Source organism: Falco cherrug, chromosome 7 (assembly GCF_023634085.1).
Source record: "Falco cherrug isolate bFalChe1 chromosome 7, bFalChe1.pri, whole genome shotgun sequence".
NCBI classification, from domain to species: Eukaryota; Metazoa; Chordata; class Aves; order Falconiformes; family Falconidae; genus Falco; species Falco cherrug.
The window spans coordinates 20,823,454-20,967,632 of NC_073703.1; the positions used below are offsets into that span (position 1 = coordinate 20,823,454).

A 144,179-nucleotide genomic window follows, 5' to 3' on the forward strand; every position below is an offset into this window, starting at 1 on the left:
GAACAAGCTGAAGGAATCCAAGTGTTTGGATTTTGGCCAGGATGCCAATCCGGGAGGCCAACCAATGCTAGATTTCGACAAGTAAAGCCTTATGTTGCTTTAACATCCTTCAGTCAAAGTGTTTCTTGAGTGTAAATTCCAGCTCTACGAGTAAGTCTGCCCTCTTTTCATGAAGGCCTCTTGGAGATTATAAAGCTCTAGAAAGACACAGGAATCTGATCGTGCTGAGCACACTGTGTGACTGTGCCCTCTAAATCAACACAAGATGAGAACACAAGAGCTATTTAACGTACCACTGCGATAAAGCTAATTCCAGTATCAATCACACAGGCAGGGAAGTTTAGTATTACGATGTCCTTATATTTAAGAACCATGTTCCTAGAAACCAGTCACGCCAGTTAAGAAAATTCTTCATGAAACGCACAGATCTGAGCGAGTCCGTAACCTCTGCCGAGCATTAGCTTCCCTTCCGTCTTTAGGTGCAGTTTGTTTGCACCAGGAAAGAAGGAAACCCTAATGGCAGGCTGGCATATTGTGGGCAGAAACCTTTGAGATCTGCAGAACAGGGAGACACGTTCAAAGATTATTTTATCTCCTTTCCCCAAACTATTTTACTATCTGATTTATCCCCAAATCAAATTCACGATGGTGTCAAGCAGCAACTACTGAAGGTAAATGCGCGCTGTGAACACAGGCACAATAATGAAATGGTTAATATGGAACTTGAATCAAGAATGATTTACAAGGGTAAAATAAATAAAGTCAGTATTATGATATAAAAAATAGGCCCTTTCAAACCTTTTTTAGATTACTTGAAAAGATTAGAAGATCAACCGATAAATTCTCACCAACCCACTGCCTCAAGAGTGTCCAGCCGGCACCGATCACCAGGGGACAGTGCTTAAAAGAATTATTAATAATATTAGGAGACTAAATGATTGGCTGCTAATACAGAGTAATCAGGATTGCTCTGGAAACTGGGTACAAGCAAACCAAGTGTGTTTGATACAATCAAAATTAACTCAGAGATTTAGGACGACACCCCATCAGCTTGGCTATACTCACCAGATGAGGACTCTAGCTCAGGAAGCAAGGGCTCTGAAAAACGTCGGGTCAGAGCGCAGCTGGGTGAGAGGTCCTTGTACGTCTTACAGCCAGAAAGAGTGAAGACATCTTTGTGAATGAACAGACAATCGTTTCAATTAGGGAATAAACTTATGCTGAAAAAAATGTCGATTCTTCCACAGGATCGGTGGCACATTCAGCAGAGGGGCAGTCCAACGGAGCCTGCGGCCGTCTCTGCCTGGATTCCTTCTCGTTGGAGCTGGCGTGTGTTTCACAGAGAGCTTTCGGTCTAATTCAGGTATCTACAGACCAAGGAGGGGTTAAAAGGCTGGAGAAGGCTTGTAGCACAGGCATGAGAAGGATTACGCTCCACGAACTGGAATTGCGCCTTTGCAATGGCCTTGGAAAGCACAACCTGCTCAGCCTGACACAGAGGTTAAGGGACAGCCCCGCAGAGGGCACAAGCAGCTGGAGGGCAGCTCCTCCATCAGACAGGGGGGAGATGAGACCCAACGGCAGAAACCAGAGTCAGGCAAATTCAGGTTAGAAATAAAAGGGTTTTTAAAAATGGCTACTTAACTGTTGGCACAACTTACCATGGGTTAATATGACTTCTTCAGCACTTGGGATTTTTCTAACGAAACACTGTAGTTCACCAAGAGATGTTTGACAAATGCCCTGGCTGCCACCTGACAGCACGGGCATGGATGTCCCGAGGGTGGTAGGTCACAGCCCAGCCCGTGGCACGGCACAGGGGGCCCTTGTGCCCTCGGAACCCGGGAACTGGGAACACTGTAGAAGCAAAAGCTGAACAGGCCTGGCAGTGCCTCATGTCTGGCTTTTGCCTCAGACCGTCGGTGACCCACCTCATGCAGACCTTGAAGTCAAACTGAGTGGATTTGGCGGCTGCAGGAGGGGAGCCAGCGACGTCCCAGTTACCCCCCACCCGCAGTTCACGGCGTGCCCCTCGCCCCTTGCTGCCCTTCCAGGCTGCGGTGTTTCCCCAGCATAACACTGAGGAGATCACACAAAAAGCACAAACAAGAATTCAAGCAAACAAATACTTTAGAAATAAGTTAATTTTATTGGATAGGCATTATAGCTTCTCTCAGTTTCAAATAATGGAGAAGCCAATTCACACGGATTACAGAGCTATCAGTTACTTTGAGTAATCTTTCATAAAAGAAAGAAATTAAATACAGTTCTGCTATAAAAAGTGCGACAGTTATAACTGGAAGTTTTTCAAAACAAAAGCAAGTTTTACTACCTATTGCAAAAATTGGTTTAGTGCTTTAATACTTTACAAAGTAACAATCCAACTGCTAAAAACAGCTCTTACACATCATCTTTGTCGAAGTATGGATCAGATTAAAAATGACATTTAAATTGAATTTGAATGAAAACTGCATGTAGAAAAGGTTCTCAAGAACTCACACCTTTCACAACAAAAAAAATTCATTATCCTTTAACATTAATTAATGCTCCTGGTTTCTTTTGAACCATGGGTTTAAACATGACATGGCAGTCAGCTTAAAAATTATCAGCTGTTTTGTGTGCAGATGAAAGTGACTGCAACCAATTATGTCTTTAAATTGCAAATAGGGAAGGGAATAGGAAAATAAAAATTCACTCCTTTCATACGGGGTAAAAGTTTTGCATGAAAATGGTCAAACAGAGAGAAACCTGAAAAGTCACTTCAGCTTTAAATAAGTTTCTGGTATATCTATCATTTTGTTTATTGAAATCATAAATCAATCTTTGCTAAAACAGTATAAACTTATAGAAGACAACAGGAAACTCAGACTCAGACTCTGGAAAATGAGGATGGTACGACTACCAAGAAGCTGAACTCTTAGCCAACAAAAATCAGTGAGACTTGCTTTATTCCTTATTAACATTCACTTGAGCCTCAGTGAGACCCAGCTACTGTCCATCTTTGAAACACGGATTTCAAGTACAAGTATGTTCATTGTACTATTTCTACGTTTTTAAAAATGCTGAGTTTGCTAGGTTATTAGAAAGTGTCACATTACCTGTCCTGATCTTTTAAACTTCATAAAATTAGCTTTGGTTATAATTGAACAAAGACTCAGTTAAGGAGTAAATGAACTGCTGTAAACTACGGGTGTGACATCTGTGTTATTTTAATTCCTGATTGGGGAGACAAGCCACTCTATATGCAAACTGAGCTAAGAAAGCCAAATCATTATTGGAAAATCTACCACAGGCTTTAAGGACAAAGAGCTTTAGAATTTGTCTAAGGAAGTAGAAGATGAAAGGGAAAATGTTAGCAACAGCAAAAAAGATAAACAATTTGGGGAGGGCACATTATACAACAGTAATAGTAAAGTTACAATGAATTAGCTACATATACCTTTTGTGTATAATAATTCAGACTATCCTTCAAGATTCGTCCATATCTGAGAGGCATTGAGTTTTAACAACACAAAATTGTGTAACAAAAAAGATAAACTACACCACATGGCAGAAATACATGTAAACAGCATTGACATTTTCAGTGTTTCATTCAGCTTCTTCCATACAAAGATGTCAGTCACAAGAATCAACGAGGAAGAACGAGGCCTTCCAAGGAGAACAAAGTCTTTCAGCCACGCAACCGTCAACGTCAAGGCATTAGGACAAGTTTATAACAGTATTCTGCGTCTTACAATTGAACAGAAAATAAAGCTCTAGATGGATTCCAGTAACAGACAAGAGGTCTATGCAGATTTGAAAAACTGCTTTGCAGCTGAATCATGAGAAGACCAGCAGATCACAAGTGCAACAAGGAGTTAGCAGAGTAAGGCTTGGAAAAGACGCAGAAGTAACTGCTCCTGCCTGGGAAAGAGCACAAACCTCAACTAGATCATTGGGATAGAGTTTTATACAAAGCTGTCAAAGCTGGCCTGGAATACTATGGTTGGTGGCTAATTCCATGAATTATTTAATCTAGGCTTAAATCCCGTTTGTTCTCCTTGGTTTATGGTGACTGAACAGAGACAGGTATCATGTGCATGCAAAGCTCTTTGAGCGGCTCCGAGGCAAAAGCATCGTTTGTCCTGGACACGTACCGTGTGCAGTACACAAAGGCCATATTTACAGTACTCAGAACCTTGAGCAAATAAACGATAAAACCATTGCTATATTTCTGTTAGTATTAAAACGTAAGTGCACACAATTTGCAAAGTTCAGAGATGAGAGCGCTTCTGTCACGCCCACATGGCTGCGTTTCAATTCATACCTGATTGCAAGCCCATGAAAAGGAGATGCAGGGCATTCTGTGAGCCCAAGGTGCCATCTTTTGCTGCTACATCCTCCTGCATATTTTAACTAAAAGCACAGGGAAAAGGCTTTCTGTTACTTAAACCTGGTGCAAGTGACAAGGCAGTGTTCTGCTCCATCTTTACTGCAAAGACACCGCTCAGACGCCACGGGCCAGGACTAACTGTCTGTTCTAAAGGCAAGAACGACCAGGCTTGCTCTGTTTCGGCCAGGCTGGCCGTGGCTCTCCAGCTCCCAACATACTGCCAGGCAAAGCTCCTGGGCCAAGGCGTTCTAATTTTATTCTGTGGCAAAGCAGTTACATGGGTTTTGCCTAAAAATGTAGCTTTTACCTCTCAACTTGCCTGAGAGGGGAAGTGCAACTCCAGTGTAACTCCATTTTCAAGCTTATATGGATTTTGCATGTGAAAAAAAGGAAGAACTGGGTAACTGTCCTACAAGCTTATTCTTTAAACTTCCCCTCACCCCCCCCCTTTTTTTTTTTATTTTAAAAGAGCATTTGAAAGGGGCAAAATTAAAATAAAATACACAACTCACAGGAGTTAGGCACTGTTTAGTTCTAACACTGGATTATATTTTTGCAATCTCAGATGACTGCCACTAGAGTAGAAATTGCTTTATTTAGGAAGGGAAGAAAACTTGCCATTTTTCTCTCCCTTCTTCCCCAACAGCAAACCTCTGCCACAAAGTAAGAGACTACATTAGATGCAGAGATGATTGGCAAAATATTTTTTTTTTTTTTCTGAGAATACAGCCTCTACAAAACTTCCAGACTTGACAGGAAATAAGTTTTGATACATCTTCACTGGTTTCCCTCTTTTCAGCATTTTGGTGCCATGGTTACTCCGCTAGCTACCATTATCTCTCGAATTTTACATCTTATCTCCTCTTTTGAGTAAGGTTTCCTGACACAATGACACTTGTCAAAGAATTACAAATTTTTAAAGGAAAAAAGCCTTCAAGATGGCAGGTTATTCAGATGAATACAAAACAGTTACACAGACGACAGAGGCTAGTGTTTTACAGCCATGGTTAGATGAAGCAGTTGGGACCGAGGCTGCATCCAGTTAAGTGACTCTCAGTCCCCAGAGAGTCGTAATTTTAAGGCTGTTTGGAACATGGTGGCTTTTACCCATATCATGTGTTCCGCAGTGCAAATGTGCATCAGCCATTTCAATCCTCTTGGTACAGTACGTGCATTCAGGTAATGGGACATTGACCAGCAGTCAGAACAGCACATTCATTTCAGAGGAAAATCAAATAATCAAAACAGAGCGATCAGGATATCCAAGAAGAAAAGGTCTCATAATCCCCCCAGGTCGGTGGAACGCACTAGCCCCACTATGAATGCAACAGTTAAATGGACAGGTATGTGGTGGTTTGGTACAAGGCAAGCAATCACTTTATGAATAAGCCAAATTATTTGTTCACACGTGGAAAATCACTAAAGAGAAAATGTAAATTCCATTGACTGAAAAGAAGTGTAGACTTACAAAGGAAAGCCCTGAACGTGTGCTGGAGTAATGCTCACTTGATTTTCTGAAACCAAGAAAGAACTTTTCCTCCCACAGAAACTGATGCTCAGCACACCTTAAACCCACTCTATTAGGAGAAACCTAGATGCAGAATCTTAACGTTAGTTAGGCACCCAGACTTGAGAATTTTGGTTGCAGTACATACCTTAACAGTAATTCTTAAATAAACAAACCAACCCCAACAAACTAAACCACAAAATTTATGGAATTTTAAAAACTACACTGACTCCTAGCTTAACGTTACGCATAGTTTGCAAAGTCTTTTTTGCACAGATCATCAGTAACTGATATGTACAGTACAAAGAACTAAGAAGAAATAAAATCTGAACACTTTAATCTGCAAGAATAAAATGCATATTAGATATATATTAAGACACAATGAACCTGCCAATTAGAGGATGACTTTTCTATGATCTAGAGTGATTTTCTTCCCACAGATGTTAAATGGTTGCACTGGTTATTAATGCTTGATTTTCACTCTGAAGGAATAATAAATCTCTGTTTTATTATTTTTTTAAAAGCAAAGTAATCCTACTCCAGTGGATCCAAGGTGTATTATGAATGTCTTAAATCAATCAATATCTGTGCAGAAATGTTTCATTTGTCAAGAAAACTTTCCAGATGAACATTTATTCAGAAGCTGCTTAGAAAAATGGTGACTGGTAGGACTGGAAAAAAGAGTGGAATTGAATAGGGAGGGACAGTGTTGTACCAAAATATATAAAGAAAAATTTAAAGCTTTTCAATTGAAAAAAAATTGTATATTCAACGCGCATTAGATATAGATGTGCACAACAGACAGAGCAGTTAGAAACAAGTACATTTACAAAGCATTCTTCACGGTTAATTTCTACCAGCATTTCTGAAGGTAACCTACTAAAATGATGACCCTGTTTATAATAAAGGTGCAAAATATTGCTCTGTAGCATATTTTGAAAATAATATAAAAATAATTTCTATATTACAATTTAAACTTGGCTTGTAAAATTCCAACATAATACAGCCTTGTCTACAAACAGAACATACTTACAAACACCTCTATTGGTTTCCTTTCATTTTTAACAATATAATATTTTAGTCATATACACTGGAACTTAATGTGCAAATTAAAACAGGTACTACTGTCTGTTACTGAAATAATTTTAGCTCTATGCTATATACTGTTCGCGATCCTCTGCGCGAGCTGCCATACCCTAAAACAAATACTCTTCAAATACCCTAAGCTGAAAAGCCATCTACAATCACCACCAGTTATTTTGCTTCTCTGGACCTGTGTTTATTGAAGATTATTGTGGTTTCTATTAACATACGGGGTTCGGCCTGTGCAAAACGTTCCCAGCGTTACGAAGACCCTACTCCCTTACTAGCTCCTACTCTGCTTTCACGTCCAGCTTGCAGGCGCCTGAGTGCCACGGAGGCCTGACGGCAGGGCCCACTACTGGGGGCACCCTGCCCACCCATTTCAGAGGGCAGCAGGGCCAGCCTAGAGAGGCCGAAGGCTCCCCTCGCCTCCTCGGGCAAAATCCTCATCGATTCTCTCACTGGAAGAGTAACACCAGGCAGCCCGAGGGGAGCAAACACTGGCTAAAGGCTTAGGCCTGGATCCCACAAACATTTATGCTTTTTCTTAACAGTTACATGAAGTTTCTGGAAAAAAGCAGTCTCCTTGATGTCAGGGTGCGGTGAAGTTAAGCACCAGTTTAACTGTTTGCAGAATCAGAGTTAGAGGGCAGTATTTTTTTTTGTCAGATCTGTGCTGTGGATTTTTTGATATCTACACCTCCACCACACGAGAAGTAGATGACCCTGAATATGCCGATACATGCAAGGACTGCTACGGCCTCCGCAGACTGCCCTGATCTGCAGCCACACGGCACGCAAACCCATGTTAGCATCCCTCCTCAACGCCGTGCCAAGCAACACTGCTTACATCATCAACTTTGTGGCTTTAGAAAAGATGACTCTGAAGACTTCACTTGGCCTACTTAGACTTCTTAAGAAACAAGGAACAGGGAACTCCCCAAGGACAGCATCTTCCTTTCACTGATGCCCTTAATGTTGCCTTTGACCTAGGAAGTAGGAAGTAATTGCTAAAGCTGGGCCACACACTGTATTTCCATCGCATTTATAAAGCGTAATGAACCATAATAACAGAAGGTTAATCAATTGTTTTAAAATCCAAAATATCTGAAGTTACCTTCGATAATCTGTGCCACCTTCTTCTGAATGAGCTGCCTGTTAGCCGTATGCTACAACTGATAGCCACATTTGAAAAAATACTTGTAAAATCTAGCAATAGTTGATTAACTCTTTATAAAGCATTTCAAATGGAACTTTAATATAAAGTGTGACTGAAACCCATTATGTATTACAGGTGTCCTCTGTTACAAACAGACCTTTGTATCAGAGTTTATGAACAATGTAAAAAACTTGCATAATTGGTTTAAGCCTTTTTTAAATTAGAAAAATTGTACATTCACAGACTAAAAAAAAATCCAGCTTCCTCCAACCTAAATATCTCCCGGTGATGTTGGCTCTGTTCTGGGAAGGTGCAGCCTACCCAGGATCTAGTTCGTACTTTTGAGATCCGGACAACAGTGAAAATTGTTGAATCCCTGTCAAGGAGAGAGAGGGGGGAAAAGCACATGCAACTGCAAAAATACACGTGTCTTGCAGCCACCTGAGCTAACAGAAGAAACAAACAGGGTCCCGCAAAACTAAAACTGAGTTCTGTACAGCTGGGACTAAGTTCTGGAAGGTACGGAGAGGGCAGACCAGGCACCGAAAAGGGCTTGCTGGCCTCTGGGCTACCTATAGCTTTCAATGTAAGGAAAAATAAACCAAAAGAGCAGTCAAAGGTTAGCCATTTAGTGCAACAGAAAAATACATTTGAAGGTTATTCCCTCTTATACCTAGCTGAGGAATGACACAATTTCTTCCAGTGCTGGTGATTGCAAGTCATGAGCAATTGGGGATTCCCTCTGGGAAAAAATAGGTAGAAAATGTCCTCACATCGCTAGGCTCTTCGGTTAGGGGGACAATCCCTTCCTCAGGGGGAGGCACTGTTTCTGCATGTTTGGACTGTTCAATACCAGCTATGGGATCTTCTTTAGACGACTGCCACAAATACCTCAGAAATAATAATAATAATAAAAAATTAAAAATATTTTTTAAAAAAATCACAGTAATACTTATCCAGAAAATAGGACAATTACTATGAAAAGGTGGGTAGAATTTAACTGGCAAATTGCATTGTAGGCCTGCAGCTTCTTTTCAGTATCAGATGTTAAGGGACAAAAGAATAGTGGGGTATTTGAAGACAGTTCTAAAAGAAAACAGCAATATTAAGCAAATTATTCAAAGATATACCAAGAGGAGTATTCTGAGGAAACAGATACAACTAAAAAGTGTTCTGTCAGTATTTCATATAACAGATATTTAAAAATGTGCAATCCAGTAGTGGTATATATTTATGGAAATATCTGAGTGACTTGACGATGATAGTGAATACTAAAGCTTGGTACCCTACACAGACAAGCCTATTATTATTCAGAAGACCAGTTAATTTTTCAAAATAATCTAACATACAGGTACAGTCTATTCAATAATACAGAACAGAGTAATTTATCTAAATATCGTCCAGCTGTAAATCTTTCTTTTGTGAGCAGTGGATCTTAAAAACATACCATAGAAACAACTCTTTTGAAAAATGGGAAACAGCAAATTCTCATGGTAATGGCTTATTTTTACATACGTGCTGTTACTTTTTCCCTCATTCAGAACAGATACAGCTGACAAATACACGGGGGCTGGTGTAGCTGGCTGCTAATGTAGGATTTCTTAAGCACTTTACATAGAAGCAATTCTCAGAGTATCAAATGCTACTGCTACTCTAACGCTCTATGAATTCTTAAATATTTCTTTTTTTCTTGAAGTTCTATCCTGCCACTTTCCTCAGTCGCAGCAACAAACACAAATAAGTATGCCATTTGTTGTGCTTTAACGCGATCTGGCTTGGTTTAGCACGATCTGCAACCGGATTTCTCTGATGAGAACCAGCAGGTAACCACCACCCTTAACCAGAACAGGCACTGGTGACCAGTGCGCGCGGCCGGAGGCACAGGGTTTAGAGTGCGCTTACCTGAGGGACAGCAGTCACACGGAGCTTTCCCCTCTCATTACACGCACCGATACCTCCCTCTTGTGAAGGAATGCAAATTCAGTAACAGTCAGTAATGGCACAAATACAAAGTACAGGTCTGGATTCACAGCACAGACCGTGGCTTTTTAGGAGTGGCTAATGGACTTATTTTGAAATGATTCTTTAAATATCCCACTCAGCAGAAAACCTAAAGATATGGTAAATTTGAAGTACATGCTCAGTTGCACAGATTTCAGTGGGACATTAGCAAAAGCTTATGTGCTTTTCCTGAAAGCCAGCACATGTCAGCATAAATTTGTGTATCTTGTTTCACAGACTACTTCAGGCTTGGTTTCAAGGCTCACTAGGATTAACTGTAAGCAAGGGAAGTGGTGGAGCCCACGTCAAGAGTAAAAACTGGGCTACAGCAGCAAAGAATCAGGAACAAAGACTGTTTGGCAAAGAACCTTTCCTGTGCGGGCCAGAAAAGTGCTATTCCATAGCGAGCAAGGCAGAACTCATGTTCTGCATCTTCAGGTGGCAGAGTAATCGGTCTTGGAGGCAGCACTTCACCTATTTCTAGAAAGTGAGGGTTCTTTTTTTTAAAAAAAAATAGGTAGACAGTAAATGAGCCATTGCTTACAAGTGCAAAAAGGCTAAAGATCTGTTCTTACTACATTACACCAGTTGGTGATGGAGGGGTGCAAAAATGGCGAGTACTATATTGAAGAACACTTCCTAATGTCATACACATACTTTACCAGTATTTGCAGTGTCTGCTTTACAGAAATGTTTCTATGAGCAAAGTTTTGTTTTCAAAAATATTGCAGATACTTCTGTAAATATCTGGGTATCAGACTTGTGCAAACATGTGCTAGGAGTTGCAATTCATACTGGAGATACTTTATAGCCATCTTGGAACCTCCTGCGGGGTACATAACTCACTCTAGGAGAAGACTCAGAAAATAGATGGAGCCACCAGACTTCCAAGAAACATTAAGAAGTAATTATATTTGCGATAACTTATCACTCAATAATGCTGAGAAAGGAATAAATAATGATTAAATTCATGCAATGGCTAAGAGAATCAATTGGTGCAATACCTTTGTTTTGACAAGCAGTTCATTCAGCTCTAAAATGATCCTAACTTTCCTAGCTGGTCACCAAATTATCCAAATCTAATAAGATTTTTGGATTTTCATTTAACGCCTCTCAATTTTAACAGAAATGGAAATACTACTGAAATTCAGGTGCCCAAAACTATACTATATGGAGATTTTTTGTGACGTGAAGTCTTGCAAGTCATCATATATTTTTTATAAAACCTGTTGAAATACTCAGTACAAATAAAATTGGCTCATTCTACCTTTTTATGGAAATGTAGAAATAACTGGTAAGAACTTAAAATAAAAAAGGGCTACAGCCCTCATGAATTCAGACCTTTCACTCCCATTTTCCCAGAATCATTCAACTTTAGACTGAAATGAGTACAAACGTTAGTAGCAATGCAATATGCTGCCGTGTTAAAAATGTGCAGTATGCAAAAGCACTACCCTCCTGAAAAAAAAAGGCTATGAAAAATTTAGGTTTTACTGAGGAAAAAATACTCTCATAATAGCTATAGAATTCCAAATGTCTGCAAGGCAGATACTACCCTACTACAACACCACATCTCCGGTATTATGACTTTTCCCTATCATTCTACTACCTGAGTGATGTCAGTGTAAATTCAGGCACCATTAGTAAATTTTTGACCAAACATATACACAGCACTGACAAAGGAGTAAACAACCCTTCAGCTTACCAGTGTATGTAAAAAAGACACCGACAAAATGGAAAATAATACTTTTTTTTATGATAAATTAATCCTATTATTTCCTCATTGCCCCGGAAAAGCGAAAAGCTAGACACTATTTACTCATCAATCCTTTATTCTTTTCTTAAGGATTCCTTTTACTGCAATTCAACACTGTTTACTTTGTAAGTAAGAAAATGGTAAAACTAAGTAGTCACAGAAGAATCCTCAATGCCTGTGTCCCTTGCTTTCTCTCTCCCTGCGCTTTAACTCTTCTTTGTAGCAGTACGAACAGTAATTCTCAGTCTCAGGCCGACCATAAAAGGAACAGTTCTCCTTCTTACAGCGGTTCTGCTGGATGGAATATATTGGGCAAACTGTGCTTCTGCCTTGATTTTTATCATTGTTCAACCAGGTCTGAGGAGCATCCTCATCAGCATATTCTAAGCAGTCTCTAATATCACCAGTATTAAATCCATTTGTGTATGTCTGAGACTTGTGTTCGGTAGGCATGGCATAGCTCAGCGATTCCACCGTGTTCACCGTACGGATCCCGGATATCCGGGCTGGGCTATAGCTCTGAGAAGACAGTGATCTGTTTTGTTGGGGATAGGTGGCACAGGTTTTTAAGGTGCCAACCACTGGCTTGTAGGTATCATCTTGGAAGCTCGATGGCTTGGAGTTGACATCATGCAAATGGATGACACTTTGCCTTTGAACAGGTGGCGTATGGCTATAGTGGGCAGATACCGGAATGGGTCCACTTTTCTTAGCACCATTACTAGGCGAAGAAAATGACCCAGGAGTGGGACTAGTGCGATCTTTAAATTTTAAAACCAGTTGAGTTGTATGGCTTTGAGGCAAGACGGGTGATGCCCTATCCTGAGGAGACGTTTCTAATTTTTCTTTTGAGTACGCTTCTGGCTCCAGTTTCCTGCTAGATGACCCATTCAGTGCAGCCTTTTTCTCAGCATCCTTTCTCTTCTGTTCCTGCTCTGCGTTGAAACGCTCCTGTGCACTGGTCAGGTAATAGCCTATCATCTCCTCGTGGAACTGATGCCTATGACTGGTCAAAAGAAGGCCGGCAAAAATAAACTTTCGTTCGCCCTGCATGGCAGCTCTCAAAATGTTCAGGCTGAGTTTCACGTCAGTGCTGTACTTCCATGGGTCAGACTGCTTATCAAAGGACTTAGTGTTCACCTTCTCAGTGGGTGAGTTGCTAGCTCTGTCAGTCGGAGATGGAGTGGTCTTTTCGGATGGAGAAGTGCTCGCCGACTGTCCCGATTCCTCTTTGCTCCCTTTTCGAGACTTGGACTTCTTCTCTTTGACCTTCTCTACTGTGTCACCATTTTTTCCATTCCCTGAATTGGCTCTGCTCATTTTGCCATGCACCAGGCCTCCAAGACCACCCATATTCTTTTTCAGTTTAATTCCCAGGGTTTTGCTGAGGCTTCCTATTTTATTGGCAACTGAATCCGTCCTGGTTTTGTCTTTATCTTTTCTCTGTTTGTCCTTTTCTTTTTCTTTACTGTTTTTGCCATTATTGCCGTTGGAATTACTACAGATGGAATCTCGGTCCGAGTCCATTGAGTCAGCCAGAGACTGAACGTCTTCCCCAGCTGAAGCTGTAGGGGATTCTGGTTGAGCCAAAGGGGCCTGCTATGGAAAAGTAATTATAATTAGATACCGCAAAATCAGTTTCACACAGGGACTTGGTGCAAACGCCCCCCTCCCCCAAATCCATTATAGATTTTGACACTGATTTCAAATGTACTTTTAAATTTATGCACTGACATTTTAGGCTGGTTTCTTCACCAAATAAAGCAGCTCATTTGGCTGGGCTGACTATGTATCTTGCTTATTCCTGCTGTGGCTTTTGGCTCATTTCAAGCATGTTTGTAGGACAGAGGTCGGTCATCCAGAGGTTCTGTGACAACCAGTGCCTGATCAATGGCAGATGCGGGCACACAGCCGCCCTGCTTGTGCCGCCCCGCTGCGTGGCTGGCAGCAGGGATCGGCCCTTCAGCAGGAAGCACCTATGACACAGGCTGCCTCTCAGCCAGGGGGGAGGACAGAGCATGGAAAGAAAACGACAGTATTTTGATGGAAGAGAAATGAGGTTCTGCTGAAAGCTGAGAGGGGGATGCAGCACACAAACCTGTGCGTTAGCAGTGTTTCAAAATTCATCGTGTTCAAAACCCAACTTATTTAAATTGGTTTCTTCATTGTTCAGGTCTCTGGTGCATGAAAATCAAAGGTGTGCTGCACCAGACCAGAGCTAAACATCTTGCCCGAAATATTAAACTTCAGCAAGTAGACTGAGAAATACAATAAGGTGCATTCATTCTGACTGGAAGTACAATGCAGATAAAACTGGTGTCAGAAGTCCGAGTTCCAATTTGTATTTTAGGTAAGGTAATAGAACATCTTTCTTGAATATGCAGTAATGAGGATCCTAGGATACTTTAAAATGTGGCTGTGTTCATTTACTCCTGCAAAACTTAGCCTTGCTTTCAGGCACCATGAAGCTAAATTCTGCTAGAGACGAATATGAAACATTTAACTAACCATAACGATTCAGAGCTCTGCAGATGTATATACTTGCAGTATAGAAATGCATGCCTGCTTCTTGTCCCTGGCTACTTAAATGTCCTTTCTCTCTCAATTGCCTGAGCACCCCAGCACTCAGCAGGGAGCAATGCTGTTACTTTGTAAGTAAGAAAATGGTAAAACTAAGTAGTCACAGAAGAATCCTCAATGCCTGTGTCCCTTGCTTTCTCTCTCCCTGCAACTGGCAAAGGAGAAACCCAGTGCTAAGGGGACCTGGCCACGCTCGTGTGCTCTCACAAATTTCAGGCTCAGAGCTTACAACTACAGGACCATTTTGCCTCTCCTTTTTCTGACGTGGTAGCTACCACTGTAGAAACTGTAGAAAAATGGATTTTCCCCCTCTTGCAGCCTGTTAAATGCTTTCTCCTTTTGTGTTCTTTCCCTCTTTTCAAACCCCATCTGTGTAGGCTGTCTAAATCACATCCACCCTCTCCTAGCAACCTTTTGCCTCCAGACTAACGCCTCAATCTATTCAATGTAATTTGCAGAGAAATTTGCGGCTGACTAGGTGCCAGTTGGGCATGGTTCTAAAACCGCTTTCTGAAAGAACCAGGCTCCAGTTTAGTGCCAGTCTGTGGCCTCTTGTCAGCCACTCTAAACTGGGAGCTGTCCAATGGGGTGCAAATGTATTCTCTGAAAGAGAAAGGACTTGGGACTGGTGACCTAACAGTGGCATTAGGAGAACAAGCCAAAGTTCTGAGAAAACAATGGTGAGAAAAGGTCTGTTTTAAGGTTTTTCTGAACTACACGGACTACTGAAATAAGTAACAGAAAGATTAAGCTAGAAAATACATTTCAGAACAGAGTACGAGTTGCAAAAAAACCAAGCAACCGTGTTATTGAAACAAATAAGTAGAAAAATCTATAAGCCTGACTGCAATGGTGACGTGCCACGAGTGACTTGTCCCTGCTGCTAGGACACCGAGGTGTCTCCAGGCAGCCCACCCTGTGCAACACCCTGTCACGCCTCAGAACTCGCCTCTTGTTTTGATCAAGGGGGAGGTTCACCTTACCCGTGTCTCAGATGGTATGCGTATCCACGTTACATTCATATAGCTGTGCAGAAGATTAAGCTTTGCCTCGAGAGACAGAATCAAACTAAGGATGAAAAAAGAAGGGAACAAACAGTCAAAAAGCCTCAAAGAAAAAGCAGTACTTGTTAACAGCGAGAGATGTAACAGCAGCCTGAACATGACCACCCACCGGACACCCACCCCTGTCCTCTGCCATGTAAGCAGAGAGCACGAACAAAGCCCTGTCTGTCTGCTAGAAGCTCTCCCCGTACTTCAATCAGGTATGGCTCCAGACATTTTAACGCTTAACACTAAAGTTACAGAAAGGTCTTACTTGGCCAGTCTGGTGTTATCATTGTCATCTTTTCCCCACTCCCAGTCTTTCCCAGGATCGACCGCAAAGTGCAAAGGCAGTAACTTGTGTTCAGAGTCAGTCAGGGGGATCACCGCTGAAGTAGAGAAGACACAAGGATGGGGGGACAGGGGGAGGACAAAAACAACAACAATGAAAAATGATTCAGCTGTGAAAAGCAGCATAAATGGTTGAAGTGTGCTGCAGAATAGCCACATCCAGAGCACCACAAACGATTTATACCAAGCTCCATTTCCCTGTTTTGATGTTTGTGCAACAGAACAGGCGAGGGAGAGGTTAATACACTGATTGCTCTTGGAGTGAAAGACAGTTACCTGGGGGGGGAGGGGCCGGGGGAGACCTCTGGGAGAACAATATTGCCATTTTGTAATGCACAACAGACAGAGCCATTAGAAAAGCAGAAAGCAATAGAAAGTTGAAATACTCTTACTGCCTCTCACACAGATGCACATACTTGTTAATTATTTTGTCACCTCATCTTAGTATCTTTCTGTTTTCCAATGCCAAAGGAACAAAAATATATTGATAACATCATTAAGAAACAAAGCAAACCGTAGTTACAGCAATTTTGGACTCAAACTGTGAATTAGCATAATCGAGATGCATAGATTGACATATATATGTGTTAAGAGGTCAGTTGGAGGCCTGTCTCGAGTGCAGTGAAAAGACCATTACTGCTGTCACAGCCCAGCATCACTGCCTGTTCTGGTTCTTCCAGCCCTTCCCTCCCCGCTAGGGCTCTGCCTTCTGACACGTGCCACCCTGCTTCACATGCAGCACAGGGCCTGCGCTCTGATTTTAGCGTTGAGCATTCAGCACCAGCAAGGAACTAAGAGAAAAGCACTGTCAGCTTTAATCAAAGCCAGCAACGTGCTTCCATTTCGTCAGAAACAAAGCAAAAGCTGTTGAAGGACTGGGTGGCTTCCTCATCACTGCTGCTCCTCTGAACACCAATCAAGGAATTTTCTATACTAGGTCCTTAAGGACTTTGCCTAGGTATTCATTCCAGGAGCACCAAAGGGCAACAAAACCTGGAGAAATCACCCAAACATCGTGGCACTGAATTATTGAAAATTAATTGCACTTACTGGTTATATGGTGTTTATAATCTTTTCTGCAGTTCAGAAAACATTTGTTGTTAATACAAAGGTACAGCATTTTTGGTTCAATATTGTTCCTCACCTAGTAGAATGCAGGAAATTTTAAACCTGCATTTTAGATTAACACAGTGAAGTCAGTATTTGGTTCAGACAGTTCGACAACAACCGCAGAAAATATACGTATTTTGTCATCTTTGCAGACTGGAAATAAAAAGGTCAAACTTCCACAAATTCCGTGGATGTGTTGCCCCCTACTGCTTATAGCAGGCAATTCTTGAAATACTTTCCCCATATTAATGGCAACAGTGAACATGTTAAAGTAAGTTAATATAAGAACAGCTGGAGATTAATCAACATCAGTTGCAGATACCACTGTTAGATGCAAGCACAGAAATTAATATTGTAAGAAAATTTAGCTCGTTAAAGAAACTCAATGTGAGTAAGTACCAGAGAGGATACCTCTGCAATTCCAAATACACTGTAAAGCGAGCTCCTGAGGCATGAGAACACAAGACACCTACAGCACAGGTGACAACTGAATAAACTTTTCAACACTTATTGGTGTAATATGAGGGCTTACTCTGCTGCCTTCAGTGAAATTATTGCAACAACGGGGCTGCAATAGCTATGAACACAATTAACTGCTCACATTTCACAAGGAAAACACATACCCTGCCAATTAACTGAATTACTAGCAAGTACTGACTGGATTTACAACTGACCTTACAGTGCAATTTATCAACTGTTTAAAGGAAGAAGGCAACTTAGAAAAGAGCAGCATAATAAGTGAAACACAACGCTTCCACCTCCGGTAGCACCTGACCTTACAGGTGCAGCCTGGCAGAGAACTGGGAATGTGAGCTGGAAGCAGATGTTGGCAAGCCTGGGCCAAAGAACTGTGCAGACAGTTGACTCTGTCTCTTTGGGATGCAAACCTCAAAAAGTAAATTTGAGTCTCTTTTCTAAGGACACCTTGAAACTAACTAATTTTCACATATTCAATAAATAGTAATTTTTAGACACAATTCTTTAAAGGAATCCTTTTTTAAAGCTGGCTGTTACTAGTGACACTGAAAATAACCTATTAGAAATGTTTAGTGATAGTTTTATTGAAGTCTTAATATCAAAGTACCAAACAAAGTTTAGAGCTGATTATCTGTAGCATATCACTGCTGTTTTAACTAATGCACACATTATGACCTATACTGTCTCCATCTTCCCACAGAAATTTGTTAACTATTATTTTTCAAACTCTGAGGTGAATGGAAACTGTATACTCATGGTAAGGGATACTGTGAGGCTGGAATGGAGCGCTACCATCTTCACGCAAAAAGTATCTGCTAAAATAATGGAGTTTTAAAATTCTGTCTTCATTGCAAGAGACCTCCTCTCTCTCTGCGAACTCTGTTTGACAGCGGGGGTTCCTTGTAGGATTTCCCCACATTCCTGACAAGAGTACTTTAATATTAGGGCTGCGAGCAGGATCCTCCACATGAATTTCTAAACCAATCCAGACTGTAGCAGCTTCCTGATGCCCAGCCGCATTGGAGCTTGCAGCTGTGGTGTGGCAGCGCAGTGACGCTTGGGTTGGGATGCTCACTAGCTGAAGTGACACTATTTGGAACACACTCTACAAGTCCTAATGCTGACAGATGGGATACGTCACAAGTAACAGCAACTGGTTTGTCCGTGGCAGTTTTAAGAGGCACAGGGTGGACTTTCACACCATTCCCCAGCTGGGTGCACTACCGTCTGTGCTGCCAAGTCACAGTGCTTCCCAGCACTCATCTCCATGCCTCAAGTGTCATTGTTCATCTTCTAGAAAGAAGAACAATTTAACTAGTGCCGAAAATACTAGTAAAATAAAATGCTGACACAGACACCGATATGCTGCTGTTACAAACCACCGTCCACCTCTCCCACTTGTTACTGCAAATGGGCTGGGGGCAGCCATTTCACTGCTGGCTGGGCGGCAGTGCGTGGCAGCATGGCAAAGTGCGGCAGCACAGCAAGCTCCAAGTTCAACGAAGCACTCCTGGGGGCAGTTGAGAGCTGCTCTTTATTGTCCATAAACAAAGATCCCAAACACCTGCATAAATACAGCCTGCATGAATACAGAAGTATTTACAGGTTTTTAATTAGATGTTGTGGGTTTCAGAACAAGAGGGCTCTCAGTGGCCGTCAGAACGCCAGCTGTGTGCTGGTAAAAAGAAGACATATCAAAAAGTGTTTTAAATCCTCTTCAGACAAGAGGATGTTAGCATGCTTTCTCTCTTTACATACATTTATAGCAGTGCTCACAATGATCTGATAAACTAACTATATGCCAAGGCAGAACTTCAGGTGTTTGCATTGGCATCTATTTGGCCACACATACTGCACAAGTACAGGCCATACTGTCTCCTCTAAAAGAACGCTGCGGAGCAGTTTACACACGTGTGTATGTACATGCAGTATTCAGACAGCTAGCTTCAGGCACTGCTCCTGACATCCCGTTACATGGTCAGAGTACAAATACTGTAAGCCATGAACAGCCTGGTTATCGGAGATGCTCATTGTAAGAAGCTGTAGTGCTCAGCTCTCAGCTGCATTCCGGCAGTTCAAAATCCGGCCGTGTGCAGTGACACCTGTGCTGTGGCACCTGTGCAGTGTTTTCTGCTTTAACAACTGTGGCTCTCCCTGCCCCTGTGCCAAAGCTGCCAACATCTCTACGCCGACAAGGTACAAAAAATAAGGCGTTATTAGAGCATCCTTGTGCCAATCTATTTCCTGCCACAGCATCTGAAGGACAATAGCAATGCTGTGGTCGCTGTTAGATGCTGCAGTCTCTAACAGCAACCAGCTTGGCAGCCGAAAGCTAAAGCATTCCCTTCATCCCAGACTTAATGCCAAGGGCTCTCTGCTGTTCCACAGAATTGAAGCCTGTGTATTCAAGGCCCTGCAGTGAAACATGTAAAATCAGATCATAATACTCACTATTTTGATTCAACAGCCCCTGTAATTAACCTGGATGAACTTGAACACGAGCAAAGCCAGTATTTAACGTTACTGATGCTGTGCTGGATCTTTGGGAGCTTCTTCTCTTCCAGCACCTTTCCTGTGCGACTACAGGTGTAGGAAATGCCTACAGAAAGACAGTTTCTAACCACAAGTATATTTAACATTATTGATAGCACTTGTGGGAGAAATCAAGTATGTGACCTTGTTATCAAACCCAAGATCTTGCAGCCTGCAATTAACAGGAATATACGGCTTGTGATATTGGGAATGCTTCAGTAGGGGGCACCAAGGTGTATCGCTGCATACTTAAACGCGTACTGAGAGGTGGGGTCAGAGCAACCGAGCAGTCGTTTCCCTCACTGCCTTTTGTCAATCTTGTCACTTCAAGGATAGCACAATAGCAAAAGGTTTGGTGGGTGGCAGTTACTCTGTCTGCAAAGTTATTGCAGAGATTGTTATGTCTGTGTACTCAATCAAATTATTTATACACATAGGCTGTTGTAAGACCTGTGACAATGAAGTATTGTATGAAGTCAGATGGAGGTGCCTGAAATAAATGATGTTACTGTCAGGCTAGTGATATTCCAATCCCAGTTCTTAGACAGGAAGAAACAAGACTGCCTACTCCAGAAATTGTAATTTTTCACCACCAATGGACCTAAAAAGACCTAGACCAAAGCCACAGAGGCATGTTGTACAACAGGACAACTCTATGATTTGTAACATAGACATACATGCAGGAGCTGCTAACCTAACGGCACGCTGACATTACAGTCCTGGCTGCATCGTATCATCAGCAACTACCAACAGTGGAACAGTATCCTTAAAGAGGCTCTTCAAAACTCTGTCTTTATTTGTATCACATTATTGTATTAAAATGGTTTCCTTTGCAAACTTTCATTCCTCACAAGGCGTTTCACATCACACCTCAGTGTACTGCTTTGGAAATGGTTCCTATGTGAAAAGGATTTTCCTAAGAGCCGCTCCTCTACAGACGGAGGGCTGGAAGCAGCTGCAGTGTCCCGCTGTGAACTGCAAAGGCCAGACCTATTGCCGAGCACCTATCTACACACCCCTGACAGAGCTATGTGCCCCTGAAGGCTCAACAGTTGGGCTGGATTGATTTTCCCACTGAATAGCTGACATCTAGAGCAATCTTCTTCTCTGTTTCTGTCTTACGATTTAGTCTCCTCTTCACCAACACAAAGTTTGCCAATACCACCTGCATCCCTTAGCAGAGTGTTTCCCATCTCACACAACCTCATATAAAACACCCTGTGCTCCTTCCAAGAAGGATGACTTAACTACATGTCAAATTCTAGCATGAAGATGTCTGCAACAAAACCTGTTGTTTGAGAGTTTCTTTCCTCTGTTGCATCATTTTAATTAATGTCTTTCTCTCTACTTTACACAGCTGCATCACGCTGACTGTCTCACAAGCATGGCAAATGTTTAATATATACAAAATCAGATGAAATGCACACAGGATTAGGGAATTAAATGAAGGTATTTACTTGCCTCTAAATTGCTTTCTAGGAAGGAGGACTAAATGAAATTCAGTCAGGAGATCACAACAACCAGCACACATTCCATGTTTACTTTACATGGTATCAAAACACCCCTGCAGTGTCATCAGGCAAAAGAAAAAACCCAGGAGGACTCATACCTAATAGCAAAACTGCACTGAATTTTTCTAAAGGCTCACCATGGTTTTGCCAATATACTTTTCCCTTCCCAACAAAAGGAGCAAAGACACATAGGAGTCCATCTCACAGTATTCTACTATGAAGCAAACAGTTCTTCCAAACAAGGGCAGGAATAGCTAGCTCCTAGGCTACTGATGCAGGAACAAATCCAGTCCTGAAACTCTTGTCACTCCCAATCCCATATACAGGAAGCTCAAACTTGACACAGAAATACCTGGTCAGACTTTGTTGTCAGTGTTCTAAAGTAAAGCAGAAGACAGCAAGATGATAAAACATCTCTACCAAACGTTTTTAAATGAGAAGTGCATTTAGCACACTAGAAGAGAGACTTTTCCATTATGCGAGTTTTCACTAGTAATCTGACTCATACTTAATCTTTACTTTACTAACCCAAATTAACAAATGCCTTCAAGAACACAGAAGCACAGCAGGTAGCTCTGATTATACCTATTTACATATATGGAATTGACGGAAAATGTTTAAGCACCAAAGACAGACAGCGATAGCACAAGGATTAGGACTGAAGAGTTCTTGGCTCCCAGTCTTGTGATTAGACCACTTAGGCTCCTAATACAGCAATAAAATTTAGTGGCTATTGTTTCCTTTCTGATAGATAAATACACCGACAGGTATCAGAAAGTGCTTTGGGCATTGCATTCGACACACACCCTTGTGCTGCCGTGTTTATAGCATACCTTGTTCTCTCTGTTGATCTTTTTGTTCCATGGAAACAAGTGCGGAGAAATGGGCCTGATCGTAGGCTAGCACAAGAGGTGAGCAATGGCATCTGTTAGGTAGAACTTCAAGTGGCAAATAAATTCCTCCAAATGGTATAGGTGCAAATGCTGCAAAGAAAAATGTGTTTTATATATATGTATGTATATTTTAAAATTATGTCAAAGAACAGACAGTTATGTTGGTTCTATTGTGTGTAACAATTGTGCTACAACATTTTCAGAGCTCCAGGTGAGCAGCCTAAAGTGGAGTAATCAGTGCAGAAAACAGTCATAACAACAGGTAAAATTTCATCATAAAAACATCAGAAAATATACTAAGAACAATAATGAAAACTTTTTGTTCTTACACATATATTTTTCTTGCTCTAATTGTTTACTAGTAAAGATATTAAGGTCTTGTAATGAAATCCTAATGATTCTCACACATGTATCCAGATTGGTACCTTCCTGTAATGCTTTCAGGTACAAGATATTTTCTAATAAGCCACAGTAAATACACTACCGGCTCTTTTGGTAACATACTCTGCTTGTGCCTTGCATTAACAGATTTCTATGAGAAACATTACAAACATGTTTATAGTCCACACGCACATGTTATCACATCATATATGTATGAATGTGTATATGTATGTATATATAATGAACATAAGGAAAGATTAAAAAATTCCACAAATAGAATTTGAATGGGATGCTGCATCTGTAAAGGTAGAGCTTTGAGAGATTCTGTGCTTGTTTATAATTATGGGAAACAGCAAGTTTGGGCAGGAAAATCCTCTCAATGTGTTTGCTTCTAACCCATCATATTTCCTTCAGCTGTGAAAATATGAATCCTTATTGCTGAAATATTTCCAAAATGAGCATAAGGAAAAAGTAACCCCAAACAATGCACTGTTTTTACTAGAGGCTTTTTCTTTGAAGAGTCTGCTGTGTCCAGACTTTGGGATGAAGAACAGCATTGAGTTTGAGGCACAGATCTACATTTTGGTGAGTCTGTCCAAATTTGACAAAGTTATTAGTCTTTCTGAAAACCGGTACTTTGTACATTAAACCATTAAACTGAGGTAACTTGATCATGCTGGTCCATATGAGGCCAGTGGTGAACAAAACATTGTTATTACTGTGCAGAATCAGATTGGGTCAAGGAAGTGAAAGTGTGCGGAGGGGAATTATGAGGAGATGGAGCAATAGTGATGGAGTCTGTCAGAGTGGACAGCAACCATACAACTCCTACCTGGCAGTTCACAACTTGCACAGAAACTGAAATTACCCAGCATTTCCCTGTGGAAGTATATTTCTGTAAACTCTACCACATGTTCAATATCCCCCTTTAATCAACCAATCATTCCCCTTTAGTTAAGCATCATACTATCAATAGTTAGTATTCTATTAGTTCACGGTAGAAAGTGAAAGAGACTAATTTAATCATTCAAGTCCTGTTCAGAGAGTTGTCCAGTTGGTTCCACATACGGATCTAACATTTGTGTGTTCACATGTGCAAACTGAATAAAACATTCTGGAAACTCTTGAACAAGAGGCTGCAAAGGAGCTAGTACAAACAAAAAGCCGATCTACACACATTCAAAATTCAGTTTTCCCAAGTCAGATTAGATAGATCTATGCAGAGTTTTAAGGGGCACTAAGATAACACAGCAAAATTGGAACCTTGTTAACACAGACCAGTAAGAAATGTGTTGTGCTCTGTAATTTGGTGGTTATTAAGTTAATAGTAAACATCTAGGATAAACAGGTTTTCCATGAGACTTACATAATTATCTTGTATTTTTTACTTTTATCTAGTAGAAAGGGATTAACATTCTGCTCTTCCCCCCACCTCCACAAAAAGGCAGCAGCTAACCCCTAAACACTCAGATGTGTTACAGCTGGCTCTTTTGTTTATGATTAATTCAATTTATGTAGGTACATACATTTCTAATGAAGAACTCTTACCTTCTCCCCCTGAGTCTCGCAACATTGTGTCTGCTACTACAACAATAGGTCTTCTCAAAATATGGGCTAAGACAAAAACGTGGAACTCTTCTAAGCTCTCATACACTGGATCTTCTGAATTATCAACTCTGGAAGACACAGAATTGACACCTTTTGAACCAACTTGAACCAACCATTGCAACTTTAGTGAACCAACATGTCACAGCAGCTATTTCTTCTTCCTTATCACTCATATTCCCACTCTTCTGAAACACATATTTCCAATTATTGAAATAGGTAACACAAGAAACTGGAAAGGAAGATATTGTTTTGGAAATAATATAATAGCAACATAGAAAATGTTTTCACTTGTAGACTCCACACCACCGGTTTAGTAGTCAGCAAAATTCATTATTTTCTGATGCTGTTTGGTAGCCTAATGGCAATAAAGAAGGTAAGTCTTAGCCAAGCTCCTGGTGTAAATCTGCTTTTGTCACAAAAAATGCAATTTCACGTGACACGCTTGGCACACAGACTCTACAATGAAAGGTGTTTTTCTAGTCCCTCTGAACCAAACAGGGGTGAGTTTACCTTGGCAGCGTAAGAAACGCTGACGTCAATGTGAGCAGAAGGAATGTAACTTATGAAGTCACCAGCTTTTTTTCTTTGACTATTCCAAAACATATCTTTTTAAGAAGGGGAGATTCATTTTCCTTTAGATTTCCCAATGACAGGCCACCTACTTTCAGACATCTAAAATCAGAATTCTAACCATTTCACCTTGACTGCCTCCACAGATAACAAAATGACAGGCACATCTGGAAGCAGGATCATCCCTCTCCTCTGCAGCATTTGCCCAAAGATGAGATGAAAATTCTCATTTCTCTTTATAGAATGCAGAAGGAATCTAGATGGAGATGTAGTTAGGTGAGACAAGGCCAAGCATTTTTGCCAGTGGAGCTTTGTGTTTCAGAAAACAGATAAAAAGAATCAATACAAATATCTTATATGGCAGGAGAGCAGAACATACAATTCAAACAGTAGGACAGCACTACAGAGAAACCCAAGTCTTTTCTTTACATTGGCCTTCTACGGCTCTGATCCAAATACCACTGGAATTAATAAGTCTCTCCGTTCTCCATCGAGCTGGAGCAGATAGAGAGCACTTAAAAAAGTGGAGAGATAATACTTCATTTTAGATTAAAATAAATGTTTTATTGAGGATATTCCATGGGTGTAAACAGAGTTAATCCTCATCCAACTTCACAATGAGCAAGTAAAGACAATGACAAAAACCTGCTGTTCTTGGAAGGAATTTTTTTAAAAATAAAAAATTTATGTAAAATATAACTGGAAGACAATTAGAGTGCTTGAAGTCTTCTGCATTCTGAAGAGTTGTTTCTTCCTTTCAAATGGCTGATACTGTTATGGAATATACATCTTGGGGGGAAAAATATTATTAAATTAATTATCCTTACTTGGAGAAAGTCCTGTTAGCTTACATCATTACTACTACTTAGAAGAACATAGAGATAAGACATTTAGGAAAGCCAAAAATGCATACAACAAGATTTGTAATTTTTTCACATCAGTACTAAAAAGCTCTAAAGCACCCAGGGAGCCAGTCCCTGTCAGATTCACCTACCGCCTATACATCTATTTGCAAAAGCATTGAGTATCACAAGTGCACATTTAACAACACAAATCAATAGCATTAAACCACCATGCACGAATAGAGAGGCAAATCCTTACAGTGTAATTTATGGACTAAAATCCCTAAATTCCTTAAAATATACCTGTGCTATCCTATTCATCTGAATACTTCAGTCTTACTTTCCCAACCTATACAAATGTCAAAAAAACCCTTTTCTTCGTATATGAAGAGACAAACACAATTGCTAAGCTTGTTTTAAATGTTCTCTTTTACCAAAAAGCTTACAAAAAGTGCAGTTTGATGGCTCAAAACATTTGACAGCAAGAAAAGAGAAACTTTATATTAAAGAACATGTGCTGCTGACTTCCAGGGATATGCTGCTGATGACTAAAGGCAACGGGGTTCTCCAAAACAGCTAAGAGTAAAAACCTGACTTGAATGACAAAAATAAAAAACATTTTTCCAGGTAGCAGCAGTATGCCTTGGATCAGCCCCACAATCTTCCAGGAAATGGGAATGCCCAGCCCCTTTGGAAAGCTAACCTATAAAGTCAATCATTTAGGAAACAGATCATCCTATTATCTAGACTGCAAGAATAAATCTGTAAAAATCACCACATTTCTAGCTGAACACTTCCAAGCCCTTCTATGACTTTTTAAGCATTTCATAGACTCTTTGGTTTCAGTTTTCTCCTTTCCTATTTTTCAAGTTTCATGTCATTAATATCACCACCACATCTTAAAGCGTTGCCTCTGCCCAGAAGACAGACATGAACACACTAGATGGAAGATGACAGAAAAACGGTGAGGCTGTGGGAGGCGGACAGAAGTGAAGATGGTCATTCCCAGCTGAGCGCCGCTTGGAAGTGTAACACACAGAGCACAGCTTCCATGAGGCAAGGCAAATAAAGGTGGGCAACGTCACCCAGGCACACCTGAATGAAGGCAGCGATTGTCCTGTCATTGCTGGGTGTGCAGAGAACTTCCATAACTACCTGTCATTAATTTTCATTATATATGAAAAATAGTGCACCCAACATAACTGTACGTGCACTGCTCTAGAGAATGTGGGACAGATACAGGAACCTTCTCACAGGTCTGATGGCATCCAGCCCATCCCTGAAAGTCTACATTAAAATCTTTCATCCCAGCCCAGGAGTGCAGCATATGGAAGATATTAACAGTAGGCTGACGCAGGACACAAACTGATCAAGCAGCGAGACACCTCTCCTTCCCTGTATCACTCTTCCCGTAACTCAAACTCATCAAGAAATTTTTCCTGATGTTCAAACTAAATTCTGCATTTTGTAATTTTCTCTCATATTCCTTAATGAATTCCTCCCTGTTGTTGGCTGTCTCAGCTTTTCAGCATTTGCAGTCCATCACGTCACCCTCAGAGTAATTTGTTAGCCAAAGTTAAAAGAAAGTTAAAAGAAGTTAAAAGAATCATGTCACTGGCCAGATGACATGCTACAATGATTTCCGCCTATCTTCTCATGTTCTATTTCCAGACTATCAGTCCTAAAGTTTTTCTTTAAATCCTCTAATTATTCCTCATCTTCTAGTAAATGAGGTTTCTAGAAGTGAAAGGCATATTTCAGATGCAGCTGTACCAGAAGGACCTTCACCCCTCTGGTCAGCTGCTTTGGTCAAGCCTGACTGCACAAGGTCCAACATTCCACTGGGCTTTTTTATCCTTCAATATCACATCATGAAGTTGCGTGATTCACTATTTTTGATCATATTCCCGCCCTTCAAATCCTTCTCTTCTATGACACAGCTGGTTTCCATCACTCATTTCTGAAGAACCACCGTGGCTGCAGCTGGAAGGGATCTCTGGAGGTCCCCATGTCCAGCACCCCCATTCAAGCAGGGGTGCCTACAGCCAGATGCCCAGGACCGTGTCCAGACAGTTTCTGAATACCTCCAAGGAGGAAGACTTCACAGCCTTTCTGGGAAACCTTTTCAATGTTCAATTTTATTTCATCATTGCCATGAATTCAGGTGGGCCATCTTATATTATGTCAGTGTAACTGCTGAGAATTTGGTACGAATTTTCCTAAAGATTAATGAGAACGAAAAACTGTCATTAACAAGTACCCAGAGATACTGCCACATCCTTTCATCCACTTATCATTCCATTTTTTTCATTGATCTTTATTTATGTTAACGACATGGCCATGAAAATGGTGGACAAAATAGTTTTGTTACTGTAACATGGAACCAAAGGAAATTTAAGAAAAGTTAATGTAAAGTTAATTTTTAAATAATGAAATCCACATATATAAGAGCATATAAATCTGCATTGCAGAATCCTGCTTAACCAGGGCACTCTAAATAATTGATCTTGATTGTAAGAACAACTTAACAAGAAAGGAAAAAAAAATTTAAAACCCCCTCAGTCTACCCTACAGGACCACTGATACCTCGAAACCAAACAGAGCAGACACCTACTAAGCACTCCAAAGAGATTGTCTCTCTTATGGAAAATCTACTTTGTACTGTAGCCAGTAATGAAAAAAAAAAACTCAAAAAGCTGAAATGGAAAAGTCACCTACCCTGCTGCTCCAGCTGGCTATCTGCTGGCTGCTCCTCTCTTTTGCCTGTGAACTCTGAGCAAGATCTGTTTTCACGTCCTTGGATTTCCTTCTAAACCGCTCCCTACGGTAACCTTGCTTTTCTTTGCCATACATACGCTCCAGACTCTCAGTTTGTCCAACAGACTCGTAACAGCTATTCCAAGTTTAGATTAAGTTTCAGGATTCACACAGAGCAAGAGACCAATGCCTGCAGACAGTTGAGATGTACTGAAACAACATGACACGCATCAAGTTCTTCAACCTGGTGATTAGGTACAAGCGTGAGACCAGAATGAAATCTGGGTTCATATCTCAATCTGCCACCGTTCCGTCTCTCAAACCTCTTCTTTCCCTGGTTAAGAATTCCAAAATTAAAACAAACATAGACTACAGCCACAGCTTACTAGCAAGCATAAATTCCCGCTGTAGGTAGGTGTAAGAATGTATCTGTTGATTTCTTTACACAGTGTTTCAGCAATGAGCTTCAAGTAAAACACAAAAAAATTGCACAGTAATGGGACATGTCCCTTCTTTTCTTGGCGGTGTGGGGGGTGGGGCACAACAACATGCTATACTGCATCGACTAAAGGACATACATAACGAGTGTTTTGAGTTCCAATTTTTATTTCTTAGTCTTTAAAAATATCAGTATTTTCTCAGGTAAAAACAACATAAAGGAAGCAGTTTTGAAGGCATATAATAAAAGAGAAAACCTAAATTAACTCACCCTAGATTATTTTGGTTTGAATGTTATTTTGTGTTTAATTGTGTAGGAATGCATGCTTTTGTGTCACACATCTTCTGTGGCATGTGAGATGCAACCATCTGTCAAATAGGAAATGAAATACCTTGAATTCAACAAAAACTTGTTAAATAAAGAAAAAACCATTCCCTGCATAGGTACTAGTACTTAGTTTTAATATGACATAATTCTGATCCCTCCTTTGCCTTGAATTTTATCTCTTTTCCAGAGTCTGGGGGATATCCACTGTTTCCTGATCTGAAGGACGGCCTGTAACAGTACATTTGAATCACCACCGCAATTTGATTATTTCCAGGCTGTGTTTGGCTTAAGTACAATTTACATCAACTGAAAATAGGCCAGCTGAGAAGATTTATTAGCCAACTGAAACTTCAGTGAAAAGGGAAAGATACACTGTTGTAATGAACCTCTTTCTATCTGTACCCTGTAACTGCTGCATATACTTAACAGTTAAAAAGGAACAGCCCTCCTATAATAGACAACCAGGTTAGACATATATAGTTTTAAAGCAACATCTTTGTTAAATGATCTCAACTAAGTTACCTATAAAATGAGGGGTTTTGATAGGCACAGTAGTTTTGTATGAAGAATTGTACGTTGAAATATTCTGAACACCTAACCAAGCCCAAAACCTCAGAGACTGCATGCATTTGAGGGGCACTTTCTGTTTAAATGTTCTGGGTTTCTGCTTTAAATAAAATGCTAATGACACATAGGAAGATTACAGCAATATTCTCTCCCTTCTTCCCCATTTAAAACCACTTGACTTTCTTAATAAGATGGTGCCAACAGCATACGAGACAGCTAGCTGGAAGGTGACAGTTAATACTAAATAAGAATACCACTCACTTTCAAAATCTGTATTAGCCCACACCACGAGACAACAAGACATCTAGCTTTCAGCTCTACTAGGTTTTCAAGAAGTGAGAACAACAGCAGTATTCAATCTAGCACTAGAACAGGCTTTGAAATCTCTCACTGACGCTAAGTCTGCAAAATGAAGGAATGGATTGGAATTTTTTCTTTAGCAGTTATCGCCATAGTTAGGCTCTTAATAAAAACAGAGGACAAGACATTTTATTTTTTTCAGAGCAGTTGCTTCAATTCAGTACCCCTGGTTGTGCTTGTAAATGGAGATAAACAAAACAATTACGTTCTGAAATTTGTTATTTACATTTACAGAGAGATGTGCAAATCTGCTTCATAATAAGAATCTGCTTCATAGTTAATTAGCTTGCTCTGCTTTAGTGCTTGAAGGATTTTACGTGTTAGAAACAAGAACTTAAGAATTAAGCTTTTCTGTGCTCCCTTTATCTTTCCCTTTTTTTTCAACCTCCAAGCCTCAGAATGAGAGTGCTCTCAAAGAAGAAAACTTTGGAGGTTTAGTGACAATTGCTGATCTCCTTTGCATGTAGTTCACTCTGAAAAACAACTAAAAGGAACTTCCAGGTGAATGAGGCAGCATAATTCCAGATGTAGGCTTGTCACTGACTCTTTTGAAGCAGATACAACTTCTGATGCTTTAGCTAATTCTGACACCAAAGGAGAACATCTCATCTACAATTCAAAGACTAATTTTCAGGCTTTCTTAATACAGTACCTAACTAGAGAACATAATATGCCCCATCTCAAAACTACTATTCTGATATTCCTTTTCCTTCTCAAGGGCTCTATTTTTAACATGGGTACATTAAACTGAGAAAATTATTCATTTTGTCACAATCATTGTGTCTTTGGAATGATTGTAGAGAAATACATATTCACATCTTAAACAGGCCACATTTCTTGCCTGATTCCTCTTTCAGTATTTGAAAGGGAAAATTAACTGTGTTCTAGTTATCCTTATTTTATTTTGATTTGCAAAAAAATAAATGCAAACTATGATGAGAACATTAAAAATTATTTAAATTAATTCTTTATGTGACAGTGATATGTCATGTTTAAGTATCTGGGAACTAAAGGCAGAGATGGTTGGGTGATGGCAAATGCAACATTTAAGGACGTCTCTGATGGGTAGATACTGAAACTACACAGTACATGAAACATACAGAATGAAACAGACGGAACAAGGCCAGAGGGAACTGGTGGTGAATGGCCAAATCTAATAGAAATGTGAATTGGACTGCATTAGAAGACTGAAGCGTATCGACAGGAAAATATCTACAAACATGAGAAACACTAGAGATTAAAATGAAAACAAATCTATTTCTTTTTTAGCCTCAAAATAGAAGAAAATGAGATGCATTATGATTGACAATTTTCTAAACAATGTCCTCCTGTATTACTGTCCTTGGCATCATAGGGTTAAAAGGAAAATATGATAGTCTTTCAAAGCCCAGAGAACACCATCTACAAATTTTATTACTCTCATCGTGTTGTATACCTTATTTTGTCAGTTTACTTATTCACTTATAATTTTGTCAATTTTCTCCAGGGGAAACAGCAGCTAGAGAAAACACACACTGAGTAAACAAACACTACATATTTTTAGTGATAAACACTTGACACAAAACCTAAAGCTTCTGTGTTCTTAGGGTTGATCAATAATCCTATACTTTGGGAACAGGTGAACTGAAAGTGAGGGATGGTTTACTATAGCAACTACTTAAAGCAGTTTCTGTACGTAGATCAGGGGTATTTAAATGTTGTAGATACTATTTCATCTCAAACTTTTTCACAAATACGTTTCTATCCATCTTTTCTTATAGCTTCTAAACACCTAAACCAAATGCATCTGGGAATAAAGCAGACAGTACTGGGATTTTCCCCTATGGCCATCAAATATTCTGGTACTGTTTATAAGCAGCTAGTTGACTAAAATGCTACCAACTGAGTGTTACACAAAGATTAAACACACATACTAAGCTGGTCATCAAGAAAGCACACTTTCCTTGCTTGCCTGTTAGCACTGGGTAGTAACAGGCAAACGCTGCAACTTTGCAGAGTGTAATCAAAGCAGCTGCAATCAGCCATGCTCTTATGGAATCCATCCAGATAAACAGATATGAAATTAGGTACGAAAATAATCTGATGTGGTTCTTAGAAATACAGACATACCCTGTACAGAACCTTCCAGCAACATAAAACCTTACTAGGATGACAATAGATCAGTTTAATTCAAAATAAAAGCCCCTGCAATCCTTAAATAATTCTTGCACTTGAGAGCACTATTTGTTACATGGGTTTAATAAAAGCTTGACTAGCCAAAGAAAGGACAACTGTTCCTATCAGTGCAGTATTAATTATCATGATTTTTAGTGAAAGTTTTTTAAAGTTGTTCAAAGAATGAAGTAGCATATTGATATTTCAGAAGGGTTTCAAGAGCCTACAAACTATAACTCTGTATTCTACTTTCTGTTTTAAGACACTGCATCCAAATATTTAATCTTTAGCCAAAAATAGTACTTCCGTTCCCCCCCCCCCCCCCCCCGCCATGTTTAGGGTTAACAGCATTTTAAAAGTAGAAAATGTGAAGAGTAACTTGGGTGACTTGCTCTCAAAAAAGATCTCTCTGAATACTCCCTGTTTGAACTACAAAGCAAAAAAAGGCTGAAATAAATGTATGAATATGAGAAGACAGCATTAAAGCTGTGCTAAAGCACAGTAAAAGTGATATCTGGGCACAAACTACTTTATTCTGAATGCTATTAGAAGATGTGATGTTTCCCTGTCATTCTGTGTTTTTGTGAAAATATCTGAGCAGCAGCTATCTTTCTGCTAAGTCTTCCTCAATCAAAAAGCTATGTATCTTCAGTGAGACGAGGCACTTCATCTCCTTGAAGCTAAATGCCACTGCCAACACACTTGTTCCAGAAACCAAGAAATGAGGATTAATGGAATCCTGACTCTTGGATGCAAAGTAACCTCAAGTTAGTCTGGTAACTGTACAAGGAAATGCTAAATATTTTAATGGGATGTTTAGACACTCGTATTGTACCATGCAAAGAGATCACAACAGTTGAAAAGGCAGTTTGATGGTCCTATAAACATCATCATTCATTTGTACTGTATCGTTTTCCTACTGAGAACAAAAAGGGACAGATTTTGCCATACTCTAAACTTACCCTCCACCAGTGCCTCCGTTTTTGCTGAAATGCGTTCGCGGCTCACTCGATGCCAGTTTAAGCAGTTCATTCCACTCCCGTTCCCACTCTTCCTCTGTATACACTAAACCTGACTATGGGAGAGAATGAAACACCTTTATGATGATGCTGGTTAAAAATGAAATGTAAGCAGAGTTCTGTAGCAGTATTTATGCCTAACTTATTTTGAGATTCATACATGATACAGATTAATATCTTGGATCATTAATGGTTCAACATTTCTATTCAGGTCAAAGAATATTAGCTTACTAAAAAAAAGACCTAAACCACTCACTGCTAATTGGATTACATTTCTAGATGTGGGCCTGCTGCTACTAACACAGTGCTCCACTACTGGAGCTCCAGTTAGTCATACCCATATGAATTCCTTGCAACCACGGTCAGCATGCTTTACTGCCCATTTCTGGAGGTTTGCTGTCTTCCCCAATACCTGGAACTACTATGAATGCCCTCCCTGGTAGACAGGTGATGCTTTCTCCCTCTGTTCAAGAGCAGAACGGGTATGTAAGTGCTTCTGTGCCCCTGTATTTTCAGGTAGCCTGAAGTAGCTGAGCCAGTCACAGCTCAGCCATACTGTCACTGACTGCTGCCAACAAAAAGCAGATTACAGAAGTCACAACCATTTAAGCATGTTCACTTAATTGCGTTGAGGATTACTCCTGAAACTGGCTTTTCTAGCCACTGTTTGGGCGCAGACATCTTCAGATCAACAGTCAAACCAAATCTACAGGTGATTTATTTAGGAAACATTCACCCTATTTGGTCACAGCTCTAAGAATCCTAACTCACCATTTTGGGGAATCTTTCCTAAATGGGGTTTTCTTTCTTTTGTGCATTTCATCCACTCATTTTATAATGCTTGTGATAGCTAAATGATACATTTAATTTTGCAGTCCCAACTTTTCTACAGGTTCCAAACTCATCTTAGACCTTTATAGGCACAAAACTGTGCACATTTATGCTCACAAAGCTACAACACAACTGCATTCTGATATGAAACTTCTAAATACAAGTATCTTTCCCATTTTGCATGGGAAGCACAAGGAATTCGATAGCAATTACAACTTTCACCAAAGTCCAGAAGAATACTTTTTTTAAGAAGACTGTCTTCAGGCATACAGACCTCCTTATTCTGCTGGGTCTGTTGCCATCTCCATCTTCTTTTCAGTGCTTCCCTTTCAGCTCCGCTCCTCATCATAGTGTAGAGTGCTTTACGTAAAACAAGGTCCCGGTCATGAAATCCCCACATTCCTAAAGTAGCACAGGACAACATTCAGTTTTAAAGAAGCAGCTGTGAAATACAAATAGTAACTACTAATACAAATAACGTTGCTCTATTAGCAAAAGAAGCATAGCTTATACATGATTTAAGATTCTCTTTGGCAAATAATTGACTCATCATTTTTAAGGTTTCCTAAAGAAACAGTCAATACAGATAAGCTAATGAACAAGAGGGAACTCTAACAAAGTTTAAACTTTGATTAAGGAATGACTAAGGATTTGAGCTGTTGCAGAGTTTGCTTGCAGGCAACTTCAACTTTGCTGCAAGCAACAGAATATTCAGTGCACAGGTTGGTTTTAGCTGTAGCTGCCAACAGAGCTTGCAGCCACAAGAATGCTAATGACAACTGCAGGCACTTCTGTGAATCACAGATGATGCCAACACCCAAAGGCTCCAACTCTTACACAGCATGATGGTAAATTTCCTTTAGCTTCAACATCCAAATAAAGAGACGAGCATTCGAGATGACTGGAAGTCTAAAAATACCACCAGCCACAGGCTTTCAAGCTCATTTTAAGATAATAAAATGTCTTCATGTAGTTGAGAATAGTAACGCACAACATAAGAGAGCAGAGCTCTCACCAAGACACATGCCCATAGACAGCCACATTTCAGCTACTGTACTGTCAGCTGCTGGCATTAAATATGTTTATTAAAGACTTTGCAAGTCAAAATACTCCAAATATTTGCTGCAAATAATATACAATTCCTCCTAATTAAAAATGAAGCAGACAAAGATAAAAGGATCCTTGGAAACAGCAAAAGCTCTTTTACGACTTATTTCAAAAAGAATCTCTTCAAAATACTAAAAATCTCTGTTTTTTAAAAAGCCACCTTTTGGAGTTCTGTTGGTGAAGGATTTTAGCAACTGGAACAAAAAATGTTTCCTCATAATAGGTTAGGATATACAAGGCATATCAAAGACTTTCAGCTTCACAGGCTTCTGTTTATTTGATTTGAAGAAAGGCTTCAAAAATTCTGTATTAATGATTCATTAATCAATTGGAAATTATTTTAATTCACCCCAGATGCTGTTTCCCATATACTTAAACTTTACAAGGAGCCAACAAAGATAACAGATATTGCATTCTTGAAGATAGCAAGAGAACTGTTCAACAAAACCCAGAAAATGAATGCAATTTCTTGCCCACAATGAGGCCAATCCTGCAGAAGCCCCTGGAATTTGCCTGTTCCAGAGCTGTTAGGTCGGGCTCTGTAAGGAAAATGCAAATCACCGGTGTTTATGATATATACTGTTGCAATTACACTACTTTTTAACCTGATAAAACTCTCACCTTCCACCCTCCAGCATGCCTAAAGCAAACAATACTTAAGTGAAATTTGAAGAATATATTGCTCCAGAATCAGACTTTTAATGAAAGTCTTTGCATCTGATGTGTTTCTGAGCTTTTGCTGGGGACAGAGAAAAGTGGTAAACATTTTTGGCAGAAGGTTGCATGCACAGACTCTCCCTTACCTAGAGACGCAGCATGCAAGAGGCAGTTCCCATCACCCGTTGTAGCCAAGGGAAGAAGACGTTTGCAGCTTGTACACACTGTGGACCACCAATTTAATCGTCCTGAAAAGAAAGAATCTGTTAAAATGGTGGAATGGAAACTAAAACAGCACACTGTGTACAGGCATACAGTGATGTGCAATGTTTAAGGTTAATCATGAACATCCTTTCTGCCAAATAAATGTAATGTCAAAAGTGAAAACTGAAAAGACTAGAAAGAAGAGGCAGATAAACTATTCCCTACATGTATCTGGAATAAGATAAGAGCACCTTTAATTGGTTTTGATCTTCTGCTCTCATATGCTGCATTCAGGTATGGATTTCCAAGGATTATGTGGCCTAAATACCGTTATGAGTCCTGCTATCAGTTCCCAAACATAATTGACATTGGCCTCCCATACACAGGTGACAGATTATGTTACAGCAATAACAACGCAAAAGACAAAAGTAGTATGTACATGTTAATCAGGATATGTTTCTGTCAGGTAAGTTTATTAAGTAATATTGTTTCAATCAGATGGATTGATTCGACAGCTGAGTCTCCTCTCATTTACCATAGTGTTACTTATTATTAGACCTACTAAAAACAACAACTGATCTACCAGAGAATTAAATTGAGACCAAATTGCATAGCCCAAGGTGTAAGATAGCATGTGGCTTCTCTCTTTGAGGACATTTAGAGAACCACTTATTCATCACTGCTACATGAAGCATGTTTTACAGGTTACGAAACAGATGGAATATGAAAAACACCGACAAGAGGACCGATATTTGATGTACCTAGATGAAGCAAATAAAGTCATGAAGAGTATCAGTGCCAAAGTCAACACTGGAAGTACAAAACTCCTGGCGCACAGGTTGCCGTGTGGTAGCTTATTGGAGTGTTACATCTTGGTTAAATGGTCACGTGAATATTTCTAATATAAAGAAAGAGAACGTGACTAATTGTATAACATGTTTGGGGACATGGAAGAGCAGATGATTAAGAATGATGAGTGGAGCTGGTATATTTCCCAAGACTTTTGGAAAGTCTGTGGGTAATGCACAATTGAATAATTGAATGAATAATGCAATAGGCAGCTTGCGATGGCTCCATTTGTTTGTCCCCTTCTGCAGAATTCTTCCCTGACTCCTTTACTTGCAAGCCAGAGAGGAGCCACAACACATCTCTATATTTGTACAGCCAGCCTTGCATTTAAGGTTAAACCCCCAAAACATAAAAAAATTCAAGCAATGAAAAAACTTTTCTCCATTGATATGTTTGGGGGACCTTATTGTTCTCTACAACTGCTTGACAGGCGGCTGTAGGTGGGGGTGTGGGGGTGTTGGTCTCTTCTCCCAGATAACAAGTGACAGGACAAGAGGAAACGACCTCAAGTTATGCCAGGGGAGGTTTAGATTGGATATTAGGAAAAGTTTCTTCACTGAAAGGGTGGTGAAGCTGAAGCACTGGCACAAGCTGCCCAGGGAAGTGGTGGGATCACCATCCCTGGAGATGTTTAAAAAACATGTAGCTGTGGTGCTTAGGGACAGATTTAGTGGTGGACTTGGCCGTCCTGGGATAATGGTTGGACCTGATGATCTTAAAGGTCTTTTCCAACCTAAATAATTCTAGGATTCTGTGTTTTCATTATGAAATTATAGTGAAGGTTATTTGTAACAACAGCTAATACATATTGTGCAAAACCCCAGTATAATAATATTTTAATGTGTGCCCCGAATTACTTGTTCCAGGTACCAAGAACTATCTTGATCAAGAACTCATGTAACTACATTTCAGTTAGTCAGTATGGGTTGAGAGTTACTATACTGTAAAGGTAAAGATGCACAGCAGATCAATAACTAACCACATCTGGTAATCCTCATAAGATTTTGGCAGCTACTTTGTACATGTCCAATGTCTCAGACTAGGCTTATTGAGTTCTAAATTAAATATGCATTAAAGAAGTTTAATTTAAAGCACTATGGGACAGCCTTTGGGAAAGAAATCTGAAATAACAAGTAATCATTTTTAGCAACTCCTGTGCCTGTGGGCTGTGAAATAACAACTCGCCACCTGTTTTTTGCAGAATGTTTTGGTGGTATCATATTCGGTCATCAGTTACACCACGGTGCTGCCTAAAGCACAGTTACAAGACCCAAAACAGACAGACCTTAGGACTTAAAGGATTAGTGAGTGGTACTGCTTTGCAGATTAACTAGCAGCTATTGGTAATAAATGTCGACGTCTGGTGTTTACAAATCTTTTGAATAACAGGAGGTTTCTATAAAAAAGTGATCTGCTTTCAAGTAGATTATGCAAAAAAAGTTTGTGGGCTTGGTTAACATCACAAAGCTTATGGCTGACTAAAAAAATTAGCAGAAAGGCATTGGATTGTAATAAAAAAAGTGGCACATTTTCATTTTTTATATCTAGTGATATAGTGGATTTCTTCAGGGAAACAACAGGAAAGAGGAGCTTGAATGAAAACTGGGAACAGTTCTGTCTCAGGCTTATTTCTGTCTGCTTTGATGAGACAATATTTATGGACAAACCAGACCCACGTCTCACTCTCCCTCTCTCTGTTGGTCTCCTACTTGATCTTGCTGCTTTTTTTTTTTCTTTTGCTCACAAAATCTATTTAATCTTTAAAAAAAAATCAAGAAATGGAACTGTTGTTATACAGCAAAAATACTGTGAGAATATAGCCATGTTCTAGTACATTGAACCTTAACCTTAATTTTAGATCAAGATTTGAAGTCCTGTTCAGGTGACATGGTTTAACCCCCGCCAGCAGCTAAGCACCACACAGCCACTCACTTGCTCCCCTCCCCTGCCTCAGTGGGACAGGGGAGAGATTTGGAAGGGTGACAGTGAGAAAACTAGAAAACTCATGGGCTCAGCCAAAGACAGGTTAATAACGGAAATAAAGTATAATAACGATAATAATGATGATGATGGTGATAATAATAATAATAATAATAATGATGATGATAATAGATAGAAAATAACAAAAAAAGAGATAAATAAACCCCAAGGAAAACAAGCAATGCAAATGAAAAACAACTGCTTGCCACCAACCACCCAAAGCCCAGCCTGTTCCCAGCAGCAGCCCCCAGCCAGCCCCCCCAGTTTATATACTGAGGTGACATTCTACGGTATGGAACAGCCCTTTGGCCAGTTCGGGTCAGCTGCCCTGGCTGTGCCCCCTCCCAGTGTCTTGTGCCCCTCCAGCCCTCTTGCTGGCAGGGCCTGAGAAGCTGAGAAGTCCTTCACTTAGCATAAACACTGCTCAGCAACAACTAAACCATCAGTGTGTTATCAACATTATTATCATTCTAATTCCAAAACAGAGCACTGCACCAGCTAGTAGGAAGAAACTTAACTCTATCCCAGCTGAAACCAGGACATTATTTTTAGATATGACTAAAAGCCCTATCCAGGTTTATGATCTAGCAACATACAACCTGAGAGGTAGACACGAGCACACAATACTGCCCTTCCTTTGCACGATACTTAAGATTTCAGGTGCAAACCCCAAAGAAATGTTAACAGACTCTAGTACCCTCCGTGGCCGAAGACAGCCAACTCTGCCTGTATTCTGCCGTCATCCCAGTCCTGCGCTACACAGCCTGTATCAGGCTTCACCTAAGACAAAGCAGATATTGGCTCCCCCATCCCCTTATTTGCAGGGCTCATCAAGAATCAATCATTCTGATACAGAACCAGATATAGACTTGTATTCCATGCAAAGAAGGTAAACTGAATCTCAGAGAAAGTTAACGTTGGAGTATTATTAATGGACACTAGAAAGGTTAAGTGTTACTTTCATAAGCCTCATACGGTATTATAAGCCACAAGTGTATTGTTTCTTGCTGCAGGATTTATGGGAGGAAATTGCCAAAGAAGATTCTAGATGGTTATATGACCTGAACGGCTCAAACAGAAGGCAGCAGAGAACAGAGAACACATTTCAAGTATTCACAGGGGCCAGGCTTGGCTTTTAATACCAGCCCCAATGCCTTATGCACTGGTACTACAGAAGATACAATAGCATACAGTATAAACAAGAGGATTAAAACATACCACTGAAATTATTCTAGGTTATGACTATCCCATAAAGATGCTCACACAGAGCTGCCCTCCAGTTTGGTAAGGTCCACTATAAAGTATTCACTGCCCAAACACGCAGAAGGTCAGTGGTACACATACAAACTGACCAAATTCAAAACAAACATGAGGTTACATAATACCTAAGAACCTCTGTAGATACTGCACAAATCCTTTGCTCCCTCTTCATTTTCTCCAGTCCATATTTTCTTTTTTCTTGTTTAAGCTACTAAGAAACTAAATGGCTTTGCAGACTTGGGATTTTTCTGATAGAATTAACTCCCCAAAAGTTACAAGGACTTTGCAAACAGCAACTTAATATAACTCTCCAAACAAGGGAAAAGGAGATGCTACAAAGGATTAGCTCCCTCGGAAGCTTGGTATGACTGAGTGCGGCTGAAGTGTCACTGCAAAGCCAGATGGGCTATTGCTGCCTCCAAGACAGTTTCTTGCCTGCAACGCCACTGTGCATTTATCGTAGCAAAAGTAAGTCAGAATTCTTACAGAATAAATGGAATACACATCAAGAGAAAAAGAAGGATGGCTAAAGATGGGAAAAAGGATGAAGTGTCACATCACAGCTTGTACAGTTTTACTTCAGACTGAGTGCGACTGTCTTCTAACGCAGCAATTCACGGTGCTTTTAACAGTACTCTTTCACACAGCCAAGTAAACCAGCCTTAGGGCATCTCCTCAAAACCACTGGCAGAAGAGACATCTCACTGAGGAAAACAAGTTGATCTGTGCACAGTGGGACTCAAGGTCCTGTTTCCTGCACTTGTCATATGTACGGCTATGGGTGAGGTTTCTGATGGCTTTTCATTTATTTGCAGTTGGGCAGTCTTTCCCATGTGGATTCTGTAGCGTTTCACAAGCAATATTCATGCTGCACGTTTTTATTCTATGGAAATACTAAAAATAAGCTAGCTCCTTATTTTCATGAAACCTGTAAAAGCTTAGTGACAAATATGTTTGAAATTGGTAGAGTTAAATTTAAAAAAAATAAACAGTGGTACAATCTTAAGAGACAGCTTGCTGACACAAGCTCAGTTTCCTTAAGAAACTAGGCTAAAACCAGCCTTTCTTTCACCTCTCTAGCACATCATATTTCCAGAAATCCACCTCTCATCTGTCCCTCAAGACAAACCAGTTGCAAAATACCATTTTCAGCTTCCACAGCAAGTCTAGTTCGGGACACCCCATATATCCTCAAAAGCAATGGTTCACCCTAACTCCCCTCTGGAATCCAAGAGCAAGAACTGCTCTGAGGTGTGCTCAGGACTAAAGTCAAGAGGGACTGCTCAGCCCACGCATAAGAGTCAGACAATTGGCAATATGTGCAGGAACCTGAATTCCAGATTTCAGCAGAGCTACTTCAACAATTCATGTGTTTCTTACATGACTAGCTAAGAGGATTTGCTTGTTTGGTTTTAGTCCTTTCATACAATAAACGTGTACTTGCAAGTATTGATGTGAAGAAAATTGCACAAGCAGATTTTCTACATGGGCTTATATTAATCATTCAGTGACTGCTTACTTTTTTAACTAAATGAATAAATAAAACATTTACCAATACATTTTCTGCACTTCAAAGAAAGGGCCTTCTTGTAGGAGCTCTCCCTTTTAGTCTAGATGATTAAATCAGCTTTGCAGTAGCATCTGCAAGGCTATTCATATTTACTGATGTCCTTGAAATGTAATGTTGAGCTGTGCATATAGAAATAAGTAAAACTGAGCAGTTAAGTGAATGCTTCTCTTTTAGCCTGATGCATAAGCAACATCGACTCTGCCACAGAAGCTACTGACCAGAATGCAGATCAAGTATCATAAAATAAGATGGCACAGAAATATATGGCTAGGCCAAAGCGGCTGCAGATAACCGATAACTGAGTTCAGTTACCTGCAGGTCACTGCAGATCCACTGGTACTGGCTTTCTTAATTTGTTTCTTTTGTCACCCGAGACAGTTTTCCATGACATAATTGCATTTCATCCTACTCTGTGATACAGTATTTGTCATTCATATTAGAACTGAATTACACAAGCATGCACCTCAGACCAGAATTCAGGAAATTAATACAGTTCTCTTGTAATTATGGTTGATATCCTGGCACCCTGCATATACTGTGTGGAAGTCTGTTAAAAATTCTGGGATAAGAAAATGTTTCTACAACCTGAAAAGGCACCAGTTTTCCTTTAACAGAGCTTATTTTTTAACAGTTTGAAATGAAACATTTCCAGAATTTTGGTGGATTTGGTTTCGGGGATGCTTAACAAAGTATGACAGTTTATTTTGCCTTTAGCTGTATCAAATGCTTCACAGAAAACACAAACCTGATCACAGAAAGAAAAATGTAGGAAAACAATATTCTTGAAGGTTTTTACAGTTTACATACACTCAGAGATCCGTCTGCACATTACTTACAAGCTGACCTCATTCCGTTTGAGGCAGTAATGAACAGCTGAGTTTATAAGATGCAGAAAACCCCAAAATGCTTTTAAGAATGTTGTGAATTCTGTCCTCTAAGGGAAATATTCAGAAAGCAGTCACACAGAGTAGAGGATACACTGCATCAGCAGACCACGAGCAAATCATGCTGCCTTTATCTGAGCCTTTCCTTTGTAACCTCACCCAGCATTTCTGAGTAAATCAGAACATTTGCTCTGACTTTCTATACAGGTAGGGTGCAACCTGAAATCCTTTCACATATAGATGTAATGGTAGCAAGTGCCTAAGCATATGAAAAGAGAATATAAACACCCGACAGGCTTTCATAGACATCCAGCTCATATGGCCACTTCAGACAACATGTGCGACAGTCTGTTAATAGTAATTTTGGTCTCCCAGTCCTGGCTTTGTGAGTAGTAAGCTGCTCTGTGTTCCTTACAAAGTTCCTCTTCCTTTTGCCTATTCACATTTCTCTTCTCTCCCCCATAAACCATAAAATTCATGCCCTTAAACCCAAGGACACACCTCTCTCTTTTCCTTTAACGCTACCCCCAACCTCAGTTACAGAAGCTACTGCTCTTCACGGGGTTTGGTTTGAAATAGATTTTAGCTCCTTTGCAGGGAATGCACCTTATCTGTTAATGTTTTTTATGTCACTGACCAAACCATAACCAAACTGGGCCTGCTGGCAGGAGATAAAATGTTTAATGCCAAATGACTTTCCTATTAATTCACTCTCTTCGTTTCAGACAACAAAATGTCTAAAACAGGCAGGACATAATAGGAAACTGAATATCTTTATGTCTTGAGTAGAGACAAAAGGTCAGTTTACATGAAGTCTTACATGATTTTCTTAAACATTCACTGTTTAATCTGTTTAACTTACTGGAAGTGAAGAACTGTTTCCCAGGAAGTTCCAGTTTATCTGAATGAAATGCTCATATAAGTAAACTAAATCTAGGCAGGCTACGAGAATACCTGTGATCCAAACCACAAGCGTATGGTGTGGTCAATACACCCTCCTTTCCAGGATGCAAGAGGCTCTGGGGAGGAAAGGACTTTTCCAGTGTGAGTCAAGTTATTGCCCTAATTAATGTGAAAAAAATAATAAATGATTTATTCTATTTTCAGACAGATTTGAGAGAGGACTGCTAAGAGGCAGCTGATTTGGTGGTTTCTGCAGCCCTGTTTCAAGCTCAAAGCTAGCCAGCTCTGTATAAATTAGAAGAGGTCAGATCTAAAATCACATATTCCATGATTTTAAGGGTAGAAAACCACTGTGATCCTCTAGTTTGTACTCTTACATTAACTGACTCTAAAGGCTGTAATTCCACTGAAGCAGGTGGGTCAATGATGACACTATAGCAAGGTATTTTCTGATAGCCCTGTGGAATTCAGGGTGTTTGGCAGAGCTGCCAGAGGAAAAGCCATCCTTTCCCTGCCCTGCCCCACCCCCCACCCCACCACCCCCCCCCCCCCCCCCGTCCTTGTGTCAGCTGGTTCCTAGAGAAACTATCTCCTTTGTAGGTGAGTGACAGTTTTCATACTTCATAGATGCCTGGTAGCATTCTTACATTATTTAATACTGCTATTTTTTTCCAGAAGGTGGTCTTTCTGAATACTGTTTGGGTTTTTTTTGGTTGGTTGGTTTTTAAGTATTTACTGTTTGATGCTACAATCTAAGCATGTCTTGCTTTTCAAATACCAAAGCCAAAAAAAAAATTAATCACATGACTATACGTGGTCAATACCCAGTGGGACACCAGATTAGCAGAGGTCCTACCTAAAAACTATGATGCAGTGCCCTGATCAGTAGCAAGCAGCAGTTTACCAGGCTGAACACACTGTACGACCAGGCACTGAGTTTTGAGAACGAATTCTCAGGTGAATACACAGCATTACACAAGCCAGTATAGCAATCAATAGAAAAAACCAACTGGCTAGCTACTGTTCCACAGGCAGCCATGAAACCTGATTTTGTAGCTCCCTTATATCACCAGGGATGGGCATTTCACCATATAGATGTGTTCGTGTCATGGGTCATTAATATATTTGCTGTTTCCTAAGGCAGAGATAATATTTTTCAATAAATTTCTCCATATCATTCAAAACTGACTTAAAACCTTAAACTACTACTAAATCTGATTTATTTTTTTTTTTACTTTTTTCCATGGCCATAATGAAGTATTACTTTAAAATTAGTTTCTTATTACAAGAATAATCAATACATAAAATACATATTTAAAAACTATTTTCTCAAGCTGCAACAGAAGCCATAAGTCATTGCAATGTAGTTTCCTCACAAGAACTGGAAGTACCACCCTGCTCCAACCATCCAGACTCGCATCCTTCTCTATGGTGTGACTTCCCCATCAGTCCTCCTTTCCTTCCTCACTCAATGTCTTTGTTTCACTAAGTAAATTCAACAGTTTTCTCCATAATGTTTTAAAAGAAACAGGGTATGTGTTATTTTGCAAAGAGCACAGTATCTGCTGTCACTGTCTGGCATTTATTTCCCATGCAGTATGCGCAAGCTCCAGAAATGAAGCATGATTAGAAATGTCAACCAAAATGTCAGATTGCCCAGCTGCTGACATCTGAAATATTTACCCACCTGCTTGCTCCAGAGCAACCATTGTCGCCTGCTCAATTAAGTCACGTTCAATGAAGCTTCTGAAGTCTTCACTGTACACGCTAAGGTCTGGTAGCTGGAATGTGTAGATGGGCATCTCCAAAGGAAACTGTTCATTGCTGCACTCGTTGGCTACATGTGATCGAGCAAGGGAGACTATGGCTGAGCTGGCATGAGAAATACCTCTGGAAAGACGCTTTTCTGTAGAAAAACCAAAGAGATATTATAGCCTAAAAGACCTACCTAAATACCTAAAAGACCAGGCAACAGCAAGTCTGGTGAATGCCAGTTCCTTTCACTCAGGAATTTATTCCACTTCCTCCTGGTTACCTTGTTTAGGTTACTTCCCACTGTAAAAGACTACTTAGTTCTTACTGTGGATCCTACAGCAAATCATAGGAACTCCACTCTCCTTCTAGCAAAACAGACAAACAGTAAAAGTAACGAGATATGAAAGAACTATTTCTATAAAAATTGTTTTAACGTTTCTGAAGTTTCCGAAGAAACATTTACTGGCAGACAGATGATAATTCGTTAAAAGTTTTGAACTCACGATCTGACTTGTTGTAAATCAAAATATCCAGCATTTTACAATAGCTTCGTATCAAACGTTCCACATATTTTTAATCTCAGAACATTAATCTCAGAATTACCTGAAGGCAATTTTAACATCATTATGCTGAATTTGAGATAAACTCAGGTTTTACGGGTATGTGTTTTCTAAAATCCCGATTCAAGAAACAATACATAGTTCAAAAAGAATGATGACATTAACAAGCCTGGTACAAAAGAATGCATTATTTTATCAAAACAACTATGAGCTAATATCTTATAACTTCCTGAATTTCTCTGTGAACAAATGCTTAAACAAGGAACAGTAAAGGGTCATTCAAGCAAAATATGCATTAGAATGTTAAGAAAGGGACAAAATATTACCATCATACCATTTCATTTTACTATATGGCCTCAGTTCTGGTATCAGCAAATAAATACTTTTAAAGTGCTTAAATCATGAATCATTCAGTCAAAATGGACAGAGGTGTTTCCCCTGTTTAGTTTCTGCCCTGCACTCCTGCTTATATTTTTGAAAACGGAAATGAACGTTTTGTAGCTGCTTAAAATTTATGTTCATCAAAAATTACTAGTCTTCTCTCTCAGAAGTTTAGCATTCAGTATAAAGTTTCTTTCTGCATCGGGGAAGCAGCACCTGTTCGAAGCACGGTACCACTGACTTTCTGTGCTTCACAGCCTGACCTCAGCTCTTCCACTGGGTTGCACTCTGGCTAGCCATCCTTCGCAACAGGCACCACCTGAAATTAATACTAGAAAGTCTCCTGGGCATATTACTGAGTTTTATTTGTGAGTTGACACCATGTTTATGGAGTTTCTCACATTTCTGAATATGCAGAAAGCTTCCTGGTAGGATTTACATCATGTTAAGTTCGATAATAGTTTCATTGAATTTCCTTGGAAATGGGTACATTATCATACTGGAAGCTTTTGTAAAAAAACCTATTTGGTGCAACTTCACTTCTGTAGCTTCATAAATACTACCATAAACTGGTCTTTAGTGATCAACTCTCAAACATGTACAATGCTATATTAAAATAAAAGGTGTTCCTGTACTTCTGTGCCTTCAAGAATTAACAATGAAGCTTACTTAAATGTAGCTTATCACTTGCGCTAATAGTGTTTTTAAAGCATCTCAAACTGACTAACTAATAGTCATTAAAAAATTAATTTTCCTGGAGTTTGTGAACTTTTGGTTCCCTAATGGATCAAAGTCTTTTTAATTTTAAGAGCTAAATTGCACTCCCTAAAATATCTGAAATTGGGGTGAGGGGCAGAAGTTTTGATTACATTTGATTTTCTTTCCTCTCCCTGTAGATCTCTGCTAAATGACTTTTAAGCAGGGGAACTCAAGTAGAGCACCTGTTTGACATTCCCTTGCTACCCCTGCAACACCCCTTCCCCCATGGCCCAACCCTCACCTGTGGGCTGCATCCTGCACTCCAGGTGCTTGGTCCATAACAAGAGCCTCCTTTCCCTTCTCTGCTCCTCCCTGCACATCCTCCTGACTCCAGTTTCACATTTCGGTCAGAGATGGCTCTCCGATCACGAAGTCATCAGTTATGCATTGAATTAGTAGTAAAATTACTGTCAGTGCAGGCATTTAAAGCCAGACCTACCCACACTAGCTACTACACCCACTAAAATATCAAATGACCGTTTCAGTGTAAACTGAGCACTTTAATTAACACAGAATTTGAGAGTGAGCTATATCCTAATGAGAACAAAGGGACACAGTTTTATCAACTACAGTGTGCTACTCTTCCTCCCTTTATCTGTATTCAGAGCTTTTAAGCAGTCATAAGCAGCACTACAGTTACTCTTCTACCGATGGAAGTTATCAATTTTAAAAAGTTTACTGACACCCCTAAGTACTGATGCCATTTCCTGTTTAACAGGAGGGAAGAGCCAGTGGGAAAAGGGAAGACTTTCTGTTCCTTTTAAGGATTGCATAGAAAGCCATCACTAAGCTAGTGCTATTACCTCCCTACATGACAAGCTGTCAGACCTGCAGATTTATTTTGGTGTAAACTACAGTTCCTTGATAAATTACTATTAACAAAAATGCATTCCAACAGTCTGAGAGAGAGAGAGACCTGAAATAAAATCTATAAAAGGTCTGCAAGCAAAAAATTGTAAATTCTAATGCTTATTATCCTGTACTGAAAATCAATTGCTAGGGGGTAGTTGACTCATTTTTCTTAAGGTTTCTATTTGGTGGAGGTAGGAGGTTGTCCTTTCTTCTATGGAACCATAGAAGAGCAAAATTTCAAAGCTGAAAGTTATTCATAGATTTCATACAGCCTAATCACATACTGTGAGTAAGAATGCAAAGATTGAAATATGGATTTTTTTTTAACCTTTCTTTGGTCTCAGTAAGCATAGAAAACTACACACAATAGTGATCTGTGACACCCTCTAATCAATTCCTTTTATACATACCATAGGACTTCTTGGGGACAATGTATTTTTGTAATCACACATTAAAAAGATAGCTTGCAGAACTGAGGCAAAGCTCACGAGAACCGAAACACTGAAATGTAGGGTCTAGCAGCAGCTCTGTGCATCCCATCACAATGGCACAGTTCACAGGCTGATGGTAAATGACTTCCAACTCCTTGCAGACAAGCACAACTCACAAGCAGACAAGCTAGAAAGCTGCTTGTCCACAAAAGCCCTGGCGAAGAGCTCTTACCTTGAGCAATGTCATCCTGCCTTTGCAGGCAGGGCCTCTCAGCCTTTGTCACCTGGGGAGGCTGCTCTGGCTCCTGCTGCTTGTAGTATTTGCCCTCATTGAACACCTGTGGCAGGTTGGCGGTGTGCACCTGCCGGAGCTGCTCATAGTCATTCAAAGCTGCTGTCAAGTCCCAATTTTTGCCTGCCAAATAGCAAAAGGACATTCTGCTCACATCTGTATGTGACCAGTCTAATAACCTGGAAACCATCTTCATATGCACTTAAAACATAAACTTAAATAGAGAAATCACTCTTAAAGCATCAGCAAGGAAACAAGAGATTCTTTGGATAAAACATTTTACAACCGCTCCTCCCTCAACAAAAATGCACAGTTGACAAACACCTTGAAAGTACACAGCAAACGGACAAAGATAAATATTTTTATATTTCTTAATTTGTATTTTAGTTTTCTTTATACCACAATTGAAGAAGACAACTCTTGCCTAACCTCCTGCTCAAAGCAGGGTCAGCTATAAGATCAGGCTAGATTTATTCAGTTTGGTCATTAAAACGCCAAGGATAGAGCCTGTACAACCTCCCCGGGCAAACTGTTCCCACATCTGACCGTCTTCATGGGACCTATGTCCGCTCTGAGCCCCTCTTGTTTCACCTTGTACCCCCTGCCCTTTGTCCATCTGCCGTGCACCACTGCGAAGGGCCCGACACTGACTCCTTAATAATCTTCTTACTGGCACTGGAAGGCTGCTGTTAGATCCCCTCAGAGTTCCCCATTTCCAGCCTGAAAAAGCCCCAGTCCCCTCAGCCTCTTCTCACAGGACTCATGTTCCAGCCCCCCACAACCTCTGTAGCCTTCCCCAAACTCAATCCAATTTAGAACTGCCCTCCTTGGCCGGGGTTTGAGGGGCAAAATGAGACACCGTATTATAGCTGTCTAATGAGTGCTGAGTAGAGAGGTATAAAACCCTTCCCTTATGGGCTATGGTCCAGCTGACACAACTCGGCATACTGCTGGCTTTCCTAGCTGGCAGGGACACGGCTGGTCCCCTGAAGTTTGCTGGCTACCAAGACCTCCATGTCTTTTTCTGCCAAGCCGCCCCGCAGCCCGTGTCATTGCAGAGGGTTCTTCCTTCCCAGGTGCAGAACTCCAGTGTTCACCCGTGTTAATGCCATCAGGGTCCCGCCAGTCAATTCCCTCGCTCTGTCTAGGTTCCCCCGAACGGTAGCTCTGCCCTTGAATATGTCAGCTGGTCCCCCCAGCTGGTGTCTCCTGCAAACTCCAAGCTGCCTCACTGACAAAGGCTTTGCAGAGGTATAGACCCCTGAGGTACAGACCCCCCTTGTTACCAGCTTCCAGCCAGAACGCTGTCCGTTAGCTACTACTCTCTGAGCTTGACCATCAAAACAGTTACTTGCCCACCTCATAGCCCACCCATCCAGACTGTAACATCCTAACTTGAATACAATAATACTGTGGGAAACAGTGTCCAAAGCCTGCGAATGCCGAGGTGTAAGCTTTCCACTGCTCCCCTCTCACCAACACATCCAGACATTTTATCATACAAGGCAACCAATGCCATGACTTCCTTTGCTTGGATTTGCCAAATGGCAAATTAAGGTGAACACTAAATCCCACAGAATTTAACATAAAATAAGGACAGGCTGTAATAATTCACTCTGTACAGTTGTATTATTAATAAATAAGAATCAGCAATGATGGAAACACATGACAGTGTTATAGCACAAAAGAGGGGAAAACTTTCTTATCTTTCTATTTGCAAGTAGCTAAAATGCAAATGCAAAATACTTCAGGTCCCTTTTATCTTGTACATCAGAGAGAACTTGATCCCTCTCAGAGATTTTAGAAGTCTTTTAGAAAGCAGATAATATAGGACAGTGCTCTGTACCAAAACACGCAGTGAGAGGATTCAGTCCGTGTGGTTCCATGTCTGTGCCAGCTGCTCATGGAACCTGCCAAGACAGAATCCTCTAAAAATTTGCTTCCAAGCTCCCACTTCATCATATTGCTATGACCAGTGGTAACAGAATGCAGATATCCAGAGATAAAGTCATCTGTTCAGTACAGGTGGTGAATTATCACTCCCCAAAAATAATGAAAAATATGTTGAGATGTTTGTATGTTATTTTCAGAACAATCCTGCTAAGTTAAAACACATAGATGCCCTAGTATTCTCCAAGTACTTGTTTTTAATTGGAAAATTACAAATATTTAATAGCAGGAAAAAAGACCCCACTAAATTATAAAACATTCATAGCATTCCATGAGCACTTTTTCTGGGGATTCAAAGGCAATCTGATTCTGATTAATACATGATTTATTACACCATAAAAGGTTGTCACTGTGTACTTTGAGAAGCTACATTACCTGAGTAGCAGTTAAATATAACTTATTTGCTTACACAAAGGAAAATAAGCTAAAAATAGTACAAAGCAGTTCTATAGAGATATAAGGACGTTTTTTACTGTTACAGTCATTCCTGTGAAGTAGGAAAAAACCTACACAAAGAGCTGTTACTTACAGAGTTGAGCTAAACTATCTCAAGTTTCGAAGTACTAAACAAAATTGTGAAAGGAAAATTAGTATCACCAAGCAAGAATGTTATATACATCCTTAGAAGTCCATAATAGAAACCACATCAGTGATATGGTATCGTTATATACGCAATGCTGTAATGTATTAGAAAGCCTGTAGGACAAAATGTAAATTCATTGAAAATTGTCAGAGACCCTAGTACAAGCACTTGAGTTATGGCCAGCATATTTTTTTTCTAAAAATCCCATGTAGATGCAAAGGCTAGAATCCAGTCAGGGCTCTGCTCTAACTACATATTTCATCTGAATCAAGTTGCCCAAACCAAACATTGAAGAATCATGAGCGTGTTCCCAAGATTGATGTGATAACATATTAATGTTTGGAGTAGGGATTGCTTTTCTTGGGTCCTGTTTATAGGAGGGCACTTAAAACATGCTTTTTAAATCTTCTCCTCAATGATGAGGACAATAAAGAAAAACTTTTCTTAAAAAGTGAAAGTGACACTATATGTAATTCTAGGAAATGTAGGTTTAAACTAAATAGTATTATCTATTTGCAATGGTACAAGTCCAGCACCGTGTGACTCAGCAGCAACCTGGGTTTATTCAGTACAGGTCCTTGAGTAACAGACCTGTATCAATGGAACACAGACAGCATGTCTCCAGTGTCAGGGCATTCCTTACAGGTCACCTGCTCAAAATACTTCCATGTTTAAGTTCTGCAATCTAACAAAAGATCACTGTGCAATACTGCAAGTGACTGCTGTGTGACAGGACTCTGATGTATGTGCTTGGAAAGCAGAAAAAAAATCAGTAGACTAACAGAAATCCCACTGTCCTTAGTTTTAGGCCAAATGCAATCTTATATAAAAGCTCTATCATAAAAATTACAGTCAGCCTTCAGAAAATAGGCTCACAGTGTGATGCATTTAAAACTAATCACATAGTGACTCTTGAGTTCGCTCCATGCTACAGTGCAGCAACTGAACTTACAATACAGACCTGGAACTACACATAAAATATAATTCCTATATCTAAATGTATCTTACATAGAAATATTGTGTTTTCAGATCTGCCTGTCTGCATGGAATTGTCCTCATCTCATGAACAAAAGCACCAATTCAGCACCATAGCCTTAAATTTCAGAGAACCAACATAGAAAATTATTATTAGACTCACTTTCCCCCAGTTTGCTGGAGCCTCCAAACACTGGAATACAAGAAAAAATTCCAATCAAATTAGAGAACGTATTAAGCACCTTTCCATCTCCATGAAATGCTGGTTTTGGACAGTCAGCCACCCTAACTCGCTAGCTTAAGTGCTTTCAGCTACTCGCCGTACCAGAAACATGTAAGATTGCCCCCTTTATCAAGGCTTGCTCTCATTTTGGGTTATATTTTTACAAGCTAATACAAATTACAGACCTTTTGTTTTTCCCATTGCCCAAAAGAAAGAGGAGAATCCATCAGTTTGGGAGGATTAAAGAAGAAAATTCCTAAGTCAAAGTAGAGGGAACTGAATACAGCAAAGAGAATTAGGAAAAAGGAGGAGAGGAAAAAACAGGCATTTACAAAAGACACTGTGATGAAATGCTAGATAGTAAAGAAATTTAATGCAGTGTAAAATGAAAAAAAAAGTCAACAGATGCAATAAAAAGTGTAATGTGATTTGGACCACAGAAATGGACTGCTGAAGGAATGGACAAGCTGGGAACAAATCAGAAAGGTTATTAAATTCAAAGATGCTCAGAGCAGATGATCTGGACAAGGATTTCTAGCAGTGTGACATAGCATGCGAGAAAGTTTCAGCTGGAGGTTACTGAAGAAACTAGGGGGCTTATGACTGATACGAACAGAGCTAACTCTGCCTAGCTCTCCTCCACCAGATTTTGCATACCAAAAGCTTTTGAATTTCTAAAGCTGTATCATATTACCTTCCAAACTAAGTTCTGAAGAAAGTAAAATCCTGAGGTATCCTGGGTCAGAAATGACAAAAATAAATTTGTACAAGATTGAAATCAAACATATCCCCACCTCATGAGGTAGGTCCCTCCTTCCAGTCTTGCTGCTTGTTCACCAAGCTTCAGCAGCCTTCTGGTTTGCAGCAGACTGCGTACAGTCCCCCTGGGTCCCGAGGGAAAGCCTTCCTCTTTCTATTGTCTAAGTTCTGTTTGTATGTCTGTTCCCTGCTCTTCTCTGAAATCTCTGAGACCCTGCTCATCACACAAGTCCCTGCTCTGTCACATCATTTTTATTTTTGTTGATTGTCATCTCCTGCATTGGCCCTCAACAGAAATGAACAACCTTTCCTGTCCCACAGAGGTTACACCTGACGTAGGCACTAACATGCCCTCCCCTCACAAAGCTGAAGGACAAGCAACAGGTAATTGATCTATTTTGCATAGTTTCATGAACTAAAAATTAAGTCAAGTAAGACTTTTTGTGACAATCTGGAGGACAACACTATTTTTCAGATTGTCCACTATTTTTTTTTAATGTTACTTACCTGATGCACCCTACCATTCACTCACTGACTGCAAACTTCTTTGTTTATATGACATATGTCATATTTATTAAAAAAGGTATTCCACAGGCATAACAATGTTATTTCAGTGCACACAATCCCATCAGCTGACAAGTCACTGGCAGCACCGTATCAATTAGTAGCAAATTAATTGCTCCAAAGCAGCACTGACCCAGTGGGTTTACATGAAAGGCTTTGATTTTTTAATGGTTGAAGAACAACAGTCAGCAAAAACCTGGAGCAGCACAAAGCTGGTTAGAAAACACAGGTAGTGATTCATGATCAGGAAGTTGGAATCATATTAATTTACTAAATCAACAGAAAGAATATTCTTACTGAACAATTATTTCCAGAACAGCTGCATGTGCCATGTAAGTCAGCAGGTGTAAAACTTAACAGGACTGAATGGTGTCTGCTTTAAAACCAATTGTTTCTAGTGTGGAGGAAAAAAAACAGCAAAGTGCAGCAAAGTAAGGAATGGCAGACACACTCTGACTGAGGGCGGTACTGATGTCTTAGTGTCAGAGACAGCAGGCATCTACGTGAAAGGGAAGATAAAATATAACCTCAGTTACAGCCTGAACCCAGTCAAGGGTTTGTTTGCCCAAGTATTGTTTTAACATATCACTACTTTATTGAGTTTTAAATAAAATAATATATTGCATAGTTCTAAAAAACCCCAAACAGTACAACTATATAGTGCTTTCTATTGGAAGCTCTCTTGGAAAACTTTCCGTGACTTCCTGACAAAGTCTCGACTCCTTTTTTTTAACAGATACATTTCCAACTCACTCCCCATTTTAATATGCTGATCAACTTGAAAGCTGAAATCTGAAAGCAGAAGAGCACTAGAAATTTTTGACTGCTGCTTTAAACCATATGCTTCAAGACTATCACCTATTGTAATTTTTTAGATGAGAAATACATTCTGCCTTCATAAAGGTAAGTAGGGGTAGCACCACTCAGGTTTTACAATAGTTTTCATAGCCCATAGCTGTATTCACCCTTGTTTTCTGGAAAATAAGGGTCCATGTTTTATTTTATTTTTTAATCTAGCCTTTCTCTAGTCTTCAGCTTGATTGTGCTGTGAGGAGAAAGTGACTTAATGCTCTGCAGCACATGAGTAATTCTTGCTTGCTCAATGTTAAGCATGTGCTTTGTCAGATCACAGTATGTACTCTCTAATAACAAAAATCAGGCCCATTAGGCAGCCTACACTAGCTGTGCAGATACGAGATTCTACATCTTCCAGGCAGAGAATATTCAGACAGCAAAACCTGAGCAACATGCTATTATTTGGCCTTTGGGTTTTTTGCTTTTTATCATTTTAGATAGAACAACGTAGCTTAGCGGAGCTGTGACAGTTAATATATCTATTGTCTTTCACTTCTTAAATCAGATATAATAAAACTAGAGGACATTTATCATTAATTAGTAAGAATAGCAACCATGCAACTATTATGTACTCCCCCCCACCAAGCTTTCAAATATCCACCTACTCCAATATGTTAAAAAGAATATTCGAAAGGTCACCAGCAATTCTTGATTTAATGATAACCAAAATGCTAGAAAGGATGCGATTTGAGATGGGCAACTGGGAGAGAGTAAATGGTAAGGACCACAACGAAGGGCAACTTGCAGAAACAACATATGCGCAGGACTTCAGCAAAGGAAGTTCAGAAGGGGCAGTAAATGCTGCCTAAAGCTATACAGGAGCAAAAACATGTAGGAAAAAGGATGCAGAAGAGGAAGGTTAAACAGAATTAAACAAATTATGATGCAGCCCATGTTCACAGCTAACAAACTGCCGGTGCATATATCTAAGAAGTAGAAGCGATAAAAATATCCAGTAAAAATTAATGTGAAATTTTCACAAAACAACAAAGGAAAAAAAAGTAAGCTAAAATGCTACACAGCTCACAGAGAAAGCAACTTGGACAAGATTACAGAATGATGCATTTCTGAAAATAAAAATGTGATCTATTGAAGCACAAAAAGATGAGGAAACAACAAGACACTAAGCTGAAAGGAAGAAAGACTCATTTTTCAGTGTGACAAATACAAGAAAGAAAAAAGGTATTTTGGGGAGATGGCAGTAAAACTAAAATAGACCCACGTTTGGAATTTTTAACCATTCTAATCAGATACAATATCTGCCCATCTACTTTACATTTAATGCCAGTTTTGCTCTTAATGAAACACACTTGAATGCAATGCCATTTAGAAAACTTTTTTTTTAAAAAAAAAAAAAAAAAAAAAAGAGACTACTGAAGAACCAGTACCAACAATGTAACTTTCAAGGTTTTTGCCACTATTTCTTAAATATTTTACTATCATTGTCTGTATTTTTTACTAGTGAATTTGAAGAAAATTACACTATTACTAAAGCTAATGCAAACCACCCACAGGAAAAAAAGGTCTCCCTATTAAAAACAAAATATTCAAAATTTAACAAAGCATCCCTGCCCACAGAACAGGGAAAATCTTGCCGTCAGACAAAAATTTTCTTTTCAGTATCATCCCAGTCATTACTACTCTTTCCAATCTACTGCAGACAGCACGCCTCTGTGACTCACAGCTGCTCCACACCAGGGTACAGAAAGGTGTTCTTGCCAAACAGCTGTCCCACAAATGCAAAGCATCAGCTGTCAGGAGGTGCATCATCTCCATCTTTTAGCCCATTTAATGGAACCAGTGTTTTACATGAGACTATACTGTGGATCAGTAACAAATCAATTACACAGGTATAGGAATTTTCAGCAGTAATGCTTGATTCATGTAGCCCTCCCCTTGTGAGGGTGAAAACTACCTGTAAGGATGTACAATCTGAGATGTTTACAAATGCCAGATACAAATCTATTATTTAGCAGGCTGTGTAACATATTTCTAAAAACAAAACCCAGGGTTCTTAATCCACCTGTATCTAATATTTAAAATTGTGATTACAGGCACAAGGAAGAGCTATCATCTAACTAAACAGTAATTTCAGCTTCAACTGCAAAAGCTCTTTTACTTCTTCAGTTATTGTTAGCATTGATAATACTAGGAGATCTTTTACTGGATACAAGCTATTTAATAAATCCAGGAGCTTTCAGTGACTGTGCTAGAAAGGCATTTGAAGAAATGATAAGGAGTTCTGTCTTTCAAGATTGTCGATCGACTGACAGTTTTCACCAACATAAAATGATCCTCATTTTGTGCCACTAGGCCAGTGCACAATGATTAATTTTTTTTTTAATACATATACAAAAATTTAAATCCCCTAGACTTGACAATTTGTTAAGATGCAGAGTCTACCATCAGCTTCTTTCCCATGTAAGGAAGTCTGCTCTTGCAAACCAACTGCTAATAAAGCAATCCACAAGTTCAGTTTAAATGCAGTCATTTCTTCCTATTTGGCCTGAAGTAGATTAACAAGTATTACCAGGCATAAGACAAGAAGAGGAACTCAAGATCAGCTTTATTCCTTCTGAAAAACCTAAGTGCAAAACTAGGATAAAATTAGACCATAAGTTTCAAAACAAGATTTAATTTTGGTCTATGTTCTCAAAGGCAAACAATGTAGCAAGGACATTTTGTTAACATTTGCCTCATTTTCTGCTAGATTGCAAAGTCACTCAAAGCTGAACAGACAGCTGGAAATGACAATTTTGATCTCTGCATAACGAGACATTGGTAGCAGCTCAGCTTCCTCTTCCCTTTGCCAAGCCTTCCACCAGAGAACTAAAAAAGGAACTGTCTGAGGGAGAGAAGAATAAGAGACTATTTTGGGGGAGTTAGCTTTGAACACTCAATCACATGACAGTACTGTAAATTTCTCTCTCCCTTTCCATTAATCCCATGCTTTCCTTTGAATTCCACCCGTATACACTGTTCTTTGAGGAGGCATCTATCTACTGCATCTCTCATTCTCCACAGGTCAGTCTCCTCTACCACACACACTTCGTGACTGGAAAGCCAATCGGCTGATTTCTGAATTAATGGTGAACTGCGTATACCTCGATTAAGCACTAATAAGGCTGGCAAATTAAGTGAGGGCTGAAATCCAACTCTCTGGGTAATAAATGGAAAACTTGTAGCATCTAGATGGCCCTACATTAGTACGTTTTCATGCCATCAAACTAAAAAGGAAGGCAAAATGCACTACGAAACCTGCCACTCGGCTCGCCCCAACTTCTGCTGTGCTCACCTGGTTCTCCTGACTAAAACATCTCCAGTTCTTCTACTACAGGTTGGGGAAAATGGGTTGGAGTTTGGTATACAATTTATAATGATAATACTCACGTAACATTTCTTTCAGTTCTTTTGCACAGCAATTGATAGGTTAGTTTTAAAGGGAAAAATGAAATTATCTAGAAAAGTTTGGAAATGGGCTCATTTTAGACTCACTTCCTTTCAGTGCTTTAGGTTTGGAAATGTATTATCTGTTCACCTTTTTGAAAATTGAGGTACTGATATTTGCAAAAAGAGAATAATGACCAATGCTTCCTAGAACAATCAGACCACATCTCAGAAAAAGCATTTCCTGAATGCATAGCATAAAACTGCACATGCAGCACTCAAGAAGTCAGGTCACATAGAACAAACGCAGTAACAGTTTCAGGTTCTCCAGCAGAATTGCAGAGGCTCATGCATTCTTTATTTCCACACGGGGACTGATAAACAAAATCTTGTTCAGTAAAGGAGCAGTTTTTAAAAAAATAATGGAAATAGTACCTTCATCCATAATCAGCTTATTAGGAAAAGTAAGTAAATTTGAAAGAACATGTATTAGTGAACAGGAAAATATCAACAGGGAACCTGAAAAGTTGGTTAGAAAATATGCAAAACAAAAATAATCTTAAAATGGAGAGGAAGTAAAGTTTCTCAAAATGTAATACCTTCTCTGCATAATCTCACATACAGAAGTATGCTTTCAGTTCTTGGGTAAAAAACTCAAAGTGGTGAATAGTATCTCAAAAGAGATATGAAATTAAACTGGTGAAAGACTCAGGAAGCAATCATCCAAAAATGAAAGTGAAGCTGGAAAATAACATTTCTAAGAAACAAGTAGTTTAGCAAACGTGTACAATCCACTAATATATATTAGACAGAGCTAATACTTGAAATTTAGCAGTATTAATTTATAATTAAAGTTATAAGCATCTTAATAAATACAGAAGTCAAATATTAGAGTTTTCTACCAGATAACCATTAAAATGTTTTAAGTTGCTTTTGTTTTCATAAATGTAACAGCACAAGGCAAGACCATGCTCTTGGCATTTATTGGAGGTAAAAAGATTTCAGATCTCTGATTTCTATTTCTTTTAACTGGAATCAAGGGGGAAAACTGAAAGTATGATGAAATTTGTCACATACTTTTATTTTTACTTTTTTTTTTAATCCATTCATACATCCACATTAAATTACTCCATAAATTATTCCTGTGCTGCACTAGGCACATCAAGAGAAAGTGCTGGCTATTAAAATCAATGGCAACTACTAGTACTTAAGCAGAATTATTTTCACTGATATGTATCAGCATACGCGGAACACATCTGTGAATGAGATTAAAAGCTGAATACATATTTTCAGCAACCAAGAGCTAAACAATTCATCACTGAAAAATAAAATGGAGGGAAAAGAAAATGGGTATCAAAAGCAGAGAGACCTGAAACAGTGGTGTTGGTCGTCTGTACAGTCAAAGAGATCAGAAGCCCATCTTCCAGGTAGTGAAGACTGAGAAGAACAGACAACCTCATTCTGATGTGGAATTTTGCTACAACCTTATACATACAAGTGGATTTTAAAAGAATATTCTGCCCTTCCGGAGTGCTTATTTTCAAAAATGAGGCCAGTCAACGAAAACACAGAGTGCTTCCATTTAATGGAAGAATACTTTTACAGTAATATGGAATGACCCATGACCTTCTATACCCCAACGTGTATCCTTTTTTTAACGTATATGCTTGCCTTCAACCATCTAGTTTCCTATAGCTATTAAGTTCCTCATGGAAAACAGCACAATAATATCAACAACCGTAGGTTTCCAAATAGGGATAATATATACTGGAAGAATATACAGGGAAATAGAATTGGTAATAATCTTATCCTGGTGAACAAGATTCAATGTGAGATTTGAATGCAGTTTTAAATAGTGGTTTTAAACTTAGGAGAATATACAGAGGTTTACACTGTGTTCTTGGATACTTCTAGTTCAAAATGAATGTTCTGTCTCAAGGAATTATATGAAAGGTTGTTAGAGGAAGATTTACAGTGATGGGAATGCTCTTGTTTTCAGTTTTCAGGCAGGCTGACTGAATAAAACTGTCATGGGGTTTTTTTGGAAGACAGACAAATTTCTACAGTCTTCCTTCCTCCTGAATGAAAGTGCACAGAGACAACACCTCAGGTCTGTGGGTCTGTAGCAGATGTTTTTGATAGAAAGTGATCTGCTTCAAGCATATCTGATTCCTGAACTATCACACTATGTAATGTCAGATCCAGTTTCCATGTCCCCTGAGTCAAATGCTACTTGGAGAGCCAAGCAACTGTCACAGTCACTCTCCACTCTATAATTCGCTGACATATGTGGTGCTCATATATTCTCCCCAACCCATGATTTTATTTTTTGTCTGGTACAGTCAGCAAATAGCTTTTGGTGTCCTTTTATCTGCATAGGGACATATTAATCATTCCTTGGTTGACTCATAATTATTAACATAAAAACATCAGGATTTATGATGTCTTGGAGATGCCATGAATTTGAGGACACTTATTTTTAGATGTGCAGGCTCTCAAAAGGTAATTCCTGCTGGGTGTTTACTTTAAAGTCTCTGCAAGATTAGAGACAAAGGTGTAAATAGCTATCAATCAAGTGTGCTCCCTAGAGTCCTAAACAAAGATGAACACTGCAAAGTCTTGTAATCATAACCAAGCTGAAAGATCTGTGCTTCCCATTTTAATAATTCAGCCATAACAGTAGCTAAAAATCTAGCAGGGCTGGTAGAAAGCTGTTCTTCAACTGAGAAGCACAATGGAAGTATTCTGGGTGGTCCAGGACAGCATTCAGCCAAAGAAAGCAAGGAGTGCTGAGTAAAGGGAGGAAAAGCCCTTCAGTATATGAAGCACAGAAAGGTACCAAGAACAAGCAACCAAAACCAAGCATGAAGTGTTCTATGCATAAGACGTTGCCAGCAACTAGCAAAGCAGACAAAAAGTCCTACAGCTTCTGATGGAAAAGACTCCGATGTGGAGACAGATCATCTGGAGAAGTCAGCCCAGAAATAGCTCACTCAGCTATTGCTCAGGCACGCAGGCACACTGTGGGCACAAGAAAAAAATTTATACTAGTACAGAGAAGGGTAGATGAGAGCCTCCTGAGTTTAGAGCTGAGAGAGATAAGATGCTGTTTGGGTGAGCTGTACATAATCCCCATGAAAGGACTCTTCTCATGATCTCAGCTACCCTGGGTTCTCATCCTAAAGTGGGCATCCAGTTATTGCAACGTTCAAAAGCAAGGGGTGGGGGGGGAACAGGGGCAGAAATGGGAGAGAGGGTGTTCACACTTTAAAGCTACAAAGTCATTCTAAGGTCTCATTAAACTGAGTTACTAAAGCATCCACAGCCCATCAGAGAGCAGAATAAATTTGATTACTCATATGATTGTATATCTTCAGTCGATGCATATGAGTAATAAGGTAAACCATTTGGTGCAACCAAAACCTCGGCTTGAAAACTATGCATAATCTATCCTTTACAATATACCAGTTACCCAACTCGATATGACTATAAATCTAACATTCTTTGCTATGCTAAATTATTATTTAACACAAATGGCGTGCATTTATAAAATACATCCAGTCATAAATATTGGCAATGCCATATTCAACAGCTGGAAAAAGGCCTCAGTTTTGAAATATTTATATACAGTTTAATAAAAAATAATCACAGAATTAATCAAAATACATAGGTCTATGACATATCAGATTCTAATCTCAAGTTTCAAAAGTTTTCTTTAACAGCAGAAATGGGCTGTTTATCAATCAACAATTTATCAGAATAAACTGTAATGGAAGGAAGCTCCTTTACAACACTCAAAAAACCAGAAAAAAGCCTCAAGAAAACTCAAACAATAAGACAGATGACTTACTGAAGTGTAGGTCTATGTGCCATTAGGTGCTAAGCCCTTTCTGCCTCCACAAACCTTTACTTGTACTTTCTCCTAGTCTGTACATGTAAATTCCCAAAGCTGTATCACATAAACAGCGAACAGCAAGTAACCTACAACTGGCCGAGGAACGAATCACAAATTGTGCACTGGACAGACACAAACTAAGCCATTTCTAATGCAATTTTATCCACCAATGAATGGCTGACTAGACATAGAATGTTTTTCCTAAATTTAGACTTAGCACTGTAATGAAAAAAAAATTAATTTTCCACACAGAACTAAGAAAACTCCATTTTTAATTTTGATGCAGCTGAAAAAGTCTGCATTTACATCCATTTTCAGATGTGCATGACAAAGTTTCTCATACCATTGAAATAATGCCTTTAGTTAAGATTTTAAGTCTGTGAAATCTGAACTACTTAACAGGTAAGCAACTGCACAGAATTCTAGAATTGGTAACTGAAATGGCAAACTGAGCATTGACTTGACCACAAGTTCCCTGTGTAATACTAAAGCAAACCTGGCCAAAGATACAATCAGTGGCATGTGCAATGTAATTGCAAAGCAACAATCTCTGCACTAGAAAGATACGTGCCAAAATAGCCAAAACATTTCTGTATACATTCTTCTGAATGGTAGAGAAAATAGAGACACAGAAAGTGAATCTTAGAGCTCAACATGTTTAGCTTATCAAAATTGGATAGAAAAGCAATCAGTTTATAGTATTATTTATTTTAGGATAATAATAGCTGGCAGAAAGAACCAAACGCAAATAAATTAGAACCAATATATGTGTATGATTGTATATATATCTTTTTGAAAAATTTCTTTCTATCTTCATTTCAAATCAAGAACGGACACTTTCTTGAAGATACGCATCAAGCACAAAAAGCAGAATGTTTTAGTGAGACAAGTAGGTGTGCTCAATATGAAGTTCAACAGAAAAAAAACTGCAAGGATTTTACCAGCGGGACAGGTAGAGTATACAAACATCAACAGAGCCAATATTTAGGACAGCTTCTGGCAATTTAGAAAATCTATATTCAATCTATAGATTTTTAGCTATTTGTACAACAGTCAGTGTGTATTTAATTCACTCATTTGTTGCCAGGGAGAACATCAAATATTGTGCATAATACTATCCTTATACATCTACAGGACAATCAAAACAAAACAATTAATACAGTAACATAATTTGATAAGGAGCAGAAACTGGTATCCTTGATTGTCTCCAGGGTAGTGAAATTCAGGAAATTTCCCCCAGAAGATGAACAAAAGAAAGAGTATTAGAAATGGCTCTGAAAAAGATGTGTACACTCCGTAGAAGAATTTCATGAACATTCAGTCTGAGCAAGTTATAAAAACCTGTGAGCAGATCAGAAAGAGAGAAGGGCATGGGACCCTCAAAGAACTAGCCAAAACTTATGATGTCATGAAAATGAGTCTATACAAGAAGCTTTTTTGGCTCAAGGTTTTCTATGACAGTCATTTTGGGGCTACAAACTACAACCAAATCTTGAAATTTCTCAAAAATGTTTGTGCACATCTGTTTTCAAATTCTGAATTCAAGATATTATACAGACATCATCAATCCAAGACCAGGTGCAATACATTTGCTACAGCCTTGTGCACCATGGCGTGGAGGCTTGCTCTTCTGAATATTGTTTACCTTTAAGAAGTTACTTCATGAGTTTCAGTGACGTTCACAGAGCCCAGAGCATCTACACACTGTGACAACTATGAAAGACAGTTGTAATGGTGTAAAGGCAGCAGTTCCTCCTGTGTCTTTGTTAAACACATGAGAAACCACTGGATCAATTACTGTCCCCCAGCATAACACATGGCCAGTGTTAGAAGCTGTTACACCAAATGCAGCCACAACTACATGTGCTGAAATGTTGCTGTGAGCGCATCTTGTCCAAAACTACCAACAATCCCTTTTACTTTGATAAATTCCTGTGTAGGAGGAAATAATTTGAGCTAGGTGCATATGTCTATTAGCTTGTTCAGAATAATTGTTTATTGCATATATCTTTATTAATATATATGGTGTGAGTTTATTCATCAAAACAAATAAGAAGTAAAACAGATTTTTTTTCTAAATTTATTTTCTAAATTCTAAAATGTTCTAAATTTATTTGGAAGCATTATCCTTTATAGAAAGGAAAACAAGCTAAGTAGCTCTTCTAAACCATCTCTGGTATGTAGGAACACTTCTTCAAATTTTGGCAATACTCTATCAGCACAATAACTGACAATCTGTCTTGGTATTGCTAAGAAAAAACTTCTCATATTCGTTTTCAAAAAGACCAACAGACAAAGACAGACTCTAGGCTACAATGACAGGTTGATCAAATCAGTCAGACAAAACAGCGATCTCTTAAATATAGTGAGCCAATGATGGTACCCATAGCTAGGTATTCTAAGGTTTTATTACATGTAACACAGATGACCTGGGAAACTCTATAAAATTATGTGTATGTCATTCCTTATTACTGAAAAATCCAGAATAAGAAAAAGAACTTATAGCAAAATCTAAAACTTTTAGCATAGTATGATAAAGTGAAATTGCTCTCACAAAAAGGATATATATACCCTGATGTATACTTTTAAGTCTGCTGTGGCTGTTCAGTAGTTACTTTAATTTAACACACCATTTCTTAAAGCATATTAATATAAAAAAACAAAACAAACCGAAACAGAAAACAACTTTCAGGGAAGAAGTCCAGTGTGCATGTATCAAGCCCACAGAATCACCTTGCAATTTACATAGGTATTGCCTACTCATGTTTAACTCCCACCTTCACAATTGTTAGCCCACATAAGAAGAAATGAACAAAAATAACTACTACAAAATGTCTTCAAGTATCAAGTGACTTTCCATTTTTAAGCCTATAAGTTTAAAACTACTACAAGAAAATAAAGACCTAGTTATTTCTCTGATATGGCTTCTTAGATGCTTTTCAACCTAGTCGTTTGACTCCCATACCCTGAAGTTTAGGTACGCATATTAATCACTGGGCCCCCAAAATATCTCTGGTTTCTCTATCACAGTTAAGACTATTTCAGACTAAACTTAGCTGCTCTGCACAGTAAGCCGGAACATTTACAACTATTTTCAGGATGCTGAAAATTACAAAATTCAAGCTAAAGCCCCCTCCCCTCCTCCACGGCACATACACTTTCAAGGCATGACTGTTAATAACCTAAAATACAGCAACCTAACATTAAGAACATTTTAAGACTTTTGCTGAAAACACCTACCTTAGTATAGTCTACTGTCAGCTTATTTCAAGAGCTGACTTACTAGTGAAGATGCTAAGAAATGTCTGTTTCTATAAATGGAGCTTTCTTTTTACGGCTGGTTCTTGCTTTAAGCAAGCAGGGAACACAGGAAATTTTTGTGTCCTGAAAGCTTACCTTCCAGTAAGTCTCTTGCCAGACCTGGTTCTGCCCCTGTGGACCGAACAAAGTCTGACAGGACTGCATCCATATCAAGAGTCATGTGATCATTCAGAGATGCTGCCAGACATGCAGCAGCCGCAGGACTCACTGGTCAGCTAGAAGGCATCCATCTGTGCCAAGGAGAAAAAGCAACAGGATTTTAGAATGTACCCTAAATGGATGTAAACCACATTTTTCCTCTCTTCCCCAAACATGACTACTACAAATGCTAAGACATTCAAGTTACAGCATATTAAAATAAACAGTATTTGTCATCCATCTCTGCCTTAGCCTAGAAGCTGTTGATCACTCACACTACAAGGTTTTCTCTTTCTTAACATTTCAGATTTTTATTGATTTTTCTTATGTGCAGCTTGTAAATAATTCTGCAACTCAAAGACTCCAATCCAGCTAAACACAGGCACTGTTCATACACTGTAGTTTAGCAAGTATTTAAATGTTTGGCTAGCCTAGAGCTCTTTTGCCTTACAGAGATCAGTATTTGTTCTTGTATTTGCCTTGTCAATACCACTTCTGTAATTTATAGTTTCTTCACTGTACTGGGTCTGGCTGGGATGGAGGTCATTTTCTTCATTAATTTGCCAGAATTGTGGCTAAACTGGTGTTGATAACACCTCAATATTTCAGTCATCGCTAAGCAGTGCTTACACAGCTTCAGGCCTTCTCCACCCCCCCAGTGACCAGGCTGGGGGTAGACAAGAGACTGGGAGCAGGACAGCCAGGACAGCTGACCACAGCTGACCAAAGGGATATTCCGGACCATATAACATCATGCTCAGCAGTAAAACCGGGGCAGAGTCTTTCCAAACTAGCCCTTGCTCAGAAACTGGCTGGCCATCAGTCTGCTGGTAAGTGGTGGTGACTTACCGTCTTGGCGTCACTTGCTTTTCCCATCCCCCCCCCCTCTTTCCTTCACTTTAATGAGTGTATCGTGATCCATGACGGGGTTTTTCTTGCTTTTGCTGTTTCGATTCTCTCTCCCATCCCACTGTGGGGTGAGGAGAGTGAGTGAGCAGCTGGTAGGTGCTTAGCTGCTGGCTGGGGTTAGAAACTCCAGGTCTTTATACATCCCACTCTGGGATTTGTTAATGGTCACTTTCAGCTTTTGCTGTTTGCTGTGTTATCACTTCAGGTTTTGTTGTCTGAGAGCTACGACAAAAGCACTAGCCTTGAGTCTAATCTGGTGTTTGGCCCATGTATTGCTGCCATCCCAGTACTCTGGGAATCATCTCATGGAGTCAGTTGACAGTTACAGCTTTCTCCTCCAGGAGCAACTTCCTGCGGAAATTAAGAATGTCATCTCCTCCTCCGGGGCCGATGTTTCCTGCCTCATTACGATGGCCCCTCCGTTTCTGAAAGCTCCCTGTGTATCTGCGGAAGGGTTACGCCTGTCAGCCAGGCGGGCACATTACCCCAGTGGCACAGCGATCAGGTGATACTGAGGCCCGCAGTCAGAAATCGGAGGGTAGGGAAGCCCAGCAGCTGGCAGCCCTGGCTAAGGACCAGGGAATCGGCAACGGGGCTGGAAAAGAGGCAACAATCCACAGCTCTGGAGGCAGCTCCTGTTAGGCATGAAGGCAAGGTATTCCCTCAGGCTACTAAGGCAAGTGGACCACCCCTGAGGAAGGTATCCATTATCTGAGGGAATCAGTGGTGGTGGAGGTGATTTACAGCAACCTGGATAACAACCAGTCCTCCAAAGATCTGGACAAAACCCAGTGCATGTGGGTCATGTGGCGGAAGTTTGTATGGAACACGCTGACACCATATGCCAGCACCCTGGTGGTAACGGACTGGACAGACACCAAGGTACCAACTGTGGAAAGACTGGCTGTAGTTACATCTTCAGTGGAGAAGCTACCCCCCCCCCCCCAAAACCATATCAGAAACACCTGCAACACACACATGGTATAAACGCTCGGACAAACTGATGCCCTGCTGGAACAGGCAGAAAGGAAGGGTCTGGCAGGATTTCACCCCTGTTCCTCTGAGATGCAATTAAGAGTACTAATTAACACAACCAGGGACACAAAAGCCTTTACTGGTTTTATATCTAACTCACTATGCCCCCCCCAAAAAAACCCAACCCAACCCAGCCACCTATCCAGGGCTTTCTAAAAGAGTTATTATTGCAATATCCACTTAAACATAAGACAAAAGCACCACTTTTTTTTTTTGCACAAGTGGAGGTTTCCTTCCTGGAAGAATTTGTTTGTCCTGAGGCACAGCGACAGCAGCCTACCACAAGAAAACCAGCACCCCAACAATATATCATTGCACCGGGTGCCTGTGGCCAGGCTCTGGTACCAGGGGCTGCAGGGCTGCCCTCTGTGGGGAGGGGGCTCCACCAGTTCCAGCTGACTCTGCAAGAACCCACAGTTCAGCCAAGCTGGTGGCAGCTCTCTAAAAACACTCCTACTTCACAGGAAGGCAGAAGGCTGATTTTAAAAGGAAGAGGAAAAACAAGGCACTGATATTACAGTAATTTATAAGTTTTACTTGGTTTATTGTTTTATTTTGTTGTACGGTCATCTATTGATGACCAACACTATAGCTACTGTACAGTTCTTACTATTTTTAAACGGTCTGTGGGGGCAATCTTACCAGGGTACTCTGCTGGGGGCACAGTCACCTGGGGACCCATTAGGAAGCAGACTGTGTTTTGACTCAAGTGAAATGCGACACAATGTCCAGCACAGGAGGCTTTCTTGCCAAATGCATGGCTAACAAAATACATATGCCCTACTGCATTTTCTACCTACTTTTCTGATCCTGGAAAAGTGAAAGCCATCCTTCTAGGCAATATACTCTACAAATATCAAGTAAAAATTAAAGCAGGCACTTCAAGAATAGCTGGTGTTAGACAAGCTATTAAAGACAGCTGGCATTCAAAACACACTAACTCTGTACTTCTATCCTGCCTGCACCGCTGCAAAACTAGTGGAAGGCAAAGGAAACACAATGAAGTTAAATGATACACAACATACTCAGAAGCATGTTTTACTTTCATGCTTGTTATTCATCATCAGTCAAAGTTTACCTTTGAACATGAATTAGATTTTTTTCCCGTTAATTCCTCCTCACAGGCTCAGTTGGAACTTTACCACGTGCCGAGGGTAAGGACTAGCATGGAGATTTCCTACTGGTAGTAGATTATATTGGTTGGCTCTTGCTTGTACGACAGCTACAGAGAAATAAACTGTGAAAAAAATTGGAAACCAGTTGATTTCACTGTTCCCCAAATGAAACACACTCCTTTCCTACTCCACGTGCAATTACCTGGTTATATTTTACCTTAAAAATGGAATGCCTTTTTTTTCTCAGAAATTGCCCTTTTCTGCAAGTACTTATCTCAGGTAAAATACAAACATCATTTACCTTCTGCCCCAGGAAGGTGGGGTCTTTTTTTCGGCCTCATCCGCCAGGACTGCCTGCAAAACCCAATTTACCCCAACAAGTTGGAAGTGTGTGGGCTATGGTTACACAATTACCTATTTTTCAGTATCAAAGCAGATTACACTCTTACTAATCTTACCCACTTCACAGTCTTCTGGCCCCTACAATGTACCATGATTTATACCACTTCTACATTTATGCTTGTATACTATTTATACAGCTGTATATTGGGGCTGCATGAGGGTGGCAGGGGAAGCGATCCTTGCCCCTCTATTCAGCCCTGCTGAGACTCATCTGGAGCACTGGTCCATTTCTGGTGGCCCAACACAAGAAAGACGTGAACATACTGGAGCAAGTCCAGTGAACTGGACATCTGGATCCCACTGGACCAGGGAAACACTTCTGAAATGTAACATAATGAAAAAGTAGTAGCAGAAGGAAAGCTGGAAATATTGAGGAGGCGAGTTAAAAAAGGAGCGCTGACACTTCAGGAAGAGAACTACTTTAATGGATTATGGCCAAAGTTGGCATCTAAGCTTTGTAGCAACTGAATATATTTCAATGCAAATGCAGGACAAAAATGCTACTTTTATTTAAAAAAAACCAAAACCCAACAACTCATACATGGATCCACTGTACTAAACAGCACTAACATCCTTACAAAAAGATCACCAGAAACTGAATACTATTCATTTCTTTAGTGACTTGGAAAAAGAATGAAATAAGTCTTAACCAGCAGGATGAAAACATATGGATCAAGCTAAAAGAACCTACTTCAGGTGAATGATACAAAGCATTACTGAATTTCAGATAATCAAAAGTGACTCAGTAGTATGATGACTGCTAAATTAAAATGTACCAGCTGGGCACTCAAGTACAGTCACTATGTGTGGGGGCCAGACTGCTCATAAATTTGGAAAACTGAAGTGCATGTCAGTCTGAAAAGTCATTTCATGAGTTGTCTCAGTATCAGCATTACTTCAGTATTTTCACCAGTAGTATTGAAAAGCTATCCTTTTAACAGCAGAAAATCAGTCTCTTTCTGCATTTATGACACCACCCCATCCCCTCAAAATTGCCCCTTGATTACGTCATCATCAGAACATATACAGTAACCGTGTCAACAGACACATTTAATTCTTAACTCATCCCAGCAAAGGTTATATAAGCTGCCTGCAAGGATCTTTACTACAAAAGAGGTTCTTTCTGGTAAGGCAGAAATTTCTTTATATAGAAAAATGGTAATATCTGTGCATTGACAGCTGGTGGAAACACAGCTCACATGCAACAGAGCCAGAGATAAAGCTTGCTGTTGTTTTACTGAAAAACAGTAATTTAAATAAAATACTAGCCACATTACATTATATAATGATAAACAGCTGTACAGGTAGAAAATACCTGTCTTGCGTTGGGTGCCAAGGTATCACACCCAATCCAGACCCTACAAATCCATGACAGTGTGAGGAAAAAGTTTTTTAGTTGAAATCTCCCTCAATGCCTGTGCACTATGCTCTATAATTCTCTAGGCTCTGGGTCCTGCAGCTGTGCTTAGAGCACCTGTACAAAAATATCCATGCTATTTAATTCTTCCTGTTACTCATCAGACCTTAAATTAACAGCACAACATAGATTAATAGTGTTTATCCAGACAGATGCATCTGAAAAGATGGAAGAATCAATGACAAAACATGTTAATGAACGTTAAAACTGAAAGAAAACAGAACAAACCCAGCACTGGTTAGCTGTGTTGAATTACCTCAAAATGAAATAAGATCTACAGGACTGTGCTGACTGGGGCCGGACTCCTGCACCATCTCCATGCAAACTCCAAATTGCAACAGTGCTGAATTAAGTACATCCAATGTTGTAAGAGACAACTACACATGCAAGTGAGAAGCAACCAGCTGTGGAAACTCATTCCTCATCTGCTGGTAAGGCCTCACAAAGTCCCTGAAACATTAAAAACTGAGTGGGGTGCTACCAAACCCACAAATATTAACAGCTATAGTACAACGAAAACACAAACAAAATACCCCTACAAAAACCCTCTCCAAATCTCAAATGCTACTTTTCCTACTATCACAATATTTTACTGCTAGTACTAGCTACTAACCATGTACTAACTATTTTTTCTTTTTTTCATGCAGCAGACATCATCCCTCTACCCTGTTTTGAAGTCATAATTGTCACAGGTGGCAGGTGGTCTGGCTGTTACTTGTACTACCTCACCCTGAAGAAAAACTTACAAAAAGTCTGAATTATGCATGTTCTACACTCTGAAAGCAAGGAGCAGAGTTAGTAGGATCCTCCTGGTACACATTTGAACTAGCACTACTTTTTTTCCCCAGAGGAAGTAGTTTTCACAGCTCTCTAGAACTTAGAGAAAGAAAAGCCCAACATCCCCCCTGCCAAACAAAAAAGAAGTCTTCAAAGAAATATTATCTTTGTCAGAAAATTACTATTAGCTCTGAAAACCCGCTCAGATGGAATAGTGAAAACTACTAAGCAAAAAAAGAACATAAATTGCAAAGGAGGAGGCAGTGACTCAGAAGCCAGGTGGCTGCCTGACCTTACTGTTATTACCAGGTGAACACAGTCTCTCCTCACCTACAAACCCATCTCAACACCCTTTGCTCTGGTCAAAGCATTAACCAAACTTACGCTTCACTTATACACACCTGGAGGAGACCTAACACAACCATCCATGTTATAGCCACCTGCCAACACGCGTCACTCCCCTTGCAGTTAACAGCATTGACACACACACCAGCTTGCAGTTTTCCTCTCAAATGTGTCCCACATGAGACACAAACCACATTTTGAACATTCTTGACCCTCAAAACACAATGAAGACCTTGGTTTTCACTCACTTTCTAGCCAGATTTCTTCCCTAAATAATTTCTTCTTTATCAATGCAAATACAAAAGGCAGTGAAAGGGGGTAATTTGTTGCATATTGTAAGAAAAGGCATTTGTAAAGTATTTAAAAAAAGAGATACTGATTGCTTCTAAATGTTAAGATGGTTTAATAGGACTTGAAATCAATTTAATATGAACTCATTTGTATTTGATCTTTTCTTTTCCTTTAAGTACCTCTCTCAAAACTGAGCCATACTTGGAAGCAGTCTTCATCTGAATCTAAATTTGACTTCTTCAAAATCAAATAGCTTCACCCAGTTAAACAACATGAAGGTGTGGGTTGGTAGGTTTTTTACCAAAGAAGCAGAAACAGATGCACAGAGCTAACTAATAAAGAAAGCAAGTATGTTAAAACAAATCCCATGCGTCCAGAATACAAACAGCTGACAAAACAGAAGTGAGGAACAGAAAGAAAACAGTGCACAGTGGACAAATCCTCAGAAAGACATAATAACCAAACTGCAACAAAGACCTTTCACTTTCATAATTTTCAAAGAAAGGCTGAAATAAGCTCCATCAATAACATGCCTAGTCTCAGTGCTTTAGAAAGCCAGTGGAAAGACTAACATCAAACCAGTCCCCCCACACAGTTGTTTTTTTTCTTAATTTCCCTGCATTGTGACAAGGCTAAATACCTATTAAGATTACTGATTCCTCTCAGCTGGTTTGGCAATAAACAGGCTAAGTGCAGCCCACTCGTGTGTTGAATGTGCATGCCGCTTGCATTTTTGGTTGTCAGGCAGAAAGACTGTGTTTGTGCACAGCTCCAGACTTTGAAAGTAATTCTTTCTGAAATGCCATGTTTGATCGCAAATATCATAATTCTACAATCTTGACAATATTATGAAATTGAACTGATGCACTAAGTAAGACCATTTCTCAGTGAAGCATTTAAACTTTTTGAGCTCAGGCTGTATAATTTCTCATTCTTTTCTGCCTGCAAAATGTATTTACTTAGTTTCACAGAGACTTTAATTTTTTGTAAGCTAGAGAGTTTTTATGTGGTTATTTAATTTCTAAAGCCGCTCCCACTCTTCAATAGATAACACTTTGCAAAATGTTCATATACAAGATAAAAACTATTAAGGAAAAAACTGTAATTAAACCATCAAGTCCGTTACAGAAGATTTGTTTAGGCAGGGAACACCAGCTTTAAGGGAACTCTTAGTTAATGTAGGCACTCAGCTTTTCAGATTACTTGGTAGGAATACCATGTATATGTAAGAGTAGTTAATTGTTCAGAGTATTCGTTGCCTAGGTAAAACATGATTAAATATTAAAGGACCAATCTGAAGTATAGAAAGATAATGCTCTGCCAGGAGTAGCTGAAAGGAACGATATTGAATTTCTAGTATTTTTGCACCAATGGAGACACAAGTCTTGTGAATACTTATAGGAAGCCTACCTTATTTCCAACATGAAATTTCTCCCTACACTTTACTTGTGTTAAATTTAACATTATTTAACACGCTATGACCCTATGACCTTGATGCAGTTTGTTTTTTGTATTCAGAGTAATGCTTCAAACTTGCTTTTTTGCAGTGTTCCCCTGAATAGCTGGGGCCTTCTATCACTATGCTTTTATTTTATTTCTGCACGGATAGAGTCAGATACATGTCCAAGATATAATTGGGGAAAAAAAATGAGAAACAGTTACTCATACAGATGTGTTTCTGTATTCCAGTATTCAAAATGAAACTAGAAGGTAAAACCAGAAGTCAGATGTTGGCAAAGCCTCTTCTGGAATACTGAAGCAAGTTCAGTAACAGGTTTCAGAGAGATCACTTCAGACTGAAACAGGCAAAATGAAAGGCTACAGATCATCAGAAGTTAAGTGTTTTATCTTAGGACAAGTCACTAGAAGGGCCTGGATTGCAGAGCCAATGAAACAAGGCTGAGAACTGGACTGAGACTGATCTTCAGAAATACACCGAGTCCCAAGCAGACACAGGCTGGAACTAAAGACGGGGCTCCCAGTGACAGAAGTACTGGGAACAATCTTTCCTTAGCAGCTGGGGGAAAAGTACTGAATTATTTTTAAAAATAGTTACCTAAGGTAAAGTACAACATCCTGCAGTGATAGGAAACCAGACTTTAAAAAAATGGGCAGTTTTCTTGCAGTCCTGTGGCCTGTCTTTTTGACACTAACGAATAAGCTGAGTTTCCAGGAAACTCTTCCAGGGGTTATTCTCACTGGGCAATGCAATAAGGTTGTCCTCATTGCAATGTTAGAACAATTTCTAGATGACAAAAATCTGTATTGAACCTTTTCTGGTTTTCTCTATAATTTCCACTTGGAAAGTTATGTAAGCAAGTCACACATGCATAGAATTTACTTCTGTAAAAGGACATACACATATAGATGGGATTTAGGTACAGATGCAAGGAAAACATCAGAAGATTAAAGGTGAGATTCTTCCTGAAAGCAAATTTATACACTAATTTACACTAGTGAAAAACACCACCTTAATTTCACAGCAGTATTTTATAATCCCTTTTTAAAGGTCATAGTGATTATATGTGAAGAACTGGCATAAGAACAAATTATCTCTTTGGAAATAAGTCTTCTGCATAGTTTCTGATTTTCTAATAAACAAATGTGCAGCTTATATTACAATACAGACTATATCGCAAATGTTTATCTTTGTATGTAAATATTGAGGATATAATATGTTGTATCAATAATAGGATATGTGATAGCTTAAACAACATACTAAGCTTAGTTGGAAGGGTTTTTTCCTTTGTACAACTTGACCCATTTTTTTAAAACTAACACTCTAGTGGTAAAACATGTAAGCACTAGCTACAGGAATTCACACATTTTACTAAGCTGATGATGATTATAAATCTGACAGGTAGTTTTATTAAAAAACAACAACAACAACAAAAAACCAAAACAAAAAAACCTACCCCAAAACCACACCAAACACAAACACTAGTATATGACTGCAACACTAAAAATATAACAACATTTAGGGTTTTTGGTGTGAAGCGGGCATGGTAAACACATACATGTTAGAAGTGTTAACACCTCTCATAAAAGTAATGTTCTTCTCTACATCTACAATTCTCTACATTTCAAAGGAACTGAATGGCAAGTAAATGCTATTTGCCAAGAACATATGTCTTGTTTTGTTCCCTGCCAATTAGACTGCTATTCATTTTCGGCAGGAAAGGAAAAATTAATACTTTTTACAGGGGTAAGAATACTGTTAAAATATTAGACTCCAAATTCTAACAGAACTACTGGTTCAAGATACCAAACACTGAAGAAAAATGAAAGAATTTCCAAAGAGCTAAGCAAAGTATATGCAATGAGAAAATTTCATTGCTGTTTTACATTATTGCACCAGTAATAATGTAAGGTGTAAACTGGAAGCACATATTAAGTCGCACTCATTTAAAGCACCTCTATGCAAATCATTGTAGCAGCAGTTCAAAAACCCACAGAACCATGGGCTTAGTTTTAAACCCATGCTGAAAACCCTACCCAAATCAGAGAGAAAAAGACTGTGCTGCTTCGGTGCCCCAGGCAGTGTGACAGACCAACTGCTACTGAACTGCATCACCTGCCTTGGCATTTCTCCAAGAATTTTACAAGTCCCAAGTATCCTATGAGAGGATTGAGGAGTTTTTTCTTTATTTCCCTCTAGCAATAAAATGATCCCCATTCCGTCACAGCCTGCATCACTGCTGTGCAGTCCAAATTTCTGCCTGGAACTTACAGTTGGGGCCCACCTGAACTGCTGTTTGCAACCTGGACTGTAACTATGCAAAAACAGTTGTAGCCTTTTACTTGTAAGAGCAATAAATATGGCTTTTGATAAAAACATTTTCCCTTCGTTTCCCTAGTACTTCGCACTCTCCTTGGTCTTTAGATCCTTTCCTACAATTCTGATTTAAAAAAACATTTTTCATAAATCAAAAGCTCTCTTACGTGACAGTGGGACAGCTGGGGGTAGAAGTGTTCTGCTGACAGACCACAGCATGGTCATTTAAGACATGGTATTTTTTTACCAACTGTAAAATTTGCTCACTGGTCTGAAATGTACTTTTTCCTCTCAGACTCAGAAGGAACAGCCTAAATCAATACTTCTTTGTACTCTTAGCCTATGCTCAGAGAATGATAGTTGAGGCTAAGAAAGATATTTTATTTTGATTAGTAAGGTGGCAGAAGACAAGACTACTACTTATATCAATGCACCATACATAAATGCAAATATAAAAAGCCCAACCAACCCCCCCCTCCAAAAAAAAACCAAAACAAAACACCCGTCAGTCTTAAATTAGCACCTCAACAAACCGCACAGGCTTGTTCCAACACACTATTATCAGCCTTGTTATTTATCTTTATTTTGCACTAGGGTAAAATCTTGCTGGTACCACCCAGCACAGTTGAATGTTTGGGTATGGATGACCAGAGCTGTTCTGTCACCTTATCTTCTTTTGAAGCATTACAACATATTTAGGCTAGAGAAATTTACAAAATGATGTACAGGTACAAATCCTGGCCTTCATGTTTCACTTGTAACTGCTGATCCCAATCAGCCATAAAATGCCACTTGGGATCATGCACTGGGTGAAGGAGGCGCAGAAGTGTGGAAGATAACACCGTGTTAACACTTCAAAGTTGTCTGCTGCAGGTACCTTTCCACTTTTAAATCTAGCCTGTTTCAAGACGACTGACTATTCTCCTGCTACATCATCACAATGGTTCTCTGTCACTGACAGTACAGGTGTGGCTTTACAGACCTGCCCAGCTTCTGACGCCTGTAGCCATCTCTGAGTGTGTATTTAGTTGTGGACATTAACTTGGAGTGAAGCCCTGCTTGTAAGAGAACACAAGTCAACCTTTTTTTTTTTTTTTGCATGTGTGTGAAAATTATAATGCTAGGAAGTCATAAATGGACTATAATATTGCTTCTTCATATAGTCTGTTGGTTTACAGAACTAGAGAGCATTACAGATTACAAATCAGGCAATCTCCCTGCATTTGCACAATGCAGATGCAGTTATGAAGTTTGTTCTTGTGCTGTTCGTTTCGAATCTGTAACCATCTCCTCCAAAAGCCACACACAGCTCCTTGCCCAAAGTCTGCATAATTACGCCAACATCTACTGATGGATAGTTAAAAATAATAATACTAGTCTACTTCAAATTTTCAGAAAAGGAAATAATTCTAGTCAGGACACTGTTACAAGTTAAAAAGAAGCTACCTGAATAATCTCTCTACTGAAATGCTCACGCTATTTTTTATTTGAAAACCTCCAAATGCTTCTGAAAATGTTAGTTTGAATTAGCCTCACATTTGACAATTGTTTCATTGTTTGTGGTTTGTTTCTTTAATCCTGAAGGTTTAAACTTTGTCAGTTTAGGATCTGTATTTGTTTAAATACCAATGGATGAGAACCTCTGTATGGCCCTTCATAAATTTGCACTTTGCTTAGTTCTCCTCTTCTTGATGTGTTTGTATACTGATAATTAAATTTACTGCTTGCAGAAAGAATAGTTTGTTTTCTCATTTTTATCAGTCCTTTGAACTTAAATGGCCCAGCAATTTGACAAATACCTTTACCAGAGATTTGCTGTTATCTGGAATTTCAAAGAGGTTTTTATGTGTCAGTATGAACCAAGTATTTAGACTGCCACAAGCTGCGTGTCATTTGCAGATGAGTATATTGCCCACCAATCCACTACTACAGTGACTACACTAAATCAATAATGCTTATTTTTGTACTACTATATAGTACAACATAATCACTAAGGTAGATTTATCTGAGGTTAAGTAAAAATTGAGAAACACGAACTTTAAATTCTGAAAGGGGAAATTTCAGCAATGCCTACCTTTCTCAGAGGGGAGGAGAAAAAAAAAAACAAACAAGAAAGAAAAAGGGGGAAAATATTTTTCTTGAAAGGTGTGTATTTTCATATACAATCCTCTTCTGGTCTCTTTTCATTTCTTTGTTTGTTGGCTGGTTTTTAACAAGTATTAGTAGTGACTATAGCACTTCATCCTAAAAGCATGACGATTATTTTTTTTAAATCAAATAAAAAATAACCAGGAGGAAGAACTCCGTTTCAGAGAAATTCCAAAGCAGAAGCTACATACTGTGGAATCTTTTAAAATTCCAGCCTGACTGATGACAGCTGTGTAAGACACTGTGCAACTCAAAATTTAAAAGGAGATTACTCAACAGCAGCTCTAGCTATATGAAGAAAGGTGTACAGACTTCTAATTCAGTTTTATTTACTTATTTACCACGATCCAGTAATTGGAAGGATGAAAACAAGCATGTGGGATTCAGAGAAAAGTTATGTCAAAGAGAAGAAAGCAAAGGTAAAACTTAACTGCACTGTCTAATATACCACACAAATTCATTCAGCCACATAAAGGTTTGTAGCTAGTGCTACTCTAGATACGACATGGTATCTTCTGGGTTTCAGCCACTGCTCCAGAAGTGTATGGGTCAGCATCATATTTCTCATGAAATGTGGCTATGGCAGTTGATACAGAGCTTTCAAAATGGCAATACAGATCCACATGTAAGCAAGGTGCTTGAATCACCTCTTTCTACCTATAATACTTACCAGCTGCATATTCAGGTACCTGAATCACATCTGAAATATACTTGGGGATTTTTGTTTGTTTATTTAAATGTTCACCTTAATTTGTCAAGACTGCACAAGGCCATAAATAAAGATAAACAACTGAACAGAAATTTTGACATCAAGTTTTTCCAGAAAATTCTTCAGTTCTCAAGACAGGCTCTTCCTAGACACGATGACTTCAGCTGGGAAAATGCAGTGTCCCAATAAACACATTCAAACAGAAGCTCACTCTGTCTCCTAACAAACGTATCTCTCAAGTGACTGAGTGGCAAACAACAAACGTGGTTACAAGGAAATATTCCACACCTGTTGTTCACTCAGGAGGTCCTGGCTCCCTCTGCAGTGGTTTCATTGTTCCCAGAGATTTCAGGCCTTCAGCTTCTGCAAAATCTCTCTAGCATTGCCCTGACTTGCACGGCACTGATGCTGCCTGCAAGCAGGATACTCCAGTCCACCAGAAATTCAAATTTGACTGTAAATCACCGGACACAAGGCAGCTTTTTCACATAAAGCATAAAGCTGCTTAAGCCAAACACTCTCAGAACAAATCTCAGAGATCATAATAGACTTAACTGAAGTTAAGAGTAGATGCTTACGCTCACTCCCCTAGCACAGAATTTTAAAGAGAGCATATCTCTTAAGTATTTTACTTTTATACTTTGTATTCACCCCAGATTGATTACTTTGCCAGCTTTGCACCTGCTTTGTTTTAAATAGACCTTTATCTTCAAATAGCTTCCATTTTTAGCTGCCAAGAATATTGAGATGAAAGCCAGTTTTTAACTTCTCAGTCAGAAGAACATCTCCCATAGAACTAAATGTATATTATACACTTTCATCATAGATGAAGTGGACCTAAATTTTACAATCTGTTTTTTTACAACTAAGCCCATACTGCTCACAGAACTCCAATGATAGAAACAAATTATTATTCAGGAAACATACTGTACAAACCATACCATTTAAGCTTATCAAAGTGCTCCTCAGTCTGTACTGAGGTAGGAAGACCAGCTCCTAAGTCATGAAAGCATCTTTCATCTACCTCCATTCAATCAGCTGCACTTGACTGAATTCTACCACCAGAATGGCAAATCACTCCGTTAACAGGCACTGCATAATTACATTATAGAAAGGACATGTGGTCACAAGTTATTTGCAATAATAACCACCCCTTTCTGCAAAATCTGTAAAAAGTGTTTTAGAAAGTGGCTGGATGGTTAAGATCTTGACAGCAGATACAGTTATAGTGATAGATTAAAAGTCATTAGTTAAAGCAGCAAAAATTATGATGACTATCTAACAAAAGGTAACATGCACTAGACCTGATGGCACAGTAGGGTATTTATATGGTAATTATAAAATCTAGGCTCTTAAAATACGTAAGACAGGACAACATTTAGTGACTAGTAAAATTATGGGCAATCTACCTTCTAAAGTACAAAACACCAGAGTTATAGGAACAAAAGGTGAAGAACAAGAAAAATAAAAGCTCTAATCGGGCATTATTACTAAGGTTTTGTCTACACAATGGACCTCAGGAAAATTAACCCAAATTAATTTAACTGGATTTGTCCATGTCCATTAAATTCCTTTGCAAACACTTTCATCTGGGAATAAAAATGTGGCCTTAATTTGGTTTGGCTCATCTTGCCTTTGAAGTGAATTAAACTAAATTCACTGGAGGCCACTCTAATCATGAATGGGAATGTGCACACAGAGAATTGCTGGGATTTAAGCTGCCCTCTCTAAGCTCCTACACTTAGTTAACTTGCATCAATTTTCCTCAGTATCTTGTGCAGACAAGCCCCGAACTAACAGAGAACAAGGGAAGCTACACTGAAGAGTCCTCAGTCAACACACTAACCCCCATGGGAACCATCGAAGAAGAGCTGTTATCCAAGAGAAGAGAATTGTTCAACTACTTCAGGTTCAGTTCTAGGAAGAATACCACTGAAGTTCAGGGACCAACTAGGAAGTATTTTAAAAATGCAGCTACATCTCAGTTTTCAAAAATGCTATTTATATAAAAGATCTACTATTTGCTTATTGGTTTATTGAAGCTAGATATATTGATAAAGCACACCACTAAGTCATCTTTTGAAGTAATTTGTTTAAGAATTAGTGGTTGTAACCTATTACTGGACGCTAAGATAAAAGAAAGTAGAAAAGAAAAATTGAGAAGATCACACTGTGTTCTAGAGCTATGGCACACTCCAACTAAAGAAACATTATGGAAAGTTAGAGACATCCCATGCCTTAAAATACATGAGTGCCCATAAAATATTCTGAAACTGGTAACACTGACAACTGAGAGGTCTTTTACTTGCACTTCATCACTGAGGGCAGCCTAGCAAAAAGCACAGCACCAGTCCTATGTCAGATGCACATGCAGGAAGATTAATTCATCTGCTCAGATGTTCTGCTGGCACATTTTTACAAATGTATTTTCATGGAGCTTCAGAGGGTTTTCATAACACTATGTTATTTGTATTCTGGCAGAAAGCAGCAGTGCAAGAGAGAAATGTAATGCCACTGATAAAATTGGAATTTCCCTAAAACAAAGATCTTCATTTTAAATCAAATTCAAATATCAATTATTCTTTTATCTGGGAAAGTGACAAAGAAGTAGGCAGTATTATACTGTACTGGAAATAGAACAATTAGGTTTTAAAATGCTAATCTGTGGCCTCTTATTAAATGCAGTTTCATTAAGTAACATGCATCTCTTCCATTAGAATATATCTCTACAGAAGCAATAGGAACAAGCTAGATCTTTTCCTCATCCAGAATTTTTTCCTTACCTCTCTCCCTCATTTTCCTCATTTATAAATTTTTCCTGACGCTACAAGAAGATACTATTTCCAAATATTGAACACATTCTTCCAAACGTCATCCTTTCAAATAAAGAAGGTACGCTGGGCAAAAGTCTTAACACAGTTTTCTTTCACAAAAATATATATCATATAATCCGCATGCATAAAATTTACTTCAGTACATAAAAAACAGTATGTCCGAGTAACCATTATTTGATATACATAACATGGAATTTCTTTTTTTTTTTTTCAAGTTTCCATTGCATTAGAAGTCAAACACTTGGTCCTACAGGCACCACAAAATGATGCAACTTAACAACCAACAGAACGAAGACCAGCTTAACCACTTGCTGTTTCTTACATTTTCAGTAAGCCCCCTATTTCTACATTGCAACTCTAAAATTAATTGTCATAGCAACAGGAGTCTAAGTCTTCATTTACAATGCAGATAATCTTTTCAATCATGTTGCTCATGCATAACCCCATAGCTTCTGATGTGCAGTGTACTCAAGTCAGCTCTTACTAGGGGCTGTGGGGAGAGGGCAGAACACGGAGGGGTGGCACACAGTGGTCAGGAAGCAGTTCAGCCTCTGCTTTAGAGCAAGTTACTTCCTCCTATACTTTGCATTTAAGAACAAACGGCTGCTGCTGAAAAGCCAGACTGCTAAGATTAGTTCTGCTGTTAAGGCTGCTTATTCTTAAGGTGTAAATAGACACACAGCTGATTAAAGTTACCTTTAAGCAAGTTTTTAACTTACCTAGACTTTAAATAAGAGTTCCTTGAGGCATGTGAGAGATGGGCATTATGCTGCTGGTTTTTGGTGAGGAAAATAATCCGGTTTTGCCACAGTAGAAGGTATGAATAAGCAAAATTTTGTCCCCTGAGAAATCTGGAAAAAAAAAAAAAAGTAGTAGTATGTTAATCATCATACTTACTCTATGCTATCTGAAGAATAATAACTGGCAAAAAACATTACCTTTGACCTTAGGAGCCTAATGGATACTACTCTCAATGCAGATAAATTACCATATACAATAATATGCATTAAGAAGGTTACTTGGGCACAAGCCAGGCAATTAAAGGAAAAAAAAAAATTACAAAAGTACAAAAATATCCTGATGGCCATCCTATGTGAAAATGGTAATTCACACTTCAAAATTCCTCTAACTGTTCTCTTTCTTAAGATTAATACACCTTTGGAAGTTTTTCTTCTCATAAGCTACCAAAATCTAAGGCAACTAGTGAAGAGTTATGCAGAAGACTCAATTTACACAGCCGGTTTCTTTCATGGATAAAAGGGACAAACACATGAAGAAAGAAGGAACATTATTACATGGAATTTATTTATCTTTAAAAGAAACAGCACTTCCCTTCTCATATAACGTACTCCTATCTCTGTAAGTCCTGCTGCCTGCAAATACATAATCCAATTACTATAAGCTTCACCTTATTATTTTAAAAGGCACTTACAATCAGTTTTACTGTTTTTTTAATCCATTCACAAAACCCATGCGCTTGTAACTGAGCCCAGCCTTATCAAAATCAGGATTTAACAGATATCTGACCAAAACCTTTCATCATGGAAAACATTCCTTACAATAATGCCTTTAGAACTGGCAGAAATATAACAAGGTCCACAAATCTTAGGAATTTGTAAAAATTATTATATGAAAACAGAACATTATAATATTTCTCATTATTTCCTAGAATACATACAGAAATAACCAAATCTCAGTAGATAATAGTCCTGATGCAAAAAATCCCAGTTGTCTATAACAACTCAGCTGCAACAGGAGGTGTTTCTGAGCTAATATATAGTATTTCATAAGATTCCTAGCCTTTTTTTCTCCTTCACTGTGATGTATTTTTATGCAAGAATCATACAGCTGAACAAAAAAAATCAATCTTCAGTTCTTTGCTGGAACTTACTTATGAATATAACACAGATAACCTCATACAAAAGCAGATTATTTTAAAGTTCAGAATAACATGGAAAGAATAATTTCATACATTGCAAAGGAAATAAAAGTAGAAGTAAACTGCATTAGCCTATGACCCTCATCTTTCTCACTCTCACAGAATTAAAAAAAAAATTTAAAAAAACCAATCAACCAAACACAACTGTAAAACTGTCATCAATTTACAACAGTAACTTTTAATAGCTCTAACGCTTTCATAGATATTTTGACTGCAAGGGATAGAAATAACTATCAAATGTGAATATGCCTCAATACTGTCATTTTTACCACGTCAACAAACTGAAATATCTACGCTAAGAGACTCTATTAGCTATGGAGAAGTAACAAAAACCTCTGTTATGCAGCCTTCAAAATCAATGATGTTTCTGCTAAGGAGGTGTGAGTTTTATCACTGCTGTGGAAATAATCAAACAGTCAACATATCTACCTTTTTTCAGCTACATATTAACAAACAATGATTGAAACATTTTTACAGTTTTGTTCAGTACATCAGCTGCACAGAAAAATAAACCAGTTCCAACACTTGACCTACTTCAGCTGAAAGAGGACTTAACGTATGTGCTTGCAGTACATGTTTTTCTTTTTAGCAAATCACAATGTAGCATTTAAACTACACTACAAATTATTCCCTTTAGTTTGCTGTCATAAATAAGTGATTTGAAATATTACCATGGATACTATGATTGTTAGGGCACAAGGAAATGCGTGTAGCTCAGCCCTTTTTGTCATTTCTCACACACACACACTGCAGCTTCACAAATTTTAGTTTTCTGGGTGTTTTTTTTTTAGTTTTCATCTGTTTCACTGAACATTAATTTGATAGTACAGTGTGCAAGAGCTCAAGCACAGGTTTATGAAAAGCAGGTCCTGCTTGATGGAACCTGATCTCCTTCTATGACGAGATGACCCACCTAGTGGGTGAGGGAAAGGCCACGGGTGCTGCCTGGACCTCAGCAAAGCCTTTGGCACCGTCTGCCGCAGCATCTCCTGGAGAAACCAGCTGCTGGTGGCCGGGCTGGCATGCTCTGCGCTGGGCAACAAACTGGCCAGCTTGTCAAGACCAGAGTGCAGTGGGGAATGGAGTTACCCCCAGTGGCAGCTGGGCACGAGTGGTGTTCCCGGGGGCTCTGTGCTGGGGCCACTCCTGTTTAACACTTTATTCAATGATGTGGACAAGGGGATCAAGTGATCTAAGCTCAGTAAGCTTGCAGAAGAGACCGAGCTAGAAGCAGCACTGACCTGCTGGGGGGCTGGGGGCTCTGCAGAGGGGCCTGGGTAGGCCGGGCCTATGGGCCGAGGCCAGTTGTGTGAGGTTCCACCAGTGCTGGGCCCTGCCCGTGGGGCACAGCGACCCCAGGCAGCTGCGGGCTGGGGCAGGGGGCTGGGAAACTGGAAAGGTCCTGGGGGGCTGACGGCTGAACATGAGCCCCCAGTGTGCCCAGGGGGCCAAGGCGGCCAACAGCACTTTGTGCTTAGTTTCTGTTTAGACCAGGCTTCTTCAGTGTAAATTCTAGGTTCAGAACAAGGCCTTACTTACAGCTACATTGCTCAGTGGTTCTTTGCAAAGACTTCATTTAACTCAAGCAACATATGAAGGAAAAGATCTCTCTAATAATAAAGAAGCAATAATATTTAAGTAGTAATAAGATCACCTGAAGGAAGAGGTTTTTATGTTAAAGGCAGCCACTATCAGTATGTTGGTCCTCTTAAACAGAAATTACAAGCATCAAAGGAATTATCATTCTAGTTACAGAAAGTAGCTCTGCCACATCTACAGATGTCTGTGTTGAAAACTGTGGGGGAATGATACAAAATTTGATCAACAGCATCTGTCCACAGTTCACCTAGAAAAGATCCGACTGGCTAATGTTTCACTTTCTTGCGGACACATTTTACAGTTATGTTATTCCCCAGAGCAAAGCAGCACTTTGATGATCTACTTTTTTGAGGACCAGTTCTTGAGCACAGTCTGAAGTACTAGCACAGACAGATTTTCTTTTTGTACTGAACATTCATCACTTGAAATCTCTTTGTAACCCCTGCATAACATCTCTTGTTTTATCTATCTCCTAAATCTCTACAGTCTGTCACAAGTTATTGAAGAAGGAAAAGATTTCTCCTCTAGCTAGAAAAAAACTCTTCTTTACCCTGACTATTGGTTCTTCCATGTGAGAAATGGAACACATTTCTCCCCTTCTTGTCTTATGCTAGTTTTACTCAGAAAATGTGTGCAATGCATTGAGCTGACAGGGATATGCAGGCAGAAGCTTAAATGACATCAAAAGTGTTAGCATTGTGAGCTCTGTATAAATAGTCTTATTGATACAGTTCTCCAAGCATCCTTTATCTTCTTGTACACAGAGATTAGAGAAAAGCTCAAATGCTTAATTGTATGTCAAGTGCATAGTCAACACATCAAGAGTTCAGTACAGGCTTTTTTAAGGGAGTCTTCAGCATATTCGTGCCTTGAGGTAGACAATCCAGCTGCTATTTTAAACACAACGCCTAACTGTCTGTTACTTTTCGCTTTGCATTGTTCCTCACATCAAGGCAAAACATGTTATGGCCATTTTTCCACATTCCCCTTAAAAATACTGATCCCACCAATGCATTCGCCCCATAGCTGCAGTGACAGACTGATAGGAAAGTGCCCACTCTTACAAGTATGCTAAAAATAACAGCAGAATTTAACTTCTGAGATTCCGATTATGTACAAAAAGCAAGTCCTTAGATGCACATAACATACAAAGAATAGCAAGTTCCTAGCTTGCCAGGCATTCACATAATCTGCTGGAATTCAACAGTAAGCATATCAGCTCAGTGTACACAGCAGCTAAATAAGCTACAGCAGGAAAGAGCTCACGCAGACACATTATGCAGCAAAACTGAAGTGGTTATTTCCCCCAACCCCATGACTCCCATCCTCATTTCTGTGGGATATGAAGTTCCTTAGTTATTGCATTTAGTTTGGAAAAATAAATTAAGAATAGAAGGCTTAATTCCTGTTCCCACTAAAAACTATGCTTAAATGTCATCTCCAAGATTTTTAGAACAACTAGAGATACAAAGGAGAAAATAAAGATATGAGATATGGAATCTGGAATGATTCATTTCACAACATTTTGAAGATGCATACTTTAAGTATAGCAACTGTGTGTTTCTCTTAAACTGGGTAAGTAACTGACAGTCTGAGAAGGACCCATTAGGAAAACTGAAAACCATGCATCAGACACATCAAGAGAAAGCACTCCTCCTCCCATTTGCACAGTATGGAACAATACACCACAGATGCAGTATTAAAGACCACCAAACAGCTCAATCACTACACTGGTGACTAAGCAGTCAGTAACGTAGTTGATCAGAACCCGAATCTTCAACTCTTCCTCAGCTTAGGGTGTCAAGCTGTAGGAGTCACGCATCACATTTTATACTGAAAAAGAACTGAAATATGACTATAATAAATTATAATGGATACTAGCCTGTTTTAAGTACTCTGAAGACACTCATTGCTACAATCACCCCAGCAGGATTAAAGCACAGTTCTTACAAATCATGTTCAATTGTTGGAATCTTTGCTTATGTTAAAAATCTGCAAGTTAGTATCAAGATTAGGGGAAAACACCATTTTTTTTTCAATTATGGGTTATTTCTAAAACTTTCTGCCAGGGTAGGGGAGGACAGGAAGGTGTAAGCATGTTATTTTTCAATGCCAACTCAACAGTTGCACTGGATAAAAAGTGTGTCTGATGGTATAAATTAATTCGTTTGGAAGACTGCTGTAATTGACTAAATCAAATCAGGGTTGACTCTAGAAATCAGTACCTACAGAAGGCAGATTTGCAATGCTATCTCTGACAGTAAACTTCTAGCTGAGGCCAAGCTTCCGATTGATTCTGGCTCCTTTTTTCAGCTAGAAGTGCTGTTGAAGAACCAGTCTTGACAGGAGGGACTGGAGCCCCCCACTGCCAGGCCACGTCACACAGTGCGGCTGGGTTTACTTCCACATCACTGATTTGAATATGATCTGTTCTAAACTGACTGAAACTTATCAGAGTGGTGTTCGGTAGCCTCTGAGAACATTAGCAGTATTAGTCCAGTTCATATGAGGAGCACAGCTTAATTTATGTGCTGCTGTGAAGTATCAATATAGAAATGATTACAGAAGACAAGACATATGGTAAATGTATTTTTCAAAACTTGTCAGAGACCACTCACACTCCAATTAGAGATACCCTGGGGGACAATAGGAAGAGGTAAACCCAACTTTCTTCAGTGAAATAACGAAACAGCAAACTTTGTTGTTTGTGCCTTTGTCCTGGCATATTAAAGATTTTAATTTTTGGGGGGGTCAAATGACAACACAGAACATGCAGCTCTTTTTTTAAAAATAACAGCAAAAGTAGTACTGTACTATTATGATTCTCTGCATTTTGCTTGAACTCTGTTTCCTTTTTGTGTTGCAACTCCTTTTCATACTTATGTTTATACATTATAGCAAGCTATAAATTTTACTTAATTTTCAAGCAAAATGTCTTGTGTGAAATTATCTAGTAGTAAGAATGGCTCTTCATCAAAATTTAAAGAAAACGTAAGCTGCCCTAAGCAGCAAGAAAATCCCTCTTTCATTTAGTCAAACCAATTTGGTAACATTCTGTAAATTTTCTTACCACAATATGCTATAGCTACCTCTATGGTCATAGACCTTCATAATACCTTTATATGTTTCCTGTAATTCAGGCAATATTAAAAACAAAAACAAAAAATGGGAAAAACTCAGACTTAACAAGGAGAAGTGGAAGCTGATGAATCAAGCAAAGTGTTACAAGGTTATAAAGAAACATGCAGAAAAATTGTACACAAAAAACCCACATTAGCAACGAAACAGATATTCAGAGTTTGATGTTAAAATAGGACAGCCTGATTTTTGAGAGCTTTTGAACAGTTGTGACCAACTTCAACAGGATTAATGGATATTCAACATCTCTAAGAAGTAGCCCATTAGTTCTAATTGCCACTGTCGTCATCATCTATTATTTCGTTCTATGAAAAGCAGGACACAATTGGAGTTAAATATCAGTGTGTGAAACAGGAAATTTAGAAAGCCAGGAAAATTTGGAAATCGCTATTGATTGCAAAATAAGTCCAGAGGTGGGGAAATAAAAGCCTTCACCACACTGAATATTAATGTCTACAGGCAACAGCTAAAGGAAGTAATGGTGCCTGTTTTTTTTTAACTTATGTACCAAATTCACATATGAAAACAGCACCTGTACACTGTGCTGCACTAAAAAAATGAAGAACAATCTCTTCTGAAAAACTGCTCATCATAGACTACCAGACAGAAAAAGAGGGAAAAATACAAAAAATTTGTATTCTCCTTGAGCCTTAGTCAACAAATGTGATGACAACATCACTCTAAGGAATTAGAACATGTTTTATAGAGCTTACTGAAAGCTTCAGCACATAAATATCTTTCAGTTCACGCTACTGCATAAAGAATTATTTAAATATATTTTTTAAACATCTCAAACACATGGATTTCAGAAATACCTGTATTTTTCTCAGCTTTTAATAACAAAAAAAGTCCTGGAAAATAGACAGATTCATAAAACAAAAAATCCTTGAAGCCATCCAAAGTGATATTCTCTGTCACACATTTAAATTTTTTGTCTTTATTTTAAAGACATATTGATCAAAATACTCTGCTCTGCTGCTGATCTGAAGCTAAATGCATAGCAAAACTGACAGGGAATCATTGCCAATTATTTTTAGAAACAATGTATCATCACTTTGGACAATAAACAGTCAATTTATTAGAAATCTTTCAAAGAAGATTGGCAGAAAATTGCTCTGTCTGACTAGCAAGTCTGCTTATTAGCCAGAAAAGCAAGGAAGAAAGAAAGAATCCTGTTACTGCTGGTTTAAAACTAAAGGATGTGGAGGTGGAGCAGGAATGATCTCAGTGATGATCTTCAATGTCAGTTAGGTGTTATATGAAATACAAATGGCTGGGGGAGGGGAGGGAAAGAGCAAAAATCTATTATTTGATGCAGGGAATTGGTCCCAAAACAACAGATTGGTAGTTTGGTAAGACAGATGCTCAGCAGACAGGCAAGACTACAGACCACATAAAAAGGAAGGGGGGAAAAATAATAATTATGGAAACCATGTTCATCCATCACCTGCAAAACAATTAAAAAAGCTGATCAAAATAGCTGCTTAAGGAGTGACCAACCACAGCGCAAGAAGCAGAGAAACAGGGCTACTCTCATTTCCCTGTTGAGTTTTGCAGAAATCTATTCGAAAAATTATGGGTTTATTGTTAATGTCAGTCCCTTTCCACTACCTCAGTCAGTTTGCCAGACAGTGAACACGTGCAATGTTCACTCATTTGAGTCCAGTTTTCTCTTATTTACAAATGTTTTGGAGTAACATCTTTCTTTCCAGTTTGCTGAACCAGTCAATTAACCAGCAGTATTCTCCATTTCATGACAGACAGAACGAGCTAACTTCTTGGAGCTGCAGTCAGTAGACATAGAAGGGCAAACCATTTATGGGGAGCTCATAATACTCTAAAATGCAAAAAGATAAAGCTGAACTTTATCTAGTTGATAAGAATTCATTTTTTTCAACCACCAGTATCAAAGTAAAAGTGGTGGTGTCAGGAAAAGGTCACTGCCATCAACTAGTCAAATATTTAAACCTGAATCTGAACTAAGCTTGTGACACCAGTATCTATGTTTTAAATAATATAGAAATGGATCTGGGTATGTGCAACATAATATATGCAACTCAGAAACTGCACAACAGCTACTATTTTCTTATCTATAACATCAATGTTTTCTGTGATGATGATCTCCAAAGACTAGAGGAACTGAAGAACTTCTCCGGCAACTTCAAACAGTCCTGAATCTGACCTGTGATTTTTTACACAGCTGATGTGACTGAATATCTAGTCCACATATATAAATCCACATCTGCTTGATCAAATTAGACTATCAGTCTCCAAAAGTAAAGCCATAGCCAAAAGGCCCAAAATTACGTAAACAACCTCCAGCAGGAGGCTGAAAATCTGGCTCTGTATTTTCTCTATAGTTTAAATGGTAGAATTACAAGCTCCAAGTAGCATGCCCTCAAACAGAAAGAGATTCAGAGAATTTATATTATAATTACCATTGCCACTTACAGAGAACAGTAAACTTTCCCATAATACTTTACCTCTTGAAAGCCAGACACATTATAGAATGTCACCCACACAACACAGCAGTGTCACCACTGAACGCTGGCCTTGGAAGTTTTTCTGTCCTATCAGTCCTCCTCCAAACCACGACAAGAATTTACTAAGTGACAGATTTCTTCACATTTTTCTCTGTTCTTCCCATAAACTAATCTATCCATTAAACACTACTGAGATGAAGACACATGCATCTGTGGAAGCAAAGACTGTAGTGAGGGCCTTTTTTTCCGTATTGAGACAAAAAGTTAAGGACTAGCATAGCTGAACCATATTAAGTTTCTTACTGGAGAAACCTGGCTGAGGAAAGTATCCAAACTGCTAGAATTATATCACTTCACTTTCCTAACATGGAAAAAAGTAATGCTCATAATGAAAGGATTGCAGATAGGTCAACAGACTATCTGCCTCGGCTGAAATGCAGGAAAAATGCAGGACTGCTCATTTTTCTTCTCCCACATCTGCACTTCAAACAGTCTGAAAAAAATACTGAAATCTTTTTCAGCTACCTTGCTCACTCTATGTAGTAGCATAAAGATGAAACCTGGGGTTTAGTTTTTATAGCACTTTCGCTCTCCCTTCTAAGCTTGACAGCTTTCTCCTGGACATCACTAAGGTGACTATAACATCAAACAGCACAACATATACTATTTACTCTGAAGTGAAATAGTGAAGAGGAATAATTAATTTTTATACATAATTTGCAATTTGTTGCACTGCTTCAGTGAAGAAAAAATACCCTACATTCTTGCACAAGGACACTAGGCCTTTAAAAAACAAAAGCAGCATTTTGATGGGGAAAGCTAGGAATAAAGAGCACACCAGAAGCTGCACTAAATGGTAGGCAACATACCATCCTGTGACCTTCTGGATTTACAAATAGCTCCGATGTTTTTCAGAAGCAGAAGGCAGCTCTCAATGCTGCACGTGCCAATCTCTTCAGTTTTGACTAGACCCATCTATCCACCTTTAGTTAATATCACCACAAATACCAGTATGCTCTCAGGCACAGTTAGCATCTCTGAATTCACAGAATCAATAAATCAATTCCACATGTAGAAAACTTATTTGGAAAATCCTATCAGCTTTGCGGGAAATCGTTCTGTGAGCAGCAGAAAGAAGGAAGCCTGGCTTTATTTGGATTTCTGTCCTTTAATACCCTAAACTTCTGCAGCTACCAGCACATCCCAGACTTAGTCCAGAACCAGATATGCACTGGACTGTCCAGACAACTGCTGTCAAACAGTGTAGAAAACAGTATGGTTCTAGTTTCAGTCTTTCTTCCCCATCAGCCACAGACTTTCACAAATTTTGTAAGAAATCTTATTAACTTGGACAATTTAACTATTTTTCAAATAGTACCATGGTTTCAGGGGAACTGGAAAGAACAATACACAGATGGATGGGCATAAGTCTCATTAGAGAGACTGTTAGAAAAACAGGCTACAAATGCTTTCCCCCTTTCATGACGTTTGGTATCAGTTCAAGACTGCATGCCTGTCAGCTTGCTAGCATGATGTTATCCAGTGATGTCTGATTTCAGAACTTCAATTCCAGCTCAGTATAACCCTGATTTGTAGATCCTAATTGCAGAGTTGAAGGTTTACCCATTTAATCAGCCTTTCTTCTTACCAAGAGATGGAAACAACAGAGTGCAAGAATTTCAGAACCCCTACTCTAGCCAAACAAGTCAATCTGCAAATGGAGATCTGAAGTTCTCCCTGGACAGTTAACTGATGTAGACAGGCTCCACTAAGGTGCTCTAGTTGCACTTTGGAGTCTCCATTAACTATTTTGGGAGTCTGGATTCTTAATTCCAGGAATATGGTTAAAGTCACATCATATAAATACTCCCTTATATACATCGCTCAAAAATTGCAATCAACTTTTCAACGTTGGATGAATTCAGACATTACAAGAAACAGTAGTATAGTATTTAAATATCTGTATCAACAATGAAATGCTAAATATACATATATTAGTGTTTCCCTATACTGCAAGACAGGGATATGTCTTTTTTTTCTTTGCTGTGCTTTTTATCACTTTTCTTTCTTTGAAGATGCTTACTGTTGTAACTATTTATTGCAAGAGCAATTGGAGATTTTGTCTCACTGGTACAAGAACATGGCCCGGAAATTAATAGGCTTCTCAGTTTTCACTATAACACTGTTTACCAAACCAATTTAATCACTTATAATCCTTTTTCTTAATGGCTGGGCTTTTAGAAGCTGAACTTTTAGGAAGAAGAAAGCTATTTTGCATACAGCTCTGCTTAGTTCCAGTTTTCAAATAAAAGTCGTCTGCATAAATACTACAATGTGTTATCCCTTTTTCTTATTTCTAATGAGTAAGATGTACTTTGCTATCATTTTTAGAGGCACACTGGGAATCCCCCCAGCACTTGTCCTTCCTATACTGCAAAAGATTTGATACAACAAATAAAGTAACTGGATGGTCACCAACTTTGTTACTTTTACTGCAGTCATGAGTGGTTCTACCCCCAGCAACTCACAGAGTATCCCTGTTTCACAAGAAGTATTGTAGATGAGTCAGATGGCATTCAAGGATACACAAGTATCCCTTAGTATCTTTAAGATCCTGCCATTTCCTCCTACAAAAGATGTTCTTGATAGCCAGGGGTAGTGACTAGGATGGCTTCACCAAGAGATACAGAGAGAGACAACCGGCTTCCTCTTGGGTGGCATCTCCCCTTGGTGATGCTTTAATCATCACAAGAAGCAAAAGTGTTTTCAACAAATTGTCTCATTCCATCATAGTATCAAGCAATTCAGCAGATGGTTTCAGAATCAATGAAAAAATGTATTGAAACAATTTATTTCTACTATTAAAATCTGTTAACCACAATCACTGAAAAGAGTGCAAATCTTTCTTAATTTCTGCATAAAAGGAAAGATCATTCCCTCACAAAATAAAATACCTCACCATAAAAATTTATCTAATTACTTACACAACTTTTCAACCAAGATATTTTAATAAGACATCCTTTTAATCCCTGCCTGTTCAATAAGACAAATGAAACATTTGTTACTTTATTACACCACCAGTGCACAATTCATTTTTATGATACAGCAACAATAAATAACTTAAGAACACAAATGGAACAGCCAAATCTCACAGCCTCCAGTGAAACAATATATGGAACATAATTACATGCAGTACACATTTTCAAAGAACATTGACTCAGTTCCAAATTTAGCAAAATGTGACCAGGAAATAAGTGTCTGGAACTTAACCACAGCGTGTGTTTGACCCTTTTCAATCTTGAAACCTACTATTTGCCAAATGCTATTTCAGCTTGTAAGAGTGTTAAAGATCCTCTAGTCTTCTGTAAAGAATTAACTGCTTCATGAAGAGATTTTTTTTTTTAGTATATTACTGGTCTAATTTACACTGAAACTTACTTGAGTTCCTCAAAATATTTTTTTTTCTCTTTGGATAAAGATCCAAAGATTTTTAACATCTATGGGAAACCAACAGCGTCAGCTTTTCATGCTTGAAATATATGGAGGTAGTTCAAGAAGAAATGTGAGAGGAGATGATTAACTTGGAAAGGAGCTACTCCCCATCTTCTCTATCAACAACATACCAACAGGCTCCTCCTCCTTTTAGCTACACAAACAGTACCAACTTCCCTATCCATATGCTCTCTGCCCTTACACGCATTAATACAACTGAAAGCTCAAGTACAGATAGTTTTTGTCTAATTTTACAGAAATTCTTTTTGTCTTCACAAAAGGGGTAATTCAAAACTACATTGATTTACTTATAAGCATGAGAATCTCAGTGACATTACGCTGGGCTATAGTTTGGATGCTAAAAATTTATTACAGAGCCTATGCAGCATCTAGAACAGATGACATATATATTTTGAAATAGTCTGATTTTAAAGGTTTAATATATTAGAAATTTGGAGCTTCTAATCACCTTATCTAAAATAGTAGTACTTTTAAAGAGACAAAGGTATTTTCATCATGTAGCCAGTGTCCACTAGCTTAGACTGTAGACACCACATTAATATGTGCATCATATTATTAACAGTAAAAAAGTGGACTAGAAATTCTCATAGACTTCATGCTAAATAACTTTTAAAGTAGTGTTTAAATACTACGAATACTATAAAAGTCTTTATACTGTATGAAATGTTTAAACTATATCCTTCTAATGCTCTATACTATTATTTTCATGCTACAATATATTAAGGCCTTCTTAGATTAAGATAGGTTTCTTTAGTGACAGACTCTTCCTCTAAACTGAACCAGTCAATATTATTTTTTCTTAAAAATGCATCCTGATGATTGAACTGTCCAGAACATATTATTTTTTAAAGTATACACTTAATTCTTTTCATCCAGGTCTAGAACTACCCACCTTAGAAAAACACAGTTTTACTGTGAAGAAGGAATCTTCAAGCCAAACAAATTTCCTGGAATTCCATGAGAAGCTACCTTGGATAAAATTAACTAAGACATGAAGTTTTGTTTGCATATACTGGCCTGAAAAGCTGTGTGAAGTTACTGCCTCACAAGCACAGCTTCTTTCCGTGGTAAAACACATGACTTATATGGTTCGTACAAAAGAGGATGCATCTCTTTTCTCACTATAGAATAGGGCTCAGAAGTATTTTACTCTACTTCTGGCAATTAGCAAAATTATTTTGATTTCATAACAACTAAGTGAATTAGTCTGGTTCACACTGAAAGCAAGTAACAAAACCTGTAAAAGCATATACCAGAGGTAAAGAGCATGAACTAGAATATTTGTGTTTTCTGCATTTGAAAAAGCAAAGCTATGTTTTCACTCCCTGACAACAGGTACCTCATACAGTAACAATATTGTTGTTATCATGTAACAAAATTATTAATAAAATAACCAATCTAACTAGCAATTAAATTTCAAAATGCTGGAGCATTGCCTGTCATTAAAACACGCTTCTACTTCTACCCATGTTAGGCAAAGAAGCCTGAATATCCTAATATACCAGTTAGTTTTTATTAATTGTATCTCAGTAATTGTATCTCAGTGATGATTCCCAAGATAAATTCAATACTGAAATCAAATAGACTACAATCAAATGGTACAGAGTCTTAACTTAGCCCAAAATTAACAGTAACTGCCAAATGATGGATTCAAGAGTAAGCTGCCTGTAGTGACAGGTAATTGTCCCAGTTATTTGCAATACTAAATGCCACTGCTGTATAATAAGCCAACACACTTCTGTAAAAATAGTACCACAGCAGTAGCCAAGATGATGCTTAAATAAAGTAGAATAACGTTTCTGTCTTACCCCTCTGACTACACGTTACATTAACTGCATCAGAAGATTAAAAGTGAGATTTGTTTTCGGTTGATAACCACCTCATCATTACCAGAAAGTTCTGGGACATTGCTTACATCCCAAACAAGGCAGTTTCCTAAAAACTTGTAAGCAGTAGTTTGTTACGCTTTGGGCGATGCCATCACCAGCCCTGCGGGAGGACAGCAGACATCCAACGCAGATGTGTAAAACAAACTAGAAGGATTCAGATTTCTTTGCAAAGGATGAACCCAGAGCAGGTACTGGGAGGGAGGGTGAGAGATGCTTGGGCTTATTTACAACCCAGAAAACCCCCTTGTCAAAGCAGACGCTGAGTTTAGTAGGAACCAAAGCACTTACACAGCACAAGCTGCAGCTTCAAGACAGCAACACAACAGCATCTGCGACTTAAAACTTTAGCCATCTAAGCCAGGGTTTTCTTTTCCAAGTTGCGCATCAGGGAACACACAGAGAAATCAGTTCTGTGAAGCTGGTAAAAGGAGTATCCAAGACAGATCTATTCTTGCAACAAATAACTAAATAGTTAGAAGTGAATTTTGCCATCAAAAGATTTTTAGATTGGCAATGTAAAGTGGAACAAGAGAACATTTTATTTCCTCCTTTTCCTTCAGATCTGCCGGTTCCCTAGTCTACTCCAATTTCCTACTCTTCTATTCCTTGAAAAGCAAAATCTAACAAAAGAATACGGTAGAATTACATGTTTCAGATGCATAGATGAGGCCCATTAGATAGATTTGGTTTAGATTAGATACATAAGAGCTAATAGCACATAGAAGTGGTAACCAGTATTACCTGAAATGAAGGTTGGAGAAGGTAATACAACTTCTGAGAACCAAATTCAGAAATTTTATTTTTTTTTCAGTTAAATTAGGCACAGAATGTGGAAAGATTAGAGTCTAATTTGTCTTACAAAGGGACTGCTTATCTTTACCTGACCACTATCACTATGAAGAGACTGGAATTGGCTGGAGCCACTGCCCCAAATAAAATAATCACTTCTAAAACATTAAAGAAGCCACTAACATGGATTGACTTTGTCCCAGCAGAACAGAGCAATGTCATCTGTTCAGTGCTGGTGATCTGGCAAGGACACATAAAATGAGTCTGACACCCGAGTGGAAAGTCAGGGACTTGCAGATGCTGAGCACAGTGTCCAAACTCACACGGACTTTTGAAGTAACAATGGTTCCAGAGGAAATGTTCTATATGAAACACCTGGATATGGCTTTTTCTACATGATTGAACTGGATACTTACAAAATTCTCAGCAAGAACCCCAAACGTTTTACTAATGTCATTCTTAATCCTCAACAGTTTAAATAAAGAACAGTTCCTACAGAGAAGCATGGAGTTCTCAAAAAAATTGTGTATCAGCTATAGAGAGAACTGATGAGCTCAGCAATAGTTGAGGAGCCTTAAGATAGTTTGGTACATCAAGTCCCATTTCTGAAAAGGAGAGAGAGACAAAGAATCTATATTCAAGAAAAGACTAAAAAAAAACCCAGGATCTGGATACATCTCAGGCTTGAAAGTAGGAAAAAAAGATCTGAGAATTCTAACTTTGTTTCTTTGCTTGACTGACTTCCTGCACGATCCAGTCTGTTTACATGCATTTGGTATGAAGGTTTGCTTGTAAGGAAACATTTTTGTCATTTCTCTTTTTCTGAACTGTATGAAAATCTTATTACTCAGAATCTGTGTGGACAGAAAGAATACTCTTCAGTATGGAACTATTACCCATGTCTATGTTTATGTTCTTACTCCATCCCCTGAAAGTATTGAAGAACATTATTTTCTCTTGAAACTGTAATATTTGGATAATTACAGCTCAAGAAGGAAAGAAAACAGAAGATTTGACAAAAATAATTTCAGGTCCCCGGATCAATACAGCACATTCACCACACTTCACAACTGTCAGGTGTGGAAATCCAGCTCTTCCTGAATGACTGTCTATTTGCTACAGAGAGCAGTGTAGCAGAAAAACAAGACTGTCTGTGCCAAAACACAAGAGAGCACAACACTAACGGCAGAACGCACCACCAGTCCATTCAGCTGTTGTACTTAGGACAGAAAAAGGAAAGCAGTATTGGTCAAGGATACCTTTCTCATCTCTTTGAGAGAATTTCACAGCATAGATCACTTCAAGCATTTGCACTGGCTGTTGTTCTTGGATAAACAGGTTAGATCACAGTGCTCCTCTTTTTGCAATACATTTTGCTAGCACCTAGCACTCTTGTTTCAGAACTCCACAGTATGAGACAATGTTCTTTTGTGCCACTGCTTTCCTGCCATCAAAACAGAGTCCCCAGCCTTTTATTAAACACAACTGCATTTATAATTGCCTTGCAATGAATTTCAACAAATCAACACTTCTCTCATTTCAAATGAGTTACAAAAGGACTTATAAGACAAAAAGAAAATACATGTCTTTCCAGCACAATGTTCTATGAAAGAGAAGCATACCTGCAGTAGTATAGTTTGTTGTTTGATTACTTACTTTTCCTTTACCCCAGACATATTGCTGAACCAACTTCATAATAGGGATGATATAAATATTTCAAAATAATAAAACACTGAGGAATCCCCATCCTTTTTTCAAAAATATTCTATCCAATTAAAATGTGATTCAAATTCATGCAGTTCCTCCCTGAAGATTGATGACAGTTAAGATGACCAAAATGTAAGCAAATCAAGAAGAAATAGTGTTGTATTTATTAACTTTGCTGATGGTTTACTGAGTTCTGTAAGAGTTTCCCTTGAAACTGCAACACCATAGCCTGATAAATATGTTCGCAAAGAACTCTGCAGGCTTTAATTTTTAATGTCTGGAATTGAGGGACTGATTATTATTTCCCAAATAAAATCCACATTTTTCTGTTATTTTTTTCCTGTTTTTTTTCCAGGCTTTGCACTACCTGCAAGTTAATGACATTTCCCCAATCATCTTATTTTCAAAATTAAAATTTGTCAGTATAATGTTTATGAAAACTCAGAACTCTGCTAATCGCTCCACCGAAGACTGTAATGCCAGTAGCAGAACAAAGTTATGGCTCAGGCTTTAAAAGCACAAACTCCAACTTAAACAGGAAAGTTTAGTAGAAAAATACACCATTTCAAAGGCAGCTAAAACCAGCACTTGCAAGAAGACAGTAAAATTTGCCACCCAGTAGTCTACCTTAAATTCTATGATCCATGATGACTGTTCAGCATTTTGCTACACAATTTTTTTATATTTAGAACGATTGGGAAATATCAAAAGTATTAAAGACAATTATTTTGAGGCAAGAGAAGATTTAATTAGATTCAGCTAGCCTACAGGTTTCTTCTGTTTGAATTTCACTTTTTTTTTTCTGATTCCTTTCTACTCAAAATACCATGAGCCTGTACTAAGTCCCCTAAGCTTTGCTAGAAGTGCTGTCTTGATATTTTTGAGCTCTGCCTCCCCCAATCATCCATGCCTTACAGTCAACTTACCTCATGATAGATGCTCACGTAATCCTGAATATAAAAAAAAAATAAGCATAAAATGATCCGGTAGAATGATTTGGGGTTTTGTATCACTGCAAGTGGTTAGGTTCATATCTCTCTATTATCCAGTAATGAAAAGGCCCTTCTGTAAAGCAAACTGAAAAACAGATGCCATGGTCTCAAGGCCATGGTTTCCCCAATGGTATGCACAGCCAAAAGGTGCTAGAAGAATATCCTGGCCATAAGTCCCTGTAGATCAAATTTAGTAAATGCAAAAATGAAGAATTTTTGTTCCATGCTCTTGTGAGTAAGCATTATAATACAGCCTTTAATTATACCCTCACTCTTGTATTTTCACTCAAGATCCCTGCTTTTAAACATTTTGCAGAATCAACAGGGCTCACTTGGTCAGCAGATTTTTCAATATTCAGTTGAACTCAACCACGCAAGTGTGGCCCCAGGAATTTGACTTACTGTAACCTTTTGGCCCTCTTGAAGGGAAGTTCAGGATGTTTTTCCTCTCCTTCCATGATCACCTGTTCAGTACATACATGTCTCACAAAACAATAATGAGCTTAGTTAAGAATGTGCCTGTAAGGTGTGCAATTACTACACCATTTTAGAAATTGAGCCAAGGAAGACAGTTTAAAAAGTATCATTAGTTTGAGTCCCTGCGCTTTATTACAATTTTTGAGGATATACAGCAACTCAAAATTAAAAATCTAGCTCCTATGCACTTCATTTTCAGTGTAACATTCAAGACAGACCTTGTGGTGTCAAATCAAGGTTACAGACCACTTTTCCTCGTATTTTTCTCATGTACATGGTAGAAAGTAATTATTTTCAGCTCCCTTTAGTTTGCTGCTTTAGTTATTGAAGTCCTCTCAAGCAGTTCTGTGGACCTAATATGGCAGGGGAAGAAAAAGCAGTAGGGAAGAGCTACTCAGTCCAGCACTGCTGCCAAGGAAGCAATACGTGTAACATACTTCCAGGGAACAAGAAACATTTGTGTGCAAATTTTTGTTTAAGCAATGTATTTAGCATCACTGAGAACTTCTGTAGCAGAAGCATGGACCAAATCCAACTCACCATGGTAGGTTCTACTTGCAAATTCTACTTGCAAAAACCTCCCTTCTCTCCTGCATGCCCTATCTCATTTTGGTGAAGCAAATGAAGCAGGCATCCACACCAGTAAACCCACTTTCTCCCTAGAAAAAGACAGAGAAGTCAGCAAGTAAATAGCAATTTACAGCAGCTGATAATCAGCTAAACACCACTTATTTAGCAAATATATTGATCAGTTCACTGTCCTTAGCAAGGTTATTACTACAGTGATCTTCCATTTAAGTCTCACAATGGGCTGCACCTTAAGAAATATAAAATCAAAGAACTAAGCCCAAACCAGGACTTCTGCAGTGATGGATCAACTGCCGAAGCAGTTTAATGTGGCAATGACATGGATGGTTTTAGGAACTTATTTAGCATCCAGGCTTTAGGAAGCACAGATAAAGATTAACTTAATGAGTAACACGGCATCACCCATCAGCTCTGTGTTGCCACAGGCAATAGGTATGCTGTTAGCTTGCTAATAATTTTAGCTGGTTTCTTTGGTTGGGTACACTTAATTGTTGTCAACCAGAAAACAAATTACATTCTTGTTTTCTTTGCAAGACCCCTTATGCTGAGCATTTCAAAACAAATAAATGACAGATGCTAATTTGGGGGATGGAGAGGATGTTTATAGCTACTTACAGGAATGAGGTAGGTAGGCCCCTGTTTCTGTTTCTAATATGTTTACCTATTTAGGAAGGCAGGAGGCAACAGTCCAGCTGATTTGATTTCTGATTTTGAAGCTCTGCAGTATCATGTGCCTGTGAGAATGGAGAGAAGACCAGAACATGTTTTATTCCAAAACTGACATTAAAGTACTGTTCTGCATCCATTTATCATTCCCACTACACACCCTGACCCCGGAATCTTAACCTGCAGCACAATTACAAAGAAAGAATCTCTTTCTTCCAGCTTTGACCATTCCCATGATTGTTATAAGCATTTCAGTATCTCACTGTTGAGGTCACAATAGCTTTTCATCAAGAACTTCAGCCAGGACCCAATCCAATTCAGATTAAACAAAAGAAACATTCATTATGAAATAGAGAAACACAAACAAAGCTTTCTTGAGGGAATCATTGTCTGCCCACTGGCACACATTAACCTGGACATAAGGATTCTGAAAGGTAACTTGATAAACCCAAATGGTACACCTTAAGGCTGAGATGACTTTGCTATTGCAGAGCTATGTGCATCAGATGACAGCTTCTTAGAAATGCAGCCCCCTTACTGTTTGGCTCAGAGAAACGAAGGCAATATATCTCAAAATCTAGTATTGAGGGCTGGTTGTATACCAGTTTGACTGTATGTTCTACATCAATGACAGAATAGAGTAAATTATTCCAACTGATTCAATGCATATAGTCCCTTTCTGCTCATGAAACATTCATCTACAGGTTGAGATTTACTGATTCTGTTCAAAAAAAGTCATATGATTTGAAAAAAAACCAACAACAAAATATAAACACAACAACAACAACAAAGCACTGCAGACTGATCTAAAAGAATCCTCAATATTAATGAAATTAACCATGAAGCATGGACCTGAGTGGTTTAAAGAGCTATATGATCATGTTTTTCTTCCTGACTGGATATGTGAGTATGCTGCAGTTTATGTAGCTTTTTATCTGGTTTACCTGTCAAGAGAGCTAAAATGATCATACTCTTCTTTTAAAGCCTGTTCAGTGATCCTCTGCCCAAATATCAATCATTCTGACACTGACTAAAGTCTTCTTCTCTGTTAGTTTAAGAGCAATTAATCAAGGTCATCAAACATCGTGTCTTGAAAAGTTTTTACGGCTCTCATTCTCATACATGCTTTTTCCCAATTCTGTGAATGTTTTGTTCCTCCTAGTTACAACATATTACACTTTCTTCACGATATACAATTTGGTTTTTTCTTAGTGAATTCATATATATATTTAGATTTATTTGTATGTACTTGTAAAATATATTTGTTTTATAAAAAGAAAGACTAATAAAATCTCTTTTCTATTTTCCTCTTCCACACTCTCAGCTGTATTTTTCCTAGTATATGTTATTGCACAAATTTATTTCAACATAAAACACTTCACTGGTCATTTTTAAAGACATACCTGCTTTTCAGGTTCAGTTGAATTTTCACCTGGTTAACTCATGTCAGCCACTTAGAATACTGTCTAAATTCACTTTTTTTGTGAAATTCCACTGAGATGGCAAAACATCTATGGTAACCTGACCAGAAAGAACTAAATGCACTCCATGTTCATAAAGAAGATTTGGAAATGGTAGTGGTCACAAAAATAACAATTTAAAGTGTGAAAAATCAACATGCAATTCCACACAGTCAGGAACTTACATGCACATTTTTACAAATGTCTACTGAAGTCCACAGGCAAAACTGGACGAACATTTTTGACTAAAGATATCACACCTTTGATTCCGAGCAGTATAAGAAACAATCCAAAATGCCAAATTAAGATAGGTTTTATAAGAGGTTGTCCAGATACTTTTTTCACTCTGCCAAGGTCTTTATTTCAGATGCCTAGATGGAAACATTACCCCAAATTCACTTCAATTTCACTGTAGTGTTTATATTGTTATGTGCAGATTGTACAAGTACACATAGCTACGCGAAAATTGATGAATAGATGAATAATGGTGCTCAAGATCTTTGAGAGCTCGTCTGATTCCTTTCCACCAGCAACATTTCATTCACAACACACATTATAGTCACACACACAAATCATTGAGAACAAGTGGTGCGTCAGTAATGCTGTTGGTGGAAACAAAAAGAGAGTCCAAGCCTGTTGTGCTGTTCTGATGCCCTCACATCCTGCTGAATTGCTTGACACTCACAAAACTCAATTAACACTTCTAGAAACAGCACACATGGAAGAACCACTCAGAGTATCACTGTCCAAAGTGCCCATTTATTTCTCTGAAGTGCCATTAAAAACAGTTGGTTTAATTGTAGAAGTTAAAAACTAGCCAGAACAAAGTGCTCTCTAGGTAGAAAAAATGTGAAGTAAAAAAAAGTTATACTTAAGAGATTACAGTGAAAAGTCTCTTCTGGTTACTCTGCCTCCTGCTAAAACCATCCCTGGACACTTGCATGTATCCATTGGATAATAAAACAGGTTAGGAGAATGACAAGAAGTGTACTAGTCTCATCGTAACTGGGTGAAATTCATGCAACAGCACAAGCAATCGGCAAGGAAACACAAAACTTGCCTTTCAAAGCAGAGGCCATAGCAAAAGCCATAGTTATCTCTTGTGACCTACACATTTAAATGAAACTGTAATTCCCAATACAAGCAATTAATCTGACCTCAGTATTCAATTCTAGATTTAGATATTTGATGAATCTGTCAAAATGATTCATACCTAAGGAAAGAAAACCAAATGATGCTAGATTCAAACTAAAACAATCACAAGAAAGTTTTTACGGAAAGAACATCAAACATTTCCAGGAAATTCCTATGAAGGTAATTAATGCTGTCAAAACTCAATCTGTGTCTCGATTATGGCATGACTGAAGTGTGATAATCTCTCACTAACAATTAATGAATGTTTTGGTGTAGTAATACCTTCAAGGATTACACACTAATAAGTACTGTATGTTCTCACATTTGATTATGTGATGCATATTACCAATATATTGATGATATTACTGTTTAAGCTCAGACTGATAATTCTGTCTCTGAAAATAAAATACCCTGCCAGTCATGCAGAGGATTGTTACATGTGTTTTTTCATTAGTCCAAAGAAACATACACGCTGAAGATTTCTAACTTCAAAACGTAAAAAGGACCTTTGTGAACAATTTCATTTGGATGAATTCCATCATGAAAGGCTGTAATGGGACAACACAGGTATACTGGAAATGCCCATGTTGGAGGTTTCTGGCAGACCTTGGGTTTTGTCCATGGTTAGGTACTAAAGTGGTTTTTGCAAAAGCTACTGTATTTGAGCAGTGACAGAAACAGTATCACCAAGACCTTGGGAAGTTTTCTGTATGTTCCCTTTAGCTCTCAGTAGCATGTGCCACTTTAAGGCAGCAGTCTTTTTTCCAAAGTTCTAATTTAAGACATGATAAACCTCTCAGTTATGTTTGTTGCTTCTGACTTTTAGCATCTGTAGTAACAGCATGAAGTCATGGAAAACACAGTAGTTGTTTGACTGGTCAAAAGCTGAGGACACTTTTTTAAACGGAAAAATCTCTTTTTAATTAAAGGCCTTATATACAACACATACTTCTTTATCACACAAAGAAGAGACGCTTTTCCAGGCCCATGCTAGAAAGCTATGCAATCTAAACTCTCAAGTTTATGAATGATCAACACTTATCTTCTGAAATAAAATAACGAAAATCTGAATTGGACAAACAATGAATGTTATCCCCAATCTCCACATATCTGCTTTATATTCCTTCCCCACCAAAACCAGTCTGTACTGACTCAAAGATGATGCTACAACTTAGTAGCTTTAAAAGGTGGATTCTTCTTCCTTCTCAGTGGTGCTGGTTTGGGCCGTTTGGTGCCACGTGCTCCTTTTCATTTGCTGAGACACTTGTCTAATTGGTCTGTGGGCCACTGACTCGGCCAACAAAAATAATCCCTGCTACATTTTTTTGGCTGGAAGAATTTTGTGCCAGATTGAATCAACTCACAGAAGGGTCTGCAAAAACACCACTGCGAGCACAAAGCAGGCAACATGAAGCAAGCGGGGTGAAGACTTTCTTTTCTTCGGTAGTACCAATGACCTTGCAGATTAGCTCTCCCCTTTTGCAGATGCACAGCTCCAGTGTACTGCCATTGAGCTAGTTACAGGCTGGCCCACTGCCACTGCGCAGAGGGCTGAACTAACTGCTCACAGGGCTGGCCCTTCTGACTTGGTGACAGCTGAAAAACCAGTCTTCACCTTTAAGAGTATAAAAGCAAGCTGGGCTGCAGCTTAGGCCCGAGGGCTTTAGCCGCATGTTGTACACAGCTTGTGTTTCAAAGAAATTTCCAAATACACATCTCATACCTGCACTTTTCTTCTCAGTCTCACAACAAAAAATCTGTGGAAATAGCAACAGTCTAACCTGTCCTAGAAAACTGGGGCAACAAAAGTGGATTGGAACATCCTCCTTTTCTCCAATAGCCAAGGAATATTTTACCTAGTGTAAGAAAGACTAAATTATTTGACTGTCTAGCTACAACATCATTAAAACAATCTGACTCTTCCACGCTATCAGAAGTGCATCCAGCTACTCTCAGCAAGTCTGTAAACAGGACTGAGAAATACAAGATCATAAAGCTTGCTTTATCTCCCCAGTACTGTGAACACCTACACTTTATTGTACATATCCATTTTTTTTAAATGCCATCAAATAAGTAGCTCTTTTTTTCCTAGCCACTGAAAGCTCAAAATTCTCAATTGAATTAGTTATAAGGGAGATTTTGCAAGTTAAAAATGGTATGGATCTAAATTGAACTCCAGAAATAGATCTTGACTACATAACTATCTATATATACTTGCATTAAAACCTCTTAAACAGGAATTAAAGGAACTCCAATACTGGGAAAAATACCTTGTAAAAAAGGGTTACATTTTATACTTAAGGTGCCTGGCCTGATAAACTCATATCATTTCTGCTTAAATTCACGAAGGAAACATTTTTGGGGTTAGTTTTTTAAATACAAAGTTGTCTGATTTCACCTTTTAGCTCAATAAAAATCTCCTTCTGTAGCCTTACTTTCATTAAAGGAATAAGTTTCAGGGAATAAAAATGCTGTCACATATCCACACATACAAAATCCCTAAGACATGTAATTGAAATCTTAATTATTTTTCCCTGTGTAAACCAGATATATGACTTCCAAATTACTTTCTGAAAAATGCTTTTTTTCCCCCTTTTACAGCCAGAAAATTGAAACAAAGGCCACATAAAATGATCAAGTAAAAATTATCTGAAAACTAAAATACAAATCTTATAAATAATATTGTGTGTCATGGTGTGTCATGGCTTTTTGTTACCATGGGAATTCACTTTTTTCTTACAAACTCAACAATTGTCCTGTACCCTGAATCACAAACATAAAATTCCAATTCTAAGAGTTTTTATCTCTCTCACATCACCATCAGTACTACCATAAAATAGAATATAATTTTCTTTGTGAACAATGCGAAGTCAGCAAGTGCATTGATGTAGGTTTCAAAATTATTATCATTTGGCTTAATAGATGAAAAGGTTACTTTTAAAATCAAATCTTCATTTAGTTTCTCCTGAGTTCAGAAGAATTTAAATCCATACAAACCTACCTGCATGATTAGTTTTACTGACATCATTAGACCATTCACACAAAAGCAAACACCCAGTTACTAATGTGACAGCGTGTTTCCAGGATCTTCTGGAACACACAGGAAGAAATCCTAACTTCAGTGAGGTCAGAGAAAGTTTTCCATGAACTTCACCTATAGACATCCTTTAAATACTTCGACCTCTGTTATTACACAAACAAACAAACAAAAATCTCAGGGGAAGATCAATCAACACATGTCATCTTTAAACAATGCTAACAGTAACTGACTTACCTCTGGGTACTCATTTTTTGTGGTTTGAAAACTTTCATATTAATGTGTTTCAGTTTAACATATACAAAATATATTTTATGTCTGTGCATATATATATATATATATATATAAAATCTGCCTACTTGTTCATTATCATTTCCCATGAGCCTCTCAGACTTTGGTACAAGACAACAGATCTTTAATTAGTGCCTGATGACTAGTTATTTTCACGAATCAGTTTCTAGTCACAACTTTTCTATCATACTCCATTACAGACATACAAAGTTACACCTTTCACTAATCTAGAAGTGTGTCCTTCATTCATTCCTAGGTGGTAGAAGATGAGTAACTTTTATTTGAAATGTATCTTCTTAATTTCTGATAATTTCTAATTAACTTACCTGCCATAAATTCCTGAACAAAAAAAGCTATTTCTAAGTTTTATACGCAAGCAATAAGCCCACAACATGAACAAAGCTACATTACGAACTTTCTCTGCAAGCTATCAGCAAAGTCCTCTACCAGTGTACAGACACTTCAGTGGTGGACTGCACTGGGAAAGCCTACTGCCAGAGAGCTGTACAAACCTTAGCAAATAAATGGAGTGCACTGCAATTGCAAACTGAGCTACCCTCTTCTAAAATAATATAAAATGCAAGTAATTCAAGTTAATCTTTCGCACTGTACACCACCCACCCAGACTGCTGACTGTGCAGGAAAAACACAGCCATAGTTTTACCTTTCAAGACTTTTTTTACACTTCATGAATTTAATAGGGACAGCTTCACCCTTACAAATAATAAAAGCAATTTCACTTTTAAAAGAATTGCTTGATTAACTATAAAACACACCTCTAGATACAAAATCTGACAAGCTCCACAGCCCACTAAGAGTAGTACCATACCATATTTCAAAGTATCTGATCAGGCATGATAGGACCTTTCTGGTCACTACTGGATGAGAAAATACATGGCAAACCTAAAGCATGCAGAACATACTGATGCCTAAAGACTCACAGCATACAGCACAGTCTCCTATTGATTTTAGCTTCATCTCAGGACACCTATTTTCCTTCTAAACCTACTTCACCAAATAAAGCCATTTTCTAGTTGCCCCTCTCCCGACACTGAAAAAAACCCCTAGACTGACTCAGAAGTTAGCGAGAGCTTCCTGTGAAGACTAGGAACCTACTACTTCTTTATACAATCACGGAAGGATTGTTTCTCCTCTATCAGCTTCTTAAGAACTGCGGACTGAGAGAGAAGAAAGGCGGCCTATGGCCTGCCTCATCGACGCTGTGTGGCTGAGCCATGGTAATTCCAGCGGGCGCATTCAGAGAGCTCTTGGTTTGCCGCCCATCTGTGCTTCTCACCAGCAGCTTCTCAAGGGTGAGGGGTGGGCGCGGAAAGAGAATGGAGCATGTCAAAGACACTGAAACATGCCAAAGTCTGTGCTTTGCTAAGCGATTACTTCTGCATCGTGAAATGCCAGCAGAGCAAACCTGACCTTTGTACAAGAGGAGATGACTAAGAAAAAAGAAAAATGACTAGGGGAAATTCTCCATATGATTTAATGAGGTGGGGGAGGGAGAATATATTTTGAACCACAGGCAATAACTCTTCTATCACCCAAAATATATATCTGTAGCCCAGATGTCAATGAGGGGTTTCCAAAAAATAATTACCTAAGTCTCTTGTTAGAGGAAGACAAAAAGGTATTAACCATCTTTCTTGTTTTTCAGAGATGCTTTAGTGGAAAACATGATGATTATATGATGAGCTGTCGTTCAGTTACACCCACTCAGTTCTATTACTGCTCACTACAGCTGCTTTAACATTCAGTTAGCTCAGTTACCTTTTATATTCATTACATGCAGAAATTCTCACATGTCCCTTATCAACATAGGGCAATCCTTGTCCTTGGAGTCCAAACTGATTTGATCTCTCTTTGCTTTATTGGAATTTAGGACTGAATTTTGAAAGAGAGTAGGAACTCGGTTTCACTATCATTTGAATTCCTGCACCACATGCATTTTTCTCTGCCCTTCCTTTTGCTCTCTAGAAGACTGAGGTTATAGGGCGCACTGCACATTTGCATATCAAAAGCAACAGCACTTTACACAAAAATGAAAAGCAGTCACTTCTGGTTTCAGTGACACAAAGAGAATTTCGTTCCTCTGCATCTGTAAGTCCAAATTCAGGTAACTCAGTCCATCAAGACTGATTCAGATAAATACCCTTAACATGAAGAAACTCCCCCACTGCCACTGTTACCTGATACTTATCTGCCAAAGACAGAGTTCATTTTCTTTCCAGACGCTTTCCTTTTGGAGCAGTTACAGACTTCACTGTCTTACAAGTAAGAACATAATTAAGACATGCCAAAGAGTTCAAAGGTCATAAAGAAACATTTCTTCTTTATCTCAAGTTATACCAAACTTGTCTAAATGGCACTACCCCACTTACTGTGGTATTTCAATGCCTTTTTTGGGCTGGCCACCATGACCTCAGATGTGTCAGAATTTATTACTAAAATAAGCTGGATGACTCTGCTCTACCTTACACAAACAAAAGAACATCTACACAGAACGCTATCCCAGGTTACTGTAACTTCATGCTAAGGTAGCAACCTTGCCCTAAGTTTCTACATGGAGGTGCCTTTTCTGAAGCAAAATGTGCAACACTGGTGCTAAAGAACATACACACAAGCTATTAGCGCAGAATAGCTAGCACACCATGAACTACGCTAACTTGGAACCTCCATCAAGCTCCATGAGACACAGCCTTGATACTGGATTATTGCACCCTGTTTTCCTCAACAGGAGGAAGAAGTGATTCAAGCACAAGCTATATACCAGCTGAAGTTCAATATACCCCTAACTGCATCACACCTAACCTTTACACCCTCAATGCATCAGATCAGCCTCCGTTAGGCTAAACCCAGCCATACCCTCCAGAAAGCAGACTGGTGAACAAATACATAAATACAAAAGACATTCATAGTTCTCTTTCTGGGAAAGACTCTTCCTGAACCTTACAGTATGAGTCTGTAGGCTAGGGCTTGGCATACTAGCAGACAGGTGAGACTAAAAATACAAGCTATCACATCTTTGTGAGGCACAATAACTGACCATGTATACGTTGTTCCCGTACCCTTTTTACTGATGGTCACATACATCAGGTAGATGAGTGCATAAAGGCTTCAAAAGGGGTAACAGAAGGATGCAACCATGTCCCCTCTCCCCCATAACATGACTGTGATTTGTGACATCATTTTTAATGACTTTTCTGCCTAGAAATGTACCTGGTCACCCACACACCCTAGACAGAGTGATCAGGTGGGAACAGAAGAATGAATGACTCAAGAGAAATACCAGCTGTTTACCACAGTGTCTCACTACTCCCAATACCAACAGTAGTAGGTGGTGTTTGAGCTGTCCTTGACCCAGCCAAATCCCTCTTTAACTACTTCCCACCATTAGAAACACTGATGTGTTTCCAAGTCCTACCATGAATGCATTACTGATTTCATGAGGAAGATCTGTCTGCTTTAGACTGCTTGAAAGAAAAATAGCTAGCAGACAACACTTATGCTCGAGAACCATGCTATACTATGAGTACATTGATTACACATTCATTTAACTTGTACCAGCCAATCAAGCTAGTTTATCATTCATGAGTCACCTAAACCCCTTCTTAAATCAGCAGAGATATCTCATCTATTTCCTTATGTGTCTTCAGTTAGATCATTTAAAGAAATTGCACTGGATCAGAAACAAGAACCAGTATTTAAAACCAGTTTGTCTCAGCAACTTTGCCTCCATTTTTCATCTATTTCTTATTTAAAGAACACAGTGCAATGGTATGCTCATTTAACATAAAAATAAATGTTTATGAGTACATTGCTATTTGCATTGGAATCTTTCACTGTAAAATAATTTTTATCAAATTCTCAAACACATTTCTACCCTAATACTCTGTACCTCAGATGATGAAGCCAACAGTCATGCCACTACCATGTTTTTACAGAGAAGTAACAGGATAGTGGATCCATAGAAGACTGAGATCTCAAACGCAGAGTAATACTATTGCCACCATCCTCTGTAACCCTTACAGGATTGCAATTCACCTGGAACACTATATTCCTTTATTGCACTGCAGGTGATAAAAGGGAGAACCTCCTAAAACTGTTAGGTGGACCTTAGCTTCTGAAGTCCTACATCTTATGGTGAATAAATTGTTCTCTCTTTAACGGTTGCCAAAGCAGATGTTGCCATTCTTATTAATTATTTGGAGAAAACTACACCCATCTTTCTAGAAATACTTGAAAAGCCTACATCCTACACAGATGGGGAAAAAATAATAATCAGGTGTCCATAAACATGGCTTCCCCATAGCCTGATTGGACTTGTTTGGTTGGAAACAAGCATGAGAAAAGCAGACATGTTTCAGTGCAAATAGTCCTATTCCCTGGCAGTCTACACCAAACACAAATGAAGGAACAGGACCTTTTTATAAAACTTCATAAACTGGTAAGAGGTAAAAGACACACAAAGCATAAATAGGTATTGACACCTGGCAATAAGCAATGTGCTCTAAGGTAGCGTCACTAACCCCTGACAGGTTCACCAGAATAGTCAAATTCAAACCAAGGTGGACTGGATATACGTGTGTTAGAAGCGAGCATTTTTCACAGCTCTATTTCTCAAGAAGCATGGAGAAGAAACAAAACTCCCAATTCAAACAGCATATACAAACCTCTTCAAAAAGATCACAAGTCAGCTGTCAAAACTATCTTTTATGTCCTGCACCATCTTCAGTCCAACCCTGCCTCTCTGCCTGCCTGATGTATTCAGAGGTTGTTGCTGGAGTCACTTCCTCTTGTCTCTCCTATTTAACTAATCTAATTCAACAGAATAAAATAAACTATTTCTGCCATAGCAGGAAGGCACACAGTGAACTGTGGAATACCAAACATACCAATTCACTTTATTCAGTGGATACAAATTTTACCCAGAATACCTCTCTGTAACTGACTAACACTAAAACAGAACAAATAATTCAGTAATCACACCTGCACCCGGAACAGTCTGTCTTGTTCAGGACTGAGGTCATCCAGCGAGGGGAGTTTACAGTGCAGCTGCTGTACTTGACATAAACACAGAGCTTCCATGGAAATTTGAATGCTTGCTTCTTCCACCCCCCACCCCCACCCCCCTTTTTATTTTATTTTTAAATATAACTTTCCTATATACTACGGAAAACTACAAATTACTATCCTCCACTGCCTTTTGTTGGCAGCTGGGGTTTTTTTTAGTTTGAGAATAAACTACATCACAAAATTATTTCCTATTGTAAAAGACAGACCTGTCTGATGATTTTAGTATGGTATTAACAGAAGGTTCTTAACTATTTTTATAGCATAAGAAACAAAATTTTAAACCGCCTAACTATGCTTTTTCCAAAGCAGGCAAGGCAGAGTTTTGAAGGAGAAAAGCCCAACAATTCAGGTAAGTATGACAAATTGATGTTTTTATGCTTACATGGTTATAGCCTTTTGGTGGCAAAATGACCCAGCATGCACTCACTCCTTCACAACGCTAAGCCCCTCTCCAAGGCTGATCCTCCTCCTCCACATTTGTCCTTATACTAAACAAATAGCTGACAATAATGGAGAATAGTTACTGCCATTTCTCGTATGTTAAATGCTCATGTATATTCTCTTCACATCCTTAATGGTTCACTTTTATTACAAGCATTACTCAGCGTACACCTTCTCAGTACTTGCCAAACCCACACTCAAACACTTGCCAAACTATGCTGGTAAAGTACAAAACTCAGATTTAATGTATGGAATAAATTGTAGCTATCAACATAAAACTGGTTAACAGAGACAGTCTAAAAATTCTGCAATGCAAGTAAGTGTTTGATAAACCCCAAGATAACTTAATTATAAGTATTCATGTGTCATTAACCTACATCAAAACAGATTCAAGCTCTCATTTTGTAAATAGCTCTACAAGAATGCACATTTTTTTTACCCATATCCCTGAAACAATTTGCAAAGATAAATAGCAGATGTTTCAATATCAGCCAGTCTAGGTGTCCTAACTGAGCCAGAGCCCCCCACTGAAGCAAGCTGGGAATCCTGCTTCAGTAAGCATTCTTAATGGGACCCATTCAAATTCTCATATATGCTGGCAGAATAAGCAGGAAGTTCAACAACAAAAAAAAGGAAATAAATTTACACAATTCAATGCATTAAAATAATGCAGAATTTCCATTCTTCTCTATTCAAGTTCCTGTGTATATGTAAAAGAGGATGAAGAAGTAAAATACTCCCTTTCAACTAGCAATTGTGCTAGAAGCAGCATCAAAAGATGGAAATGTCTCTGCCGGTCCGGCTGAACGTCATCTAGTCAACTGTTACTAAAGGTACCTACCAAAATGAGTGGCAAAAACACTGCTGCCTTCAATGACAAAGATTCCTCTCCAAAGCTAAAAAAATACAACATGGTTGTTTTGCACTTTTATTTTACTAAGTGTGCTTGCATTACATCAGCTTTTGCATCAAAGCTGGTAGTGCAAAGAGGAAAGCACAGCCAATTTTATGAACTGATGTAATCAAGCCTAGCATCTCTGTGGGAGTTTTTTGTTCCTATGGTCACAATGACATCAGACTACTCTGCTTATTTAGTAGTGGAGAGCAATGACAGTTCTTCACCTCTGCACACACTTCTCTATTCTTTTCCCCCTGCTTGCACATCTTAACATATTAGGAGTCAGCTTGCATTTCAATGGGACACAAACAACACTTGCCTCAGATCTCTCCCTCTCTCTCTCCCCCCTCCCTTTCTCTCAATATCACAGGCAAAGTTAAAACTATACTTAAAGTGGAAGGAAGAAAAAAAAAAATCTCGGGAATTTAACAAAGCACATCTAAACACTGCAGTGGGTCATGAATTTACACACTGGAACACACAGTGCTCAAATAATTGCTGTATTTTAAGTGTAGCAGATATTTATCCATACACAGAGCTGACCTGGAAAGATTATGAAGCTGTGTATCTGCCTGATGGCACGGGGAGATGCTTTGCTGGTACTCCAGCCCCACAGACACCCAATGCAGCTGATTTAATACGCTTGCTACACCTAGCTTTCTAGTTTGCATGAGTCCATATACGTTTCAAAAGGCTCCTAAAAACTTATGCAACTAACTTCACTTTTCTGTGTCAGTTTCTACACCTGTAAAATTTAAATAATTACACTAATCTTAAAAATAACTTAAACACATCAACTGAAGAGAAGTAGATTCATTTCCTGTTCATATAATCCAGCCCTGGAATTGCCCATCTGATCAGTTCTCTCACCTGAGAGACAGCACCTAGGCCAGATACAGCTACACTCTGCTCTGAAATCTTCGAATCTAAACCACACGAACATACTGTAATACCTCTAAAAAGTATATTTTGCAGTTCTTATTTGCACTGTAGAGCACCTGTGAGCAACCTTCATATTCTGCCACTAGGGGAAAAACATTTTTACCACCACGTGAGTTCTTACACAGCCTTATTATCTAGAAACAAATTTCGACAGAATATATTACAGAAAATATATTTACACATGGAATAATCAGTTACTGAAGACTACCAGTGTACAGACCGTCTATTTTGTAAGTTTTCCTACTAAGATTTCTTGAATCTGCCCTGCTGTATAGCACACAAACATGTATCTGCACAGAAGTCGGTATCAAAACATATCTAAAAAAAAATTAAAATCCACCATCAGACCAAACAACCCATTAACCAAACAACCCACCTCACCCCACCAATCACCACCTCTTTCTCCATGTCTCAAACTATTAGGAGAAATTAATAAAGATAAAATAGCAGTATGTTAGACACTCCAATTTCTAGATATTTTTTTGTCTCCTTCACTGAATTAGATCTTTTGCAAGGTTTAAGAGAAGCAACACTATGAAGCACCTAAACAACAGCAAAAGTAACCTTGACATAGAGTGGAAAAAAAAAAGTAATAGTAGATAGTTATGTACATAAAATTATCACATTTCTTTTATTATCCATCTCATATATTCTTCAGCTGAAGTCTGATATTTTCCATTGATATAATTTTGTATAAAATCTAGACAATAAGAAAAATGTGATTCTTTCCAGCTGAATTGCCTACTTCAGACCCTAAAACTGATTATTTGCCAGCTGTCCTTCCCATTAATAAAAAAAAGAGCACAATCCCCCCACATCTGCTATTATTTTTGAGCAGCTTACCAAGTAACATGCAAAGAAATGAGGAAACATTTTAATAACTGTAAGTCAAATACATTAGAAAAGAGGTACAACAAATATAAAAAAAATACAAGTATGTGTTTTTATGCACATAAAGAAAATATTATGTACTTGTTGAAATATATATAGGTATTATATCTTTATATAATCTATATCTAACAAATAGGTATATATTTATACTGCATCTATATTATCTATATGACTATATTATCGATATATTTCTGTAGATATAAATACATGTAGTTTGAGCTACAGATAATATAGATAATTAAAATCACTGATGCCACTTTTTTTTTTGGGGGGGGGGATAAACTGTCAATTTAAAATACAGAACTTTATATAGAGCAACCATTAACCCTACTGTAAGCCATGCAGTTAAAAGCCCAAAGGATTTATTTAATATTCTTCTTACAACCAGTTGACAGACATCTGACAACACAGAAATGTAACATTTCATTTAACTTATCCATAGGCTTAGTCTACCAAGCCCCAGATGTTTTAGCAAAAGAGAAAAGAAGTTCCACATTTTTAGGGTGGAGGACAGGAAACCTGTTCATTACAAATGGCCCTTGCTTTATTAATTTCTACCAAAAATTAAGAGGCATTAAGTTTAATTAATAAACAAATAAAAAGATATCTCAAGTAGTAAAACATTCTTGTTTGATTAGCTTGCTTGCCTTTGTTTGTCTGGATTTTTTGTTTGTTTTGTGTGTGTAAGGTACCACGTGTTGCAGAAACCAGGAATAAATTTTCTGGAAGACATTCCATATTATCCATCAAGTCTTTTTCCCCCTAAACTTATCAACTTATCAATTCTTCTCTTCCTTCTATGGCAGAACAAAGTCAAATTAGAACAGAAGAGACGTACCTCTTTCTAGTTTTATGTCACAGCCATTATGCAATATATAACAAAATGGAACTAGCAAAAATTATAATAATCCCTATAATATATTTTAAGGTAATTAAGTTCCATTTAATTTCAAAAGCCTTCCAGCACCATTGATTTCATGCCTTCATTTAACCTGCAGATCTTGAGAAATTGTTTGGCTTTTTTTTAACAAACAAAAAGACAAAGCATATGGCGACAGAGGCAGAGATGACAAAAGGCGAGAGTTTCTAACAAAGTCACACCTTCCCCAACTGTTCCCAGTGTTCAGATGAACCTGTCACATGTCCCTTGGGCAGTGTGGAGAAAGATCACACTCATGCCAGGTAGCTTGAACTCAATCCCACTCAGTTTGCACCTTTGCCAGCTGCACTCAAAATGTGTGTAATTACCATCAAGTGAACCAATCAATTACAGAAGCACTTCTGAAGTGCCTGAAATAGTAAGAATGAAGTCCTTCAAATAACCAAATACAACATTTCAAAATACCGTTACCTGCTGTAGTGATGTAGTAATGAGCTACGAATTGCTGTACAAAGGTCAAATTCGAGAAAACAAGACCTCTGAAAACTGGTAGAAGTACGGAACAAAGTGATTCAAAAACACTGAGAAGATACTATTAACATGTACTTTAAGTAAGCTCAACTTTTCAACATAACAGCTTGTCCAATAGCAGAAGTCTATCAGAAACTGAGTAAGATGGCACGTACTAGCTTTAAAGGTGAGTATGTAAGTGTTTTTTGCATTTCAGTTTGCTAAAGATTTCATTTTGTTTATCCTTTCTGTCTGAAATGCATGGTGTAAGCAGGACAGCTGGAGAGTGATGAGTTATGAGCTGTTTAGAAAGAATATAAAGTGTGACATAAAACCACTATTGCTTGATAACATAGATAAAAGTATCTCTACCCTGACTATAAATGACTGAATTCTGCTCAAAGACAAAATATTCCAAAAGTTTACCCAGCAAAGTTTCATCTACTCTACCTTTTCATTGAAAGAAAACTAATCTTTGACGGTAGTTAGAAGACTAACCTTTTAAATTGTCCATTGAGTAATGGAGAATCACATATGCAACAATCTCTGTAACTTTTATAAACTTCCAAAAAATATATTATCCTCCTAGAAAAGACAAAGATGTTCCCATAAGAACACTGGCAAAGCATCTTTACTTATTAATAAAATGAAAATGCATCCAGAGCGCACACAGCCTAATCCTCAATAGAAAGATTGTCATCCTGTAGAAGTATAAAGCTGTTCAAGTCAAGAATAAACCGAGTCTCTGCTTAAAATCCCCAGCTAAGCAACTGTGTTACTGAGCAGGACACTGGGCAGAAAAGGAAAACACAGACCCAGCTTTAGCAGACAGAAAATACAAGGGGGCTTGCAACTGGAAATTAATCAAACTACAGGCTGGAGTCAAAACAGTGCAACTGACCATAAACAGAGTTTAAAGAATTACACAGTTACAGTATTGTGATACTAAATAGTACAAAACAGCCTGCAAAGCAGTTTTAACAAAATTTCCTATATAATAAAGCAGTAATAGTGCCTGGCAAAATGAGCCTGGATCTTAAGCTAGGTACATCTGTGACATAAGTTAATTGTAGTATTTCCTGCTGACACACAAACTGAAACTGAAAAACACGCCATAAGAAGAGGATGAGATGTCTAACACAGAAGATGAGAAAACAAAATCTAGTAGTTGTCCTTCAGTCTATCTTTTCAGATGTTTATCTATCAAAGGTGTCAAACAGATAATATGCCAGGGCAACAGCATAGCAGGAAAGGGATACCACATCCTACCCTCCCGCTTTGTAACTCTACACATGGGGCATCCCAAGGATTGAATTACAGTTCAAACTTTACACTGAACAGAAAAGCTTTTCATATACTAGGCAAAACAATAAACCAATTTAACACTCAAGCAGACTTCAAGGCACACTGTACGACATAACTGGGATAGCATTCACAAAAGCCATAAATAGCTTCAGCAAAACCCTAGCAGGGATATACTTTGTGTACAAAGGATAGTTAAAATTTCCCGATGGCTGGTGCTGCTCAGTGCAGACCAAGTATTTCAGAATAAAAAACAGGAACAGGAATCCTAAATTCTGCACAGTTTGCACTGTGCTTCTCAAGAACCTGGGGAAGTTTTTCCAAATGAAACAGGTTTCCAGATTAATGTTTATTTTTTCCACCTCTGAAATTACATCTCTGCAATTACTCATGTAACAGGGTAGTGTTTTTTTTTGGGGGGCAGAAGGGTAGTGCTTTGGGAAGGGCTCATAATCAAATGATTTCACAGAATCAGCATAACAACATGGTTGAGGTTGGTAGGAAGCTCTGGAGATCACACTGTCAACCCCCCTGCTCAAGCTGGGCCACCCAGAGCTTTTGCCCAGGACCCTGTCCAGCTTTTGACTGTCTCCAAGAATGGAGACTCCACAACCTCTCTGGGCAACTGGGCCAGCACTTGTGGTCACCCTCACAGTGAAAAAGCATTTCCTGATGTTCAGGCAGCATCTCCTGTATTTCAGTGTGTCCACTGTCTCATCAGTTCCTAGTCACTATTATTTTTACAGAACACTGTCACACCTAAAAAGCTTTCAAAATCCCACACAGACAAACATGAACACACCTGTGTTTACAAAGCAGTTAAAAAAGGACACAAATCATTACACAAACTCAAGAAAGCAAATGAGGACAACGTTTAACCTCAGCCAAATGAGAATTCAAAGGCTAAAAAGCCACAACTCAAACAGAACCTTAGTCTAAAAGGAAGAAGTGTTTCTGGAGACACTGGTCCAGGGCTGGATGTATGGATGGCCACTGATAATCACAGGGCTCTGCAAGCAGATCCAGCTTCATCGCTGCCTTGCACATCTGCACAGCTACCTGATCGTCTCCTTAACACTTGCTGTCCTATTCCAGCCGGCAGCAAGCAGAAGACTGACTTGGCCCACATGCTGCCTCCTCCAATATGGTCCCTTTGCCAGCCCCATTATTTCTGGTTAGGTTCTCTAGAAGCTGCTGCATTGGAAATTGAATACGAGAAGAAAGCTTTAACTATGTCTTACATTGCCATTTAGGATTTCCTTGATACAAAAACAAAGCCAGTATTTAGGTCAGATGGGACGCAAAGCTCTCTGTCTCATGCAAGCTGGATTTATCAGCCATGTGCAAATCGCTCCTATTGCACACACATGGTACATCTGACCTGAACGCGTGCTACCAAAACATGTAGGATTTCTGTGCATCTTTAGCTCCAGAGGAACTATGACTCTAACTGAATGTCCCATGGCCTGATTAGAGCCACTACAGGAATTCCCAGGCAAGCATCCAAAGGCCTCACAAAGCACCCAGACAAGAACCAACCTCACACAACTGCCAGACACACATACCCACAGCATCCGGGAGAATGAATCACTGCAATGGGACAGAAAGCCCTTTTTAGGTAGAAGCCGAATCTTATTTGAATTGGTCATTCTGACATTGGCTTCAGGAGGGAAGAATTGTCTCTGTAGGAACTTTGAAGTGTTCAGAGCACAGAAGACAAAATTTGATACGTTATAATGCTGCTTTTATTGGGGTTTAATTTATGTAAAACTTTAAAGCCTTTATGTGTGTTTACCAACGAGCAGAAAATAAACACTGCTTTTTCTGCATAGCTTCATCCTCAAAAATAAATGATGCAATGCAGTCAATGTTCTCCTGATCCTTTGGAAAGTCTCACTCTAGACAAATGTTTTCTTATTGCTGAAGCAGATATTAATTAATATATTCCCAAAAAGAGTAAGCTGCCTGTTCAGATTACCTCCATCACCCTTTTAAGAACATTTCTTAGTCACAGGAAGACACTTCTTGCTGATGAATGATGGGGGGGGGCGGGGGGGGGGGGGGCGGAGATTGGAAATATATCTACCATCTTTCATGAGGAATTTCTTGTACAGATTAGCTTTAGGGTTTTGTGTACATCTGTGTACCACAGACTTTACAAATACTGTCAATGTCACAGCAAAAAGAAAGCTCTCCATCCACAACTGTGTGTTCCATCAGACACCCGAAAAAGAAAACATAATTCCAATTCTATGACCTGTTCATAGGGGCAAAATAATTACGAATCATATCAGACAAGCAAAGACACCAAACCACCAACTCCTACTGTTGTAACCTGAACAGAATAAGGGTTCTATCTTATGAACAAACATTGAGGAGGTGTCTGGCGAGAAAGTTAACTAAACAGTAATCAGTTCTTCCCTAGAATATACGAATACCTCCAGCTAACCTGAAAGAAACTTTGAAAAATCTAACCTGAAACAAGATTTGTGCTGAATTTTTGTATGAATTCTTACAGACTTCCACCAGAGAAGCTCTCTAAGTAAGGCTACTACCATCCACCCAAGCACGTGCACCTTCATCTTTCCACATACATTTAGCATCTCCATTTGCTTTCCTAACAAGGTTTTAAAATTATTCCCAAACATGAAATAGCAGAGAACTGTCTGGCAGCATAATGAAGACATTTTCCCCTGAATGAATACAGATAGCAAATATTAATAACACAGATATTTGTACTCAGAGAAAGCCAGGATTTACTCCACTGGTAATCCTGTTCCCCATGGACTATTCCAAATGCACAGACAATCAGAGCCAAAGAGAACAGCTTGCAAACGCGATCTACCTGAGCAATGCTTCTCTTGACCTTGCAGGCACTCGTCAGTCCCAGTGGAGGGCTGTAAGCACTCATATCCAAAAATACTGCAGTGCTACCTGACTTGGGTGGGTCATGTAGAGCAGGGTACTGAAAATGGCTGATCAATCACACGGTGGTTAAACTAAAGCCGCTATTAAACACATTTATAAGCTGCTACAAGGAAGACAAGTCAGCTTGAAAAACTAAGTAGAAAAGAATAGAAACAAAAAAAAAAAAATAGAATGGAATTTCCCTGAACCCTGCATTTCCTTCCTTCTGTTGGCTTAGCGTGCCACATGAAAACATAACAAAAAAGGATGGAGTTTTTATCTAAATGGATATTGAAGTTCCTCAGTCAGATAATACGAAGTTGAGCTGGCTGCTTGTGAGCACACAAGATTTCCTGCGGAAAATCCTGTTGGAGTAAGGTTTTCAGCAATGATCTCAGATGAACCCTTGAACTACTTTTTAAAACCAGATTAATTAGCATAATAAAGATACTTTATATATAGCTTAATACATTCTCTACATTTTTATATTAATTTATCAAATTTTATCTCTAGATTCTCCAGAATCTCTATGTTCCTTAAAATCAGTTTAAACAATGTTTAGTTATGGGAACAGATTTAAAGAACTAAACATGTATTATCAAATGAAAAAAGGGTCAAAAGATCTTTAGCAAGTCTAGGAGCACTTGATGCTGTTCTGTGGATCAGAAGACCACCGTCATATACTGTACGCTGTTCATAGTTTACTGGAATTCTCCCCAATTATTATATCTATGCAGTGTGCCAGCGGGCAGATGGCAGCAAGGTACAAAATACGTAATGGACATAGATCAGCTGCATGACAAGGTACTTGCATATTTTTCCATTGTATCCAGATTTATGTGAAGAATTTAGGAATAGTCGCTCACATTTATCCTAGAACCATGAGCTCTTAGGAAAAGCAAAAGCATGCATATATAAAGCAAATATGTATTAGTATATTCCCTTATACTTTTATAATATTATTTTTTTAATGCATGGGAGGGGAATAGCTTTTTCTTCTTTCTTTGGTCTTCTTCAATTACAGCCACAATGGCCCACATTGAAAACGGAAAGTGAAATACCGAAGTGATGAAACGTATTTACACCATGCTATGCAAAAATGAAAGAAAACAGGAGGGGGGTCAACAATTACCAGAGATGAACACAACAAAAGCCTGTGTAATATGTCCTTTAATAGGCTTACAGAGGTCATCAGGTTTTCTTCAGCTGAACTGCCTTGAAAGCACTGTATGATTTACAACACGTACAAATTCATACAATAAAAGACTTCCTCTGAAAAAAAAATCCACAAATTTCTTTATTCATCCAATTAGTCACACAGAATGATGTGAATACCGAGAAAGCGTTTGTCTTACTTTTTCATTAAATGCAATGACCAAGGAATACTGAGTTTCTATAAAAGAGCAAAACTGTTTTTTCAGTTGTCAAGATCTGTAATGTCAAAAATCACAAATAGGCAGCTACATCGACTCCATTCTGGAAGTTTCTGGTCAAATCATTCTGTGTTTAACCTGAACCGAAAATGAACTATTATTTTGAAATTTCACTGAAAATGAACCAGAATAATTAAAGTTACAGCTGAACTCATATAAAAAATAAAATGAAATATTTTCTGTTTCTTCAGCTCCTTGGACTGTTAAAAACCTGTAACAGAAAGGTGTTTACTGGTGTTTGGGTTTGGGTTTTTTTTCTTCTTCCCCTTTTGCTGCATTTTTCTCACAACAACTGGATAGTTTGTGTTGATTTTTGGATAAGCAAAAATCTAATTTTCCATTCTATTTAAATTCCTTCAGAAAATTCCGAATTTTAGGATAATTATTCATAAAAAATTCATCATAATTTTGTAACAAATGAAGGGGGGAAATTAAACATGGGATTTTTAAAGCCTGTGTTTCAACCAATTATTTCTGACTATATCATCATTATAAACATTGCTATTTTATCCTCATATAAATTTCAGAATAATATTTAAAGTAATTCACAGAAATAATTCAGAAGACAGTAGTGTACTTCAGGGACTCTGACCATCTAGCTCCTTTATAAGACAAGCCAAAGAAATTAATTCTGTCATCTCTGTATCAAGCCCATGACTTTCATTTGAGCTATATAATTAATTTTAGGAAGACAATCAGCACTGATTTAAAGACTTCAGCTGATGGAAAACCCAACAGATTCCAGATGGTTGATTAGACCTGCCACTGAAAATCTGGGGAACTTGCTTCCAGTCTGCTCCATGTACCTCCAGTTTCCAAGTCATGGATCTCATTACACCATCCCTGTGCTAGACTTAAAAATATACTCCTACTATCAGAATTCTTTTCTCTATACTGATTATTTTAGACAATAATCAAATCTCCTCTTATCTTTTTTTTTTTTTTTCATAATGTTAATAGTTTATTTTGAGTTTTGGAAAGCTTGTATTGTAAGAGTGCATTATAGAAATTAATTGTTTCAGCTCTTATTTCACATATATGCAGATCACCGCTCCTACAGCACTGGAAACTTGCTCTCAAAAATATAAATAATAAAAGATTTACACTTGTGTTTTTAAAACACTTTTCCGGCCTGTTAAGAGTCATACCTTGGTTCTGCAAGCACCCAGCAGGATTCTGCATGGCAACACAGAACATTTGGGCATTCAAACAAGGGCCCTAGTAGTCCCATCTGACAGTCACTGCCACTTCTTTTGCCTTCTGTTCAGTGGCAGTTTGCACACCGTCAGTTCAGGACACCATTATAAAAGGAGTTAAATGCTCACCTTGCCTGTTTCAACCTGTAGGACTGTCAGGCATGGTAACAGATTTTTATTTTAAGACATTTTCTTTGTCAGGAAGTAGTTAGCACATCTCATAAGGCGGCACAATTCCTTTTTATTCATAAAGGGCAGCCTGGGGCTGATGGGAAAACATTTCAGTTATAAATACAGACCTGTCCAAACTGCAGAATATTGCCTCTTCGGAAGGGTGGGGTGTAAGCCTTCACAGACCTTGAACCTCACACACACCTTCCCAAAACAAATCTCACATTTTTTGTGAAGGGGCTACCTATTTAAGCCAGTACAGGCAAACTTTTCAAATAGTATCTGCAAAACAGAAACACACACACCTACTGAAAAGGAACAGGCACCGATAAACAGAAAGTCAATTAATCTTCAAAAACACTGGAAGAAATAGAAAAATCTTTGGGGGCACTCTTTTCAGAGACATCAGAAATGCTCAAGGTATAGCCTTGAAATTGGGACCTAATAAGTGACTATTACAAAAGGCTGCGTTTTAATAAGTACACACAAGCCACTGAGCTATGAACTTACAGATCAATTTTCTTTTATCACTTCCTAACTTCTCAGTCCTTGGATTTCCAGCCATAGCCTTCTTCTAATGTAGCTTGTGAAATATGGATTTTGCTTTTTTCCAAATACTTAAAAAAAAAATACTGTTTGCTTATTGTAAAAATACATAAACTGCAACCTTTCATCTATATAACACAGAACAGAACAGTTTTTACTCTGTTGTGCAGATAACACTGAATGCCTTTTTCAGTCAACTGCAGAAACTTAAGATGAATTTTCATTATCAATATGTTCTAAACCCATATAAACTAGTTTTCATTGTGTTACTGGAGTAATAGCCAACAAAACTGCATGAAAAATCCCTATCTTGACACTTAGGTCTCAAAAAGGATTCTACCAAGCCCCTAGAAAGTTTGTCTTATTTAGAACGACACATATATAGGAACTATTGATAATAGCAGGTAATCCAATAATGGGGTTAATGTGTTTTAAATCCAAAAAGGATTAATAGATTTATCGGTGTGGCATCCAGCAAACAATGAAATCTATCCTAGTATGGTTTTCTCTCTCTGAAGTCAAAATGGCAACAATAAAACCCTGCTATTCTCTAGTTGTCATAGCTGCATCCTAGCAAACACGCATCCTCCCATCTCACAAAATCAACCTAGATATTTTGTCTACCATTTTCTTCATAGAAGAGGAGAATCACTGATAGCCTCTACAGAACCTTGTATCTCCTGGCCACTTCTCTGAAGAATTAGAGAGCCCATCAGGAGATACTTCAATGTCAGAGCAAAGGTCTTTGGACAACTGTGCCACTGTTGTAACACTCATCTTGCAAAGAAAGGCTTTGGTACCCAGAAGGCATAAGTAAGATACCATGGGTCTGCAAGTTGCTCAACTTCCAATTATTAACAAATAACAAGACCAAATAAGAATTTCAATCACCAAAGTCACTGACACTGTATATACACCTGAGGGGGAGTCCCTATTACAGCCAGCCTGACTTCAGTCCAAAACACTAGGCTGCAACACTAGGCTGCAGCTATCAGCTATACTTCACAGTATTGCCCTTGCAGGGGTGGGGGAAGAAGGAGTAACTACCAAAAGCAATTGTCGCAGCTTCAGCTAGAAACACTTTGTTTTATCCCACTAATTTTTTCAAGAACTTTCTGGCTGAAAAGAATGAGAAGCTCAAGAATGCTAGCAAACAAAACGAAAAAGGACAAGAACAGATACAGGTTAGAGAGAAAAGAAAACCGTAACGTTCTGGGTACCAACAAAACGAAAGGCACAGCAGCTTATACCTCTTTTGCAGAGATCGTCTTCCTTACGGAATGATTTTGATGAGGCAAATAACTGCTACTCTAAGGGATACCACAGACACTCTAGAAGTGATGAGGTTCTTTGGAAGTAGGCAACCTTTTAGTAGACTGAGCAGACAGGATTTTTTCAGTATCTTAATAACACTAAAATATTTAGTGTATCCTACTGTATGTGACAGAATTAGTGTTTCTCTAACAGTGGACCAGGCTGTCTAGGAAAGCTGCGAAGTCAACTGTTACTAAGCCTGGAGGGAAACTTATGTTTCAGTATTCCAAATTAAGTTTAATGATCACAGCTCATGGAAGGGATTATTTAAATTCTTTTCCTTTAAATGGTAATTGGACCATGTGAGAAATACTCGGCAAATATAAATATGTTCATGATCACAAGGAAAACCAGCTCTGATAAAACTTGCATAAATAACAAGGTCCCTCTCCCCAGTACAGAACAAGTGGATCGTACACTGAGAAGGCTATGTACATGTAGACACAGGATGGTGGGAATGGAATTAACAGGGACTCTTCTAGCTACTCAAATACCTAATTTGATCCTGTGTTCAAAACCTTGGAAATCTACAGCATTAGCTATTTAACCCCTCAGTAGAAGCCTTTTTTCCCTGAATTTCAGGAAGCAAATATGTCAAAAGCTGTCTGGACTTTGATATTCCACAAAATAACACCATGCTACGGCAATGTTCTTTGCCATGTTCTAATTTTTTGTGCTTTTTCATGTAGAGAGATATTAGCTGCCAAAGTACGTTTCAAGCTGGAAGATGAGAGAGCACCTAAAACTAATACTACAATAGCTAGAGAAACAAACGAAGTTACTGCCTTGGTGAGCCAGTAATTCATACAGAATTAGTCAACTATATTGCCAGAGGTGTAAATATTACTGGAAGATAAGCTGGCAAACCAAGTTACCAACATACAGTCCCAAAAGCCTCTTGGCCTTTGTTCAATCAATCAAATGGAGAAGACAGATAATCCTTCTAAGATACAGAAATCAAAAAACCCTGAGAAGTGGAGAAGAAAATGTCAGATTACATGAAAGTTACAAGAAAGCATTACCATTTATAGAAAATTCTCCATCCAATTCCTGGAAAGAGAAACTAATAGGAAAAAAATTCCCAAAACACACAGCTACTAAATCAATTTAATGAAATAAATTAATAGCTACTGCAGTAATACAAATATTTCATTAGGTACTAAGTTGCTATGTTCCTTTTCCTGCTGAAAGATCACATTTTAAAGTCTCCAAAGCTCAGTATTTTGGGGTTTGTATGAAGTACATCTTTCACTGACCACAGCTATAGCTCAGCTTTTGGAGGGAGGCAATCACAAGCACAGATCCAGCAATGGAAAGCGGTATGTGTTTTTTTCCAACAGCAGCTCTGGAGCAAAAGCAAACCCTATTGTCAGAGAGCAGGAGCTTTCTGTGGGAGCAGGATCTCTCTCTGCCCTCTCTTCAGGAACAGCAATTTCTAGAGTACTGCACCAATAGTTATTTGCTTCAGAACCTGAAAAAAACAGCTTAGCTCAATCAAAAACATATTCTCAGACACCCACAGCAAAACCACCCCCAAACACTGTAGGCACAATGTGTATGTGTACCAGGAAAAAAATAAAATAATAACTTCTGACATATGAGCAATCTTTTTAGCAAAATAAGTCTATTATCATTTAATATCAAATTTGTACACCATCTCTACCTACCCAATTACATAAGATTTCTGTATAAAGAGTGGGGAGAATTTATTGGACTTCTAGTCTCAAACTCCCAGCCTAAACTGTCACATTCATTCTTGTTTGAATAATGAAATTAATTTTAAATTACCTGAATGACATACCAAGCAAGAATTTCTTTTCAAAACCTACAAAAGGTTTAGAAACCTGTAGAAGAGAGATAGTAAAGTATTTGATCATACATTTACACTTAGAGATTTGAAGTATCTTTTTCCCACTGTTACGAATCCATTTTACTACTATTTTTGTATGGCATCCTTTCAGAAAGCTGCAGTACAAAATAGCATAGTTGGGTTTGCATTTTGTGTTGCTTTGAGAGATTTTTTACTTACATATCTGTTGAACTCAATTACCACTTTAGTCCACAGCATTTGTAACTCTGAGCCTTAACTATCAGATTTCATTCTCCACTACATGGAACCTCCTATATCAAAGCAGACTTTTTCAGAAAGATATCTCACCAAACTCAACAGCTCTTCCTAACGTAAAAATACACCAAACAATTAAAAAACCTTACATGAAATTCCTTCAGATTGTAGAATTTGGTCCATTGAAAAAAAACTATTCAAACCTAGTCTTAATGTATCCACCCAAAATATAAAAGTTTATAAGAAATATACACCATAAAATTTTGTTAACCTTGTCCTAAACAACTTTCTATAGAATCTGTTTATTCCTTTATCTGGACTACCACCCAAATTGGCTATTCCATCTGCCATCTAACAGCTGTAGCCATTCATGGTATTTCTGATTAGACAGAAGAACATATTCCTCAGATAAAGTTATATCCAATCATGTAAGTCAAACTCCTTTGGACTTTCTAATATGTAGACAAGTGAAATATTTTTGCCAAAAAGAAAATACATATCAGAACTATGATAAAATAAAAACAGCATGAGAGACAGCAAGCTAGAACTTCTAACAACTCTACTCCTTCTCATACACTGGAAGAAATTAAAATTATACCAGTGATTAGGAAAAAAAAAAAAAAGCTTTCATTCCTCGTGAACTGCAAGCATGTTCTTGACCGTCTTGGATCTTTATGGATTCAGGAAACACATAGTGATTGCGTTCATCAGAATATGCCCACAGGCCTGTAGTGATTTCTTCACTTACGCTTTTTCCTGATACAAGACTGCTGCTTCATTTTGGGGGCCTTGCCCAAGAGAAGGCTCATGAAACATCACATGCTTCTGTCTCTGTATTTCATGCCTTAATGACTATGGACAGTTGTACAGCTTTTGATATGTACAATAAAAAAAAAAAAAGGCTGTATTAGTAACAGAAATTTCTAAGACAACTGGGACTCCTGAGATTGTCTATGGCCTTGGGGAGATGGGGAATGACAGGTTTTGCTGACATTTTCTCATGGATAGCATTGAAACAGAAATGGTTTATAAAATGTGTATTCCTTTCTTCACAGCACTGGAAAATAACACTACCCTCTTCACAAATTACACGTAAAAATAAAAGAGCCTTTCATGATAGCTGCTTTCCGCAAAGCTCATATAAATGGTTTCTAGCTGTCACTGTCTGGCCCAAAACTTAATTCCACTGAGCTGCAGAGAATAAAGGATAGTGATTAAAGGAATACAGTGCCACTTCAATCACTATTTTTGTGGTATACTAGGAACAATATCATAGATTAGTATCCCTAATGTATTTTGGAATTCCAGTATGTGACTGCAGCATACCCCAACCCAGAAATCTGGCTGGTAGACTGTAGTGTGTATTTGTCTATATAGTTGAAGACTACTCGTTTCATATAAAGCTGCATTGATCTGATTTTAATACCTTCCACCACAGAATGTGCTCGATCTGATTTGCAATGCTGAATTGCAGTAACAGGTTGAATATGCAGTTGTGTTGAACTATCAGGTAAAATTGAGTATATCAAAGACTATTTTCCCTTCCAAAACACAAGGATCTCTGTCTGTCAGTCTGTCCTCTGGATAAATGTAGTAACTCCCTCTTCTTTGATGAGGTTTTCTTAATTATGAAACCTAAAACATTCACTACATGCTATAACTCTTTCTTTACAATCCAGGTAATGATGGGAACACACAAGTTAACTCCAAAACAAACCTAAGGAGCAACCTTTCTCTGCATAATTTCAAAATTATGGAGAACGTCTGCAATAACATATGTAATATTATATTTTTAATTTTTATTAACCATGTTGTTCTTTTTGATACAACAATCTTCCCATCTCTACTTGTATCGGACATCACTCAAGCTTTTACCTCAAATTCCCTTCAGTAACATCCAGCTTGATGTACAGCTAATAAACTGCCCCATCTAAAGAGATTTATCAGTTCAATTTTACAGCTTGGTTGATTTTTTTAAGACTTTAAAGGCTTTTATGCAGTGCCCCTCAGACCCAGTTGCAACACTTTGACCAATTTCCTTCCAAGACTGGACAACAGTCATCTCACAATAAATCTGCTAAGTCATTACTTAGATTTCATAAACAAGTTCCAAAAAAGAACATTTCACTTGGGAGAGTAACTTTTAAAATTAAAATAACCAAATGAAATAGATTGTTTTAGTTTGCCTGAACTAAAAGGAAGGATTCCAGTGGATTTTCAGTTATACTCAAAATGTGCCATTCATGTTTTCCCTTTCCCATTTCCCCCACGAGCTTTATCTATTAATTTGGTTTATAACCGACATTTTTGGGACACCCACAGTAAGCTTCACCTGCAGCAGCCACTTGTAAATGTCTGGTTGTAAGGGAGGAAACTCTCTGCATTCCACATCTGATTCAGATTTTGCTTTTAATAACAGGAACTGCAACATACATACTTTCTGAAGAAGAGTGAGTGAAAAATTAATAAAGGAATTCGAGAACATCTCAAGACAGAGAGAAGTGCTATTAATTTCAGTGGAAGGGAGAGGCTCAGAGAATGACAGTAATATAAGCAGGGACAGGGTGAAGCTCTTGGGTTCCAGTCCAAATCTTTCAAACCCAATGCTCTAAATGAGAGTCCAAACTCTAAATTTAGGTGTCTAAAATTAAAATGGCCTGCCTAAGGGGTCAACCATCTGTATCTTCCAGTTAATTTAAGAGGCAGCATACTTACTCAGTTGTGTGAAAAAAGAAATCACCAAGTGTTTACATATAGGACTCATATCCTAAGTTTAAGGGCATAAGTTTAATATACAATAATTTTCTGGACTCCACACATCAATTTTCCCCAAAGTTAGAAATTTTGCCTCAGACACAGGGGGCTCCTTGCTCATAGTATTCTCAATAGCAAAAACCTTCTTCCAGAAATAACAGGGCATGCTTATTCAGCCTAATCAAGTTAGAGTTTTCATTTACATTGGGCCGTAATACAACCGATTAAACGTGTATTAAGCAGCTGTTCAGTTCTTGTAAGTTGGGCAATTATCCCTTATACACTCCCTTATTCCCCAGTTAAGTGATCTATCAAGGGAAGAATAAGGTATAATGCAGAATCTGAGTGTTAATCCTCCAAATATTCAGTAAACTACAGTTGAGAATGATTGGAAGTCGTACAACTCAGCTCCTAGAAGATGCAAAGACAGATTAACAGGATGTGGGCATTAACAAAACATCCAGTTCCAAAGGGCTGAAAACTATTTAAAAGCATTTGATTTTAAATAAGCTTTTTTTTTTTTTTTTACGCTGCTCTCTTCAGTCTGTTGAGAAATTTTTAATAGAACCACAAAATAGAAAGATTTTCTAGCCTTTCCTGAACAAGAAATAAACAGCCTCAGAGACATATTAGAAAGATGACGCCCATGATTAGGCAAGAAATGTACTGGGGACTTCATTTCTATCCCAGCTCTGCTACACACATCAAAACACAATCCACTGGCTCACTGTGTGTTTTACCTGCTTTTGGAACACGTGAAGCATTACAGACCCTGGCTACAGCACCTGACTCTTTAGCTCAAGCTGAGGAGAGATGTGCTGTTAGTATTCCATGTCTGCACTTCAGCACCTGACGTATCACTCAAGATAGTAATTAACATAATATCATTTTACAAATATTCTTTATGAGGCATGAAACACTTTAATAATAAGAGATCTTAGACAATAAGCCAATAACCACATAGCCACTCAGCAGGAACTTCATTCCCTTCCAGTGCCAGGTTTGCTACAAGAAATGTCATGCTGTCTTGGGTATGACATTCACTGTCCTGTGGAAACAGAGACTATCTGTGACAGTTCAATCACGTCTTGCAACTGTGAGGTTACTTTCATCCCAGGTGATATATATGAATAAAATAATGATGTGGGGTTTTTTTGGTCAATTGCCAATCTTGCTGCTAATGATCTTTATATTAAACAGCATATTTCCCTATTCGAAAGAATGCCAAATTCACCTTTGTAAGAAGGTTCTGTAACTTCAGCAGCTTTCCTGCTTATCAAGAAATTTCTTCTCCCCACCAGGAAATAAACCTCAAGGGCGAAAAAAAAAAAAAAAAAAAAGAAAAAAAAAAAAGGCACTTGACTGCACTCTGCTTGTATTAGGCAAAGGCCCTTCCTCATCACCTTATGAAAAACCAAGTAGTTTTACAATGGATATAGCAAGATGTAGGTTAGTTTCTTTGCCTTTCCAGGATGACAGAAAGAAGCTTTTATTAAAAATGTAAAATTATGGGGCTTGATTTTCATCAAGCATTTTGTTTGCTACACTAAATTATACAAAACATCTAGAAAGCATTCAACTCACCATTTAGTAAGTAGCTACCAGAAATATATCCTCTCATTTTACCTGAAGTAGTCATCTACACAAGCTACTACTCCATCCCACAACTTTCAGATTTCCTGTGATTGAACAGCAAATCAATAAAACATTTTGGTACAGCTGTAACTTGCAACAGATGCTGACTATTTCTTTACTTCTAAGATTGTACATGAATCCTAAGCAAAAAATCATTGGTACCACAACATTTAGATGCTTTACCACAACCAAGATCAACTATGTACAATAGCTGCTAAACCCACATTTTGCTAACAGTAATGAGACTGTTTATTTGAAACAATGAATAGCCCACATGTTGCTTGGCTGGCTGGTAATCCACACTGAGAGCATCTCACATGAAAAATGGCTTGAGATTCTGGGGAGAAACTGGAACTCATACCAATACATTGCAGTAGTTCTATATAAGTATATTATGCTTTTGTGGGGAAGAAAACCCAAACAATGACAAAAGAACCCCACCACCCAAAAATGAAACACCAATGGTGCAAGATTAGAACAAACCCAAACAAATTCAAAGAAAACCCACAGTGAAGAGCATTAAAAAAGCCCTACATCGTTCACTCCCTAAAAATCTCATTGCCTCCAAAATCTTCTCCCTTGGGAAGTCAGCAGGGCCAGAACTTCACTATACGCTATATACCCACTGCACTCCCTGCTGCGAGCTTAGGAGAGACAGTTGAAAGAGAAAGGAAGGGCCTGTGGAAAAAGCTTATGCTAAACACCAGTAACATCAGGCCATCCTGTTCTAGATGTACATGCACACACAGAGGCGTTTACATGTGCATATAAATACACAAATATGTATATATATTTATTCTATCCTAACAGTGTACAAACTCCTGTGTGGCAAACATCCTTCTCTGTCACAAATACAGAGCAGGCTTATCATCTAGAATGTGTGTTTTATCTTTGTATAAAGGGTGATATTTCACTTCTCCAAGGGTTCCTGACCCCTTTTCTCTAATTGATTAAATTAAAAATAAAAAAATATTAGGACATCTCTTTTGGTTCTGCCATGGAAGTAGAGCATACTGCCTGAGAAGTACTTTGTGAATTCTCCTTCCAAATCGAACAGATGAGGTGCTTTTAATCAGCTCTGTGGTAAGCACACGTTTTGCGACTATTCCTTCGGTTTCAGTCAGCAGCACAGTTCTTGGAGCTGCCTGAAATGTTCTCAATAAAATTTGATACTCAGCAGCAGAAAGGATGCTAAACTAAGAGAAGAAACAATCAGACTGCATATTATTTTCTCTCGGGAACACTGGATGTGCAGATAAATGACTGATTCAAATAAAACAGCAGAATGAAAAGCTGCAGAAACAATGCAAGGAAAGAGCAAGAGATTAGTATCTGCTCCTTGAATGGCTTATGACATGATAAAATGAAGAAGTTTGTTCATGTCTGAAGCTGTTCTTCATATTCCAAATGTCTTCTCTACATAAGCTGAAATGCAGAAATAATAACCAGAGAAAAGTCCTGTGTTGCTTCTACAATGCAATCCAAGAAAGTCCGTTAATATTTACTTCAAATATACAAGTGTTTTAATCATGGAAACTTTTGGAACGCTAACAGTGAGATGCACAAACAATGCTTTTGGAACTTGAACCCCCCAAAATACTTTCTGTTTCTGAGGTAAATTACCTCCAGGCATGACATAACAGCCAGCTAAGAGTGCTGACTCTGAAAAGTGAGGGGAAACCTGACCCTTCCCTAGTCCATCAAAGGGACATGCTCACATTAACCATGTAGGAAGCACCAAAGAAAAGGCCATCAACAAAGTTAGATGAGAAGCTGAAAAGAAATAATCAAAATTCACAACCTTCTTGCTACTATCAGGCCATCTTCCTTTTTTAAAATTTTACCTGTATGTTTCTACACATATAGTCAATAGGGGAGCCTTTTGCATGCCTGAAGGACTGTAAAGCTACTTGAAATTCGTCACGTGAAGTACTGCAGCATGTCAAGTTCTTACATTATTTAAGACTCAAATAGAGTAAACCCTGAAATTGTCATGTGAGATCTAAACTGACAGTCACATGCTGTCCCTCTGTTTTAACACCAGTCCCTGTTTGGATTCCTTCCCTACCAAGTAATCTTAGAAATTCAGTTCCTGTAATAAAGATGCAAAAGCTAGATATTCATGTTAGTCAAGATCAAAGACTATGACAAGGTGAATGTAGGTTTTCCTAATGGCACCAAATATAGTTTTTGGCCTAGGTACGTTAGTTGCTGTCATAGTGAAACAAATAGCTTCAATTGCAAACGTTAACAGGCAGCAGATAATTGGGCATATAGGTGCATCTCTGGGTGACTATCTGAAGCTGAATTCTGAACTCTCAAGCAAATGACTGGTACATGCTCACTGTAATCTGTACAGGCTGCTTGTAAACTTTGGTAACACCTGGACTAACAGAAGGGTCACATTCTGAATCCTCCCATTAACACAGAGCCAGAACATGCAATTAAAAGGCTGCTCACACATTGTGGTTTTGCATACTATTTCGACTGGGGGACAATACAAGTTTAGGTGCCAAAAATAAGGGCTCCCAGAAAGAAGTGGTAGTCTCAGAAAGAAAAGGGGGCCAGGAAAGAAGGCAGCAAAGACTGGGGAAGCGAGGGAAAACCCTAGAGATCAGAGATGCATGGAGACAAACACCAGGGGATGATGCCCTGGGACCCTGGCCAGTGACGTCCAAGACTGGCAGCTACAAGGAGATGCACAGCACAAACCAGCACAACTTTGCACCCAACCTCCTGAACCAGCAGTGATCTCCCAGCTGGGAAGGGAAGTCAAGACCTAGTGAATATAGTGCTGGCAGCAGAGCAGGTGAGCAAGTATGCAAAATGAATCAAGTGTGATAAAAGCTTAAATCTTGTTGATTCTTAAATAAACCCCAGTATGTAGCTACACTACATACTGGTTTTAGTTCTAGCTCACCTTTGAGAGCTTAATACTCAGTTTCCTGTTAGTTCTCCTCAGCATGCTGTGGCCTGCCTTATGAAAAGTACTACCTAGTTACAAAAGTTTAAGTACATTTTATTCACCGTTTACAAAACAACAACGTTAAAAGTAGTCAAACTCCCCAAAACCAGATAACATTTACCCAATTCAACCTTATAACTGCAGGTCTCAAGCTGAAGTTTTGCATTGCAATCACAAAAGCATTTTGGTAGAAAATGGAAAACAAATTCTTTCAAAAGAAAATTCCATACTGCTAGTTGCTGCTACCTCATAGAAAAATGCAGCCTACCAAATTAAAAAATGAAACAGTGATCTAAAATTGAGGTTCACAATTAATAATAAAATTATGAATCCATGGAAGGGTATAAAAAATTACATTTTATTTCACAATTTCCATTTCATATATCATGAAAGGAAGCAGGCAGAAGTATAAAAGCTTGGGGGAAAAAAAGAGCATCTGGGTCTCCTGGGAGTTCATTTTATGCTGTGATTGGTGAAAAGCCTCTCTAAAAAGGTTATAAATGCTATATTAATTTCATTAGGAAAGCTCCCATGGCATATTAAATTAGTTTCTGGCACTGTTATTGCATGTTTTCAGATACACAAAATCTTAGAAGGTAATTTCATTAACAGTAAAGATCTGAGAAAAGCAACTAAAATATTTTAAACAGATTGGTGACAATTCAGCTTGGAAGCATGAATGTTTATTAATATACTATCATTCTCTTCTGATTAACAACACACTGACACACGAGCTAGCAGGCTCTGCTACTGAAATTACATTATCCTTCAGGCTTCTGTATTTGCAGAGACTGCATGAACAGCTCGCAAAAGATTAATGACCTACTCCTTTATTTAAGGCAGATACTCATCTTCAGTGATCACATATAAACTCTGAAGCTGAGCATGAAATTTAACAACTGTCTTAGCTTACAACGTTAAGAAACAAGACTATTTTCTCCAGACATTTGCTACACCGGGCACTGTCGGTAATTCTGGACATATAAAATACTTTAAGGCCAGTTTGTACAACAGCATTAGCAGCTTCTCCATCCTGGCCTTGGTTCTGTAACCTGACTTCCACATGCAGGCCTCTGACACTACCTATGGTCTCAGTAGAAGCTGATGGGAACTTTTTATCATAGGATACATACCTAAAACACAAATAGATAGAAAGCAAATAAAATAAACTATGAAGGTACTTATAAATCTCACACTCTATGATCACTTTTACAAATAGAGTATGCATATTTTGTATGGTTTAGGTCATGATAATTCTAAAACCTGCATATACTTACTGGTTAATTGAGACAGCCTAAGCTTAGCTATCATATAAAAGCAATTTTTTTTTCTCTTACTCATGTTTTAACCCCATGCTTTCATTCAACTTCACTCTTAGTCATAAGAAAGGGGATACAAAAGAGCTTCTTTAAACCACAAAGGTACAACCTGTATGACCAAAGCTGCTACTTTTTATGTATTCAAGATATTCATCTAATGAATTAAAAGTCTGTAAGTCAGGAGTGTCTTTCTGAAAAGGATGTCTCAGTTCAACTAGACCTGTACTTTTTAAGCATAAACTACAGCACCAAGTTCTACAGCTTGCATGACATCAGGAGATCAGACCATAAAACCTCATAAATGTCCCACTGAACTCAAATTTAATGAGTCACAGCCTAGGCATCTCTCCATCACAACACTAAATCCCCACTGCAGTCAACAACAGATGCAAAGTCTCTGAAGAATATACCCATTAGTACATGGAAACGACATTCTGGAATTAAAAAAAAAAAAAAAGATAACTTTTAAGCCCTACTCCCCTGAACACTAAAGCAAATTTTACTAGCCTTAGTATATTTGCTGATTCTTCGGGCAGTTTCATTTGAAAATTTTCTTGAGAAGTACTGAAAACAAGTTTTTTAGAAAATTTCTTTCGTAACTGATCAGTGTAAACCCTATGACTGGCAAGCATGGGGTTCGTAACACAACATACATTTACAGCAGTTCAACAATACATTTAGATGCACAGCTGTGAGATGAAGTGTAACCTGTTGCCAATCAAGTGCTTTTGTTATTTTCAGGAAAATAAATAATCTGAAATAACTTTTATCTAGAGTCAAAACCGGAAACAAACTTAAACAAGATAGGTGTTACTAAACCAAAATACTTTTAAACCCAAAAGGGTGGGAACACACGGAAAAGAAAGGCACTCAATATTTCCAAGTACGCTGGATTCTTAGACAAGCATGGATGAAAACATGGCATGAATAGTAATTTCCTCTCAATAGATACTCTTCTGCACAAAATTAAGAGAAGGGATGCCACAGTATCACATAGGATCAACTAGTTCTTTCAGATAAGGAACCTGTTCAACTGAGTAGTACTCACAAATTTTGATTACTCTTACTGAAGTGCATTAATTAGTGAATTACACGGTGCTTATTTTAGATTAAACATTCAGTTTGTCACGGCCATGTTTCCTTCTGTTCCAAGCCTCCAAAGTTCTTGCAAAATGTCCTACTTTGTTTTCACAGAAAAATAACGTAGGTACTCTCATCCAAGTCAGTAATGAAAATATTAACTAATGCCAGATTGGGATATTTTGGGATTTCTGCAGAACCCCAACTGTTTTTTCAAGGCTAGTAAAGACATATAGAACCATACCCAGAAAAAAAAGCTGAAAGTGCATGTGAGCTCTCAAAAAAAAAAAAAAAAAAAAGTGCTTGCTTTTTAGGCTACCTTCTGAGCTGACATGAAATACTATTTTCCAACTTACAAGTTCTCTTTAAAAAGATTGTTTACGAACAGCAATGTTAGCCTGAATGCCCTAAAAATTGACAAGCATTTTCTCACATATTCAATTCCTATTGTTACAGCAAAAATCAGTAGAAGGAATGCCTAGCAGAGACATGACAGTATGAAATGTATTTGCCATAGTTTAGGAAAGACTGTACACCTGCAGGTTCAGTTTTAAATATATACAACTAAGGGCTAGGAAACTATTAATTTTTACAAATTACAGAAGAACTGAGAAAACACAAGGGTTTGGGGCCAATACATAGCTCCACTTTTTCAGGTATAGAATCAATGTTTTCAGCTGGGGTTTTACAGCTTGACTATTAATGAAATTACAACATTATCTGGCAGATTAATCATCAGGACAAGAATAAACTTTTAAAAAATACTTCATATGACCTAGAAGCCTAAATCCCATTATAAGAAGTTATGTGATCTCTTAAGAACCTGTAGTCTGCTTTTGGAGTGAATCAAAGAGCTTTGGAAATATAGAACAACTCACTCCGCATAGGCTACTGATACTACACAGTAATTCACTTTAGTCTCTCCGTCTAAAAAAAGTAAAATCATCTCAACTATTAACCCACAAAACTTACATGTTCTGTTGCAAAACACTACTCAAAAGATCTACCGAGCCACTGAACCTCAGAGCCACACTACTTTCTGTCACATTTGGTCAACTTTATCGAATCCTGTGACATTTACATACATAGGAAGATGTATTGCAGAAGAACACATTATTTGTTTGTGAACTACTAGTAATGGATTCAAAGGAATTGTGCTTATTCTTAACTATGTTTCCTGTAATAGCGTGAAATCTTGCTACTAACTTTTTCTGTAAATACAACAAACTCTCTTGTCTTGTTTAACATGCATTATATGCAGTGACCCAATTTAACAGTGCAAGGCTTGAAGAAAAGAAGAGCTGTTAGATCTACAGATACATAACATCACTACATTCCAGCCAAACAAACAGTGGGAACATGCAGAAGCAACACAGAAGGAACACTCCATATTATTAGCAGCTTTCTCCATCCAGGTATTTTATTAAATGGGTGATAAGCTTTTAACCTTACCTGGCTGCTCAGGAATTTATATAAATGCCAATTCTAAAAAAGGCAACTTTTCTGGCAAACTGCTGTAGGATTAGCTACTTCCCGACTTAGAGATAACTGTACAAGGTTTAAAATATCCTACTGGCTTTTTGATAAATAGTTTTGCTGTTTCTCAGTAACTCATTCTTCTAGAACACTTGCCTGTAAAACTTCAGCTATGTTTTCAAGAACCTTTTCCTTTTCTTTTAAAACCAATGGTAGTCCCTTATAACTATATACATATGTTTAGTTTTATATATACAGCTATTGTATTTCATTTGCTTTGTAAATTAAGGTGGAAGATCAAATAAAAGTTGCATTTTCCTTAAACATCTGTACAGAAAGTTAAGTACTGCTCTGGAGTTTTTACATTCATAACACTAGCAAGCCCCATTCTTACTGTTGCATTTAAAGGAAAAAGTTAAACTGATTGTGTGTACTGCTCTATCTCAAATTATACAATTATAATTAACACTACATTAAATTCTCATGGTATGGTGATAAAAACAAATAAAATAACCACAAGCTACACTTATTAGATATTTTTTCATCTAGATGTCAGGATTTTACTGTACAGCATTGAATCACATATAAAATTACCTCCTCTTAAGACCATGAAATATACTGTACAATTGTGGGAGGGCACAGGTTTCCTGGAAATCTATTCCCCCCACACACACACAACGTAATGTATTTTCCATAGCCATATCCAAGAAAGATATGGCTTGCAGATAAAACATCACCAAAAAATCACACCTATATGGCAAACTATTTTGTACAGTTGCTTCTTGCCCCACTTTAAAAGTAAATATACTGACATGGCATCATTTCAAGCAGCACAAAATAGATTCTTTTTTCCCATAAATATCAGTCATGAGAAGCGTTTTAAAACATCTCACACAATCTGATGCTCTCCAACAGCAAAAGATTTTGTTTTCCAGGTGTGAACAGAGTAACAGTAATAGCAGTAAGCTAAATCCACTTGTTGGCCATTCACTGTTTTAGCATTTCAGCTTAAAAAAATATTTTATTGCCACAACTATTCCCTCTGAGGTCATCTTCTGCCAAAGAGACTAAGAACTCTACAACTCAAAGGCTATTTTCCGGAATTATTTTACTAGGAAAGAAGTGTTGTTTCAGTGGTTTGGGGGACGTGAATTGTTGGGGTTTGTATTTTTAAAGCTCCAGACCTTTTTTTCTCCAGTTTCCAAAGGGCTGTGGCAGCATGACTCTCAGGGGATTTATTACAGACAGAATAATTTTCTCCTCCATTGGTAAGTCTCAGATTTGCAGAAGAAAAATGGTTCACAGAAAACATATGTATACATATGTTGTTATAACTTCTCTAAGATAACAATTGGGATAAAACCAGTCATAGGGTTATTTCTACACACAATGGCACACAGAGTAAAATTACGTGCTCTTCTAACCTTTTCCTCACAAAAATAAAGCATCTTTTCATTAATGTGAAGTTGATTACGAAATCCAAAGAAAGGTATTTCATATTTTTCTTTGATAGCTATAAACATACATTTAACAAGAAGCAATTGACTTCAGAGATATCTTCTCTCATAAGAACTTATCCCTCTATTTATACTGGATAGGAAAATATTTTATATTTAATATAAGAGACATGTGGAATGAAAGCTAACAACTGAATAGCTCTTGAAGGAACCATTTCTCCCATTTTTATGTAAAGCATATTTTAGGAGACAAAACTGGAGGAAGGAAAATGATAATGGCTCTGTTTCTCAAACTTTGTATCAATGTCAGTCAAGAGATTATCAGCTAGATGCAACCATCTCATCAACTCCAGGTACTTACAACTGAGTTGCTCAGGCATGAATATTCATCTCCGGTAGTAGAAAAAGGCAATGATTTATATTTCCATGTTAATTGAGGTCTGCACTTCACTAGTGCAACATTTTGTGCGCATAACAGCTTATCTCAAGCACCTAATCTGCATTAGCGCTAAAGGAGAGCAGCCAAGCTAGCAATACCTCAACTTGATGCACATTCACCAGGTTTTCCAGTATGGCTACATATTGCTTATCTGCTGAAATCAGCATATCATCTTTTTGCGGTCAAGAGCGCTACCAGGCCTGCATATAAGCAATACATCTTATCAGTAAGGTGCACGTGCCAGTAAACCAGCACCTTCAAGGCTTGCTTTAAAGAAGATCCCCCCCTGTGAAATAAGTAGTGAATGGTTTGTAGCATGTGTTCAGAGTCACAAAGCAAACCAGTTCAAACAGACTCGGACCCCATTGCAAAACTGTTGTTACTTCTCCCAGTCACAAGTCCCGAGAATCAGTTTCCAACCTACTAGCCTCTGTTTGACCCATCCCCTTTTGCCAATTACAAGGGTTCTCCCTTTGTAAAGGGACTGAGAAATATGGGACAGATTAAGTGATAGAAAATGGGTATCTCTTGTTACAAGGATGACACAACGTAATTATGATTACTGTTACAAACAGCACAGCTCTAGACTTTATGGTGCTACTTTTTGTTCTACACATGCTTTTCTCTAATCACTGTCAGAAGAAATTTTGAACAATGCAGAATGATAAAAATAAACTGTGTTGCCCAGGAGACATTACAGACCTCTACATGGGGCTTCTTCAAGAGAACCTTTGTTATTGGAGGAGGAGAAAAAACTGTGTAACCTTCATAGAACATGCTTTTTCATAGCCTTTAGTTTCCTCCTATGCTTGCCAAGAATAGGCAACTTTTTATTAATCCTGATTAAATTCTGCTTTGACCATTTACAGTCTGCCTATGCACTAATGAATATCTATCTTTTTATTTCCTGCACAAAACTGTTACACAGTCCTTATCTATTAGGCATCCTCAGTTTGGAATGTTGGAGCAGGGAGATACAAGTATGATTACAGACAGAGAAGAATATGAGAGAAAAAGAAAATCAGTAAAGCACTTCTGGGTACCTCCCAGAAAAGGAAGATTATTTATATGAGTGCAAACAACTTTTCCTAGCTTATCTGAAACTCTGCCTCCAAGTATTTAGCAATGAACAGAACAGAGGAACTCTTCCATAACAGAAACATGCAAGAAAACCTCAGTTATAAACAGGCAGATGTCAACTCTGTATATCTAAGTTCCTAAAATACTGCATTCATACAAAGAAGCCTGAAGGAACAAACTTGTCTATTCCTAAGAAACACTTAGCTTCTACAGGACCTGTCATTCCAAGTGTTCCTCATCCACTAAGTCATCCCCAGCTACATGGCTCATAAGTTCATTCCTTCAAGCAGGCCTTTCAACACAGAAAAGACATTGTATAAAGCCCAATATTAGAATATCTGATCTCCCCCACTGCCTCCTGGGATATCAAAACTATACATGATAAGAAGCTGTGAGAATAACTCACAGGACCTCAGATCCTTCTGGTAAACTGTCATCCAGACCTGGAGCTTCCCCTAAATGACTTGGCATTGACATGCCCTCACATGGTTTTGATTCAATTCTTGCTTTTATGATTATTGAAATACCAAACATGAAACACACACTGAGAAAAAATGAAATTTATATAAAGCGTCTCAGCTGCAGTGAATTTTGTTTTAAATTCCAAATTTTCAGGTTAACCTCACAATCTCTGAATTTAATCGTCAGCTTGTAAATGTTCAGGCATCCCAGTACTCACAGTTAAGGAAAAGGTTACAGCTTTTCTGTGGCAATTTCTTAACAGACAGTATCAACTTACCAAACTGCAGACACTGTATCAACCTGACTTTGTTCAGTATTATCCTCGTGGCCTTCTCTGAGAGACCGCTACAATATATGCTACTTCTGTTAATTTGTGCTGAAAGGAAGTTTCTCTCCAGCTCTTACTCAATTGTACTTGCAGAAATGATGAACACATGACGCTCCCCGAATCTTTCCCACATACAAACTTTATCTATGGGTTGTATATTCTGTCATTATTTCTGTTGGAATTACATAAATCTGCCTTCCCTTTATACTCTACCTTTCCTTTAATTCACCTGTACTCTTCCAGAGGCAAAGATGTAAAGAGTTACTTAGAGAGACATGGGAAGTGATTTCATTGCTTCACACTTAATTATAGTTTGCTAAATCAATGCTTTCTTTACACTAAAATAATCCTTTCCCATTAGCACAATGTTATTTAAAACACCTGTATGTCCTCCTTTTCTCTGCAATTGACAATATAACAGCTCAAAGACTAGAACAGAAGCTACTGGGATATTAAATATTCTCAGGTGAGAGGCAGGCAGGTTTCTGGTAAGGGACGGTGGATCTGAGGCTAAGCATTCCTGACATACCCATCTGCAACACTTCGGTCTGGGTTCCGTTCTCAGATAAGTATGCTATTCTGATTAGAGCGAGTGTGCTGTCCTACTTGTATCTAAGTGTAGAGTTTGATAGCCTGTATTTACTTCTACTGTTTGCTGCTTAGTACAGACTGAATCTAAGTAATGAACTCAAGTTCACCACCATCAAGAATCTGTCCTTTACACTGATCTTAGTGCTAACAGGGAAAACTATTTAACACAGGATAAAAGCTCCTTTACAGTATCTTGGAAACATTGAAGGCCATATAGGTGTTTGCACAGAAATTTACTGATTGCGTACCTACACAGATATATCTGGGATCACTCCCTCCATGTCCTTGCTTAGCAATTTCCAATAGGCTGGAAGTACCTGATAGAGTCACTTACCAGTAATAGAGAAATGACTCATTTCAAACAAGAGACTGAGCAACCCAACTCAGGGACTGTTTCTCACACTTTGTTTCTTGTTGCAGTAGATCTCAAAAGAGATAGAAAAAGTTAAACAAGTAAGGATATTACCTGTTACGTGATCTTCTCTGGCATTCTTGTATTCACAACTTGCATAACTTGAGACAGACAAAACCCTTTACAATGTCAAGCTCCTAAATTAAAGTTCTGTCAGTACAGGGCTTTGAGTGTTGATGTAGACGCTGCCCATGGGACACAGCCACAGCAATTCTTTGCTGGAAGAAAGTTGTGGTAACTGCACTATTTAGAAAGTAATTACAGTAGAAGAAGGTAAAGTGACAACAATAAGGATCAATGCTGTAAGAAAGGTGTCTACTCCAATGCCCTTGTTCTTAAGACTAAAAGTAGTCTGCAGAATGACTAATTGTCAGTCACTCCAGAATTTAATGTTTCAACAGTACCGATAAAATAACCTTAGCGTGGTCTGCTGTGTAGTGCAGAGCAAAGGAATTTGTTCAGTAATTTTTTCACTAATATAATATCAGCAGAGTTCCATTCCTGCTAAGGTGTTGAAACATAAAAGACAGAAAAAAAATTTCACTCAGATTTCTTAATAGGCAATGATTATTTTACCAGTTTCTATGGTACTATCACCATGGCAGCTAGCCATTTTAATCCCAGGCATTAGAACACATTTCTGATAAAATCAGAGCAATAGCTTAGAAATAAATTACATGTCCTGGTCATACGCAGCAGTAGCAACTTTGTAAATTTCCATATAACAAGAGGTCACTAACAGCATCAACAGACATCAGGATTAGAAACGTGATATTTCAAGCATCTAATTAAAGAACAGGTTCTCGGTGTTCCTTAC

General features: G+C 38.4%; 1 protein-coding gene across 6 annotated transcripts; it reads right to left on the reverse strand.

The window, feature by feature from the left end:
• Positions 1 to 2,126: 2,126 nt before the first annotated feature.
• On the reverse strand, positions 2,127 to 81,930 carry OTUD7A (OTU deubiquitinase 7A). Of its 6 annotated transcripts, none has more exons than XM_014287361.3 (12): positions 81,801 to 81,930; positions 65,262 to 65,416; positions 48,615 to 48,797; positions 45,332 to 45,550; positions 36,141 to 36,242; positions 34,505 to 34,632; positions 33,343 to 33,455; positions 24,305 to 24,432; positions 22,316 to 22,465; positions 15,776 to 15,890; positions 15,442 to 15,526; positions 2,127 to 13,477 (listed from the first exon to the last, which is right to left on the reverse strand). In XM_014287361.3, the coding sequence occupies exons 2-12, from the start codon at positions 65,344 to 65,346 to the stop codon at positions 12,047 to 12,049; spliced, it is 2,739 nt and encodes a 912-aa protein (XP_014142836.2). In that variant the 5' UTR covers positions 65,347 to 65,416; positions 81,801 to 81,930; the 3' UTR covers positions 2,127 to 12,046. The 6 variants fall into 6 exon arrangements, with proteins under 6 accessions (XP_014142836.2, XP_027653883.1, XP_055572555.1 ...); XM_027798082.2 differs by lacking the exon at positions 81,801 to 81,930 and adding an exon at positions 68,347 to 68,485 and having other exon boundaries at positions 2,127 to 13,474; XM_055716580.1 differs by lacking the exon at positions 81,801 to 81,930 and adding an exon at positions 68,347 to 68,485.
• Positions 81,931 to 144,179: the final 62,249 nt, after the last annotated feature.

Excerpts from the sequence above, each read along its gene's own strand:
- OTUD7A (XM_014287361.3), bottom strand. The coding sequence starts at position 65,346 with ATGACTCTTGATATGGATGCAGTCCTGTCAGACTTTGTTCGGTCCACA. Across the intron at positions 22,466-24,304 it reads GCGAGACTCAGGGGGAGAAG|CATTTGCACCTATACCATTT; the intron begins GTAAGAGTTCTT and ends TTTTCTTTGCAG. Across the intron at positions 15,527-15,775 it reads GATAACACCAGACTGGCCAA|TTTGATTCTGTCTCTCGAGG; the intron begins GTAAGACCTTTC and ends TTTCATCCTTAG.